The sequence below is a fragment of the Ochotona curzoniae genome, unplaced genomic scaffold (assembly GCF_017591425.1).
Source record: "Ochotona curzoniae isolate NIBS_2020 unplaced genomic scaffold, NIBS_Ocur_1.0 scaffold_4506, whole genome shotgun sequence".
NCBI classification, from domain to species: Eukaryota; Metazoa; Chordata; class Mammalia; order Lagomorpha; family Ochotonidae; genus Ochotona; species Ochotona curzoniae.
Window position 1 is genome coordinate 20676640 of NW_024467119.1, and position 112801 is coordinate 20789440.

The following is a 112801-nucleotide window of genomic DNA, read 5'->3' on the forward strand; positions in this document are numbered from 1 at the left end:
TTTAATGGAATAACAACATTTTTTCTTATTTTAAAAGATTGTAGTTATTGTTTTATAATGGGTCTCTATAGGCTGCATGTAGTACTAGAGAAAGCATTTCATATTCCCTTCCTAACATTTTAAAATAGCTTGAGTCTCTCCGTTCGTAACAGCTTCAGGAAATTATGAGTATGAATTAAATTATTCAGACAACTTTTGATCTGCTAATTAAACAGCACTTTATTTTACCCAAAGTGGTTCCTAGAGAATACAACAACCAGCAGCTCATTTATTTTTAATTGTTAATCTCATTTCAGTGGTAACACGTCTATTTCAGTGATGACTTCATAGGAGAATATTTCAGGCAGCAAGAAGAAAAACAATCAACGCTGTGATTCCAGCAGATACAGATTTCATGAGACTTTTTCCACAACTGTAACTTTCAGATGTCCCATGTGTTGTGTCTATAGTAATAATAATAATAACACACTTTTTTTTTTTATTGTGTTTAGGGTCTGAGGGTATATGCAGAAAGGCCAGAAGAGCATGTCTGGCAGTCTGGGCGTGGTCTCCCAGCGCTGCTCCCATTCACCCCGCTCTGCGATGCCAGCCACTACAGCGCAGCTGGGCCCGTGAGTTTCTATTGTCTTTCCCAGGGAATGTCTTCAAGAATCTCTAATACACTTCCCAGTTTCCACCATTAATTCCCTCATCTTCAGCAGGCACTGACAACATTCACATTTTCTACTGTGCCCCTCCTCACGGAGCGCAGGACTGTGGTCTAACACAGTTCTCCTGACCTCCCAATTCCATCGGGGGAGGGAGACTTTCTAATTTCTCATTAATTCAACTGCAAGACAGATGCAGATGAGTTGATGCCCTTCTCAAGGACTCTCGGACCCCTGCAGGTGCAGGGACCAGCTACTCCCCTCTCTCTGCATCTCCATTGCTGTACCAGCTTTGGTGCTACAGGAGCTTGCACAGCCCAGAAGCACAAAAACGTAATGCCCTCTCCACCAAAGAGAGACAGAAATCTTCCAACCTTGGGTGGGACTAATCAGACCCACCATTCATTCAGTTTCTCAGCTGAGTCCCCAGCTGTCCACAGTGGAGTTGGCTTATCATTGCTGCCAGCCTTTGTGGGTGGAGTGGGAAGGATAAGGGAGTGAATCTCATTATTGCCTCTCCTGCTTCTCCCCGGTCTCCCCTTCCTCCTCAACAACCTTTGTGTTTCCTGACATCACCTCCCAGATGAGTGACCTGGGCACTCTTTTCTAGGTTGCATCACTGAGAAACCCCATTTCATACAGAGAAGACTTGAGTAAAGCCATTCCTGGTTCCTATAGCAATAAAACTCCTTGCTATATTTGCCAAGCAAATTTCATTAATCTAGGCAGTGTTTAGACTTTAGTTCTATAAGTAAATAGTACTTCCATACAGTTAAAGCACATTTATAGAATTTTGTGAGGTCTACTAAATGCAGAGAAAGTTGCATAAGGAGATAAATTTTATGGCTCTTCATTTGGGTATAGAAAAATAGTGCTATAGGCCTAGGTCATCTTGTATATAGGCAAGTGTTACACTTTTGGAATAAAAGCAGACAATACCTGCTGAACATTCTGGGCTTGGCTAATGCCAAATTTGTATTAACTATACCAGTAACTGCCCATTCTACTTTTTCAAAAGGTAAGTGAAGAGGGTGGGGAACCCCAAGCCAGGCACAGCATTTGGCCCCCAAGACAGGGGGAGGAGCTGCAGATTGCCCAGAGAAGGGGGGTCTGTGGATACATATTGGAGTGGAAGCACTGAGGGCTTGTTTAACAGGAGAGGAATGAGGGAGCTGAAATGAAGTGATTTAGAAGGGGAAATGGGAGAGCATATCTGGTACCTGGCTACATGGGAGACTTGGGCTGGAGTAAGTAGCAATGTCCCACTCACTGACATGCACAAAAGCTGAGGTAAGCCTGGCTGGGTTAGGCCACAGCACCTGCCCATGCATATCAGAGCTAGGATGGCCCACATCAGTCTGGGCTGTAGCACTCACCAGAACATGAGAGAACCAGATCTGGGGGTAGATTCTCTGGGTGTTCTGGTGAAACTGCAGCAACCACCAGTTCGTGCAGAGAGCTGGGGTTGGTGATATTGTCAGGTGAGTGGGACCAGGCCAGGCTACAACACCTGTTGATACATGCAAAGGCCAGGACTGAGGGCAGCCCATGCCAGCCAAGGCCACACCTGGGAGCAGGCCTGGTAGGGAAATTTTGGGATCTCTTCTACTAGGCCACAGCTTCTGCTGGAGAGAACAAAAGCTGGGACTGAGGATGGATCAAGCCAGGCAAGGTTGCAGCACTCCTCAACATGTATGTGGGCTGAGTCTGGGGGCAGGCTGGGTGGGCTAGGCCAAGCTATAGCACCCACTTGCATACATAAGAGCCAGGACAGGGTGTATGTAGGCTGCACCCGGTTGGTCTAAGTTGCCACACCTACCAGTGAGAGCTGAAACTGTGGGTAGACCATGCCAGGCTGAGTCAAAGCACCTGCCAGCACACGCAAGATCCAGGACTGGGAAGAATCTGGTAGGGAAACTTGAGGAACTCCCCTGCTAGGCTGCAGCTTCCACTGAGGAGTGCAAGAGCTACGGCTGAATGTGGAATGGGCTGGCAAGACTACAGCATCCACTGATGCACACAAGCGCCACAATGGGTGTGGGACAGGCCGGGTTAGGCCGTAGCACCTGCTGGGTCACATGAGAGCCAAGTCTGGGGATGGGTCAGTCTGAGCTGGGCTGGGCTATAGTACCTGCTGATGAAAGCTGAAGTGGGTATGGGCCAGTTGGGCTAGACCACAGTAACCACTGGTGAGTGCCTGAACTGGTGGGGGCTTGCCATGCCAGACTGGGCGGCAGCAGCATCCACAGGCATATGCAAGACCGGGGCTGAGGGTCAGCCTGGTAGGGGAACTCTGGGACTGCTGTGCTAGGCCACTGCTTCTACTGGTGAGCATGAGAGCTAGGACTGGGATGGGCTGGCCTGGGGCTGGCTAGGCTAGGCTAGGCTGCTGTGCCTGCTGACAAGTTTCGGGACTGAGTATGAGTCATGTCAGACTGGATCATTGTACCCCCTGGCAGACACAAGATCCGGGGCTGGAAGCTTGGCTGGCAGGGGAACTGTGAGCACTCCTCCGCTAGGATATACCTTCCAGTGGCGAGCATGAGAACCAGGGCTCGGGGCAGGCAAGGTTGGTCAAGGCAGCAGCACTTGTCAGCACACTTAGGGGACAGGTCAAGGGATAGGTCAGGCTGAGCTAAGCAGTAGCACCCATGGGTTTGCACAAGAATCAGATAGCATGCGGAATAGACCAGACTAGATAGCAACACATGCTGACACATGTAAAAACTAGGGCTGGTGGTAGGCCGTGGGGTTTATTGGGGGTTGACTAAGCCATGGAACCCACTGGTGTGTGTGAAGACTGGGCCTATGGTGGGCTGGGCTGAGCTAGGCCACAGCATCCATCAGTTTGCATGATAGGTGGGGCGGGGGCAGAACTGACCAGGTCACTGCATCCACTAGTATGTGCATTGGCTGGTACAGATTATGGATCCTGCACTGGCTAGCACATGCTAGAGTCAAGTCTGAGATCACCCCAAGCAAGGTTTCTTGGGAGACTCCCAAGTAGATGGCTAGACTCAAACCCTGGCAATAGGTAAACAAATTACAATGTACGTGATCCAACCTAGAAATGCAGATGTCAGGCCTGGGCCTCCTCAGTTGCTGATGCCTGTGCAGTGGACAGCATATCCAGATGCACAAGGGGACATGGCATTCAGGCCAGCAGAGGACATCAAGTCCTTGTCAGAGGATGGAGAGGAGAATAAGTTGGACCACTCTCCTGGCCAAGTTTTACAACATTTTCCAGGCTCACAGATGCACTAAAGTAGAACCTGGTCAGCCAGTAAACCATGGATTTTCTCAATCCTGGTGCAATGAGGTTGGCGATGTCTCAGAACTATCAAACCACTCCTGTAACATCCTTGGAACAATCTTCCCCACATCAGGTCTCTAAGATGTCACCAAATGATTGTCCCCATTCCCCAGGTGCTGATATGGTTTGACATCAAGGAGCTATGGACATAGGAAGAAAAAAAGTAAAACATTTGTCCCATCCATTTTCCTCCGCACCTCAACCTTTCCCTCCCTAATCGAAGGCCCACAACTATGGGCCCTCTCAACTATGTAAATGATATTAAAAATAAAACATTGTTTAAAGAAAAATAGTATCTGTGAAGGAATTTTTGCTTTTATTCCCTTTCTCATTTCTCTTTTTCATTCTTTCATGCTGAAGTCATAGTTTTATTTCTGCATGAAATATCAGGAATTGAGCATTATTTCCTCAAATAAGTTGAAGAGAGTTAATATTGGTCAAAGTGTACACATAAGTTTATAGATTACTATGCAGTGATGCCATGATTGTGCATCGTAAACAGGTTATTTATTTCTTTGTCTAGACAGTTCTACAGAAGAATGTTACAGATTTTGTGTTTCATTCAGTACTTGGGTCAAATTCCTTTCACTGTTACTTAATTGATACCCTCTCCTAGGCAAATGCATCTTAAAGGTATGTTGTTATTTGCTGTTAATATGTGTCTGTTCAGTTTCAAATGAGTTTTTGGCTTGTAAGGAATTCCGTTTCTTACACAGCACTGTGGAATACAATGGAAAGCCACCACCTGCAACGCTGGCATGCTATATGAATGATGGTTCATGTCTTGGCTGCCTCACTTCCAGTCCAGTTCCCTGCTAATGGCCTGGCAAAAGCCATGGAAGGTGGCCTAAGTGCTGGCCCCCTGCCACCCAAGTGGGAGACCAGATGAAGCTCCTGGCTCCTGGCTTTGGCTTGTTCCACCCTGGCCACTGCAGCTGTCTGGGGGAGTGAACTCAAATAGATAAACAAATGTTAGAGAGGGAGAGGGGAGAGACAGAGAGAGTAGACAGATTTTCTGTGAACATGGCCCATCTGAAAGTTTTACTTATTTGTTTGTTTAAAGGACAGAGTGACATAGACAGAGATAAAGATCCAGTTTCTGCTTCCATGACACAATGGAGAAGAACAAATTTCGTAGGGAGTAGGCATGCAGGTAAGGCAGCAGTATATACTGCACAAGTTTAACTCCTCTGCACTTGTTCCAAACTAAGGAAGCATCCCTAAGGCAATGCGAGGTGCAAGAAAAGAAAATAATCTTTTCTTGATGAAAAGCTGGTTAACTGAGTTCCTCATGTACTGGTGGTGGAAGCCTCACTTCGTGGGTTCTTCATGGACTACAACTCAACACTGTGTATCATGAGTGTTACAATATTTATACCCTTTGACCCAGTTCTTTCACTTTCAGGAACTTTTTCGTCTTCCAGCCTCCCTCCCCTTCCCCTTTTCCTCCTCACTTTTGCACCACCCCCACCCCATTCCTTTCCTGCTGCAATAAACCTCCTAAGATAAAAAACAAACAAACAAACAAACAAAAAAAACACTTTCAGGAACTTTTTCAAAAAGAGATCATTGGAAATCTATACAAATTTTTATAAAGATGTAATTATGTAATTTATAATAGCAGAGGGAAGAAGGAAAGGAAGGGAAGAAAGAAGGGAGAAAAAAGTAAGAGATACAAGAGAAAAGAAAACAGAAATTAGAGATCAGGCTGATTTTCTACTAGGCATTTGGCTTAGTAGTTAACACACTCCTTGAGATGCCTACAGTCCATATCAGAGTGCCTGGACTTGACTCTGGACTCAGTTTCTGAATCCAGCTTTCTGCTAACACATACACACTGGGGGACAGCAGGTGAGGGGTTAGTAACTGAGTTCCTGTCACCCCTGCAGGAGATGAAGGCTGAATTCTTGCTGCTGGCTTTGTGCACATTTGAGGAGTGAACCAATGGATAGGAGATGTCTTTTATTCTCTCTGTTTCTCTGCCTCTCAAGTAAGCTAAAATATGAGTCTATTTTTATGACATTCTGGAAAAAGTAAGGACTATAGTCTTTAAGAGATCAGTAATTGCAAGATGCATGTATTTGTCACTGCCCAAGAGATGTCTTCTAGATTTGCAGCCACTGACCCATGGACTAAGTGCAATAGAAGGGAGTCTTTTAGGGTGCTGGAATTGTTTTGTATGATGCTATAATGGATTACATATGTGATGGACACATGACACGATGCCTTTATCAAAACCCATAGAATGTTACAGCATGAAGAGTGAACTTCAAAATTATCTAAAGTTAAGCATTTTAATATATGTCAGTATATAATCTATATTATTTATTTGAGAGGTAGAGAGAGAGAGAAAGAACAAAAAAAGCTCTCCTCTGCTGGTTCACTTTCCAGTGATCAAAGCTCTCCTAGCTCTCCTAACTCTCCTAGATCAAAGCTGGAGCTGGAACTCAATCTGGGTTTCCAACGTGGGTGGAAGGAACCTCGTGTCAGAAACGGAGCCAGCATTAAACCCGGACATTCTTACGTGGGAGGTAGTAGCCCAAGCAACATTTTAACTGCTTGGGCAAATGCCCACCCCTTATTTATAAATTAAAAACAAATGTTTTTAAAAGATAGGATACAGACTGGGACGGATGAAACTAACTGTATTTAGGAGTGTCACTAAAGGGAGCACAGGGAAAAGATGCTAGCCTAGTCACGCTGGAATGAGTGGGATAGAAATGACTAAAGACAACACTGCGCTCACTGGCAGGCATTTCTCGTGGAGTGAACGTTAATACTTCTGGTTGAGAGCCAATTTTCTCATTATTGGAGTCAGGAGTTAATAGGGAAAGAGGAGGGAGAGGAGTCTATGTGGTAAAGGATTTGAGAGAATGATATCAGGCTGCATTCAAATGGCTGTGTATATAAATACTACAGGTACATGCACATGCACACTTTAGACTGCACATGCATTTTCTTCCCAGGAGCTAACAGTGTGCAGAAGCAACCAGACCCCAGACACCGCAGCAGCACTGAGTACACAGCATGCCTTTAATCATGTTTTCTGACACCATTGTCTAATGAAAGTGACTCTCTGACAAACGATATATCCTGGGACTGGAGAGGGGCATGTACTAAGCAAGTCTGGAGGAGATATTCAGCGCAGTAGTTAGTGTACACCCTGGGAGGTTTGCATTCACGTTGGAGTGCCTGGACTTGCGTGCCAGTTCCCCTCCTGATTCCTATTTCCTGCAAATGTATACTCCGGAAGCAATGGAATCCTTACTACCCACATGTAAAACAAGACACCGATTGAGTTCCCTGCTTTGTTCAGGCTTAACTCCAGCTATTGTGCACATCTGCGAGGCACGAACCAGTGGACTGCAAGTTTCTCTCTTGTCTCCCTGTCTCTCTGCTTTTCAAACAAAATAAGTAACTAAAAACTGTAAAAGAATATAATCCTGGAGCATTTCTTAGAACCAGAAAGTAAGAAGGTACTCAAAGCAAACAAGCCCACCGTGGTGAGATGCCCACAGCTGGGACAGCGTGGGCCACAGAGTGCTAATGGATTACAGCTCAATGCATAAAGTAAATATCCATGGGTCTATGTTGATATAAACAGATGGCTCAGAAATTCAGTAAATGGGAACAATAGACAAGCATCCTGGACATAGGAGAATCCGAAATCATTTTTGTAGATGCTGTCAGGATGAAGGGATAGTTCTTCCTTGACTTTGTGAAGTGTTGCTGAAATGAACTGACAACAGACAGAGGAACAGGAGAAAATACACACACGTGAGTTAAAGTGTCCAAGGCTCTGCATAGGAGAGTGGTCAGCTGCTCACCCAGTGATGTTCGGATGCTTGTATCATCTTCCTTGGGGAAAGAGAGAGTAGCACAGAGGCAGTGTTTGAGCGCTGGTAAATGATTACAACCAGGGGAAGGAGCAGCCCCTAACACAAGACAATGATTTGTCAATGATTGTCTGTGGGAGCTAAGTGGGTCTGGGAGACAGACAATGGCAAGTGACAAGAATCTCCAGGTGGATGGACATTCCTTAGTCTTTGCTGTGATAGGCATTTAGATAGTGAACACTGAGAGAAGCAAAGGAAGGCAAGTATTTTCTTCTATGAGCAGATAAATGCAGATTAGAGGAAGGCCTCTGTCAAGGTCCTTTACTTAGAAATAATTGTCTGGTCAGGGGGCCATGCTTGGTGGTGAGGGTCGCTGGGCTCCTTCAATACTCTACTCCCACCTGTCTATTGTTCTATTGTTCCCTCTTACTTAATTTTCAACCATTTGTATAACAATATAGACTCAGATATTTGTTTTATGTCTTGACCATCATTCCCCATAGCTTCATTGCATTTTTTTTTTTAATTAAAAAGTGACAGAGAACAAAACGGATACAGAAAAAGAAAGAGATCTTCAGTCTGATGGTTCACTCCCCAGATGGCTGCAACAGCCAGGGCTGGACCAGGCTGAAGCCAGGAACCAGAAATGAGGAATTCCATCTGGGTCTCCCACGTGGGTGACAAGAGCCCAAATACCTAGGCCATTTGCCGCTGCTTTTCCAGACACATCAGTAGGAAACTAGCTGGATTGCAAGTAGAGCAGCTGGGACTTGAATATTTGTGTCATAGAGACTTAACCCACTGCACCATGACACTGGCCTCTGATCACTTTCGTGTGAGATGCTCAAAGTGACTTTGTCCAAGGAGAACAGTATGCAAATAGGGAGAAATTTGACAGATGCTACCAAGCCAGGTCACCAAGGACAACTTCCACAGGGAGGAGCTACGCTGCTACCTTGCACCCCTGACGTGATGTGATGTGATGTCCATAACCCCTGACTCATTATAAAGAAAATGTCAGGCAAATCCAAAGTGACAGCACCCGACCAGAACTCCTCAACACTGACTAGGCCATCAAAAGGAAACTCTGAGGAGCCATGTCAGCCAAGAGACATGACATCTCTGTACCATGGTCTGTCCTCCTTGGCATCCTGGAATAGGAACAGGACATCAGGTTCAACACCAAGGGAATCTGAATGAAGTATGGAGTTTAACGAACAAGAATATCTCATCATTGGCTCTTGAATTCTAACAAATGCCCCAAACTAATTTAATATGTTCATAACAGAGAAGTCTGCGTGTTGGTCTATGTGAATTTCGGGTTCCATATTCTTTTCACATTTTCTATACATCTAATACATATATATGTGTGTGTGTATCATATATATGTGTATATATATATATATATAAAAGATGCACTAGCAGGGAGCTTGTTCAGAAGTGGAACAGACAGGGCTTGAAGCAGCATCATATGGGCTGCTGCTGTTGCAGGCAGTGGCTTATATCACAAGGCAAGCCCTTAGGGTATCTTAGTTGCTCCACCAAATACCTGCCCTTAAGAAAGTTATGCTTTATCCTAACAATGAGTTTTGTTTATTTGTCTCTTGTGCACCACTGGCATTAAAGTCTTCCTTTAATGAAAATTCCAGCAGTTCCATCTGGGGTAAGGGAGATGCCTAAATCCTCCCATGCCCAGGTCATGCTAAGCATATCAGCTGGCTCCTTACTGCTAAGAACTCTCTCTCAAGTGCTATGTCTTATGCTTCTCAGAGTCCTGATGATGAAGATGACGCTCTCAGACTTTGTGGGTGACATTGAAGAGCTGTAGGAAGACGAGAGTGCTATGGAGAGCACACAGCGTGATGATGGGGGGTGCGTGACAGAACCTAACACGCCCAGGCGAAATCCTGGCCCTGCTGTCGGCAAGTGCCACAAATCTACCTGGACACCTCTCCCTGTCCCTGCACTGCAAGAGCCTTGGTGTAAGACGGGAAGCGATCAGTTAGCTGCTGTGATGACTCAGTGTGGTATACTTGTCAAACACTGTGATGGCATCTGATGCAGGTAGCATCCCACACTTGGAAGTAAAAGTTGGGTGGCATGTAATGATTCCTAAAGACGCTTCATCTTATAGTTTTTGATAGAAAACAATACTAGCACAGAAAATTTAAAAAACAAATTTTATTGATATATAATGTATATGCCACAGTACACACCTATTTTAACTTTGTGCAGAAATGAGTTTTGACAAATTAATTCACTCATGATACAGAACATTTTCATTGCTCTGGGAACTCTTCTCAGGTCATTACTGCCTCCCAAAGATCCCCCAGTGCTCCACGCTGTGTTAACTACTATTTTCTGGTTTTATTTATTTAAAAAAATATTTATTTTTTATTAGAAAGCCAGATTTACAGAGAGAAGGAAAAAAAGAGACAAAGATCTTCATCTACTAGTTCAGTCCCCAAGTGGCCACAAGAACTGGAGCTGAGTCAATCCAAAGCCAGGAGCCAGGAGTCTCCTGAGTCCCCTGCATGGGTGTAGGGTCCCAAGCCTTTGGGCTGTCCTTGACTGCTTTCCCAGACCATAAGCAGGGAGCTGGAAGAGAAATAAAGCAGTCGGGACACGAACCAGTGCTCATACGGGATCCAGGGTGTGCAAGGGGAGGACTTTAGCCACCAGGCTACTATGCTGGGCCCCAGACTCATATTCTTAAGGGTTGCTGAAGGATGTGTATTTGTTCCATATTCTGTTGCTACTTCTTTCTGAATAGGAGCATGAGCCTTGCATGTCCCTGGTTTGGAAATCTTTCCCTGAATCATCTAATGGATCCATCTCCCAAGCCACAGACGTTTCAGCCAGTGTTAATGGTTGTGTCCCCTGCACTGTCATCTCCACTATGAGTAGCTGTTGGCCTTTTCTTGTCTTTTGAAGCAGCATTCGAGGTCCTTGACTGGTTCCTAAAAACAGACTGACTCATCATTTGTGTGCACCTGGGCATGATTCTCTTCCATGCGTAGGAGGTGGCACAGCATGCACAGTGTGCTCCGGTGCCAGGAGCTCTAGCTCCAGAGACATCTCCTCCGAAACAAACCCCGTATCTTAGTTCTTGCCTGTCTGATCTTCCTCAGCTGTGGGCAGCTACCCATCTCCTTGTCCATGCAGCTTTGTCTATTCTGGGGCAAGACCCTCGCAGCCATGCAAGTGGTCTTTTGTGACGGGTTCCTTTCACATAGCATGATCCATCAGTGTTATGTCAGCAATACCCACCTCATTTTGAATGGGCAAATAACATTTTATCTAATCCTTAGCTATTTGGTCTTCCTTGAATGCTATAAACTGTCTTGTACAGGTTTGTGTGTAAGCACATTTTCCTTTGTCTTGCACTGCTGCTCTGTTGTAACTAGGTTTAACTAGTTGAGAAACTGCCACATTGTTTTTCAAAGTAACTCTAACATTTTACTTTCTCAGCAACAGTACACAAGGATTCTGATGTCTTCACATCCTCACCAACTTTTGTTCACCTATTATTTTCTATTATTATTATTATAGCCATTGCAATGTATGTAAAGTGGTTTCTTTGGTTTTGAGTGGCATTCCCACGTAACGTCATCAAACACTTTCTATGTACTTACTGCCCATGTGTATAACTTATTGGAGAAATGTTTCTTTAAATCCTTTGAGAACTTTTACTTCAGTTGTTTTTAATTACTGAGTTACAAGAGTTCTTTACATATTCCAGGCACAAGTCCTTTATCAGATATTTGCAAATAATTTCACTTGACAGGCTTCATTTCATTTTCCTTAGAGCATCCTTTGAAGCAGTTTTAAATTTTAAAGCCATCTCATTTAGCATTTTGTTTTGTCTTGCTGTGCATACTTTTGGTGTTATATTAAAAATCCATTGCCAAATGTAAAGTCTCATTTGCCTCAATATTTTCTTCTAAGAGTTTTATAGTTTTAGCTCCTACATTTAGATTTTTGAACCATCTTGAATTGTTTTCCATTTTTAAATTTTTTCTTCTAAACTTACTTTCATTAATTTTAAAGACAGAGAAACAGAGATATACAAAGATCTTGCATCCACTAATTCGTTCCCGAAATGACCAGCCAGGACTGGGTCTAGCTAAAGCTGGGGGCCTCGAACACAATCGTCACCTCCACTATGGGTGACATGGATCAGGCACTTGCTCTCCAACCTGCTCTCTTCCCGGTGTCCATCAGTAGAGAGCTGGAATTGGAACTTGAGCTGACATTCAAACCAAGGCAATAAAAAATGAGACATGAGCATCCCAAGCCGTCTTAGCTACTCTGCCAGCTTCCTCCCTTTGAGTTAACGTTTGCACATGGTGAGAGGTAACAGCCTGAGTTTACGCTTGCTTCCTCAGAGACCTCCCATCCTCTGGTTCACCCCACAAATGGGTCTCTGGAGGGCACAAAATTAGGAGATGAAAGTCAGTTCAGATCCACAATGTGGATGGCAATGACTCAACCACTTCAGCCATCACCTGCCACCTTCTAGGATACACATTAGCAGGAAGCCAGGATCAGGAGCAGAGCCAGAACTTGAACTTCCCCTCTCCCAGGCAGTATCTTCATTGCTAATGCCTTTGAATTCATTCTCTTATCTCAGCAATGGCCTTGACACTCCTATGAAATCAACTGACCACAGATGCTTGGGCTTAGTGCTGGAATCTTTATCCCATTATTTATATGTCTATGTTAGTGCTACACTGCTTTGATCACTTTTGCTTCATAGCTAAACTGAAAACCTGGAAGTCCTCCAACTCTGTGCTAATCTGGATTGCAGAGTTTTCATATGAATTCCGGAAGCAGATCAGCAATTCCCTCCAAGCCTGTTGGGATTCTGCTGAGTATCTACATCAGTTTGAAGGCTGCTGGCATCTTAATGATATTTTTTCCAATTTATGAACATGATACTTGTCACTTATTTGGATTTTTAAAAACTCCCTCCAGCACTGTATTTAAGATTTTGTTGGGCCTGGTGCAGTGGCCTACCAGCTAAAGTCCTTGCCTTGAATGCGCTGGGATTCTATATGGGCGCTGGTTCTAATCCTGGCAGCTCCACTTCCTATCCAGCTACCTACTTGTGGCCTGGGAAAGATGTAGAGGACGGCCCAAAACCTTGGTACCCTGCACCCGCATGGGAGACCTGGAGGAAGTTCTTAGCTCCTGGCTTTGGATCAGCATAGCACCGGCCATTGTGGTCACTTGGGGAGTGAATCATAAGATGGAAGATCTTCCTCTCTGTCTTGCACCCTCTTTGTATATCTGCCTTTTCAATAAAAATAAATCTTCAAAAAATTTTTTCTTGTACTATTTTTGTTAATTTTACCAAGTATTTTCTTTCTGATCTTATTAAAAGATGAATAGTAGTATCATTATATTTAAAAAATTGTATTTATGAACCACATAATCTCTGTACTCTTTATATTCACAACAAAAATGCAAGTTGGGGCCAACGCTGAGGCACAGCAGGTTAAGTTCCTGGCTCTGGCTTAGCCAAGCACTGGCTGTTACAGCTATTTGGAGAGTAAACCAGTGGGTGGGAGTATCTCTCCCTCATTCTCTGTAACTGTCTTCCAAATGAATGAATGAATCTGGTAAAAAAAAAAGTTACAGTAGCATTGTGGAACAGGTTAAGCTCTAGTCTGCAATGATGGCATTCCATATGGGCATCAGTTCAAGTACCAGCTGCTAATAGGCCTGGAAAAGCAGCAGAGGATGGCTTAAGCATTTAGGTACCTGTACCGAGATGAAGTACCTGGCTTTGCTCTGGTCTATTCCTGCCCATGGTGGCCATGTGGGGAGTAAAACAGCAGAATGAAAATTTCTCTCTTCTGTTTTTAAAATAAATCTTTTTTAAAAATATGAAATTGCTCTTAATCTTTTTTGGATCACTGCAAATATGTACCAATATATTGTTTTTATTTTTAATTACTATTTTTCTTTACTTAAAAAGGGAGATATAGAGAGGAGATACAGATCTTTTGTCTGCTGGCTCAAGTAGCTGTAATGGCAGGAGCCAAGCTGATTTGAAGCCAGCAGTCTGGAGTTTCCTCCGGGTCTCCCATGTAGATGCAGGGTCCCGAGGCTTTGGGCGGTCCTTGATTGCTTTTCCAGGCCATAAGCAGAGAGCTGGATGCGAAGCAAGGCTGCTGGGATGCGAACAGGAGGCTATATGGAATCTTGGTGGATGCAAGGTAAGGATTTAGCCACTAGGCTATTGCACAGACTCACTACATTGTTTTTAGATTTATTTATTTGAAAGACACAGTTACAGAAAGAGGGGTTGGGGAGAGACAGAAATCTTTTATCCACTGATTTACATCCCCAAAATTAGGGCTGGGGCAGAAGGAAACCAGGAGCTTTTTCCATCTTCCATGGTTTCCCAAAGCACATTAGTTGGGAGATGGAGTGGAAGTCTGGAGTTCAGTTGGGCCCCTATGGGATGCAGGGAGCAGCTTGACCTGCTGTGCCACAACACCAGCCCAACTGATTCTTTCATTGATCTTTCCTATAACTTTGCTGGGCTTATTTATCAGTTCTAATGGCTTTATTTTAGATTCATTAGAAATTTTCTTGTAAGTTTCATATCAACTGCAAATAGATAGTTTAACTTTTCCCTCTTCAGGTTGGCTGGGTTTCAAAATATTTTATGGAACATCTTTACGTGTTCTGGTTGTTCTCCATTGTCTGATCAAGTGGAGGCTCTAGGAACATCACCCCTTGCGCATCAGGCTTTTGGGGGCAGCAGGATGCAGTGGCTCTGAGTCATCTCTTCTCCACCAGGAGTCACAGTGGCTTCCCTGTTTCACAAGGAGAAAACCAGCAGGGACCTTCCTACAGCAGCCTCCTCCTTGGACCCCCGGCCAGGAACACCCTCTGTTCTCTCCTGCTCCCCCTTCTTAGGGAAGACTTTCCTGTTCTGCCTAGTGCAGTTGATAGCCTCCTTTCTTCTGCTTTCAAATGCCTTTATTCACATATGAATCTGCACGGGGTTTGTCTCTTGGAAAATGGAACTGTTCAACAGTCAAGACAGGTGCCTCCGACTTCATGTTCTCAGTCCTCAGCACAACAGCTGTGTATACAGATAAGGTCATCCATCCTTTTCCAAGGATAAAACTCATTCTTTGTGTACTCAGGGCTGGTGCATGCCAAAGTTACGAAACTATCCAGGTATCCCACGTGGGTGGCAGAGCTCCAAGCACTTGGGCCATCTTCCACTGCCTTCCCTGGCACATTAGCAGGGAGCTGGTTCCAAAGTAGAGCAGCTGAGACTCCAGCAGGTGCTCCAATACAGAGGCTAGCACAGGCTGCAGTTTAACCCTGTGCACCACAACAAAGCAATTTTAAAAAACAGATTTTAAATGGGCTGGCATGCATGGCTCAACAGGCTAATCCCTGGGGTTCAAGCACCAGCATCCCATATGGGTGTGGTTCGTGTACCAGATGTTCCACTTCAGATCCATCTCTGCTTGTGGCCTGGGAAGGCAGCAGGGGATGACTCAAGTGCTTGGGACTCTGCACCCTGTGGGAGACCCAGAAGCAGCTCCCAATCAGCTCAGCTCTAGCTGTTGTGGTCATTTGGAAGTAAACCAGATAAATTAGATCCTAGTCTCTCCTCTCTATAATCTTTCAAAAATCTCACCCACCTTGCATGAATGGTCAGATATTCAACACAATGTTAAAACTTCTTGTAATACATTTTAGAAACCCTGTGATCACATTTCCAGGGCACTTTCAAATTGTTACATTTTGTTACTGTTTGAACCTCCCTCCTTCCCCCAAAGTGGGATAGGGTAGGGTTTCAGGCTTGGCGCCCGCTCTGCGAAGAGATGGAACAGAGGCCACAAAAACCTTCAGCGACTTTGTTGTAACAGGATTCCCTTCCACAAACAACATGTTGGAGTTAACTCTGTGCTTAGAACATTCGTTCTAATTCACCAGGCCACCAGAGTAGGGAGTTCACAGCTGAGTCCAGCATCAGCACACACAAAGCAGTCACCAACTAGCAAGTTCGGCAGTCGGCCATTTCCAAGGCCTACAGCGCCCTCTGCTAGGGCTTACCTGGTCCTGCCAGCGGCCAGACCCGGGCAGCGCTGACGAGGGAGAAAAAACTCACATACATCAGGGCTTGCATATGAGCGATTTCTTTACCGTCCTGGCAGTGCATAGCCCCATCCATGTGTAATCTGAACTCTGCACTTGTGAAGTGTCTACTCTACATCTGGCACAACATGGTAATGCCTATCTTCTAGATCTGAAACCGATAAAAACGGAGGCGCAAGTTTGGGTGCCCAGGTCACTGTCCCTGGTCCATTCCCACTCTGCGCAGCAAAGCAGCTGTGTGGCCTAAAGCTGAAGACAGAGCCCAGGCCCTGGAAACCCGAGGGTCCTAAGCCCTCAGGTCAGACTCCGAGGCGCCAGAGCGCCAGACAGACTGTTTTTCTTTCCCCTGCATTCTACCTCCCCATCTTCCCCCAGGGCGCAGCCCGCACCGGCTGCACACAGCCCTTCCGTGCCTTTCCCCGGGTTGCCAATCCCCCGTGGCCACGCGCCAAGTCGGGTCGCCGTCCTCAGTCGCCTGGTCCAGGCAGGCCCCCCTCTACATGGGAATCCTCACCACATTCAGGAACGCAATGGTCTGGGCTCCCCGGGGCATGCCATGCCAGTCCACGCGCACCAGGACCCCGCTATTCCTCTTACCAAAAAGGGCCTCAATATCTGCCTTGAAAAACCCTTCTCCATGGCGCAGTCCCCAGGCCCACAAGTTCCGGGTCGCACCCTCTCCAGTCATGCACCAGATGCGCGCGCCTCAGGGTCACCCGGTCCGTCTCCGGCGACCGAATCTAGTTGGCTGAAGCCCCACGTGTGGCGCTGGGGACCGCGGTCCCTCTGCAGTGCAGCAGCACCTCCTCTCCAGCACCAGGTGGCTGAGGTGTGCACCTCAGCTACTGCAGCCTCTTCCTCTCCGTGGTCCCCAGCTGGGTCTCACGTTTCAGCGGCTGCCGCCACCCCTGGGTCTCTCCTTGAGGAGGGAAATACCGGCGGAGGCACAACTCCCTTCCCCAGGCGGCCTGCTCAGGCCCATCACGGACATCCACCGCCCTCCCAGGTGGCGCGCAGCCCCTTTCCAAGCGGGTGCCAAGGGTGTGGCATGCTGACACACGGCTAACTTTCCGCGGGCTGTGCTCCCTGCTCCCTTCTCTGCAGGCGTCCCCACCCCATCCGCCGGGCGCAGGCCAGCAGCCACTGCAGCTGCCCACCTCGCAAAGCGACTGGCGAGACCCGGCCCCGGGACCTCGGCGCGCCCAGGCCCTTGCACTGGACTCCAGCATGTCGTGGAGCAGGGGGTGGCAGTCGGAGCGCACGTTGTCTCTTGGTGGCACCGGGGAGGGTCGTTCGATAGCAAAGCACCAATAGCGGAGAGGGCGAGTCCTGAGCCGAGGGAGCCCTCTGACGGCGGATGGGAGCCCGCCCATCCTCTGCTCTGTCGGGGCAGGCGCTCTCACACCCCTTCCTAGGAGGAGCAAATGGTTCCTTCCAGGCGGGTGGCCATGTTGCTCCCTTAAAGCAGGCGGGGCGGCGGCGTGGGGGGAGCAGATGCCGCTGGTTGCGAGCCGGAGCTAGGTTTGTGTAGCGCGCAGCCGCGAGCGAGGCGCGGGGGAGGCGAGCCGGAGTCCTAGCGCTGGCAGCAGCCAGTGTCGGCGGAGAGCACCCGGGCGCAGCCGGAGCCGGAGCGCTAGCAGCCAGCGTCGGCGGAGCGCACAAGGGCGCAGCCACCGCCGCGATGGCCGTGGCCGTGGGAAGACCATCTGTGAGTGTCGGGCCCTCCCTCCCTCCATCTCTTCCCTCGCTCGGCGCCGAGTGGTCTCAGCTTTGGGGCGGGTGGCTGTGGGTGTGTGTGCGCGTGGATTTGGGCGCGCGTCTGGGGCTGAAGGGGAGGGTGAAGCGCCCATAGGCGCGGGCGCCGCGTGATGCCTCAGTGCATCGTCTCGTAGCTCCCCTATTCGCAGCGTGCGCAAGAAAAGGGACCCTCTCGTCTGGGCGCGCTTTGGAAGCCTCCCCGGTTTAGCTTTGGCGTTTCCCAGCGAGCTGCCTTTGCCCGCGCACGCCGTGGCCCTCGTGATCTAAGGAGGGAAAGGCACCGGGTGCGCGGGGGTTTCCTCCAGGCTGCCCCGCGCGTCCCGGGGCGGTCGGGGGCATGGGAATTGTGCGCCGAGGCGCAGCGTGTCACCCGGCTTGAGGCAGCAGGTCAAGGGGTGGGGTTTCTGTGCTGGTTTCCCCCGTGCCTTGTGAGATCTCCGGACACCCTCAGGCTCCCAGCCGGGTGACCCGGCCCTGCCCAGGCTGTGGACAAAGCCGTCGCCAGACGCACAAAGTTTTCTTAAGGGCTGCCTTGTGGTGGTGGCGGCAGGAGGCAGGGAGGTATTGTAAGGCTTGCCGCTGAAAGGCCGGAGAGGCGGGCCTGCGAGGAAGAGGAAGGGAGGGCGGGTGCGTGGGGAAGCGGGCGCCCCATTGCCTCGGGTGCGGGGAGAGGGGCCAGGGAGGGGATTTCTGTCCAGGGCGTGGGGCCAGGGCGCTGGGGCCGGGCGCACCTCCGGGGTGCAGTGTTCGGTTTGCGAGGCGGGAGCGCAGCGGGACTTGGAGGATGCGGCTCCGCGCCAGCTGCACATCCCGGGTGTAGGGCGGAGGAAGGGGCGGCGGCGGCCTTTCCTTTTCATTGAAAGGAGCGGGGCCGGGTGGGAAAGGTGGAGTCGTCCTTCTGTTTTCCCCCTTGTTGGTGTTCAAAGTTCGTTTCTGGCTCTGGGGGCGCCTTGAGCGAGGTCCCTCCGGCTCCGTCGCCTTCTTTATGTATTCTTCAACTGCGTGGCTGCAGGTGGAAGCTAGAAAAATTATTGTAGGTAAGATCCCCCTCAAAAAAAAAAAGAAAGAAAGAAAAGAAAGAAAAAGTCGAGGCTGTGCGCCTAACCCGAACTCACAGCCCTGCTCCCCTGGCGCACGCACCATTTGCGCCCCCGCCTCGGGCTGCGCGGGAAGTTGGCGGGGAACCCTCCGGGCGTGCTCACTTGATATGGTGACTTCGCGGCTGCGGTATTTTCTAGGACGGTTTTCCCCGGTGAGCGCATATCCCAGGGTCATATGGAAGTGTGACTGGGTCCCTTAAGCCTTCGAAACTTAACTATTGGTCGACAGACTTTTGAACAATGCTTGCTTCCTGTTGCAGACCGCTTGTGCTGCTGGTCTTGAGTGGTCTTTGGGCAGGAAGTTTAAGACCTTAGAGGTCAGGTGTATCTGGTTAAACAACTCCCCACCTTCCCCCATATTATCAGGGTTCTAAACAGGGATTCAGGGAACTAAAGCAACATTTGTTTTAGATAAACTGGCAAGGGGCTGGAGAGCAAGCCTTGTGTGGGTGGGGGTGTCTGGGGAACACTTATTGCTGGTGCATTCTTGAGGGGTGGGGGCGGTGGAGGAAATAATTTGCTGCACATTTTCTATAAATTAGTTGGTTCATATATGCTGGCTAAATAGGAACAGTATGTGGATTTAAGGTTTCCTTGTGTGGCCGTAATCATATTCAACACTGGGTCTGCTAACCATATGTGAGCTTAATCCCACAGAATTCTTGTGTGAGAACTCTCTTTTAAATAATAGATATTTTTGAAGTATGTGTGTACGGAGGAGGAAACTTTTCTGCAAAGTTCCTGTTGTCATTGGAATTAAGTCTAAATTACTTAGCAATTTAAAACTAGAAGCCCAGGGAGTGGGGATGGCAGGCCGCGACACCCCACCCCCCCCAACTGCCTTGGAGGAGTGGTCAGTGGTGAGGAATTGACTACAATGTTGGAACAGGTCCTGTAATGCACTTCAGAAACCTTGTGATCAGATTTCCAGGGGACTGTTGAATTGTTACATTTTGTTCATTGCTCCAGTTCCAAACCTTTCCTCCCCTTTCCAGTTGTATTAGGTGGAGAGGGAGACAGACAGCACCCATCAACTGGTTCCCTCCCAGATGCTTGCAAAAGTGGGTTGAGTTGAAGCCTGGAGCCCAAATAATGCAGCCTTTGCTGCTGTCTGCCAGGGTCTGCGTTATCAGGAAGGTAGAGCCGGGGAGCCAGAGCTGGGCGCTAAACGCAGGTGCTCTCACACGCCTTGTGGGCATCTTAACTGTTAGGCCAAGAGCCCACTCCGGCTGACTGTCTTAAGTGTGTGCTGTGCAATTTTGCCTTCAACCTCACTGATGCTTCGCCAAGCCCAGCTGTAAGGCATTGCCTCTTGACTGCTGGGATGCTTCTCCCTCTTTCTAGTTGACTTATCCAGCCTCTGATAAGTAAGGGAGTGGGTGGGAGAAGACTCATTCCAAGGTTGATCTCTGTTAGTAGCTTCCTTAGTTAACTCCAGTAGAATTAATGAGCTCGTTTGCTAAATTGTCCAGGAAAACCTGACCATGTTTCCTTTCCTTATTAATGGCTTCTCCTATCCAGACTGCAGAAAAATTCTTCAATCTGAAGAAGCTACCTTCCATTTTAAACTTGTTTGAATCAGATCTGTAGTGTGGTATCCCAGTAAACATGGTGTTTTAGTTGGCAAAATTGCTTCTTTGTCAGATGCCGAAATCTCAGACCTACAGCATGGTTCTATTCAATTACACTCATTTAAATCGCAGTGCTAAATTCAGATTTTTCAAAAGATTTATTTATTTATTTGAAAGATTTAGAGAGAGGAGAGACAGAGAAAGATCTCCTGTTGGCTGGTTCACTCCCTAAGTGGCCCCAAGTGGCTTAGCTGGAGCTCAGCCAGTCTGAAGCCAAGAGCTTCTTCCTGTTCTCCCTCAGGAGAGCAGGGCCCCAAGCCTTTGGAACATTCTCCACTGCTTTCCCAGGCCACAAGCTGGGAACTGGATGGGAAGTGGAGCAGCTGGGTACGAATTGGCGCCCATATGGGATGCTGGCTAGTACAAGGCAAGGACTTAATCAGTAGGCTACCATGCCAGACCCCAGATTTTTTTTTAAGGGGAATTGTCACCTACACAAAGAAAGAGCTTTTGCTTGGTGTGCTTGTGTTTATTTCAGTTTTAATCTCGAGCTCCAGCATCTCCCAATTCCCCACTGATGGTAGGCAGGGGCCTATCAGCGTAACTGATTAATGGGGTGTCCCGAGGTCTCAGAGCAGCTCTTTCTTTGAAACACAATGTGGTAGTTTTTGTGGGGATCAGGCTTTATATGGTTTATCTATTTTCTCAAGGTGTGTGTGCGTGTTTATCAGGTTATATTCTAGGAGTTACAAAGAACTTTACAGAGAATTTGGTGCAACTTCCTGTTTGATGCAGAAGTACTGCTTGCTCTATTCCCAACAGAAGTCACTGTGTAGACTTTTTCAGTGGTGAAGACTTCCCTGTGATGCCTTTGAATCAGTCTGTTTAATCACTCTGATCTGTTGGATGCAGAGATGGGTCCAACTGGCTTGTGGAAGTGTGTTAATTGAATGCTGGAGTTACAGACTTCTCTGAGTGTCAGTGGTATAGAAGAAGACAAGAGAAAAGGCCTTTCTAACCTGGAACTTTTGTTTTACGCAAGATGTATTGTCCAGGTGTGTGAGGCAGGGACACACCTCAGTGCGGTGTGCCAGCTCCTCAGGGGAGAAAAGGAATGAGGGTGCTTGCTGCTGAGTCCCCCATTAAGATTCAGGTAGGGGATTGGCCCAGGTTGGTTGCACAGAGCTCAGATCTGGGAGGGGAGGGGAATAGAACAAGGAAATTGTATTATCCTTTGTTATAGAATTGCTGGATGATTTCAGGTTGTGGACTTGGCCAGTGTTCTTGGAGAAAGATTTATGGAGCTGAAAAAACATCATGGGGAGGGATGTCTTAAGTGACAGCTTGGGGATGGCTGTTAAAAATCAGAACACTTGGGGGCCTGGCATGTAGCCTAGTGACTAAAGTTCTTGCCTTTCACGTGCTGGAATCCCATATGGGTACCAGTTCGTGTCCTGGCAGCCCCACTGCCCATCCAGCTCCCTGCTTGTGGCCTGGGAAAGCAGCAGAGAATAGCCCAAAGCCTTGGGATCCTGCACCCATGTGCGAGACCTGGAGGAAGTTGCTGGCTCTAGGTTTCGGATCCGCTCAGCTCCAGCTTCTGCGGCTACTTGGGGAGTGAACCATTGGACGAAGATCTTTCTCTGTGTCTCTCCTCCTCTCTATATATCCGCCTTTCCAATAAAAATAAAATCTTAAAAAAAAAATCAGAACATTTGGTGATGTTCCTTGTACACATGGGTGGAGGGGTCTTTATGTAAACACCGAAGGGTGCAAGAACTGCCTGAGGTAAAGTAAGCCTGCATTTTTAAAATTGTTGAGAGCTGTGGATGGTTTTTTAAAATTATTATTCTTACATTATCTTGTTTCAAGATATATGTATGTTACAGTGAAAAAATAGACAAAGAAACTGATTAAAAAGCATGGGACTCCTTAGATGCAGCCATCCTGGTATCACAGGTTTAGGAAGGGTAGTGCATTTTATCCATTTTTACAGCAGGAAGCCTAATCCATGTCATTTAAATTGCTACTTAGGAATCAGAGCATGCCTGGAGGGGCCTAGCCCATTTGGACCGTGGGAACCCTCTTAGAGTGGGAGGATTGAATGCTTGCTTCTGGGATTGGGATGGCCATTTTGTTGGGCTGCTTCAAGACCCAGCGTTTCTATCCACTGTGGAGCCTTGGATTTAAACTTGGAGCAGGGTCTCTTTTTATAAAGTTCTCTTTTTACTAAGGACCTTACACTCGGTGAGGGGGCAGAGGCTGCTTTTGGATCTTGCTCCCGTCTTTCAGAGCCTCATCTGGCTCAGTGGGGATCACCCACAACCTCCAGGGAAACAAAGACCCAGCCTTTTTCCTAAGGAGACCTACTTTGCACTATAATTGATGCCCCCGCCCTGTTTTTTTTTTTTTTTTTTAACCAGACAATCAAGATTAACTAAAGACTCCAGACTGTGCCACCAGCCAAGCTGCCGCAGCTGCTGTTGAATAGCAGGCCAAGGTGCTACAGACAGACTTCCACAAAACAGCTGCCCTGTCTGGTGATTTGAAATGAAATTTGCATCATCACAGGGCTGGCCTGAGGGGGAAGTCTGTGCACTGAAGTGACTCAAGCCAAAGCTTTGTAGTACCTGGGTGCATGACCCAGGAAGTTCATATCCACCTGCTGAACTGTGACCCCAGGGATGGAGTGGGATGTGCTGAGAGGGGACAGGTTAAGGTTGGAGAGGTGATGAAGATGCCATGACAAATGAGAGAGTTGTCCCTGTTTTTTAGTAGTGCTGCCAAAGCGAGCACCCTGCTTTTTCTTTCTTTCTTTCTTTTTTTTTTTTTTTAAGATTTATTTATTTAGTGCAAAGTCATATAGTCAGAGAGGAAGATCTTCTATTTGATGATTCACTGTCCAAGTGACAACAATGGCCAGAGCTGAGCCGATCTGAAGCCAGGAGCCAGGAACCTTTTCCAGGTCTCCCACACGGTGCAGGGTCCCAAGACTTTGGGCCATCCTTGACTGCTTTCCCAGGCCACAAGCAGGGAGCTGAATGGGAAGCAGGGCTGCCAGGGTTAGAACTGGCACCCATATGGGATCCTGGTGCACTCAAGGCGAGAAATTTAACTGCTAGGCCACTGCGCCGGGCCCGAGCACTGTGCTTTTTAAAAATTTATTTTCAGGGCCAGCACTGTGGTGCAGCAGGGTAGGCCAACACTCCTAACCTCAGCATCCCATGTGAGCACCAATTCCAGTCCTGGGTGCTTTGCTTCCAGTCCAGCCCCGTGCTAATGCACCTGCTAAAGCAGCACAGAATGACTCTAGTACCTGGGGCCCCTGTCATCCATGTGGGAGAACTGGGTGGGTTCCTGGAAGTTCTCTCCCCCCCCCCCCCCCGGCTCTTTCTAGTAAGTGAAGTGAGCTTATTTTCATTTTATTCAGAAGGCACACATGTGCATGCAAACACACATGCATGCACACACACACATCCATGCACATAATCTTAAGTCTGTTGATTAACTTTGCAAATGCCCCCAGTAGCCAGGGCAGGGCCAGGCCAAAGACCAGAGCCCAGAACTCTGTGTCTCCTATATGGATGGCAGAGACCCCAGTCTTCAGTCATTCCACTGTCCCCCAGGGTGCATATTAGCATGAACTGGCTCCAAAGCAGAATAGCTGGGACTTGAACCAGGCACTTCAGTATGGAATGTACGTGACCCAAGGGACATCTTAACCTCTGTGCCTAACACCTGCTTCCTCCAGCCTTTTAACCTCCTCTGGTTTTGTGCTCCTCAAATTAAAATATGCCTAAGATAAAATTTTTATCTTGTTCTTTAGAAATGAGTAGCATTCCTTTGGGAAGAGTCTGATTCCCTCCCCCCCCCCCCAGGAGTTTTCTGATTTGCTTCTTATAAAAGTAGAATCACAATAATACAGTTAGGTTAGACATTGAAAAGCAAAATAACCTCCCGCCCCCCACATACAGTCACTTCAATGATCATTGTTAGTTATTTAGTGCACTATCCTGTGAGATTTCCCATGCACTTTCTGTATAGTTGCTGAGGTTAGGGTGGTGAGGGCAGTCCTGCTCCCAGGAAGGCTGAGTGAGCAGTGGGGCTGAGGCAAGGACCTGGCTGCGGGGGAGTGCTTCAGATTCAAATGGTGGCAGCAGGTGTGAAGTTCTGGCAGGGAGGGCAGGCCCTGAAAGGAAGGCAGTGTTGAGGGCACCTTCCTCTTCAGGGTATAGGGAGGAGGGATGGGAGGTAGGAGCCGCTGGAAGGGGCCTTGCTTTCTTTTAAGATGTGTGTTTGCCAGGCAGCTGTCCTGATACTTTGTATCCTGTCCAGCCAGGGTCTCTGACTTAGGCTAGCTCCCAGTCTTAGTGTTGGCTTCTGGAAGATACTGAGCACCTGCAGGGTGCTCATCCTTTGGGTTTGTTGAGCTGAGGGGAGATTGGATGTGGGCAGTGATTCCTTTCTTGCCTGAGCTGTGAGCCCTCTGCAGCAGTGGAAATGCAGACCAAGAAGGGGACTCGGGAAGCAGGGTCCGGTGCTCACCTGTGACAGGGGCAGTCAGGGCGCCTAGAAAGGAAGTCAAACACCCAACAGTTCTCTAGCATAAGAGAAAAGTCCGTTAAAAACCACGGTTCCTTTATCTTAAATATATCTTTTTTATTTATTTGAGAAGCAGAAAAAGAAAGCTTCCATCTGCTGGTTCACTCTACCAAATGGGCATAGTGTCTGGGGCTTAATCAGGCCAAAGTCAGGAGTCGGGAACTCTGTCCTGATCTCTCACATGAGCGCAGCAGGCCAAGCACTGGGGCCATGTTACATTGCTTTGGCAGGCGAGTTAGCAGGGAGTTGGGTCAGAAGCTGAGTTGCCGGGACTCCAGGTACCTCCATGCTATGTAGTGCTAGTACCGTAAGTGGCAATTTCACCTGCCACAAAAACCAGAGGTCCCTTTAACACTTAATGCCATTTTCATTCATCTTGTCTCTTTGTATATCCTGTTTTCATCCCAGTATAAGCTTATTAAGGGTGCCTGTTAAACTTATTTAGGCCTACTGTTGGGACCAGAGGAATTTTGACCCCAAACTTCATCTAGATTTACACGGAGGTGAGGACCTTCCAGCCTGTGGCCCATGGACAGCCCGTGGAATCATGTGATCTGGCCCTGCTAAGGCAACCACAGGCGGGAAATAAACTCATAGCAGACTACTTTTTAAGTTGATAATTTTCTGTGACCTGTGAATAATGTTACAAATATCCAAATGGGCTTTGCAGATAAAAGGCTTCCCAACCCCTTGGAGGAAGCCACTTGCTTGGCATCTTGAGTTTAAAGTATGTTCTGGGGCCAGCACCCTGGCATAATAGGTTGTGGTGTTTGCATTCTGTGTGGGCGCTGGTGGGAGTCCTGGCTGTCTTACTTCCAATCCAACTTCCTACTGATGCACCTGGGAAAGCAGTGGAAGGTGGCCTAGCTCCAGTCTACTGGCCTCTATAAAATGAAATAAACATAAATAGATATATTTTTTTAAAAGTATATATTTCATTCCGACATGACCAAGGAAAGTGGTCTCTTTATCCTTACCAAGTACCTAGAAAGTAACATAGACAGGACACTAAAACACAGGTAAATTGTCACCCATGGCAGCCCATTATGGGAGAGCTGGACTTTGGAACCACCTGCTCTGCACACACTGGCACGCTCTGACTCATGTTGACTGACACAGCAAAGGTGGGCTGCTCTCCTGAAGTTCTCTCTTCCACACTCCAAGGCCTTCACCTTGCTGCCCTGGACTCTAAGCCTCCCAGTTCAGGAGCTTCCTCAGCCTGTGGGAAGCTTGCCTGGTGGCAGAGGAGAGATGGACGGGACCCCGTGCTGGCTTTGGGAGTTCTTTGATGGGTCACTGTGACATGAGCTACTTTGGTCAAAGCATACAGTCACAGTCAACATCTGCATTCAGTGGCACGTGGGCGGATGGTCCTGTGAAGAGTGGTTCTGCAAGGCACTTAGCCAAGCTTGAGGGAGGGGAAGTGAATACTGAGATGGCCCCCAGCATCCCAGTGGGCAATCTACGGTGAGACCAGGAGGTTTTCTCTGACTGCCCTACTCTGATCCCAGCAGTATATGATAAATGATGTATGACTGAGTGTGTGGGTCTGAGACAGATACACACACACACACAGCGAGAGAGAGAGAGAGAGAGAGAGAGAAGCAGCCAGAAGAAAGGCAATGTGTGATTGTTTTTGCTGACCACTCCTGGTGAGTTTCCTGTGGCATCAACACCAAGGGAGAGATAGGGAGTGGGGGTGACCTTCTGTACTGCCCTTGTGGGGGCTCCAGCTGTGGGTCTGTTGCTCTCTGGGGAATGATTCTGTGGCCGTTAGCACTTCCAGCTGCCTGACACTGCTGGATTCCCTCCGGATGCTTCCAGATCTGACCTTTCCCAGCCGCTCTGTTCCCAGCTGCGGATGTCTTTCCCGGCTCCGGGTCCCTTCTGCAGAGGCAGTACGGAGTAGCATTTTTGCTGAGGTTGGAGGCTCCAGAGCCAGACTTCGTGGGTCTGTGGGCATCAGCTCTGTGACCTTAGACAAGATATGCAGTTACTTCATCTATGAAGTGGTAAGCTAACCTCCTTGGAAGATGTGCATAAGTTCATGATCTGGGGGTGTTCACTGTCCAACAGTGATGAACTTTATGAATACTTTATACAAATGCCCCCTACACCCAGTGTGTGCCCTTGTCCTGAACAGTTGAAGTGTGCAGGCCTTCCCTATTTTGGTCAGAGCCCACTTGTGGGGCAGGGGTCAGATGTTCCCTCAGTGGCTCTTCCACTGGCCAGTTCCAGCTTTGGTGACTTTGTTTGAATTCTTGCGACAGGTCGCCCAGATTGCCCATAACACTTCCTGTGTCTCACCGGGCTTGGGAACCCTCTCCTCTTCCTCTCTCCTTCCCTCTCTCCCTCCCTCCCTCCCTTCCTTTCTTCCTTAAAGATTTATTTATTTGAAAGACAGAGTTACAGACAGGCAGAGAGAGAGAGAGAGTTCTTTCATCCGCTGATTCACCCCTGAAATGGATGAAATGTATTGGCCTGAAGCCAGCAGTTTCCTCTGTGGCTTCCACATACATGTAGGGGCCCAAGGACTTGAGCCAGCTTTCCCAGGAATATTATTAGCAGGGAGCTGGATGGGAATTGGAGCAGCTGGGACTCAGACCAGAGCGCCTGTGGGATGCTAGCTCTTCAGGTAGTGTTTTATTGCGCTGGGCCGCGACATCAGCCTGCTCCCTATTCTTTAAGTTGCCTTTTTAAATTTGAGAGGAATCAACTAATATAGTTGTGAACATTTAAAAAAGTAAAATCTTGCCATAAGCAATATGTTTTGCCAGGCTGTGGTCCTGCTCGTGTGTTCTTGGTGTCTATTTTGCCCAACTTGCAAGGAGGGGCATTTGAGCAGGTGATGGCTGGTCCTCCTTGGGCTCAGCTGGCTAAGGCTTGTGGCAGCCACCAGCCGCTTGCTGTACCTTTCTGTTCTGGCCACCACTGGCTTGGCTTCAGGCTGGCGTAGGCTTTCCAGTTTGCTTTCTTCTCTAGGCCTCTCCTCTTCCGACCAGTGTGTAGAGGTGGAGTTAACATTCTGCCTCACTCGCCCTTCCCCTGGGGCAGGGGCAGGGGCAACCTTTGATTGATGGGCCATGGAAACTGGGGGGGGGGGTTGCCTGGGACATCTGTCTTGCTATTAAGTGGGCTAATTCTGAGGAATGCTCCCTGAAGGACCTGCTAGGTAATTAGATCTGCCATGCCCCAGGACAAGACAGCTTTCTTTCCAATCTCCCCGTCCTGGTCCCCTGAATCAAGTCCCCGAATGACTGCATGCCTGCCTGCAAACTGTTGTCAAACATCATATTTTGGAGAAATGAAAACTCTTTGTTCTCTGGTTTGAGGCTTTTCTTTTGCTTTATAAAATATAGGAGTGTGAACATTAGTTTTTTTAAAATTTATTTTTATTTTTATCACAAAGTCAGATATACAGAGAGGAGAATCTTCCATCTGATAATTCACTCCCCAAGTGACCACAACACCCAGTGTTGTGGGGATCTGAAGCCAGGAGCCAGGAACCTCTTCCAGGTCTCTCAGACAGGTGCCCGGTCCCAAGGCTTTAGGCTATTCTCTGCTGCTTTCCCAGGCCACAAGTAGGTAGCTGGATGGGAAGTGGAGTGGCAAGACATGAACTGGTATCCATTTGGGGATCCCAGTGGTTGTGAGGTAAGGATTTAGTCATTGAGCTATTGCACCGTGCCCACTTTAAACTGCTGTGAAGAAATAAAAAGAGTGGAGCCAACATGGTGGCTCAACAGGCTAATCCACCTGCAAGCACTGGCATCCCCTATGGGTGCTGGTTTGTGTCCTGACTGCACTACTTGTGATCCAGCTCTCTGGTTGTGATCTGGGAAAGCAGTGGATGATGCTCCAAGTGGTTGGGAACCTGTACCCATGTGGGAGACCTACAGGAGGCTCCTGATTCCTAGCTTCGGATCAGCACAGTGCTGGATGTTGTGGCCATTTGGGGAGTGAATCAACAGATGAAAGATCTCTCTGTTTCTCCTTTCTGTAAATCTCTTTTAAGTAAAAATAAATGTAAGAGGGAACTGGACTTTTTAGTTTTTGCTTATACTAGCAAGTAAGTCACTTAAACCTTCCTACCATTTTTGTTTCTGCTTGTTTGGAAAAGAGCTTTTACTGTGGATGGAGATGCTTGCTTTTGAGTGTGCAGCATCGACTTTGTTCTGTCAGCTTGTTTAGTTTGCACATTTCCAGTTAGTTGCATTTTTGTATTCGAGGAACAGGATATGGAGTAAGTGGCTGAAAACTGTAGTTTTGATACATGAGCTGTGAACTTGAACCAAAACTTAAAGCTATTTGGAAAAAAAAAAAAAGAGAGAGAGAGAGATGAGAGAAATCTTGGGGCTTAGACTGCCAACATGGATTGGACAAATGAGCTAATAGTTCTGGCCACAACTTTAGTATTGAGCAATTCTCAGGATCTGAATTAATGCAAGTGCCTGCCTTAGGCATAGTTGGTCACATTATTCTTTGCTTCCTGTAAACCTGATTTTGGAGACTGTATAAACTAAGTTGATTGGGTCTGAGGTTGTCTTCCAGTGTGTCCTCCGTGCTTTCCATCTTTTGGGGTGTTTGATTCTTTCGTGTGAGTGGGCAGCTGTTGATCTGTACTGGTTTGATACGTGCCTCTTTATTTTCCAAACCTTTTATAATCCTTGGTCAACCCCCCATCACTGCCCTCCTGGGCAACGTTGGACATGCTGGCATTAGAGCACAATTTTATCTCTGCACTCTCTAGAGAGTTCTTTTAGTTGTTGGCAATCAAACTTACCCCTTCAGAAACCAGTTATTGCAAAGTACTTGATAAATTTAAGACATAAAATTAAGATAAGCTGTAATGGCTAACAATTCATTTGCTACCACTAGCTGTGGCTCCAGGCTAGCTTTTAAGCTGTGTGGAAGAGAATCCACAATTGTATTGAATTATATAACCTAATCAAGCTCAGGTGTTGAGGAGGAATTCATAAAATCAAAATGAAATTCCATGTGAGTGTATTGTGAAGCTGGGGATGCTGCTAAAAATCATTAAATCTTTCTTGGAAAACACATATTGTCATTCCTTAGTGACATTTTCTATTTCCTGTTCCTTAAATTAACAAACATTGAGCCCCCGCGGACACTGTGAACAAATGAAAAGTGTCCAAAACATATTCCTGTCCCATCAGATTAAACCCGAATGTAAGTCTGTCTGTCTGATCTTTCCATTGCTAAGGTTAGAAATTGTAGAATAGAGCAGAAACTCAAGGGTGAGCCATGCAGACTTGTTTGTCGTTCCTAATCCATGTCTCAGCACTCACTCGGGCTAGTGGATCATGAGCCGTCTCACCTCTAAGGACCTTCAGTGTTTTCAGCTCTGCGTTGTTGGCAGGCAGGTCTGCAGGTTGGCTGGGAAGCAGTGGCTGTGACTTCATGGCGCTCATGTCCACCTTTGGGAGGGTCTGGCCAGACCCTTCTCACAGCATTTCTCCCTGCTCTTTCTGTTCCATACTAAATACTGGAGAATGTGGTTTAGCATTCAGCAGGAGTGGGCCCACTTATTCTTTTTCTTTTCTTTATAGTCTTTATATTCCCCCCCCCCCTTTTTTAAAAGATTTTTATTTCATTGGAAAGGCATATTTACAGATAAAAGGAGAGACAGAAGAAAAGATCTTCCATCTGCTGGTTCACTCCCCAAATGGCTGCAATGGCCAGAGCTGAAATGATTCAAAGCCAGAAGCCAGGATCCGGGTCTCCCACGAGGGTGCAGGGCCCCAAGGCTTTGGGCTTTCCTCTGCTGCCTCCCCAGGCCACAAGCAGGGAGCTGGATGGGAAATGGAGCAGCTGGGACACGAACAGGTGCCCATATGGGATGCTCGCATTACAGGCGCTTTTTAATTTGAGGGAGTGCTTGAAAGGGTGCTTACAGCCTTGTTTCCTCCCATGCTACCCTCAGAAATGTGTTCTTTTGGTTTAAGGCTGGAATGGAAAGAGCACACCAAAGGAAACTGGGACATTTTGTCAGCATCTGGATGAGATGTTTTCACAGTCTGCCCAATCAATTTATGCTCTCCTTTCCCACAAACAGCATCCCACATAGTAGGCTGTGTGTTTGCTTAAGACTCATTATTCTGAAAGTCAGAATTTGAGAAAGGGAAGGAGAGTCAAAAAGAAAATCTTCCATCCACAGGGTCTCCCTAGATAGATGGCCATAATATCCAGCACTGGACCAGGTAAAGGCCAGGAGGCAGAAGCTTCATTCGATTTTCCAGTGCTTAGCAGCGGCCCAAACACTCTGTCCATCTTCCTCACTTTTCCAAGGCCATCAGGGAGCTGGATTTTGGAGCAGCCCAGACATGAACCAGTGTCCACACAGGATGCCAGCTTTGCAGTTGGCAGTTTTACTCACTATGCTGCAATACTGCCCCCGAACCCATGACTAGGATCCAGTGTTCTGTTGTAGGGCACATTTGTGTTTCTGTACCCACCAACAGAATTGTATGCTTAATGCCAGCTGTTTTTAAACCTGCTATGCCAGCTGTAAAAATCATAATTGCGTGATTTTTTAAATTTATTGTTTTAAAAATTTGAAATGCATATATAAAGAAGGAGAGACTGAAAGGGAAACATCTTCCATCTGCTGGTTCACTCCCCAAATGGCTGCTGCAGGTGAAGTTGAGCTGATCTGAAGCCAGGAGCTTTGTTCATGTCTCCCACATGAGTACAGGGTCCCAAGGACCTGGGGCCGTCCTCCACTGTTTTCCCAGTCCACAAGCAGGGAGCTTGATGGGAAGCGGAGCAGCCAGGGAGCAAATTAGTGTTCCCATATGGGATCCTGGCACTTGAAGGTGGAGGATTAGCCTATTGAGTCATGGCCCAGGCACCATTCCCTCCCCCCCGCCCCCGCATATTCCATAAATCAGTGAAATAAAAGTGTGAAGTTGTTTCTAAATTAGGTGCATTGCAAAGATTTGACAAACGTGAGGATTTTGCTAAAATTAAACTGTGAATTCTATTTAGTTAATTGCAAAAAGTTAGAAAAAAATTGTAAGGATCTTGACAAAAGTCTGCACTGAGACTGTGTTGATGAAAATACTTTGAAATTCTGGCTTCCCTTTAAAGAAGCAAATGAAGTCATGGATAATGTCTGTGGGTTTGTGCTGGGAGGATCATCTCGCTGAAGTTACTCTGCATTATGCTGAAGCAGCCTTGGCCCTTTGAAAATTGATGGAATGAACGTATGTGTAGATGTGTTTGGGTGAAACTGAATGGTTAGATTGTACCTTTGATTTTTAGCACTGTATACTCTTTATTTGAAAGGCAGAAAAACACAGGCAAAGAGACCTTCAATCTGTAAGTTCCCTCCTCAAACACTTTTTTCCTTTTTTAAAACTTTATTTAAGAGACTATTTTTATTTGAAAGGCAGAGTTAGAGACCCTTGCTACCCCACATGAGAAACCAGGATGGAGTTCCTGGCTCTGCTTTCAGTCATTGTGACCATTTGGGGATTGGACAAGGAATGGAAGATTTCTCATTCTTCCTCCTAAAAGGCTTAGATAAAGGGACTTGAAAACCACCGACCCCGCCCCGTTTCTGCACCCATTTGTCCAAATTCTTACACAGTTCTGTCTGGCTGGTTCACTCCCCAAATGGCTGCAATCCATGTGTCTGGAGCGATCTTTTTGTGGGTCAGTGTGAGAGTATTCAGTTACCAGGTTGTCCTGGGTTAATGCAAGTATCCCTGGTGGTGGTATTTAATGTCTTCTATACCCTGATGGAGATGATTACCAGGATTCATTTGTTTCTGCTGCCAGATTTAGAGAAAAGAACACTAGAAAATAACCCATTTCGTTTTTCTTAAGGTGAGTCTAGAAAAAAGGGCTATAGGATTGTGGAGGCAAAACAGTTTTTGGAGAGGCAAATTTAGTGATTCTTTAGATTCTTTCTCTGAAGTTCCCTCAGGAGATAATGACAGATTATTCAAGATCCTTCTGAGAAGGAGAAATTGGCTCACTGGGACCTTGCAGGCATTCAAGCATCGAGCAAATGGCAGTTTGACTCCAATAGCACATTTCTGCTATCACTGGCCAATCTTTAACATCAGCACTTTTTGAAAGTCTTAATCCCAACCATGAGAAAATGATTAAGAAAGCAAGTGGAAAAGTTGTTTTTCTCTTCCAAAATAAAAGGCGTGGGAGGAAAATTTTAACAAATTGGAAGCAAAAATGTGTGACTTCTCCTTTTCTCAGACTAAAACTGGAATACTTTTCAAAGTGAGCTCTTTGGGGGGAGGGTTAAATATGCCTTTGGAATGTTGTTGTGAATTTACATACAGGTTTTGCCACAGAACTCACTGTACACACTGTAGTTTCCCTAATTAAAACTGCAATTCTACATATTTTAGTTTTTGTGTTTCGATTTCAGTGAGTGAAAGTGACTCTTCAGAGAACTCTTCTGAGGTGGGTTGGTTGGATAGTCTTATTGTTCTTTTTTTTTAAACACTCATTAATTTGAAAAAATTACAGAAAGAGAGAAGCCATCCACTGGTTCACTCCTTAGATGGCCACAAAAAATATCCAGTAGCTTCTGGGTCTCCCATGTGGTTGTAGAGGCACAAGAACCTGGGCCGTTTTCCACTGCTTTTCCCGGGTGCATTAGCAGGGATCTGGATTGGAAATGGAACAGCCAGGACCAACATCGATGCCTGTGTGGGAAGTCAGTGTTGCAGTGCTATTTTTGACCCAGGACTTTGATTCTAGTTGATGAATCAGGTCTCCTGACTTGGTTACATCCTCTTACCATACATAGATACCACGCTTCACTGTAAATGCAGCTGGGTGCAGATAGAACTTTCCATGAGAGTGGAAGTGGAAAATATTCTATTTTGGTATCTATTAATGGTCAATGACTTGGGCCATTCTGGGCCTGACATTTTTATTTGTTTATTTTTAGTTCATTTATACCTAGACAGAAACATGTGGCTAGTGACTATGAATGTTATATAGCATTGCTTTAGGATTGTAGCTTAAAAATATTTATATTCTGGTCTAACTTTAAGGAACAGTAGGATCTAATTTTTTTTTAAAGCACCCAGTTGGTGGTCTGGGTAAAGGGAGGGAGAATGAATGGCCTCAAAGAGAGAGGCCTGTACAAGTTAAGCTAGTCCCAAGCTGTACCACTTCTGATCAAGCTCCCTGCTAATGCTCCTGGGAGGCAGTTGGTAATAGCTAAAGAAATTGTGTCCTTGCCACCTATGTGCAAGTCCCACATGGAGTTCCTGGGTCCTGCTTCTGCCTGGCCCAGCCCAGGCTGTGTAGACGTTTGAAGAGTCAGTCAGCACAGAGAAGGGCGTGAGTTTTCTATCCCCTGTCATTCCTTCTCTCTTTACCCCCACTTCCCATTCCTTTCAAAGAAGGAAGAAAGGAAAGGAAAAAAAAAAAAAAGGAAAGAGGGAAGGGATTCTTTTTTTGAAAGGTAATTGGGAATTTCCAAAGGATTTGAGTTTAGAAAAGGGAAAGGGTGATGATGTATATGAATGATAATCATTAGGATCTGACAGAGCCACGTAATGAGTGTGTGGATGTGTGATGTTCCATATGCTTGAACCCTTTCTTTATCATCCTAATGAAAAGCCAAGTTTGAACTCCGATGGATCCATCCCCGTGGCAGGCATTGCTTGTTAACCTGTGCTTATATTGAACTTTGGTGCCCTGCATAATTTAAAACCCTTAAACATTTTTCATATGCAATATTTATCACTGAGTGCCAGCAGTGCTATAGCAGCGTGAGAGCTCGAATTGTGGATCATTTGTAGCCCAATTTCCTCTGAAAATTTAGTTCCAGAAAGAACTAAAATATGTTGATTTGAAATTCCATCCAGGTTGGCCAAGCGCTGCTGTCTGTACCTCCCTTGCTCGGCTTGCTAACATTTGCAGGGCTTAAGTCACTAGTAGCAAATTCTGTTGGCCTCATTCATAACAGATGTGAGTGCCTATGTATCCTTGTGATGTGTTAGGTACTTTTGTTGGGGAGAAATTTTTTTTTGTCATTAATATAAATTTTGAAAGTTTTGTCTATGAGATTTATATCCAATTCAGGTGGAGGTTATTGCAGGGAATGCTTGTTTTCTATACTTCTGTTTGCAAAAGAAACCCTTGTAGCAAGTAGTGCATTTTAGTCATGTAGACACACTGAAGGAAAAAAAATGCTTGCATCAGTGATACTCAAAAGTGCATTTTCCCTCACAACATAAAGCAAGAATTGTTGTTGTGCTTTTGTGATTGAGTTTTGGAGCTTATTAATGATTTTCTTCCTTAACGACGGAGTGCAGAATATGTATATTCTAAATTTGGAGCTCTATAGTTGGGATCTCAGGATTTAAGGAGAAAGCATTTATGATGCTAAAAGGATCTTGTGTCATCAGAAATGCTCCCAGGCCTTGGCTCAGCTGTCCTGTTGACGGAATAAAAGAATCTGCTTTAGAAGAGGAGCTATATTGAAATGTTCGAGGACATTCTGAACAACTGCAAGCGTTCAGCTACAGCAGGCTGCAGTTTCTCTTCTGTGGCTGTGGCTCCTTGGACACTGCCCTTTCATCTTTTGTTAACTGCATTCCCCGGGGTGCAGGGAGGGTCAGCGTGTAATCTTAGCATCTGTACTGCTGTGTAGTCCAGTTTCCTTTATTCCCTGGTGGGAGAAGATGGTGAAAAGATGGGCGACACCCTGTAGATAATGACACTTGAGCTCGTGGGGGGGTTGGGTGTTGGATCTACCAGTTAAGGTCCCAATTAGGCTGCTTGCGTCCCATTTTTGCAGCGCCTGGATTCAGTGCTTGGCTGTGGCTCCTGACCCCATCTTCCTCAGAGACACTGATGATGACTCAAGTAGCCGAGTTCTTGCTGCCGAAGGCAGAGACCTGGATTAAAATCCCAGGTGGCCCAGCTGCTAACCTGGGTGAGTCCCAGCCCTAACAGCAACCCCCGACCTAGTGGGCGTTTGGGGGTTAGCTAGAAGATGGAGCTCTCCTCTTGCTGGGGTCCATGCAGAAGGTGTGGATGGCATGAAGGTGTGAAGAGAACAGCTCCCCTGCTTGGCAGGGCCCAGGGGAGCTTCCAGTTGTTTGGCAGGGCCCGACGGATTTCTCTCTGACCACCTTGACACAGTCTCACCACCTTTTTGCATGGAAACTCAAGCACTAACAATTCTGTAATCTATTGAGGCATTGTTTGCCCCTGTGGGATGGCTTTTGTCACCAACGTGAGCTTGAGAGTTAATGTTATTGATAATGTCTTGGTGAGTGGGCCTTTAACTGCGCACAGGAGTACAATTAAACCCATGCCATTTCTGGACACCTTATTGTGTACCTACCCATTGCCCTGAAATCGGGCCCAGACATACAGCATGCCTTCTGGGAAACGGCTTAATAAGAATTTTACAAAGTAATGAAAGTGATGGGAATGAGAGCTGAAACTGCTATGGCAATAAATATAGTCATTGTTATCTCAAAGGCTAGCCTATTTTCGCAATTTTTTGGAGCATAGAAAATGTAATTGTTTTAGCTGCCTTTATAATTTTTAGCTAGAGAAGTTAAGGATGCTTTTATTAAAGAAAAATGCTTTTGATTATTGTTTTGTTGTTTATGGGGTGGTAGAATCTATAGTTGTAGGGGGATTTAACATTTGAAGTTTCTGTTTTAGATTTTAGGTTTTTTTCCCTTGTAACCTATTTTCCCATTAAATAATGGGTGAATTGTAGAAATAGAAATGTGGTAGGAATGTACTACTGATTAGCAGGTAATCGTATGTGCCTTGGCCTTGGAGTCCTGGCTGTTGCTCCATGGCTACTGTTGAACAATGAATATGGCTTGCTTTGAAGAATATGAGTACAGTATTTTGCAGAATTATCTTTAGGGGCACCTGCTTAGCCCTGAAGTGCAGACGGAATGACCAAATGTCTGTACATGCCCCCTTAGTCTTGAAGTAAAAAATAGAACAATTAGTTGCTTGTGCAGAAGCTTGTGAGGTGTCTGAGTAAATAAAAAGGACAGTTTTTTCTTGAGCTGTTGTGGGAACACACCAAGTGTCTGTGTCTTTCTTTATCGCCAACTCTACACACCCTACCCGAGCTCCGAACTCGGCTGGAGCTGGACTCCGGCATCCTCTCTCTTTCATTGCTTCTCAAATACATGTTGAAAAATATTTTTAAGGATGTGGAAGGTGTTCATTTTGGCGCCAAAAATTTAAAATCTGTGCACATGAGGTCTTCAAAAAGTTGACTGAAATTTCATTCTATGATAAGATTATGTATGGAGTTCAGTATTTTTTTTGCCCCAAAATATAACTTTTAATTCTGTTTTATATGAACTTTTTGAAGTCTCGCATATATTAGTGTTACCACAATAATGTCATAAAGATTTTTTTTTTACATTTTTGCACATAAAATTCCCAACAAATTTTGAGTCTTATCCATGCTTGACAAGAGAGTTGACCCCATGGGAGGGTTAAGGACAGGATTCAGGCAGGTGTTGTGTCCCATCGTTCAGGCAGAAGAAAGACGCTAAAAGACCCAAAATGATCATGACCTGATTAGGCAAATACAGCAATTATTTTCGTGTAAGAGGGCACTAGATTAGTATGAACAGCGGGTTTTCTTAAATGTGGTTTTATATTTTTGTTTTATTTATACACTTTTTTTAAAAAAGAAATCTGAAAAGTACAATTACAGAAGGGGGATGGAAAAGGTGAAGGAGGTGGCTTTTCTCCTATCCACTGATTCACTTCCTAAATGGCCATTGTCGGTCAGGGATACACTAGACCAAAGCTGATAGGCAGGGGACTTCGTTCAGGTCTTGGCATGTGGGCACAGGCCACCTGAATATTTGAAGCATCCCACTGATTTCCTAGAGAGCTGGATTGGAAGTGGATTAGGTGGGACTTGAACTTGTGCCCACATGGGGTAATAGTGTTGCATGTGGTGGCTTAGTTTGCTATGCTACAATATCAGTCCCCAAGTTTTAGATTTCAACATTTTAAAAAAGTATTTGAAAGGTAGAATTACAGATAGAGGAAGTGACAGAGAGAAAGCTAAATCTTCCATTTGCTGGTTTGTTCCCCAAACACCTGCATTAGCCAGGACTGGAACAAGCTGGAACCAGGAGCTTCACTCATCCAGGTCTCCCACTTGGGTGGAAGAGACCTGGTGCTTTCCCTGGCACATTAGTAGGGAATTAGATTGGAAGTGGCACATCCAGGATTATAACTAGTGCTCATAGGAATGCCAGCATCACAGGTGATGGCTTAACCTACTGTGCCACAGTTTGGCCCCCCAAATCTTGGAAAAGAAAGTTAAACTCATATGATCCAGATTTCAACTAATGCTTGCATTTTATCATCGTTAGAAAAATGCTTGACTTGATATAGCCATGATATTAACTGGAAACAGACATCTCTAAAATGCCTGATGACCAGTTCATGAGACAGTTTTAATGGCCTTCAATTTGTTTCTGCATTGAATTACTGGTGGCATGGTAAAATAAGTAAATAAATAAATTCAAATAGTCTTTGACTAAGGTATGTGCTGTTATTCGACTTTCTTATTTGAGTTAGGAAAACATCCCCAGAAGGACAGCTCTGAGCTTTTATAATTCAACTGCCACAACTGGGCTAATGCACACAGCAGCCTGGCCCTGGCTGGGGAAATGAGGTGGTGCTATAGTTTTGCAGAGAAGATGCATGTTTTAAATACGAAGTGAAATAGCCCCCTCTGAAAAGCTCAGCAGCATCAAATCGTATATTTACAAATACTCCATGGGCCACAGAAATGTGTCTGGAACCAATCTGCCAATTTGCAGTCAATTTCCAATATAAACAATTGATTAATGTTTGTTGCATTTACATAGAAAAGCCATCTACTAGTTCACTCCATAAATGGCTGCAGTGGTGAGAGCTGAGTGGATCTGAAGCCAGCAGTCAGGAAGCTGCTTCTGGGTCTCACACATGGGTGCAGGATCTCAAGGCTTTGGGCCATTCTCTAATGCTTCCCAGGCCATAAGCAGGGAGCTGGATGGGAAGTGGAGCAGCTGAGACATAAACTGGTGCCCGTATGGGATGTTGGTGCTTGCAAGCAGATGATTAGTCAACTGAGCTATTGTGGCGGCATCCCCTCCCTACCAAAAAAAAAAAAAACCTTTCATGTATCTTTTATAGTGTTTCAACATTTGAACAAATAAAACTTTTTTTTTTTTTGCCTGTGAAAGATGTGTTTGTTTTTATAATGGCAATGACGCAAGTGCCAGAACTGTGGTGTGTAGGGGGTTGCTGAGAGCAGCATCAAAACTTGTAAATTGTTTGCTTAACAGCATCTCTCGAGGCGGGCGTGGGACAGAGAGATGCAATTGGGAGCTGCAAGACCAGAACTGGTGCCTGGTGTAGTGGGAGGAGGACCCAGTCCCAGAGGGTGGGTGGGTCTGCCAAAGCACTTCAGTGCTGTAGGTCGTGGCTAGGGCTGGGGTTTTTACTTGTGGTTGGGATCCAGTGACAGTTAATGGCTGCTCCCACCAGCTGTGAAATTGTTCATGAGCTTAGCTAGTAGGTTGATAGGAAAAGCAGAAAGGCAGGTGGACATCTGTGCAATGGGTTCTGTTACCAAATTCTAAGATGTTCTTGGGACTAGAGCCAGGTGGGATTTTAGAGGTCACCTAATCCAGGACCTTTCCTTAAGATGGGGAAGCAGTTGTGGGAGATGAGCTATGCATTTTTTTTTTAACCTTTCCCAGTGGGAACCTAGTGTTCTTTTCCTCTCTTTTTCCTACCTATAAAAAATTGTAAACTGGGGCTAGTACATTAGCTCAACTGGCTGATCCTCTACTTGCAAGCAATGGGATCCCACATGGGCGTCAGTTCATGACCTGGCTGCTCCACTTCCCATTCGGCTCTCTGCTTGTGGCTTGGGAAAACAGTAGAAGATGACCCAAGTCCTTAGGACCCTGCATCTGTGTGGGAGACCCAGAAGTTCGTGACTTCAGATCGGCTCAGTTCCAACTGTTGCAGCCATTTGTGGATTGAAACAGCGGATGGAAGATCTGTCATCTTTCTGTAAATCTGCCTTTCTGATGAAAAAGAAATAAATGTTTTAAAGGTTTGCAAGTTTTATCTTCCAGAACTAACCATGACGGAGAACTTGGAAACCCAATGAGTTCGGTTTAAAAATTAAAGAAAGGCAGATAGCAGTAAACAACGTTTTTAAAATCCATTTTAAGAGATCTATTTATTTTCACTTGAAAGGCAGACTAACAGAGAAAAAGGAGAGACAGAGAAAGCTCTTCCATCCACTGGTTCATTCCCAAATGGCTGCAGCAGAAGGAACTGAGCTAATCTGAAGCCAGGAACCAGGAAATTCTTCCGGGCCTTCCAGCGTGAGTGCAGGGTTCCAAAGCTTTGGGCCATTCTCTGCTGCTTTCCCAGGCCATAAATAGGGAACTGGACAGGAAATGAAGTAGCTAGGACATGAATCAGCTGTCTTATAGGATTCCGGTACTCGGAGGAGGAAGAGTAGCCAGTTGAGCCAAGGTGCTGGCGCTGACTGCTGGATTTTTTGCCTTGTTTCTGTCTTGGTATTGTTCGGATTTTGATGAGGTGGGGTGGGAGGTGTGCAGAGAGATGGAACAATGTACCCTGAAAGCAGTGTCATTAACTCTGTGTTCTACCAGTTTTCTAAAGTACAGCCCTGAAGTTTTCACCTGGTCAAACCAACTTTTGCCAAAGAAGTGACATTTAATATGCTGGAAACCACAGAAATAAGTATAAAATCAGAGACTTTTGAGCTTGACTTTGGAAGGTCCAGAAGAATTTGAGAGGCTGCTCTGACCTTTGATTCATACTTGAGGCTCCTAACCAAGTGAAACTCTGACTTTAAGCATCAAGAGGACTTACGGAATACGATACACATCCACCTGCAATCTAATCAGTCGCAGAAAGCCACATTCTGTCCCGGTACATGCAGATGGGGGAATGCCACAGCTGAATAAACAGCCACAGTGCCATTGCAAACAGTGACTTGGAAATGGAACTTTTCTCAGCTACTTTATTTTTTTTAATTTTTTTTTTAAAGATTTATTTTTATTATTTTTTCATTGGAAAGGCAGATATACAGAGAGGAGAGACAGAGAGGAAGATCTTCCATCCAAAGATTCACTCCCAAAGTGAGCGCAACGGGCCGATACTATGCCGATCCGAAGCCAGGAGCCTCTTCCGGGTCTCCCACGCGGGTGCAGATTCCCAAAGCTTTGGGCTGTCCTCGACTGCTTTCCCAGGCCACAGGCAGGGAGCTGGAAGGGAAGCGGGGCTGCCGGGATTAGAACCGGCGCCCATTCTCAGCTACTTTTAAACCTGAGGGTAGGTTAGAGAAATTCCTGCCTAGCATCTCCAGGCCCTTTCTGACCACCCTTTAAAAATCCTCAGGCTTGACTCCAGTTGTTCAAAAGTAGTTCATAGAAGTTCAGTGCCAACGGTGGAACTCAAGAGCTCTTTTGTTGGGATAAAAGGAGTCCCAAAGGAAAAGGGTATTGGAGAGCCCAGACTGGTTTTTTTTCTCCCTCCATTTATCTATGTGAGCATGCTGTTCCTACCTTGGTGCCCTTCGGAGTAAAGGCTTGGCTCCCTAGGGTGGTGAGCTTACTGTTGATGGAGGCCTTCCTGTCCACCATGTGCAGGGCCCTGTGTGTGTCCCCTCCCCCTCCCCACTTCCTGCCTCTGCGCCTTCGGCCTCGCCTCACCCTCCACAGCCATCGTCTTTCAAGCCTCTCCATGCTTCCTCCTTGTTCCCCTTACTTGGGCAGAGATAGGACTGGGCATCTGGATTCCCAGTATATCTTAAGTTCCTGTTATCAGCAGGTGCCCTATGTACCCTGGTCGTTTTTCTGCTTTTACTTTGTACTTGCATTGTCATGGCATTGAGCAGTTGGCACAAAGGAATTTTCCAGAATTGCTTCCAACATGATTGTGCAATTCTGGGTTCCTCCTAAATAGGAGAACTTTTTTTTTTTTAAAGATTTATTTATTTTTATTACAAAGTCAGATATACAGAGAGGAGGAGAGACAGAGAGGAATATCACTCCCCAAGTGAGCCCAACGACTGGTGCTGTGCCAGTTCGAAGTTGGGAACCAGGAACCTCCTCCAGGTCTCCCACACAGGTGCAGGATCCCAAAGCTTTGGGCCATCCTCAACTGCTTTCCCAGGCCACAAGCAGGGAGCTGGATGGGAAGCAGAGCTGCCAAGATTAGAACTGGTGCCCATATGGGATGCTAGCATGTTTAAGGCAAGGACTTTAGCCGCTAGGCCATGCTGCCAGGCCCGACAGGAGAATTTCATGAGTAAGAGAGACTGGGGTATAGAATCCTAGGAGGAGAGGAACAAAGGAGCTAGGAGGCTGCTGCATCTGCCCGGGAGTTCTCTGCTACCAGCATCTACTGGTGACGTATGTGGCAGCAGAGAGCTTTGGAGAGAACTGACAGGTGAACATATGTGTTGGGTGTAAGAACTCAATTTAAATTTCACCTGTTTTTGTCTCACTTCAGTTTTTCTCATCGCTGGGTTGTTTAGATGGTACTGCTTGGAGTTGACAGTATATAATATAATTTATTCTTATTGAGTAGAAAATATAGCAGTGTCAGGATAAGGTAGCCACCATAAGTGTTAGTCCTCTTATTTTAGTTAAAAAAAAAATACTTGATCGGAGAGAGAGATCTTCTACCCACTGGTTCACTCCCTAAATGGCCACAAAAGCCAGGACTGGGCAAGACCAAAGTCGGAAGCCTGGAGCTTCTTATGGGCCTCCCACATGCGTGCAGTGGCTGAAGTGTCTGGTGTCATTCTCTGATACTTTTGCAGTCTTACTAGCAGAGAGCTGAATTGGAAGTGGAGCAGCCAGGGCTGGAACCGGCGTCCATATGAGATATTAATGTTGAGGGCGGAGGCATAACCTACTACATCCTGGCACCAGTCCTGACAGGGCCATTTTAAGCATTGCCTACTATGGCATTACTTAGTGTGGGTAAAACTATACCAGGTGCAGCCAAAAAGAAAACAGATCTATGTTATCCCCATTTTACAATTAGAGATAGAGGCTTAGAAGTAACTAGCCAGACGAAAAGTGGCAGAGCTGGAATTTTTACTTCTGCTTGGCTCATAGCCAAACGCTTAACACACTGTTCCATGCTGCTTTATTTTTATATTAATTACAGGGAGATCTTTTTTTCAAGCCTGTTTATTACTTAAGAGACTAACATTTAAGTACTAAATTTAATACTTTCCACATGGACTTCGTACCGATGAGCCGTACATTGGTGAAAGCAAACATTATTGTTATGCATCCCACTGGAAGAGAATATTAAGGTGCTTGCTTATCTAATGGGTTAGTGTATTTATATTTATTTAAAAAGCAGAGAGGCCAAGGTGGAGATTCCATGTTGTGGTTCATTTCCCAAACACTTACGACAGCTGCACTGGTGTAAGCTAAAACCAGGAGCCTGGAACTTAATTTGGCTCTCCCACATGGGAAGGTAGAGTTGAGGGGGAACTAGGATTTGAACCCATGGACTCCAATATGGGATGTGAGTTTCCTAAGTGGGCATCTTGACTGCCATGCTAAATGCTTGTTCTGATAAGTACCTGATTTAGACTTTGGTCCTTGAAGCTTGAGCTGTAGCATACCTGTGATAATATGCCTAAATTTTTCTTAAGCCATTTACTTGGGGGAAGTGGAAAACCATGAAAAGCGGACAGAGCTTTGATGCTCGTTTCAAAGGCACTTGGACCCGTGAAGATCTAGGTAGGAAAGGTCAAGTACAGAAGCTCCTTGACTCACACTGTGGGTGCTTCCCTGTGAACCCATGGGAAATGGACTCTGGCAACTCAAACTTGCAGTTACCACCCCTGACCTGCTGTCTGTCCTTGCTCAGCCGCACAGTGCACTCTAGAGTGGCAAGTGTCGCTCTTGTGACTGTGGTACTGATGGAGGGCTACGCTTGCTCCATTGCCTGGCGTGAGAGGATGGAATCCTACTGTGTACCGCTCACCTGCCGCTCAGGAGCAGCATTCAAAATGTGGTTTCTTTTGAATGTACATTGATTTTGCACCATCATAAGGTCCAAAATTCTAAGTCATACCATCTTTAAGTTGCTGGCTGGCTGTGATTGTCACAGTGCTTCTGTCCCATTCAGCTTTGCGTGGTCTTTTTAAAAATATTTTTTAGTTTGTTTAAAATTTTTTTTAAATTTTTTTAGGCAAGTCAGATTTACAGAGAGAAGGAGAGACAGAAAAATCTTCCATCTAATGGTTCACTCTCATAATGGCCACAGCAGTCAAGGGCTGACGAGCCTGAAATTGGAAGCTAGGAGCTTCTTCTAAGTATCGCACATGAATGCAGGAGCCTAAACTCTTGGGCCATCCTCCACTGTTTCCACAGGAATGCTAGCAGGGAGCCGGGTCAGAATTGGAGCAGTTGGGACTCACATCAGAGCTTGTATGAGCTGCTGGCACTGCAGGAGACAGCTTTACCCAGTACTCTACAGCACCTGGTTCCTCTGTCTGATCTTTCAAGAACTCGGCTTTTTAAAATATGGGGATGGAAGTTTCTTATCTAGAATAATTATTTCATAATGGTGCAGTCAGCTTTAGGTAGTTTTGATCCCTAACTACTTTGGTTTAGAGAGGTTGGGAATTGTATGGTTATGGGGCGTTTATATTGATTTCGCCATGAAAACCCTACTCACATCCTAGGCTTTTTCCATTGGGCTGCTTGTTTATCTTGTTGTCACTCCTCCTTTGTAACATGTGCCGATGTCTTCTCTCCGTTGCCTGTGGAGCATTGCTTTTGTTCATAGTGCCTTGTCAGGTGGAAGCCTTAAGGTGTAATATTTCCTTTGGGACTTGTAGTTTTTGGTGTTTTGCCTTAGAAATCCAAGTTCATCCTTTATTGTAGTTCATTTTATTTGATTTTAAGAATTGTTGTCTTGTGCTCAGTGGTGTGGAGGGGACAAGAATGTGGGCACTGTTAGGCAACAGAGTTCTTTCGGCCAGTGGAAGATGTCCGGAGCCAATGAATTAGCCACTCGAAGATGAGGCAGAAAGGGAAGAGTGTGGAACACAGGGCCCGAAAGATGGAAAGTGTGCCAAAGGCAACCTTTAAAACTGGGCCAGGCACTTCATGCTCTGATTTGCAGAAGCTCTTGTGAAATAATTAACAAGGAGCTTGTAATTAGCAGTTGAGTACAAGCTGGAGTTTTTGTGGGAGACAAGCAGGGCAGCCCTGGAATCAGTGAGGGGGTCTTTGGTGGAGTGCTAGCATCTGCTGTTTGGACAGAAGAGATCCCATTCTCACATACCTTTCTATTGGGTGATCTCTTTGTTTAGAATGTTCTCACTGATGAATAGCAGTGAGCATGCCATCTCCATGGCTAAGCACTTCCTAAGGAGTCAGTGCCGCGGTCATGTCCAAAAGGCTGAAGGACTTGCCTACAGTCAGAGAGAACTCAGGGCTTCCTAAATGTGGTCATTATTCATTTTGAAAAAGTATGTGTTAGGGTGGGTGCAGGTGTTGGGGCCAGAGAAGAACTGGTTAAGAACACTCATAAAGTCACCGCAGCACCTGGGTTTGTGTCCCAGCTCTGCTGTCGATTCCAGCCTCCTGAGCATCCCGGGAGGCAGCAGGTGTAAAGTCAAGTGGTTGGTCCCTGCCATACATGTGGGACATTCACAGTGAGATCTGAGCTCCTGGCTTTGGCCATTGAAAGCACTAGGGGAGTGAGGCAACAGCCAGGACCCCATCTTTCTCTTTCTCAAATCTAATTATGTATTTTTTTCCCTTTTTATATTAAATGTGCAGATTGTGAGTCTAAGCAGTGAGACAATGTGTGAAGATGGAGAGTGGTTGAGGGCTGTGGTTGTACCTGTTGTGCTTTAACTGTCGGCTGGCAAACCCTTGAGCCAGTTTATTGTCCATGGTGGAAGAGAAGAGATTTTACAAGACGTTAACACTTGAACACCTTAGGAAAAAAAAAAAAAAAAGAAAAGAAACAAAGCCCAGTGCCCCCCGGGACCCCTGCTGCTATACATTGGCTCTGTTCCCTGCTGCCGGGGTGACAGATGGGTCAGGGGCTTCTGCCAGACCCGAGCCTCAGCATCCAGCCTCAGTCAGGTCTCAGTAAATCTGCCTGTCACTGTGTGTAAAGGAGGATGGGTCTGGCTTGCCTTTCTCTTTCCTTCCCTCCCCTCCCTGCTTCTCTCTCTCCCCTCTTCCGCTGTCTTACACACACACCAGCCCCACAAGGCACATGTGAGAGCCTCAGCTCAGCTTTGATGCCCAGCGGAGAGGTGTCCACCCACGGCTCCCCATCAGTGCTTCCATTCTGCAGACAACTCAACGTGGACTTCATCAGAACATCCGCCTGGTGGATCCTTCCGCTGATGGATCCTTCCGCTCTGGTGAGAGCTGGTCCCCAGCTCTTGGCCAGGCACACCCCAAGCCAACAGACAGAAACGAACATTTGTTTGCGTGGAAAAACTCTGAGGTGAATCGCTGTAGTTGCATGGTATTAAAGTGGGTTACAATCTGGGCTTTTGTTGCATACCTTCTCTGAAATCTGTGATAAATTCTTTGGGTTTCTGGGACTTAACTCTCCATATGTGTGAAATGAGGATAATAACATGTATCTTCCAGGCTTGGGAAGGGTGTCAGCTGCAATGCAAATAAGGCATTTGGACCAGTTCCTGGCATGTAACTGATGCCTTAGGAACCTTAGCTACTATAACAAGTTCTAAAGCATCAAGCATCTGTCCAAAGTAGTGGTCTTGGTACTATTTCAGTATACTTCATGGGTATCTTTATTTCTGTTTTGGGGTATGTGTATGTTAAGATGTTTATTTACTTATTTATTTGAAAGGCAAAGTGACAGAACTGAAGTGAACTTCTGTCTACTGATTCACTCCCTAAGTGGATGCAGCAACTGGATCTGGACCAGGCTGAAGCCAGGAGTTGACCATGTGGGTGGAGGGGGGCCCAGTACCTGAGCTGTCATGTGCTGTGTTTTTGGGCACATTAGTGGGCATTTGGATTGGAAGAAGAGCAACGGAGACTTGCACTGACATCTGGAAATGGGGTGTGGATATTGCAAGCGATAGCTTCACTAGGCTTGAGTGCCACAGCTCTGATGTTGGTGTTTTGATGTCAATTCTGCCTTTTTGTTTTCTTTTTTGGTAGATCAAGACATTTTTGAGTTTCTAGGGAAGCAGAGCCAGAATAGTGCTTCTGGTTCTAAGTTTGTGCTGTTTAATTGATGTTGACCCCTCATTTAAGCCTGGAAACTGGGGTCCTCTCCTATGGGTGTTAGTCATAGGAGCAGATTGAATCCTGCTGGCAGCGGATTGAATCCTACTAGATGTTGTGGGTCGATTTCCCCTTACCCAATGCCCCTCCTCCTTCCCTTCCCTTCTTGCAAGCTCCGCTCAGCTATGGTGCTGAGATTCATAGAGGTCAGTGTCTAATGTTGAGTTTTGACTCTGCCCATCCCTGGAGGAGAGACAAAGTGAGGGGCACTTCAGGGTTTCGTTGCTTGGGGTTTCAGAGAGCGTTGGAGCAGGAAGCTCTTACAAAGAAATGATCTCATCCAGCTCTGTTACTTTACCGAGAAAGAAGGCAAAGCCCTGGAGAGTAACTGACCTGCTTAGGACCCACAGACTCAGAATTGGAGCCAAATCCCCTGCCTTTTGCACACGCTGCAAACCCAAGGACAGGAGAGCTCAGACATCCTGGATCTAGGGCATTTGTGGGCAGCCTTCAGTGGTTTCCTGTGGTCCAGTAGAGAAAAGCCAAATTATCCTTCCATTCACTGATTTTGTTACTTGGACCCTTGCCATTGGCTAATTTATGGTGAAAAGAATATCACAGTTTTGGAGCTGTTCCGCAGAAGGAATGAATCAAGTAACTTCGATCCTCAATGCAGTTGGGTATTTATGGTGAGCCATACTTGTTTTTGTTTTTTTTTTTTTAAAGGTGGGGAGACTTCATCAGACTAGTATTACCCAACTCTGCTTAGTGGGTACCGCTTGTATTTCCCCGGTCTGTGGACCAGCAAACAACTAACACCTTACGAACAGCCCGGAACACTGCTGGGCCCTCTTCGCCATCCCAAAGTGTTTTTCTGGGTCATTTTTGATTGATCTCTTCTTCTAAAGCATGATACTCAGGCATTTGCTTAGATTTTTTGTTCGAAGTAGAAAAGGGTAGTTCTAACTTTAAAAAGTATTTACTTTTTCATTTCTTTAATAATAACAAACTTATTGCATGTTAACTTAAGTCATAATCTGTGAAAAAGCAGTTGTGTCTTTCAAATTAAAAACCGAAGAGACGAGATGTGTCATTTCAGATTTTTATCTTCCCACCTGACTAGAACATGCTGGGTGCTCAGATCCACTGCTCATTCCCACAGATGCTGTAGAGCACAGGGAAGCCCCAGCCTATGTGCGTCTGTGGTGTCCAACCCAGGACGGTCCAAGGAGTTCCAGGAACCCTCAGGTGGCATTTTTGAGAACTGCATGATTAACCCTGCCAGCTTTGTGGCCCTACTGGGTTCTGCTCACAGAAGGAACCTCAAGTTTCCTGACAGGTGACCCAGAGAAAGGAAGCCATTATTTTGAAGTTAGGACTTCGGGTAAGTGGGTCTTAACTGTGTCCTAACTGTGAGGTGCCTCATAAAACTTCAGAGGAAAACAGCAAAGTGATTTGATCCAAGCTCATTGTAACAGTTCCCTCAGGTGTGGGGCCTGGAGAGAGAAGGATGCAACCCCATAGGGTCCTCCTGGGCTTTGGGTTTTGGGATATTCCAAGATCTTGGGATAGGTGCTTATTTTGTGGTAAAAGGTATGTTATAGAAGTTACCCAAGTGTCTATTCCTAAGTTTAAGGCGAGCTTTTTTGTTTGTTTTTTGTAGAGTTTCTTTGTATTGTAAAATGAGAGTTACAGAGAAGGGAGACAGAGACAAAGATACTCCATCCCACTGGTTCACTCCCCAAGTAGCTGCAGTGGCTGGAGCTGAGCTGATCCAAAGCCAGGAGCCAGGAACTTCTTCCAGGTCTCCCATGTAGGTACAGGATTCCAAAGCTTTGGGGAATCCTCTATTGCTTTTCCAGGTCACAAGCCAGGGATCTGGAAGGGAAGTGGAACAGCCAGGATATGAACCAGCACACATATGTGATCCCGGCACATGAACGTTGAGGCCTCTAGCTGCTGGGCTACTGCACCAGGCCCAAGAGAGCCTTTTTTTTTTTTTTTAAAGATTTATTTATTTATTGGAAAGTCAGATATACAGAGAGGAGGAGAGACAGAGAGGAAGATCTTCCATCCGATGATTCACTCCCCAAGTCCTAGTCACAACGACCGATGCTATGCTGCTCTGAAGCCAGGATCCAGGAGCTTCTTCTGGGTCTCCCACACGGGTGCAGGGACCCAATGTTTTGGGTCATCCTCGACCACTCTCCCAGGCCACAAGCAGGGAGCTGGATGGGAAATGGAGCTGCCGGGATTAGAACCGGTGCCCATATGGGATGCCGGCACGTTCAAGGTGAGGGCTTAAGCCGCTAGGCCACGCCGCCGGGCCCAAGAGCATTTTTTTTTTTAAAGATTTATTTTTATTTTAATCACAAAGTCAGATATACAGAAGAAGGAGAGACAGAGAGGAAGAACTTCCGTCTGATGATTCACTCCCCAAGTGAGCACAATGGCCGGTGCTGCACTGATCCGAAGCCAGGAACCAGGAACCTTCTTCAGGTCTCCCACGTGGGTGCAGGGTCCCAAGACTTTGGACTGTCCTCAACTGCTTTCCCAGGCCACAAGCAGGGAGCTGGACGGGAAGCCGGGCTGCTGGAATTAGAACTGGTGGGCACATGGGATCCTGGCACATGCAAGGCAAGGACTTTAACTATTAGGCCATGCACTGCCCCCCCCCCCCTTTTAAATTTGAAAACATGAATGCACATTTTTTTTTTCCTCATGCACTTTGTTTGTAAGGCTTTTTATATTATTTTGGGGTGGGGAGAGAGAGATACTTGGCTCTTTTGGATCTTCCTAGGCCTACTGTAAAAACAAAGTGGCTATTAGATGATGAGACTACCCCTCCCCATTACAGTTGTATTTCACTTCCTGTGTTTGTGTTAATACAGGGTCCAAGGTTTGATTCCTGCCTTGTAACCAATAAACAAAATTAGAGACTCGATTTCCAGCATGGTGCTCGATTCAAAGCTCCCATTTGTGGGGCTGTCGGCGAGCGTGGCTTCCCAGTGGTCCTCTCCTGTGCATTGTTGATCTGGGCCCTTAAGGGCTGTGTGGTTGCTTTGCTGTCAGACAGTAGGTTGGTTCTGTGCTTTTCTTAGGGTGGCTTACACAGTGTTTGGTTTGCATTTGGGCTATCTTGTCTGTCCTATCTTCTCATTCTGCTTTAGTGTTTTGTACTTCTGTCTTGGATGACCCCATGCTTCTGGTAAGGTTTTTGGTTTCCAGATATAACAGACCCGAGCAACCTTTTGTCTCTTACCCCACGAGGCATGATGGAATCCCCTAATTGAAAAAGCAGAGTGTTTATGTAGCCCTCCTCTGTGACCTTTTGCCTCCCATCTGTCTCATAGATGATGAAAGGGATGGAGACTGGGAGTCGGCATCATTGAAAGCAGATCCTCTCTCAAACAGGATTGCCAGGCTGGAGGATTTTAGCCATGGAATGCAGTGATTAATGCAGGTGTGTGTGTATGTGTGTTTCAAGGTAGATAAGGCCAGCGACACAACAGGATCTGGAATGAGAGAGAAGCTGCAGTTGGTGGGAGAGAAATTTAGACCAGGGAAAGAGGTGCAAGTTGAGAAAACCTACAGTTTTTAATAGCGGGGAATGTGATGTGGATTTTGATTGGAGTTGAGAATAGGTGACTTTCAGTTCATGAAAGTTTGGTTTTAGAGCGCTTTGTCATTCATTGTACTTCAAGTCATGTTCCCGCCCAAGTAGAGGACATTGGACTCAGGCTTGCAAGGGCCTGATTAGATTACCTGATGGGTTGTTGGGGATTTTTACGAGTGCCCTAATGACTGGTGGTTTGACAATGTGTTCCAAATTGCAGGCTGCAGGGGCGCACATATAAAGGGCTATGAGTATGATGGAATGCCTTCAGAAACGAGAGTACAAGGAAACATCGCACTCAGTGAGGAGAACAGTCCAAGCGGGATCGTTCACTAATGCCCAGCTCTGGCCAGACTTTAGAATCATGCATGGCAGTTTTTCTGAAAGCAAAAGTATTACCAGGTTCATTAAAGCGTTGTGTTTTAGGAGAGGGCTCTTTAAGAAGTTCACAGGAAATGTGTTTTATGATAAAGCTTCATGGGATTCAGACATTTTTTTTTTGTAAGGAAATGAACTTGGCTTGCAAGTCCATGCTTTCTGCAGACTTTCTGATGTCCACAGGCAGGAGCCCAGTGGTGAATCAGGCTGTACTGTCGGGAAGCCTGTACAAATTGATTCTTTTTCCCCCTTCAGTCCAAAATGAAATGCCTGAGTCAGGAGCACTTTTTTTCCCCTGCCTTGTGCTCTGGCTAGAAAGAGGGAGTGAATCTGGGGTTGTCCAGGCACATCGTTCGGGGCAGTCCTGGCACCCAAGAGTGGGTAGAGGTGCAGAAACCATCTCTTCTCCAGTCCTTCCCACTGCAAGTTGTTCTTGGGGACCCAGTGTGTGCATGCGGGCTCCTCCCTCAGGGGCGGGGAGACGCAAAGGAGGACAGAGGGAGTGGAATTTCTGGTGCACGCGACATGTGGTTTCAATCAGCCTAGACTGCTAACTGCATCCTGTCTTTCCTGTGTTTTTCTTAGCATCCTCTGTGTAACAGTAGGTTGATTTTTTTTTTTCCCCTTCCTGCCGGCCAGTTCCTTCACTAGAGAAAAGTACAAAGGAAACTTGATCATCTTTGCTCAGGGATGAGACAGAGAAAGCACCATTGCCGGATGTCACTCAGGGTTCACCCGGAATCTTTAGGTGATGCTTGTTCTTCCCTTGTGTGTAAGAAATGCAAGCCATCCAATCCTCCCAGTTTGTGCGGAAGGACTCAATCTTCCTACTGAACTCCTCTCCTCTGCTGCTCTCAGCTTCTATGCTATGTTGTTTGTGAACTCTGACATGGTGGCAAAGTCCCATGTGCTGTGGCAGAGCTGCCTCTGCTCTCCGTGACATCTGAAGTTGGTGGTGACCTCTGTATTGGGCACAGTGGCTATCTTCCATGTCAGCCACGTAAGGGAGCCAAGCAGTGGAGGGGCACCAGCAGGACACTCCCGGGGAACGGGGGTTGGGTGTGACACTGTGTTCTTGGCGCTCTGTCCCTGCTTCTGGTGCTGCAGCCCCTCTCCAGCAGCCCTCTAGCCTCACTGGTTCCCAGCCCCAGGCCAAACTTCCTTGATGTTTTACATGGATTTGTAGTATAACATGTTATCAGAGACAGGGACTATGTCTCTTTTTTTAAAGGCTTATTTATTTTAATTTGAAAGTTAGATTTACAGAGAGAAGCAGAGAGACAGAAAGATCTATCTGCTGGTTCACTCCCCAAGTGGCCACAACAGTCAGAGCTGAGCTGATCCAAAGCCAGGAGCCAGGAACTTCTTCTGGGTGTCCCACATGGGTGCAGGAGCCCAGGAACTTGAGCTGTCCCCCATTGCTTTCCCAGACCATTAGCAGGGAGCTGGATCAGAAGTGGGTCAGCCAGGGCGTGAACCAGCACCCATATAGGATGCTGGAGTCACAGGTAGTGGCTTAACCTGTTATGCCATAGAGCAACCCCTGTCACTCTCTAGTTTCTAAAAAAGTTGACTCAAAATGATTTTTCTGGCTGCTGGGCCTTTGTAATGTAGTGGTGGGGGACCTGGAGGCGGCCTGCTAGGCTTTAGACCCTGGCCCTACCTCATCATTCTTGCTGTGTGACTCCAAGCAGCCCAATCTCCCTGAGCTTCAGTTACCCTGGCTGTAAAATGGGGTAGTGAGGATGTAAACCTCAGAGAAACAAGATTCCTGTCTCATAGGATGGAGTAAGAACTCAATATATGTTAACTTTGACTTGAGCAAACCAGTCCTTTTCTGAGGCCAAGCATCCCTGCAGTCTCCTAGCTCCTGGTTTCTCCTTACCCTCTGAGGGTCTGTACTGGTGGCCGAGGCTGGAGCATTGGCACTTCTCTCTGTTCCCCATTGGCCAAGCGTCCTCTTCCCTCCCTCCCTCCAACAAAGGAACTCTGTCCTGTACCACTGCTCACCGATGTTACTCTCTGGGTGGGGAAGCAGGTGTGTAGACTGTGAGAATTTAGTCTTTGTATTCCAAACATTCAGCACTGGCTGTGGGTGACCCAGTAAGCCAAGTTCCAAGTTGCACAGCTGAGAAAGTCGGGTTTTCTGTCTTTAAGATACCTACATGCTTGGTGCGGGGGCTGGCGCAGGGACTTACAGGTGAGAAAAATTAAGTGTGGATCACAGGTGCAAGATGTGAAGGTGGTGGACCCTGTGTGATGGATGGCTTATTGGTTAATCCTCTGCCTTGGGATCCCAGCTATTCCACTTCCTAACCATCTCTCTGCTTATGGCTTGGGAAAGCAGCAGAAGATGGCTCAAACCCTTGGGACTCTGCACCCGCCAGGGAGATTTGCAAATTCCTGGCTCCTGGCTTTGGAGTGGCTCAGCTTCAACCATCATTGCAGCCATCTGGGGAGTGAATCAGCAGGTGGAAGATCTTTCTGTCTCCTTCTCTCTGTAAATTAGCCTCCCCCCCCCCCGCAAAATAAATAGATCTTAAAAGAAAAAAAAAAGATGTGAGGTGAGACCCAGATCCAAGCCACCTTTGTGAAAGGAGAGCTGAGACGCTTGCCTCCAGGGAGCTGGGGAAGCTTAATGAGGAAGCTTGCCCTGCTGAGGATGGAGGCTCTCTCTGCCTCTGCAAGCAATCAGTTGTCCAGTTTAAGGTGTGGGTGATGGGTGGAATTGGAATCTGGTAAAACCGGTTTGGAGGCTGGCTCAACCACTTGCACTTTGGTTTCCATCTGTAAAATGGGGCCAATAAGGCCTACTTCCCAGGGTTAGGAGGATTGAATGGGAAGTCTTTAAAGGGCCAGTGTGGAGTTTGGCAAGTGAGCACCCTGTAAGCTGTTATTTGCCTAATAATTGTGGTGGAAATAGGAGTGTACTGTTAAAGGGGTGGGCCAGGCATGGTGGCCTCACACTATCTTGTTCCTGTTTGTCAGGCCATCCTTGGGATCGTGGTCTTGAAATAGATGTCCAGAAGTGTCTTGCATTTGATTGGTCCAGGCAAATGTTTGACACCTTCTTTTTGGTTGCCTGGCTACAAAAAAATAGTGACGCTTAGGATGTGAGGTGAAATTTGTGGTGCACTTAGTTGTGCTGAGTCCTTCATGGCAGGATGAAGTTTCACCAGTCTCTGAGGCAACAGAGATGGTCTCTTCCAGTGTTTGTGCGCATGTGACTTGCGGCTGTCACACTGCTTCCCAATTTATTAACATCTGGCTGTGGAGTGGATAGGGAGCCGGCTGGAGAGGAAGTGCAGGGGTAGCTGCCAAGCCTGTCTTCCCTACACTGGTGGTTGTGGCTGCTGTTGAGTTGAACCCGTTCCTGGTAATCACTAGCCTGATTGTGGACGTCTGCTACAGTTGTGGCCATGGGGGTTAACTCTGTGTGGCCATGATTACAGTAGGGTGTATGGTCCGGTCCTGGCTCTGTTGGGGGAGAGACTTGAGGCTTGGCTCCTTCTCAGCTCCAGGGGCCAATGAAGTTATCGGGTTTGAAGGTGTCATTATCTCTTACTTCCCTTTGCTCGCTGTTCATCACTTAAATAATAATATTCTAATGAATCATTAGGCTTTGGAAGAGTGTCTAATGGTAGCTCCTTGGGTCACTGTGTAAGATTTTTGCTCATTCTGGACTTTTTGGGACTCTAGTCTCATTTAACTTTGGCAGTTTCTCCTCCCTACAGAATGTAGGAGTTCTGGGAGGAATCTCCTGTCAAGCTATAATCTTTCAAGTTTGGATTTCAGCTTACTGCTTCCCTGTAATCATGCTATCAGAGATTGTCAGAAACATATTCCTAATCACATATCCAAGAAGTCTTAATGTCTTAATGTGGGAGGTGCTGAGTGGAATGGGACCCTATTTTGGTGACAGGTGTGGGCTATGGATCCAGCCTCTGATTGTGCTTTGTGGTGACAACACACATGACCTCCTGCAATGTGTGTGTGTCTTGTGCATGTATTCTGAGAGCTGATGGAACTTAAGAGCAGACTGTTGTATGCAATAGAATTGTCCCAGTGTTCTTGGGTCGACCTTGATTCTTCAGGCATGTCACCATGATAATGAGGATAATGAAAAAATGTCCCTTTAAGAGACTTTTTTTTGGAGGACAATAGAGGTGGGTGGAGGGACTGTGGGAACATTCTTGCATGTGAAAAGGAGGTTTGTTTTGCATTAGCTGATCAAGACAAGAATGCCAGTCTAAAACTCTCCATCAATAGGAAAACTTTGAGAGGGAAGAAAACTGCAACATAACCACTTGGGTCTGCTTTCCTAAGCATACCAGGGTGTGTGAGAGAACTCGTAAGCCAGCTTTCTCTCACAGCTGGATAGATGCTCCCACAACAGGCAAAGCTCGAAGCTGCCTGCTAACGGGAGTATTTGTTTATTTCTTTAAGGCATTGATTGATCTTATTATTTATTTGAGAAGAAAAACAGAGCATGGAAGAAATAAGAAAATATTTGCTTGATCAGTATGACAAAAATGGTTGCCATAGCCCATGGAGTGCAGATATGCATTTTTCCCCCAAAGCTTAGAAGGAAGCTTGTGGCAAGGAGCTTGCTGATTGGATGTTTGTTCAGGCTAATTGTCTGAGTTAAAAATTGGCTAGTAGGCATTTCTGTCCTGAAGACCCTTTGGCCTGTTTGTAAGTGCAGTCACCAGCAGGGAGGGAGGAGAAAAGTCTTCCCTAACGGAGTTGCTCAGTGGTGGTTCTAGACATGTCCCTCAGGTGATAGCTTGGAAAGCCTGGTGGCAGATCCTGTGGGCATCAGTGTTGGGCTGGTCAGGCACTGCTCAGGTAGGTGTCTTCCTAATGTTGCACTGCTTTAGGAAGTGTTTCCAAGACACTGACCTAGGAACACGCGTTCAAGACTTGCATCTTCTCTCTCCTTGAGGAGGTCCAGTTCATTTAGCTGCCTTCCTGTTGCCTTCTTCAGCTTCCATCCTCTATTCCTTTGCTGCTTCTGTGTCAGTCCCATTGCTTTTAAATGTGACCTGGATTGCACCTGATCTCCTCTTTGCTCTGCTTTGTTAACCCCCACTGTCTCACCTGTTTACTGTATTGCATCATCAGAACATTTCCAAGTCATCCATCTGTTTTATCTCAACTTTTTGCTGTTTCTGTCATTCTGGGGATAAACTTGGTCCCCAGATCTTTGCAAAGTTCCCTCTGCTCTTTAGACTTCTTCCAAATGCACAGGGTAGTGCTTAGCTGCCCAAACCCAGCTCAGCAGAAAGGGGCAGAAATGCCTTAGTGACTTGAGAGGGCTTTATCTTTTTTTTTTTTTTTTTAATTGGAAAGGCGGATATACAGAGAGGAGAAGAGACAGAGAGGAAGATCTTCTATCTGATGATTCACTCCCCAAGTGACCACAACGCCGGTGCTGAGCCGATCCAAAGCCAGGAGCCAGGAACCTCCTCCAGGGTCCCAAAGCATTGGGCCATTCTCAACTGCTTTCCCAGGCCACAAGCAGGGAGCTAGAAGGAAAGCAGGGCTGCTGTGATTAGAACCAGCACCCATATGAGATCCCCGTGTGTGCAAGGTGCGGACTTTAACCACTATGCTATCGCGCATGGGAGGGGCTTTATCTTACTGCACTGATGCATCTTTTTCTCCTGGAACCTTACTTGTGCTTTGTTTTGTGATGGCGAAAATGCTGAAATTTGTTAGAAGATCCTAGTCCTGTGTTACTCTGGAACAAGGGCATGCATAGGGATGTTCTAATGCATATTCATTAGGCAAACTTCCAGTGTGTGTGTTCTGTAGGACTGTAAGACATCATGGTCACTTCCACAAGAGGTTACAGTATGGGCCCTGCTCAGTAGCCTAGCGGCAAAAGTGTTAGCCTTGCACATGCTGGAATTCCATACGGGTACCGGTTCTAATCCCAGAGCCCCCACTTCCTGTCCAGCTCCCTGCTTGTGGCCTGGGAAGGCAGTCGAGGATGGTCCAAAGTCTAGGGACCCTGCACACACAAGGGGGACCTGGAAGAGGCTCTGGGCTCCTGGCATTGGATTGGAGCAGCGCCGGCCATTGTAGCCACTTAAGGAGTGAACCAGTGGATGGAAGATCTTCCTCTCTGTCTCTCCTCCTCTCTGTATATCTGACTTTCCAATTAAAAAAAAAAAGTTACATTATGGCCCAGTTGACTTTGAGAAATGGAAAAGCAGGTGGTTTTGGAGTCTTCCTGAAGAAGACTTGAGGTGCGTGAGGAACACCACATTTCCTGCTGCTGACTGTGGAGAGGAGGCTGTGAGGCTAGGGGTGATGCTTGACCTACCGAAGCTGAGCACAGCTGCCACCGGCTGGCAGAGAGCTCTGCCAACCACCAAAGTGAGCGCTGGGGTGGGTTTGCTCCAAACTCTGCCTGGTCGGCACCTTATGATGTTCTGAGCAGTGAACCTGGCTGTGTCCTGTGCAGACTTGCAATCTGGGAAACTGAGCAGAAGAGTGGGTATTGTTTCTGGGCACTAAGCTTGTGATAATTTGCTTCATGGTAACGGGAAATAATCTATGTTCCGTGTTTAGGTGAGCAACCTCTATTCCAGCCTAGGAAAGGTTTATCCAGGTCTGAGGTTAAGACATGATGGAACTGCTAAGAAGGCTGGTGAATTTTCACCATAGTTGTTCAGAGCAAAGTCAGATGTGAGCTATGTTTTATTTGGGAGTTGGATAGATCGTGATTTTTCATCTACTGGTTCACTCCCCAAGTGGCTGCAAAGGCTAGAGGATGGCTAGGCCAAAGCTGGATTGTAGAATACCATCGCCATGGTCTTCCACATGGGTGCAGGGGCCTAAGGACTTGGACCATCCTCCACTGCTTCCCCAGGCCATTGGCAGGGAGCTGATTAGGAAGTGGAGCAGCAGGGATTCAGACGGGCACCCACTGTTTGTTACAGGATGCCAGCTTCCCAGGGAACAGTTGAACCTGCTGCACCACAACACATGCCTCGTTGCTTTTCATAGAGTTTTTTTTTTTTTTTTTTTTTTTTGGCCACGGCTCTGGACATTTCTGGTATATTCCCTTCAGGTTCAGGTGCCAGAAGCACATCATGGCACTCACACAAGTTCTCCGTCGGCCTGGCGCAGCAGCTGCCCATTGCTTAGGAGGAGAGCGGAGCCAGGCTGCCTTTGAGGGATGCAGCCCTGTGTTTTGATTTGAAGCTGTTGTGGATTTCCGTTCTGAGACCACCCTTTGCCTGGCCTTTACCATTAACCCCAATCCCCTGCCTTGACAAACAGAATGTAATCAATGATGTCTTGGAAGAAGCGAGTGGCTGATTGCTGTCTGGTGAGGATGTGGCAGCCCCGGGAGAGGAGGACTCTGCCCCTTGTGTTCTTCAGTATTTGCTGACTGATGCCTCCAGTGTGTGAGGCTGGCCCCAGCATCTCAACAGGAAGCCTGAGGACCAGGTGGGAAGAAGGGAACCTACAGCCTGGAAGGGAGAAGCCCCTGGGTGTCTTCCTGTTCCTGTCGCCTCTGAGTCAGGGTTGAGGGCACGAAGGGACTGACTGGAGACTTGTGGGACAGTGGAGTGGCTTTTCCGTTTGCACAAGAGGTGCTGACCTCCCTGGGAAACCGGAGGGTCTGCAATGATTTGTGCCCCATCCACTCCTACCCGCCCCTCCCCAGGTGTCCTCACTTTCTGCTAAGCTAAGGCAGCTCTCGTCCCATACATGGGCGGTGCCCCATCTGTTTCCACTCAGGCTGTGCCTTGCTGCATACTTTACACTCGGTTGTCACTCGGCCTCCCTCCTGCCCTGGGCTTCCTCCGGCTGTCCCTGGAATGCACACGTGGACCATGTCACTCCCAAACAGGAGACTGTGTGGGTCAGCACTTCGCAGCTTGGCAGAACCGCCACATTTGGCATTCGGCATTTGGACTTGGACCCAAAAATGCTGTGGTCTGTGGTGCCTCCAGAAAATGTCTCCCCTCTTTTTTTTTTTTTTTTGTTGTTGTTGCTCATTGTTGGTATTCAGTGGGATTTAACCTCTTCAGAGCTAGTGAAATATTCTCTGTCAGAGAGGAGAAAGCGCTCCGCTCCACATGCTTCCTGGGGTGTTCCACCTGGTGGCTCTTTGAGCCATGACTGACTCCCCTCGCTCCTGGGAGCTGCTTTTCAGCAGGGCTTTCCTAATTGGTGCTCATCTGGGATGCCAGTGTCTTAGGGGTGGTGTTGCCTGTTACCAGTCTGATGAGCTGAAGGTAAAAGTGGCTCCAGATAGAGTTCCGGAGCAGGTGTGAGCCTTGTTGTATGGAAGGGAGAGTGTGTGGGGGCCAGGTGGTCTCCTCAGACCGCCTGCATCAGATCTCATCATCAACCAACTTGAAATTGTTTCTTTTAATTCTTGACTTCTTGCTTTAAACACAAATAAAAAACCCAAACTTTCAATGGACAGGCAGAGAGATAGAAAGAGGTTTTCCATCATCTGGTTCACTCCCCAAATGCCTGTGACAGTGTGGGCTGGACCAGACCAAAACCAGTCTCCAGAAGCCAGGAATTCAGTCTGGTTGTACACATGAGTGACAGGGATCCACGTATTGAAGCCATCACCCGTAGCCTACCAGGCTGTGAGCCAACAGGATGCTGGAATCAGGAGCAGAACTAGGACTCGAACCCAGGCACTGGGATATGGAGTGCAGTCCTCACTGCTAAACTTAAACAGCAGGACACACTTTGAATCATTGTGTGCACTGGAGCCCAGTGTAGTGGAAAGAAGGCTGGGCCACACCCTGCCTGCTCACCCTCTGGCCAGCGGGTGGGATAGAGGAACAGGGAGGCGGGTAGGGTGGGATAGTAGGTGGCGGGGGTGGGGTGTAGGGTGGGATGGCTTCTCTTAGGTTTGTCTCTTTCTACCTGGTCCTGTGCATTATAAAAACCAAACTAGTAGGCCTGGTAGTGTTCCCTTCTTGGCAGATGTGAAGTTGTAGGAATATGACTGCAAAATCTGACCCTGGATCCAAATTTGGGTGAAGCCTAGTGGTGCATGAGGTGAGGAAGTAGGAATGCCTATTACTGGGTTTCTTATAAGTGGAAACCAGCTGTTAGACTTGCTGTGATTCTGTCGCTTTGGAGGGTGGGAATGACTGGGTCCAAAAGGCTGTGGTCGGTGGTCAGTAAATGCTGGAGGTTTTCTTGTTGGGTCTAGAGGAGAGAAGCCATCCCAGTGTCTTCAGGAGGTCACCACCCTCCAATTTGGAGGGCAGGGAAGGAGCCAAGATGAGTCAGCCCTGGCCTTTGCTCTCCTGCAAGAAGGCAGAGGCTGGTTTGTGGAGACCTGATCGGATGATTGCAGCAGGTGGAATTCTAGGAGATGTTGTTATTTAGTCTGAGAGTATGGCAGTGAGTGTTTGTGTTAAGAATGAGGGGCAGGGGACCAGGGGCTGGTATGATGAATTCCACTGAGGAGTTGTTAGCTCACAGCTGCCTGAGTCACAGAAGAACATGCCAGGAGGCCAGGAGCATGGTGTGAGCTGCAAGTCATGATCGGAGAGCTGTTGGCCTCTGGTTGGTTGGTCATTAAGGGAAGCGACGACCCAAGAAATGTGTGTGAAATTGTCTGGTGTGTAAAATTGCAGCAGTTCAGTGAGGCAGTTATAGTTGACAAGCCTGAGGTCGAGGTATAAACTGACTTGGCTGAGGGTGTAGAGTGGAACACTGGCAGTAGTGCCCTTGTGTCTGCTTCAATTGTCACTCACCTTGCATAGTCCTCTCTGCATCTCTGCTCACTCCTCACCCTCTGTGTGTTTTGGTTCTACATACTTTAGCCTGTCATCCACCTGTTAGACTCAATAAAGACTGCAGGCTTCTCTCCTAGAAAAGAATTTTTGATGTGGCACAGCTGGTTGCCACTGCCTACAGGGCTGCCATCCCATATAGTAGCAGGTGTTTGAATCCCAGTTGCTCCAGTTTCAATCCAGCTTCCTGCACATGCATCTGGGGGAAGCAGTGGAAGATGACCTAACTACTGGGGTCCCTTCCATCCACGTGGGACACCCAGATGGAGTTCCAGGCTCCTGCTTTCAGTCTGGCTCAGTCCTGGCTATTGTAGCCATTTGGGGAGTGAACAAGTGAATAAACGATCTCTTCCTCTCTCTGTCCTTCTGCCTTTCAAAAGAATTAAAATATTAAATATTATTATTTATTATTAACCTTCCCTCATTTAAAAGATAGAATCTTATTGTCCGTTATAAATGCAAGAGGGAGAATGTTGGGTACTTGGCTGAGTGGATCCATCCGCTATGAGAGTGCCTGGGTTTGAGGACTAGCTTTGCTCCTGACATCATCTTTCTGCTGCTCTGTACCCTGGGAGGCAGCAGGTGATGGCTCTGGTTCACATTCACCTCCACCGTTTAAGCGAATTAAATTATTAAATTTGTAGCGCAAGGATACTTTTCCTTTTTTAGTAATCCAAAATGCTGTAGAAATGTAAAATTAGGAAGTATATTTTTCCAATAATCCCACCATCCCCCCAAGAAAACCCTATCTGAATTATTTTTGCAAGGATCTGGCAGAAATTCTGTCCGCTGACTGTGTGTTGGAGTCACTTTGAAACAGCATTGGAATCAGAGCAACTGCTCAGTAGGAAGCAAGTGCTTCTATGACTACTTGGTGGGATCCTCCAGGGTGGCTCCCTGGGTTTGGCATTCAGAGCTGATCTCACCTGGCGTTGGGGTGCAGGGGGCGGCACCCTGGGTGCTCCTTGGCAGACACAGCTCCTCGCTGGCTGCCCTGAGGGTCTGCTCTTCACTCATGGCGCCATATGGTTTTCCTCCTAACCACTCCCTGGATCCCCCGGTTCCTGCTGCTGTGTGAGACCATTTCCTTGGGGCTTTTCTTGGCGCCAGCCTTGGGAGCTCATGGTATGGATGACAGAGTAGCAAATGCTGTCCGCATCATCCTTAAGGAATGCAGCAGCCCCTCCACCCGCCCCTTGGTAATGACTTGCTTCAGACGATGAACATGATGAAAGTTAGCTCAGCAATGTCTGGCCTCGAAGGCATGCCCCACACAGGCGTCACAGCTGCAGTTGGGTAGATAAGTTTGCACTTCAGTGTTTTCTTCCCCTTTTGCATAGGAACTGAAGGCATTTCCCCTCTTCCTCCTGACCTTCATTTCTTTAAAATTAGCGACTCTGAAACCAACTCAGCGCTGTCTAGATTGGACTCAGACAAGATCATTTATGGAAAGGATTCAGCAGACACTTGGGTAAAAACTTAACTTCCTAGACAATTAGAGGCTGGAGTTTCTCCCAGTTCTGAGATGTGTCTGGTGATGGGTCAGGGATCTCATATGGGGACCTTGAAGCCAGACACGCCTTAGGGTGACAAATGACCTCTTCATTTGCCCAACGAGGCATCATCTGACTGGACAGAGAGCAGAGGGAATCCATGCTTCTCTTCTGGCCTTCTGCCGCCCCATGGTTCCATCTCAGCTTTGCTTGAAATGAGGCATCTTTGACCTTAAGACTTCGGTCTTGATCACATAATCAGTGCTGTTCAGACTCTTTGAATGCTTACCACCTACATCTCTACACTGTGCATAGGAGCTAGCTACCAAAATAATAACTAAGGATGCTTGACTAATACACGTTCTTCTATACTGTAGGCAGGCAGAGTCACTGGAGGCCTGGTAGTCAGCCACACGTGAGTTATAAGGTTGCCTAGCACCCTGTGTGTTGGCTAGCTTAGGTTTAACACCTGTGCCTGTGGGCCGCACTGCATCACTTGCTCCAGGAGTTAGGGATGCCTTCCCCACTCTCAGAGCCTTAGCATTTAGACTGCAGTGGAGCACCTGGTGGTTCCCAAGAAACATTGCTGAACAAATGAAAGCATAACTGAAAGATCAAACATTGCTTTGAAGCAAGGGAGTTGTAAAGAGTGAGTACACGGTGTGTTCCTTAACTAATTTATGGTGATTATCAAGCAACAAGCAGGAATGAAAGGTTAAAGTGCGAAATGGATGCAGATTTCCACTCAGTTTTAATACACAGACATTTCCTTTCATGGGTCCTTGAACGTTGAGCCTTTCTGGCCAGAGAATTGATGCTCCCAGGAATGTCTCCCCATGTGTTTGGCTTCCTTAAGGAAAGTGACAGGATTGGATTTATGGCCTTGGGTTTCCAAACAACCAGCAACCTTGGAATTAGCTTTGGAACCAGGGTCCTTTTAAAGGCTCTTTGGCTCAAGTGGCTTTTTACAGATGAGGAAACCTAAACTCGGGGATTAACTGCCTTGGCTCAATGTTCTTTATTCTCCATTAACTGAGGATTTGAGGAAAATGTCGTCAGAGTTTCTTGTAAACAAAACCTCCAGCTCTCTAGCTGAATGCATACAGAACCTTTTTTTTTTCTCTAGAAAAACTAAATTTTAAAGAAAGGACTCTTTTCTAAGCTTAAATTTTAAGACCGGCTTCTTAAGGGTAGATATGAAGTCTTACTTTCAGATAGAAAAACTCTTGGTTTGTTTTAATGAAACAACAGATCACCTTGGTAACCAGCCCTCTGGCTTCTGCCTGCTGATAAGGATCTGAGGCCGGAGGAGGTTACCTAACCACATGGGCTCCAGAGCTCTGCTTTGAGTATGGGCATATCCAGGTCCTTAACTTCAAGGAACCCAGACCTGAGTTAAAATAGAAGCCACGGTTGGGCCGGAAGCTGGAGTGGAGGATATTCCTGCTGTTAACTGCTGATGCTGCAAACAGGCATGCAGTTCTGTGGTTTTTCTCTCCAGCCTTTTGCCTTGAACGTTTAAAAGGGAGGAGGGGAGAGAGAGCAGTAGCTGCTACCTACTGGTCACCCTCCAAATGCCTGCAGAATCTGGGGATGTGCCAAACTGAGACCAGCATCCCAGTACTTGGTCCTGGTCTCTGACATGCATGGTACGGACCCGGGTCCCTAAGCCACCACTGCTGCCTTCCAGTGTGCATATTAGTGGGAAGCTAGGCCTGGAAGCGGAGCGAGGCTTGACATCCAAGTGCTCTGATGAGGCTGTGAATATGCCAAGCAGAATCAGAACTACTGCATCAGGTGCCTCCCGCACCCTTTCTGCAGCTATTGAAATGAGTACACTACCTAGGAACCACTTTTCTTTAGGGTAGAATTCTTTTTCTGACTTCTGCTTTCCCTCTGTTTATCCTGTTCTTCCCTTGTGATTTCATTTTTTTTGGACAGTCCTGAGCTCTGTGGTCAACACCATCTCCTGGAATGCTCACAGCTACTCTAGAACTCTTCGTTTTGGATTTTAGAATTATAATGTTCTCCGCCTCCTGCCTCATTGAGGGGAAGGAAACCCTAGTTTCCTGTGAAACTGTTAGGCATCCTCGTACCATTTCCTTGCTTCCCCTGGCTTCAATGCCAAGTGCTCCGTTTTTACTGAGGACAATATGGAGACTTCAAGCCGTCATCTGCCACACCCCATGCTTCTTGCTGTTGTTCTCTGTTTGGTAATTGTGGCACATATTTTATGGTAACACTTAATGCTCTCCATGGGGAAGTCTACCAAGCATCTTCTGAAAACTTGTCAGTTATAAGCTTCCGTGGTACTGTGGTAGAGTGGCCTGTTGGGCACAGTGGGCAGAAGGCTTCTGGGAGATGGACTTTTGTTTCCTGAACTCCAGCCTTAAAAGTTACCCCTTAACTTCTGTAGCCAAAAGCACCTTCTGCCACTCTTTCTTGGCCCCACGCTGCAAGCCTTCTCAAGGGTGATGGCAGAGTGTATCAGTGAGCAAGAAAAATAACGTCTTTTAGTTCCCTTACTGAGTTTTTCTGGATGAACAAATAAATAATTATATTCATGAAGAAATGATCTTAGTAGAGAAAAACAGTTGCGTTAACACAGTAGAGTTCAGTTGTAACCTTTTCAAGATGCAGGGGGCTTTGGACTTGGTGGGGTAACAGGTCTTAACCAGATAGACTTGCAAATACAGAGCTCAGTCCATTAAGGTCTTAATAGTCACTCACTTAGTGGGTTCATGCTGACCCTTTGATTTTGCAAATGGTAAAACAAATCCTGGTATCATGGACTTCATGTGTTACAGCTGCAAAAACAGCCACTAAAAAAGCCTGACCTTCTGCTTCTAACGTTAGGATTGCTAAGGAATCCTCATTTCAGAGAACATTTTAAGGCATTGGATTAATACATTGAAAGAGAGTTCTGTCTTGGGATGGAATTCAGTTACAGGAGCGACATGGTTAATGATTTGAGAATAAATGCAGTTCCTCTAGACTGGGCCACCTGGGTACTTATTAGATCACCAGGAGATAGCAGTGACTAAGTGTGACAACTCTGGCCTCTGACTTCCTGTGTTGGAGACCTTCCATTTCCTCATCTGTAAGTTGAGGTTGGGTAATCATAACAACCGTTTCACAGAATTGAAATGTGAGCTCTTTTAGTGGGATCATGGAATGCCAAATAGCTGGAGCCACCCTTATCAGTGTTTGCTGAAGTTATTCCCATAAGGATGATGATGAAGTTAAAATTTCAGTGAGATCTGGAGGGCTTCGGTGTGCACGTGTGGATATGAGGTCCTTCGGTGTAAGCGCTGATGGAGAGAAACCCATGAGAGCAATTCTGTATAAGGTGATTGTGGGGAGAGGAGGGAGATTGAGTGGGAATGGAGATCAGGTGGCAGCCCGGGGAGGCCTGCAGCTGGCAAGTGGAGGGGCTGGGGTTGGATGCTGCTGAGTGGTGAGACCCTTATGGCAGCAAGGACTTGAGAGGAAGGATAGGACTGGAGAAGCAAGCCAGTCATGGGGCATTGGTAGGGAGGCTCTTGACCCAGTAGGAATGGAAATGGCCAGGGTGTAGATTGGTAGGGCCTGGGAATTGATGGTGTGGGTGTGGAGAGGATAGACCCCCTAGCGTGGGTAGGTGACATCCACAGAACTCTGCGGAAGGATGAATTGGGAGAGGAAATGAGGTTTCAGCTTCAGGACGTACAGATAGGAACCCCCCTGTGATGGAATTCAGAACCGGAATCCAGGAAGTGAGTTTGGTATGGGAGATAAAATTTGGAGAGTCATTTCCGGGTGTGATCCTGTCCATGATTTGAGAATAGTCTTCTAATTCCTTATGAATGGACTTGTAGGCACTGAAAGAGAAGCTCTCATTCTTTGGATAGGGCCAGTTAAGCCAGGTATCACTAGGCCTGGTACTGTCCACTGCTGGTGTGTAGGTAGGGATGGGCCATGCAGGTCGCCCGAAAAGAGCTAACATCCGCTGGTGCAGTTCCTCCAGTGCATTCCAGCTCCCACAGCTTGTCCACACATCAAAGCAGTAAAGTCCCCTTTCCCTCCCGCATTTCCAGTTGTAACCCAGACTTCCCAGGAGGCCTTTGTACTAGGCAAAGAATTAGGCTCACACAATGCAGCATAAAACACTTATGTTACGAGATTTTTGCAAATTTTTATATTAACAAAGTTAGAGACTGGGAAGCTGTTGCCAGAATTTTGCATTTCAGAAATCTCTAGCTGAAGCCATTTTATAACCCTTCATTTTGTATGTGGTCTTCAATGGGGATAAAAATACTTGGTGGGTGTGTAGGTGGTTTCACGTGTTTTTGGAAAGCATGGAGGAGAGGAGAGGCTGAGCTTTGAGTTCTGGGACAGGAGCTGTAATTGCTAAGTGCATCTTGCCTGGGGTGGCTCCTCTGGCATCTAGACACCCAATCTGCCAGAGTCTACAGAGATCCCACTTCGTCTGTGCAGGCTGGTGGCAGAGTGCAGAGGGAGTGCGGGAGGGTGGCTCTTCCCTCCCTGCCTTGTCTCCCAGTTGAGATGCAGCAGCATGACGCCTGGGCTGGTGGTTTTTTGTGGTCTCGTCTGCAGTAGCCATGGCACAACTGCATAGAAAGAGATCTAAATATAACCCAGGGCTTACTGAGCTCCTCTGCCACCAGCCCTGGCGGATGTGGTGAACACCCTAAAAATACCTGCTGTTTGAACCTTTGAAGTAGCTAAAAGGGTAGCTTCCCGCCTCCCGGCCAGAAGGAGGCAGGTGTCACTAGGAGTTGCCAGGCTGATAGCCCATCCATCCATCCATCCATCCATCCACTGGGCGTGCTCCCCAAGCTGTGGGCCAGGTGGTGGGCTGCGTTGTCCTGCTCTCCAGGTCTCATGTTCACTGTTGGCAGGTTTCAAGGGAGCTATTCATAGATGCGACATCTGTTCTCTGTCCCCTTGACCTCAGACCTACAGCTGCCACCACTGTGTTCAGGCAGCGTTGGTGATTTTTTTAGTTGCACTTGGCAGAATTAGAATTTGAGAGCTGTTATGGTCTTTAGACATTCTATTGTTCACAAAACCATTAAAACCACTGTATTTATGGAATTGCATTTCTGTGCCTATGTAGTAACCATAGAAATATAAAAATGGGATCTTAGTCCTTGATGTTAAAAAATTCATAATTATATAACAAAAATAGGATAATGGAATGAGTTTTTCTTTTTTAAATTGACTCAGTGATCCTGTGTGAAGGCTCTTTTTTTTTTTTTTTAAATCTTTTATTGGAAAGGCATATCTATATAGAGAAAAATCTCCCATCTCTTGTTTAACCCCACAGATGACCACAACAGCTGGAGCTCAGCCAATTTAAAGCCAGGAGCTTCTTCCTGGTCTCCCACGCAGGTGTAGGGGTCGTAAGGCTTTGGGCCATCCTCCTCTGCCTTCCCAGACCATAAAGAGGGGGCTGGATTGGAAGTGAAGCAGTTGGGACCCAAACTGGTGCCCCCTGTGGAATCCCAGCGGAGGATTAGGCAATTGAGTCATTGCACTGGGCCTAGGAAGGCTTTTGTTTTTCACCAAAACACTGGGCTCCGTTTCTTGCCTTAGCTTCAGGACTTAGGTTGTGAAGTGGGTCGGCAACACACCCAGGATACCAGGAGGCCTGTCTGCAAGGAGCTCAGTAGAATCCGGTTTCTAGGATTGCAAAGGATAAGCATGGTCTGTGGCTGAGCCCTTGTTTCTCAGCAGAGATTTCACCTGTTTTCTCTGGAAGCCATGGGATGCAGGTGGAGTTGTGAGGAGTTCAGTTCCAGCGATGTTACTTTGTGGTGATCTCTCTGAGCTTCTCAAAGCTCCTTCAGGTCTCTGCGAGAGATGAATGTATGTATGTGTTGTATGTGTTTTGCCTTATTTAAAGTAAACTGGACGATTTTTTTTTTCCTTGAATGAAACATGCTTGGTATTGTTTTAAAAATGTCACTTAAGGCGTGTCTGAAATAGCCAGCTCTGGAAGCTCAAACTTCCCAGGACCAGGAGGTATGGAATGAGATCCCCGCTCTCCTCCCCCGGAAGTAGCCTGGGGTTTTTGTGGAGAAATTGTGGTTTTTGAATCCTTCCTACCTTCAGTTGAGTAGAAGCCAAGGAGAGTGTGGGTACCAGGTGCATGTCACAGGGCAGGAGTGTCGGGGATTAGCGTTCTTGACTTCTTATGACTTCCCCCTCTGCAATTCCAGAATGAAGAGCTGCGAAACTTGTCCCTTTCTGGCCATGTGGGCTTCGACAGTCTCCCTGATCAGCTGGTCAACAAGTCTACTTCGCAAGGCTTCTGTTTCAACATCCTGTGTGTCGGTGAGTGGCCGTCGCCTGTGGCCAGCAGGGTCCTGACCCTCTTGGATGTGGGCCGCTGACCCTCAAGCGCATGCTGTAGGGATATCAGGCCAGAAGTGATAACTGTCACACTCTCTCTTCATTGGAGGGAGAGGAAAGTGATTTCTCGTTTGCTCCCAGAGTGGTACATGGTCACAAGGATTGAGAGCTGTGCTTGGTTCTGGTAAACACTTTGTTAAGTTTTGTGGTTTTACTGAAAGTACTTTTGTTTCTTTCCTACAGTCAAGCCATTGGCCAGCTTAGTAATATTGTTATTAAAACATTTTAACTGTGGGTGGTCAGAGGGATTTAAACCCTAACTAGGCAATGGGGAGTTGGAAGAAAGAAGTCAGGGGGCCTGTGCTGTGGTGTAGTTGGGCAAGCCTCTACCTGCCATGCCAGATCCAACTCCCTGCTTATGGGCTGGGATGGGAGCAGAGGATGGCTCAAGTCCTTGGGCCCCTGCACCCACCTCTAACAAGTCCTAGAGGAAGCTTCTGGCTTTGGATTGGCTCAGCTGCAGCCATTGCTGCCATCTGAGAATGAACCAGTGGATGGAAGATCTTTCTGGCTCTCCCTTGTTTCTATAGGTCTGCCTTTGAAATAAAAATGAATAAATATTTTAAAAAGAAAGGAAGGAGATAGACATCTACGGGAAGAACATTCACAACTCTTCCAATAATTTGTTTACAGGGCCTGTACTACAGAGCATCAGTAATCATTGCTGTGGGGTTTTATTTTTAAAATGTTTACTTCTTGAAAGGTAAGGGGAGAAGTCAACAGATCTTCCATCCACTGTTTCCCTTTCCTAGTGGCCACAAGAGAGAGCCAGATATAGGCTGGTTGAAGCCAGGAGCCAACAACTCCGTCTGGCTCTCCTGAATGGATAGCAAAGGGCTTGAGCACTTGAGCCTTCTTCCACCTTCTAGGATGCCTTAGCAGGAAGCTGGATTGGAAACAGAATAAACTGGGACTTGAACCTGCATTGTGATGTGGGATATGTGGGCATTCCAAGTGGTGATTTAACTGCTTCACTGCAAGTTTTTACAGGTACATCATGTGCAGCAAGTAAAATATAAAACAATTCTAAGTACTTTAATAAACTTACAGTGTTTAAAAAATGAACTCTTAGGGCAAAAGACAATCTAAAATTCTTGATTTTGAAACAAATTTCTTGCCTCAGTTACTGACCTAAATTCAAATCTGCAGGGAACTTTATTCCTAGCACACAAATGGAAAAAAAAAAAAAACCAGAAAGAACTGAATGACTTGCATCCCTGTATGTGACATTCAAATCCCTTACACGTTATACTTTGCCCGTGGTATATTTCTCTTCCAATCTAGTCATGTGCCATTTAAGCTAAGAAGGGGAAGGTAGAAGAGGGGGAAAGACAACAAACTCAAAATAGGAATCTGTCTCCTGGTCGATTAGAGGGGGTTGTCCAGGCTCAGATGTCAGCCCCACCTTTCTCCGGGCTTTGGCTCGTAATGGCCAGCTGGGAGATGGTATGGGCTGCTTCTGGCACAGAGAATTGCATAAATGGGTTTCCAGTGCAGTTAAGACTGTCTCCCATTTCCAACCCACACTGTGAAAATGACAGAAACATCTGTAAGCAGGAACAGCTGCCTCCAGAGGCTCAAGGCCACTGATCCCTCTGAGACTGGCCTAAAGAAGTCCGTGGTGGCCCACCCTCCCTTTGATCTTAGTTGAATGTCTCAGACGAACTCCTGTGAGAATGCAGAAGAGATACGCACTGTGTACATTTTGAAAATGGACCCTGGGATGACATTGGGTGCCCATTCCCCAACCTTGCCTACTGCTGTTGAAAGGTTGGGTGCGGTTTCTCCCCTCTACCCTAACTTCCCCTAGATACAGAAGGAAGAAAAAGAAAACTTGGCAACAATGGTCTTACCCACTTCACCCTAAGCCTCGACCCTTCCCACTCTGATCAACTATGTAAGCAACATCAAAAATAAAAACAAATAAAAAGTTTTTAAAAAAATTTGTTCACTTTTGGTGTCCATTAACAGTGAGCACCAGTTGGCCCACCCACTCTGCCCGCTTGCTCTCTGGAGTGAGCTTTAACTACTGGACAGGGGACTGCTGGGAGAGAAGCAAGCCTGTTGCAGCAACTCCCTGCTCTCGCCATGTGCCCCTTGTGAAGCCTTTTCAGTTTTAGCAGGGGGCCTTCTTGAAGGCAGCTCGTTCTACTGAGCAGTTCTACTGAGCAGCCATAAACTGCTTGTCTTTTCTCTTGATGTTTGTGCTTTTCTGCAGAGCAGGGCAGCTCCTCATTAGCATAGCATCTTGTTGGCAGCTTGTTGGTTTTCTGTTGGGAAATAGGCTCTGGTGTAAGCTGAGGCCAATTGCTGTTTTTGATTCACTTTCACCTCCCCAGCCAGCCCTGTCTCCAAAATCGGTTTCCAGAGTTTAGCTGAGGGGTAGGTGCTTGGCACAGTGGGTACAGGAGATGGTTTAGGTGCACTTACATCCCTTGATCCCACCTCTTGCTAGTTCACATTCTGGGAGGCAGCAGGTGAGAGCTCAAATACCGTGACTGAGCTACTAGCCCACATCTTTAACCTGGCCCAACCCTGGATATTGCTGGCATTTGAGGAGTGAACTAGCAGATGGAAGAACTCCTGTCTTTCTGTCCCTCAGATTCAAAGAAAAAATGCAATATATGCAGGAATAGATATGTCTACATAGACATTTATATCTGAGTCCTATAGCCTGGCTCCTACCAGGAAGGGAAAAAGCCTTCTAGTGGGATGTAGACTTGCTGGGAAAACTTAACCCAGTACATTGTGTGCAGCAGGATGTTCTGGCTCCGTGGCTGACCTCACCCCGTGTTAAAGAGTGTCAACCTTATGCTGGCTGGAATTTCCCAGAAACTACATCAGGGTTGCCCTATAGGGTCTGCAGAACAGTAATCATGCTTCCTGTCCTCACTGGGTGATAATACTTGGGATTCATAAATATTTATTAGGGTTACATCCTCATATATGCTTAAAATACCCAAGCTAGCTAATATAAAATGTGCCACTTGAAATTGCAAAATCCTCTCCTCTTACCTTTTGCCCTCTGCTTCCATCCCACAGAGATAACATTGTAAATGCATCCTCTGTCTGTCTGAATGAGGAAATCAATTGGGGAGCCTTAGATCCTTCACCCTGCTGTGCTGAAGCCCAGGGGAGGCATCCCCAGGGGAGAGGCCTTTCTTGGCCCTTCCCAGTCTCCAGAGGCTGCTCACACATCTTGGTCCTTGGATACTGTTTTCTGACTTGCAGGTTGGCCTGTTGCATCTTTCGTATTGTTCTTGCATTGGGAGAGCTGCAGCAGTTCAGTTTAACTGCAGATAAAACTGTCTCTTCTGTTTCTTTCTTACATGAGTTATAAAGCCAGCCCAAGTCATGTGGTCAGCAGCTGTCTCCAGGAACTCACCGCTGCCCGTCTAGGCTCTCCTCTTGGTTCTGCATCCTGCCGGCTTCTGCTTGCTCTCCATTTGGGATTTCTGTTAGCAATAGTCAGGCTTCCAGTTGTGTTGCAGGCTTTGCAACCCCAGGAGAAAGAAGTGGTGATTCCTGACATGTCTCGTTTGAAAAGTCATGGGAGTTCTCGTGATCCACCAGGACTGAACATATGCCCACCTGCCTAGGTGGAAATGAGGTCTGTCCACTCCAGAACACAGGGGGTTCCCTGCATGGGAAAGATGTTATCAGAGAGGAGACTGACACACAATGCCAGGCAACTTGATTCACCACCAGGCAGTACTATCTCCAATATTTGGATGTTTTATTCCTGTGTCAGTTGGGTTGACAGTACCATCTCCAATGTTTGGATGTTTTATTCCTGTGTCAGTTGGGTTAACTTCTGATCCGCTTTGCATTATTTGAAATCTAGAACAATAGAGAGGGATAAGGAAGAGATCCTCTGTCTGGTGGCCCTCTCCTCAGATACCTACAACAGGTGGAGCTAGGCCAAGTCAAAGTCAGGAACCTGGAACTCCTTCTGGGCGGGGACCCAAGTACGTGAGCCACCATTCATTGCCACCTGCAGGATGCATCTGCGGGAGGCAGAGATGTGGGGACTCAATGGAGTGTGGTGTCTCAAGTGGCAGCTTAACCTGCTGGGCCACACAACACCCATCCCTTCAAACTACACTTGTAAAGAAACCTTTCTCCATTTTACTAGTGTAGTATTTCTCCAGGGAATCTAAATTAGATCTAAATTGGTATTCAGATTTTTGTTCATTTGCCAATTTTGTTCATTTGCCAGTTGCTAACTGATGACACCATCAGCAGTGACTCAGCTGTGTGTCAATTCTTTGAGTTCCCCAAGAAGGCATGAGCTGCTGTAGCACCCCGTTTTTTAAGCTCAACCAATAACATGGAGTTAAAGTCATTTACTAACATGTTTTGAAAACAGAAGGCCTAAAAAAAAAAAAAAGACAACTTACATGGATGTGAGGGGATGAAGATGAGGGAAATCACACAAGTTACAGGTATCAAGTTGTGGGCCTGGCGTGGTAGCCTGATGGCTAAAGTCCTTGCCTTGGATGTACCAGGATCCTATGTGGGCGTCGGTTTGTATTCCGGCTGCTCCACTTCCCATTCAGCTCCTTGTTTGTATCCTGGGAAAGCAGCGGAGGACGATCCAAAGCCTGGGGACCCTGCACCTGCGTGGGAGACCCAGAGGAAGCTCCTGGCCTCAGATAAGCTCAGCTCTGTTGTAACCACTTGGGGAGTGAACCATTGGTTGGAGGATCTTTCTGTGTCTCCTGTCTCTCTGTAAATCTGAATTTCCAATTAGAATAAATAAAGCTTTAAACAAACAAAACAATGTCAAGTTATAGGCCATAGTTTGGCATACATTGTGGAATTTTATAATCAAGTGTTAAGCATTTTAATGTCATCCTGTTTTTCCAGTAATAGAAGTGGGTGTCCAGGGTATAATGATTGAAAAGAAAATTGCCCCCAGAAAATAAGGGACAGAGTAAGTCAGAACACAGCCTGACCCCAGGCCTGCCCGCGGCAGTTCATTCGTGAGGCCGGCTTGGTGCTCAGAGCATGGAGGGCTTTTACTGTCCTGATTAGTATTTGCTAATGGGTACTTAGGAGCATGTGTGAGTGCTGTGTGCAAGAAAGTTACCAGCTGAACACGAGAAATTCAAAAGTGAATACGCAGTCCTTGCTGCAGGTGAAGCACAGGTTTACTGGAGAAATCCCCCCTGCAGGTTTTCAGAACAGACACGTCATATGGTGGATGTGTTAATGGTCTTGGTTCTAGGTCTGCACCCAATCAGGGCAGCTGATTCATGCAGTGGCAAGTGCCTTAGTTGGTGGCATTATGTCAAAACATGCCTCATCAAAGGTGACTTTATCAGTAGTGAGAATACAGCTTCAATATGTAGCTGCGATGATCTGGCATGCGCCAGCAATAAAATCTAGAGTACCTGGAGGAGGCAGGCAGTGTCTCACGCACGGTTACTCATCAAACCACCAGTCATTGCTGTAGGTGAGAGGGGCTGAGCTACAGATCCAATATTTGACCCATCTCTCATTACCTTTTAAAAATATTTTTAAGAGATATATCAATTTATTTCTATTTTTGAAGATATATTTTTTTCGAGAGACAGATATACAGAGATAGACATCATCCATCTGCTAATTCCCTCCCCAGAGAGTCAGAGCAGCTGGAGCTGGGCCTATTTAAAACCAGGGACCAGGAGCTTCCTCTGGGTTTCTCACATGGGAGCAACTCAGCCCAAGGACTTGAGTTGTCTTTTGTTGCTTTCCAGCCAAATTAGCAGGGAGCTGGATTAAAAGTGGAGCAGCTGGGACTTGAATTGATGGTATGCATATGGATGCTGGTGCTACAGGCACCTGTTGGCAGTAGCTGAACCATCTATGCCATAGTGCCAGCCTCTGCAGTGACCTTGTAATGAATAATACCCTCCTTCTGCTTCTCTCCCCTCGTGTCCACCTTCCAGTTTGAGGAAGAGTGGAGTCTGAGGGTAGGGCACAAGAGGTGGGACTGTTTTCCTTTATGATGTGGGTTTCACGTCTACCAGCATCGACAGGAGCAGGAATAACAGCAGCCTTAGATAGCAGCTCAGGAGTGAGTCTAATTACTCTAACAATTGGGTGCTTAGGCAGATGAATTTACAATCAACCAGCTCTGCTGAAAAACCCACCCCAGTGGCAAATCCCAGTCTCATTATCCTCAAGATCATTTTCTTTTTAGTTAGCTCCTAAGAAATGTCTCCTCCATGGCTGGTCCTGTATACAGCTTTGAAATGCTTCAGTGTCTGTCTTTGGTTTTTCTGGAAATGCTGTTCAGAATGTTTGGTTTTATGTGGACCCCGAGTCTAGCAGTAGGCTTTCGAGTAGTCACTGGGAAAGACCCCGTTTCACTCTTGTGGGTCCTCAAAAGCCCAGGCCAGGCTCTGTTTTCAGGGGTTCAAGAGGCGCCACCCGCTGGCTCAGATGCTAGCAAGCAGACTTCATTCTGTAGTTCTTTTGATTCTAGAAGCTGTCCTTCTTCACTGAACTGCTTTTGGTGAATCACACCGCAGCGAGCATGACTGTGTCTAATGACTGCTTTACAAGCCGTGGAAAGCAAAGCACTTGGAAATTCAAAAGGAACAGTGGTTTTCTTCAACCCATTGATTAGCCTTGTGCTGTGAGTAGGGCCTGGAATGCTAATTGTTCATAATTTCCTCCTCAATGTAAATGATCATTAAATTTACCATGTCTCTTAAAAAAAAGTATAGTATTGGTGATCCACATGTGCTTCTGCATTTTGCAGTCTAGTAAAAGGGGACGGTAATTTCAGTGTCGGGGCAGGGGACCTGGAATCCTCACCCTGAAAGTTAAAGTCTTGATTGCTGATCACTTTGTATTTGATGGAGCCTTGGCCTGATGGAGAGACTTCCCTATGTGGTTACACTGTGACTCCTGTGTCTATAGCCAAATCCCAGGAAGCCAGCTGTTGGTAGCACATAGTTACAATGACCCAAGAATTGAATTGCCTATGAGAATTGTCTTAAGAGTAGGAATTTTCGTTTTCTTCAGGTATCTATGACACAGCTTCCTTATACTCAAAGTTAATTTGCTAAGCTGTGGATCCTAGCATGGGTTTGTTAAGCTCTGCTCATTTTTGGTTAAGAATGTTTAGGAAGTAAGGGAGGCAGCACACTCTGATCTTTGTGGAAGGCAGACCCCCCAGAGATCAGGAATGACAAATGGGATTTTATGAAAGTTGGAACAATGTCACTCATCTGTTTTATTATTTTTTCCCACACACTTAGTACTCAAGTACTAATTTGATGAATGAATGATTGATATCTCACCCTATTTTATCTATCAACTCTCTTTTCCTTACCTTCCCAGCTAATGTTTTATCAACAACTTGGCTTCCATTTAAAGCCTTTGCTGTCTTGAGGCATAATGTGCCTCTCTCTCTTTTTTTTTTTCTATTTTATTTCATCACATTCTGACTGCTTCTTTGTCATTCAAACGTTGCTTAGAGAGATGCTTCAGGGAGAACACAGATTTTCATGGGGGCTGTTGGGTCGGGGGCTTGGCTGGAGCTCTAGATGTCATCTGGGGTCAGCTAGCAGCGACATGGTGGACGTGATCTTGCTCGTTAGAGGGGTGTGGTTATGGCAGACACTTAGTATAAAGCTAACCAACAATGAGAATCTGATTAGTATTTTGTCATGTTCTCAACCATATTTTGAGATATGGGGACACCGTTTCGGGCTGGTTCATTGTCGTATCCCTAGAGCCTTAAAGAGAACTTGGTGTGTAGTGGACACTGAAAATTCTGGGTGAATGAAGACTGCTGAAGAAAGAAATCTCATGAACTTCAACATACCAGGGACATGATGGGAAAGGCAGAAAAGGTAGGCAAATGTATGTCAACAATTTTGAACCTAAATGTGAAACGTTATAGTTGGCAGCAAGCCATATGAGGGAAAGTGCCAATGGAAGGCTGTCTTGCTCGAGTGTTGCTTAGTGTAGGAAAACCATGAGTACAGCAAATGGATTTTGCCATCACAGGGGGAGGCTTTTCCCCTAACAGTATAAATTCCAGAGCTTTTCTTTTTATATCACAAGTCACCATTCCAGGCATCATAGCAGTGCTCCAGAAGAGAGAATGTTCTATGGCCTGGGTGTGGCTTAAGTCCTCACCTTGAATGCACTGGGATCCTATGTGGATGCCGGTTCTAATCCCAGCAGCTCCACTTCCCATCCAGTCCCCTGTTTGTGTCCTGGGAAAGCAGTTGAGGACAGCCCAAAGCCTTGGGACCCTGCACCCATGTGGGAGACATGGAAGAAGCTCCTGGCTTTGGATTGTCTCAGCGCTAGCTGTTGTGGCCTCTTGGGGAGTGAAACATAGGATTGAAGATGTAGCTTTCTGTCTTTCCTCCTCTGTATATCTGCCTTTCCAATAAAAATAAATAAATTTTTAAAAGAGAAAGAGAGAATGTTCTAGCAATGAACCAGAATTAGGATTTGTTGAAATGGCTGCCATATAAGGGAATTTCCAGAAGTCTATAGAAAATGGAATTAACCAGAAGGGGCTGGCCTTCTGGTGCCACAGAGGTTAATACCCTCTGCTGGTGATGCTGGCATCCCGTATGTATTGGTTCAGTCCCAGTTGCTCCACCTCTGATTCAACAACATACTCATGCGTCTGAGAAAGCAGCAGCAGATTGTTCAGTACCAGGGCTCCTGCCATTCATGTGGGAGATTTGGATGGAGTTCTGGGCTTCTGGCTCATTCTCTCCCAGTCCAAGCTGTTGTGTTGTGTTTGGGAGTGAATCAGCAGATGGAAAATCTATGTTTCACCCTCTTTGTAACTCTGTTTCAAAAAAAAAAAAAAATTGTGGCTACTCCTTCCTAGAAGAAGAAAGACAGTAGAAGATAATAATTTATTTTGAGGCAAAAAATTTAAAGTCCATTCATAATCTTTTCATAGTATGAATTGTCCATGAATCTTTGAATACCTCTTATATTGGCAAGCTGAAATAGAGACTGAGAGAGAGAGCCCCCATCCTCCGGTCACCCCCTCCAATGGTCATTGGGTTGAAATTCCTTTCCTGGTTTTGCTCCAGTTTCTATCAGAGCAGATGTTGGTAGGCAGAGGTACTAATGGCTTTAGTTTTTAGATTTCTTCACCCACATAGGAAATCCACACTTAGCTCCTGGTTTCTGACTTTGGCCCTGTCCCAGTCCTAGCTATGCTGGACATTTGAGGAATGAGCCAGCAGATGGGGACTTGACTATCATTCTCTTTTCTGCCATTCAGTACATCAATTGATCTATCAAAATAGGAGAATCAGAATTTGTGGGGAGTGGGGTGCCGAAGCCACTCCCAGGAATAGGTAAGGCCTTCGCAGGATGGCAGCTGGCCCAGGGCCAGGAGGAGGGGTTGGTCTCGTCAGCAGGTAAACAAGAAGTCACAGGGATAGGCTGATGCCCTCGCTGCAATTATGTATTGCTACTGGCCTATCAGGTAGTGCCAAGTGGACCCACGGGGAGAAGTGATTGGTGGAGAGTGGTATAAAAGCAGCTGCTAAAAGCAATAAGATGGATGAGAAAAAGAAGGATGGAGAGAAGAATGACAGACGGAACGAGAAGAACAGGGCAGCAGAGAGGGGTAGAAAAGCTAAGATCTTCGGGGAAGAAAAGTTAAGATCTACAGGGAAAAAAGCAGCGGAGAAAGAGTATAAAAGCAGCTGCTTTGGCAATAAGGGGTCTGGTTGTGGTTCCGGCTTTTCCCAGACCCTCAAGAGTGTGCCTCGAAAGTAGTGTCGCTGCGGGTTGGCGACAAGAATTAAGTGAAAATTTTACCTGGTCTTACGTTAGAGTTGAGCTGCTGTTCATCATATGTCCATCTTTAGGTCTCCTCACCATTTGATGGGTGTTGTGGTTCAGGGTGGCCACCTCTCTACTTGGCACATATAAGGATCTCTATTCACACTTTTATTGGTGTAGGCTCATAGGGTCATTGCTGCAGGTCATGTAGCATCATTTAGTCTGTCACAGACCTCATTTGCAGACTGGGAAAACTCTAACAGTTGGTCATCTTGACTAACTGAATGTGGAAGAATAAAGACAAGTGTGGAGGGATGACATAGAGACTCATAACTACAACTGGAATATAATAGGCAGCCAGTTTCTGTGTTACAGGAAAGCTTTGTTGCTGTGTTGTTTGAGTGTGGGTGTCTGGGTTAGAACCCTGGCTCTGTGCTGAGTAGTATTGTCTACCTGTAAAACTTTTCCAAGTTCACAACATGTTCCTTCTGGGAAGTGGAGGGAATATGACTGTGTTGTGCATGACATCATGTTTAGATGAGATCATATATAAGATCTGGGACCAAGGCAATACGCAGTAGTAACATTAGCTGTGACTGCTCTGGTAGTCAGCATTTCATTACTATAATAACAAATACCCAAGAGAAGCTACTTGTAAATGGAGAAGATTCATTTCTGCTCATGGTTCTGGAGGGTCACAGTCCCCAGTTGGTGACACTACTGATCAGGGGTCTGCTGAGAACTGGGGGTGGGGAACAAGTTCTGAGCAAAGCAACTGGTCATCTGCCTGCCACGGAGTCTCTTCTTATAGAGCCATCATGATTGGAACACAGAGACTGCACCCCAACAGCCACACCTTTACATAGCATCATCAGATGAGGTTTCAGCCTGGGTCTGATAACATGAGGCTCTTGGGATCAAGCCATACAGGGCAAGGAGAGGGTGAGAGGTTGGTTTGAGAGATACCCAAGCTGTTATCTAGACCTGCCATAACAGTTCTCTAGGGTGTGTATATCAGATAATTCAATATAAATTACATCAGTGATTTTTTTTCTTAAGTATTAAAAATTCAGCAAAGTACTTTTTAAAAATACTGTAATAGTCTTACACACCAACCTCTGGGAAGAGGGAGTTACAGTTTGTGTCTTTGTAATAGACAGATCACAGGCAAATTTATAGGTACTGTTTTTCATTCAGAGGTAAGTAAAGCATCTTGGTGTACACAATCAAGATTTGTCCTGCTAAGTAGTTTTTGAAATTCCCTGAGGCATATCTAGGGAAGGGTTCCCATGGTCACACTTAGTCTTTACAAAGAAGTTTCTCATGTTAGGATGTCTTTTTTCATACTTCACCAGGAGATACATTGGTGACCGATGTCTGAGAGACTGACATATCTTCTCATTTGATGCAGGTGAGACAGGCATTGGGAAATCTACCTTAATGGACACCTTGTTCAACACCAAGTTTGAGAGTGACCCAGCAACTCACAATGAACCTGGTGTCCGGTTAAAAGCCCGAAGTTATGAGCTTCAGGAAAGCAATGTCCGGCTGAAGCTGACCATTGTCGACACCGTGGGATTCGGAGATCAGATAAATAAAGATGACAGGTGCGTTTTGAGGTTTTGTGGGAATGCATACTTGAAAGTGGCCGAGGAGTTGGCAGCAGTGTCTGTCCCGGCATGTTCAGAGGCCGAATGCTCTTGGTGTTCTCTCCTTGTGGGGTGTGATGCTCTGTTAGCTAACTATGAAATTTTTGTCCTCTGAGAATATTCTTTATTGAAGTCAGACAACAAAATATTTTTTAAAAAAGATTTATTTGAAAGACTCACAGAGAAAGAGATAACTCTTTTTTCCCTAAAGATTTATTTTATTTTTATTGGAAAGGCAGATTTACAGAGAGGAAGATCTTTGGTTCGTTGGTTTACAGCCCCCAGGTAGCTGCAGTGGCTGGAGCTGAACCAATCCAAAGCCAGGAGCTGCTTCTGGATGTCCCACTCGAGTATAGGGGCCTACTGCTTTGGGCTGCCCTCTGCTGCTTTCTCAGGCCGCAAGCAGGGAGCTAGATGGAAAGTGGAGCCACCGGGTCACTGACCAGTGCCCATCTGGGATCCCGGCATGTGTAAGGTGAGGATTTAGGCACTAAGCCATTGTGCTGGGTCCAAGACCATTCTTTTTAACGACTGGTTCACTCTTCAAATGGCTGCAACAGCTGGGGCTAAATTTGGGTGCCTTGAACTCCATCTAGATTTGCCACCTGGTGGCAGGTGCCCAGTAGTAATTGAGCTGTTTGCTGCTGCCTTCCCAGACTCATGAGCAGGGAGCTGAACAGGAAGTGGAGCAGCCAGGTTCGAGTCATTGCTTTCATGGAGTGTTGGTGTTGGAGGCCATGGCTTAACTCACTGTGCCAAGACACCATCCCGTAAAACCACATTCTTTAGAATCGGAGAGTGAAGGGGATAAACTAAAATAAATCAACCTATGTGTTTTCCTACGTGAGTCATAGAACCAAGTCTGGGGGTTTAGGCTTGCAGAGGGATGTGATGAAACTAATACAGCTTGTCCTGTAGCTTGATAGCTTTAGACAAAAATGTTATTATCCCCTAAAATCTCAAGGTAAAGAAAGCATTTTTATGCTTTTATTTTCATCTTTTAAAAATCCTAGTTAACACAGGATTTTTTTTTTTTTTTTAACATTTTATGTACCTATTTGAAAGGGGGAGAAAGAGATCTTTCATCAACTAATTTCACTCCCCATGTGCCCAGAAGAGCTGGGACTGGACCAGGGAACTCAGTCCAGTCTCTCATATGATTGGCAGTGACCCCAACTCTTGAACCTTCATCTGCTGCCTCTTGGGGTGCAAGCAGCTAGCATCAGTAGCAGAGGAGGGCCTCCGACCAGGCGCTGATAAGGGCATCCCATGTGGCATCTTAATGGTGGAGCCAAATGCCCACTGCACACAGAATTTTCAGGTTTATGGGAACGATGGAGCACGAGGCCTGGGTTTGTCCTTTGTGGTGGCCAAGGGGACTCCCTGTGGGCTGCTCTTTGGGACCCCAATTCCCTCTGAATAGTGGCCTCTGAATAGTGAGAAATTCAGTTAAGTTGGCTTGTTTGAAGTTTCCCCGTTTTTTGTTTTTTTTTAAGTTTTTTATCGTTATTTTATGATACAGCTCCATAGACTCTGGGATTTCCCATCTTCCTCCCCAAAATCCCCTTCCTCCCTATTGATTTCCCCTCTAGTATTACAATGGGTGGTCTGGAGGTTCCCTTTCTTGGCGGAAAGGATTTGTTTAGCTAATTAGCTAATATATACAACTGAAGTCTGTGTGTATATGGGAAAGGATATGTTTGGCTTACTAAAGAAGTGAGTTATTTTTTAAAAATGTTGGTCCAGTGGTTTGTATACAGATGGAGGCTGTTGACTACTAACGACTCATGCCTTCATGAACACTGGGTCACCTAATCTTGGCAGGCGTGATTGTAGAGCGAGTGTTTCTTTTCATAAAGCACACATACATCTCAATTTGGGGTCTTTGCTGTGAGTAGTTGTTCATCCTTATCTACAGGAAGCTGTAAATCGTGAAAATGTCCCAGCAGACAGCCCCTGGCATTCACCTCAGGCCCCGCGTTCTGTCCATTCTTTCATAAGACCACTCGTCTCATTAATTCTCAGTTTTAACTTCAAATGTTTTGTGACTCTCACATTCATCCTCAAAGGAAGTTTGAGAAAGTAAGAACTGTCCCAAGGGCAAAGATAATTCCAGAAGGAAGCTTCTGAGGACATTTTTGAACAGTGATAAAACATTGTGGGAGTGTCAGAAACATAAACATCCGGTCTGTAAGTCATGGCACATTTGCTTGAGGCTTCGTTAGAATTGAAGTTTTTTCCCCTCAAAACTATATGTTTTAGCCATGTGTTCTGTAAAGAGGAATTGGAACTATTTTTATCTGGAAATGCATATTGCCTAGCTGTATTCCAACAATCCCTTTTGTAGATGTAACCACCATAGTAATAACAGGGACATGTTTAATTCCTTGCACAGCAGAGCACTGAGCTCCATGTCTATAGAGCACTTTAATTGCTGATCAATAGACAATGTGCTCTAGTAACAGGAGCAATTGTGAGATACAGGGAGAAAGATTTCATTTGCATCAGGTCCACATGGACTATCTATACATTGTGTTGCAGCAGGAGACAGCTAAGCCCCAGCCTGCAGCTGAATTGTTGCTCTTAATTTATGCCCTCAATGCTAAAGCATGATGGAGCAGTCACTGCCTGAAGGCTGGTCATTGTGCCAAGTGAAATAAATGACAAAAAAGCCCAATGACAAGAGAAAGGGGCACAGGTTCCCAGCAAGAGCTGGGAGCTGCTGGACACATCACATGGTCAGAGAAGATGCTCTGAACTAAGGCCCGTTCTCCACCTCTGAGGCCTGTCAGCCTCTGCCTGCCATTGGAGTATCAGGGTTATGCATTGCCTGGTTGGAGGACTGCAGCTGGCCCTGTTCAGAGCCCTGTCCCCAGGAATGAGGACCATCTCAGCTCAGCATCCTGCTGCTAAGAGGCCCAGTGTGTGCCCCACTTTGGTGTTGCCATGAACATGTCACCTTTGCTGCTAGCTGGGATGTCCCTTCGGTTGGAGCAAGTACACTCTCCCACCTCCAGGCCTAAGTGGCAGTAGTTGGTACCATGTTGAGCCTTATCCATCCAGCTGGAGTCCTCTTTCAAAAATTATCTGACTCATTTGGGTCATTAATAGTTTCCAAGGAGATTTAAAAGAGAGGAAGTGTGATATTAACCTAACCTAGATAGCAAAACATTTTTTTTTTTTTTTTGACTCTGAAGTTTTTTGACAGCTATTGCATAACCTCCTTGACTGACATTTAAAACTCTGTTACCCTGTGCCCTGGAAGGCACGGTTGACAGTGCTCACTGTAAACCCAAATGACTGGTTTAAAAATAGCTTCCTCGGACGGGCTGTGCCTCCATGGAGAAATTGGAAGTGGGCTGTGCATTTTTGTGTGGGTATGTCAGTCTATTTGAAGGGATGTGCGGCTCCACTAAACCCAGGATTATTTTTACCTCCTTTGGGGATTAGGCAGGCCTTTCTGCCATAGATGCAAGCCTTGAAGAATGTCCCAGTTTGTTTATCTAGGCTTGGGACAGGTCAGCATTCCTGAATGGCTGTCTGCCTCAGAGCAGGCAGGCTAGAAGCAGGCAGGAAGGGGAGATGTGGTAGGGTTTCCTGTTATGCTTCATTGCTCGCTTAACTCTTTGTGGTTTGAGGGCTTCCTGGTTTGGGCTGTGTAAAGTCACATAGAGAAGGGAATTTGCTGTGCAGCTGGAAAGAGGATATGTCCTGTGTGTGGGAGATGGGAAATGGCACTGTCCGGACCAGATCACTGACTGTCATCATATTTGGCCCTGAAGAGCAGGGGGATCATAATCCACTCTGGGAAAATGCCTCAGACTCACCAGATCTCTTCTCAGAGCTGGGAAATAGTGCCGAAAGGCTTTGCTAGGGCCTCTCCTAAGTTGTCACACTTGCTGGCAGAAGTAGTCCAAAGGGAAGGAACGCTGCCTTTGGCCAGGAGAAAGCAGGATCAGAGAACAGGTGGTCAGAGTTGGGGTGTATCTAAAAGGGAAGGTTGGTCCTAGAGTGATGACACTGGCCATTTTGCTAGTGGGTACCCCATCTCTGTGGGTAGTTAGTTAGATGGAAAACTATGTATTAAGTATCATTTTCTAGGGACCAGCTCTGTAGCATAGCAGTTAAGCACTGCCTGTGACACCAGCACTGTATGGGTGCCAGTTGCTGTCCGGGCTGTTCCACTTCTGATCCAGCTCCATGTTAATGGCCTGGGAAAGCAGCAGAAACTGGCCCAAGTTTCTGGGCCCCTGAATGCTTGTGGAAGATTGCGGTGAAGTTCCTGCTCCTTGTGGCCAGCTGGGTTAACTAATAGATGGAGGATCTCTTTCTGTCTTTCCCTTTCTCTGTAACTTTTACTTTCAAACACGTAAATAGATCTTTAAAGAAATATTTTTTTCTATCCAGTTTAGGGTCAGCCTGTTGCGTACTGCCTTTCTTGTGGTCAGAATGATGTGAAGGAAGTGAGTCGAGGGGAGCAACAACACTAGGGAGGGTTTTTTTTTTAAGCTATATTTATTTTTGTTGGAAAGGCAGATATACAGAGAGCAGGAGAAACAGAAAGATCTTCTGTCTGCTGGTTCACTCCTCAAGTGGTGCAACAGCTTGAGCTGAGTGAATCCAAAGCCAGGAGCCAGGAGCTTCTTCTAAGTCTCCTATGTGGGTGCAGGGTTCCAAGGCTTTGGACCATCCTTGACTGCTTTCCCAGGCTACAGGCAGAGAGCTGGATGGGTAGTGAGGCAGCTGGGACACGAGCTGGCACCCATATGGGATCTTGGCACATGCAAGGCGAGAACTTCAGCCACTAGGCTACCATACTGGGTCTGACACTAAGGAGCTTTATGGACAAATTATGCAAAAGTATCAGGATCAGACTCCTGCCTCCCCGCCCCCCCCCCCCGACGTGGCAGCCATCCAGAGCAGTTGCAATTGGCCACATGGAATGTGAACAGGTGTCCTGTCTCTAGGAACAGAAGTGAGCCAAAGACAAAGCTGGAGTGTCTTTTCCTTGTCTTTCTGACCCTGAATGTAGATTACAAGAAATCGAAAAGCCTGGAAGGCATTTACTTATTTCAAGGATGGTAAAGTGGAATGCAAACCATTTGGCCAGTTTCTCCCCAAGAAGACCCAGCATAATTACATTTTAGTCAGAGGAGATGGAGGTTTGTGTAGAGCTTCCTCCAGGAATTCTTGTGTTTTATATCTAGATGGTGATAGAGGAGGTGAAATAAGTGGGATTTCTTTTTTCTTTCTCTATCCACCCCCTGCCCCCCAAGATCGATGTATTTGAAAAACGCAGTTACCAAGGGAAAAGAAGACTCCAAGAAAGAGATCTTGGATTCACTCCTAAAATGGCTGTTAACAGCCAGGGCTGGGCTGGGCTGAAGCCAGGAGCCTCTTCCAGGTCTCCCACATGGGTTCAGGTACCCAAGAATTTGGGCCATCTACCACTGCTTTCCCAGGCCATTAGCAGGGAGCTGGATGAGACGTGGAGCAGTCAGGACCCAAACTGGTGCCCCTATGGATGCCAGCACCATAGGCATAGGCTTTAGCCTACGTTATGGTGTTGGTCCCAGTAGGTGGGATTTCATGGCTGACTGTGAGGGCAAGGCAGGAGAGAAGGAGGATAGAACACTGAATCCCAGGGTCTTAACTTGGCTGGGGATGTGAACAGTGGAACCATTTGTCATAGGAAGGAGTGTAGGACAAACAGTGACTTGGGGACATACTGAGTTAGAAGAGCCATTGGAAGTGGCTCAGAAGAAATCGAGTGGGTGGGATCTGAGGGTCAGAGAAGGCGAGCTGGAGCCAAGAATTGTGACCTGTCGTCAGACGGGGAGTGAAAGGCAGCAGGGCATGTGCCTTGCCAATGCTACCATGGAGAGCGAGAAGACAGCAGATGCAGTGCTTGGCCCTGTGCTGTCCTGTGGGAGTGGGCAGAAGAGGACCCAATGCCAGAAGTGGTCCTCGCTGGACCAGGAGACATACTGTGTTTCGCCCCCCATCCTGGGAGGATTAGAATCACCACCAGAGGAAGAAGGAAGATGGATGGAAAGCAGCAACACACTGGGATGCTACTGGGAGGAGGATTAGGCACCGGAAGCTCCAGATCCGATGCTGGGCAGGCAGGAGCCAGCAGGGCCATGAGCCGCTTTCCTGCTGGGACTGAGAGATGCTAGGCAGGACCCTGGTCCCCAGGCCTCAAGTCCTACCCAGGCATGGGGTGGACCTCGTGGTGGCAACCGCTTCCCCAAAGTGCAGCACAATGAATCATGGGTGGACAGTGACCAGGAAACTGTGTGAGCAGAGAGTTCCGTTTTTGGGGAAACTGTAAAAAAAAAAAACAACTCATTTTTATTTTTAGGATCTTTTATTCTATTTATTATTATGAAACATGTATGTAATTTTTGTGCTAATTGTTTTCATGAAGATATATTTCCAAGAAAGTACAGGAAATGGAATCAAAAGATGAATTTATACTGATATGAAAATATTTTTTAAAAGTTATTTTTACTATAAAGGCAAATCAGATTTATAGAGAGAAGGGGGGAACAAAGAGAAATCTCTTCCATCTTCTGGTCCACTTCCCAGTGGAGGTGAGCTGATCCAAAGCCAGGAGCCTGGAGCCTCTTTTGAGTCTCCCACACACGCAGGGTCCCAAGGCCTTGGGCCGTCTTCAACTGCTTTCCCAGCCAACAAGCAGGGAGCTGGATGGGAAGTAGGGCCGCTGGGATTAGAACCAGCACCCATATTGGATTCTGGCGGATGCAAGGCGAGGACTTTAGCCATTGAGCCAGGCCCTATGAAAAGATTTTTAAGATTGATGCATAAAACTTTTTTTTTAAAAAAAGATTTATTTATTTTTATTACAAAGTCAGATACACAGAGAGGAGAAGAGACAGAGAGGAAGATCTTCCATCCGATGATTCACTCCCCAAGTCCTAGTCACAACGGGCGGTACTGCACTGGTCCGAAGCCAAGAACCAGGAACCTCTTCCGGGTCTCCCACACGGGTGCAGGGACCCAAGGCTTTGGGCCATCCTCAACTGCTTTCCCAGGTCACAGGCAGGGAGCTGGATGGGAAGTGGAGCTGCCAGGATTAGAACTGGCGCCCATATGGGATCCCAGTGCGTTCAAGGCAAGGGTTTAGCTGCTAGGCCATGCTGCCGGGCCCCATAAAGGGTTTTGAAAAAACCATGGAAAATGACTGACTGCATTTGGCATCAGTGTCAGCTTGTCTTTTAATTTTGCTTTTTCATGAGGTTTTTGACTACCCTTGTACAGTATGGAGCTCTTTTCTTTTGTTATGGTAGTTCTCTCAGGGAACTATTTTGTCCCTGGTTACATATGAGGAAACTGAGACCCACAGAGAATTTGCAACTTGCTGAAAGCCACATAGCTGGAGGAAGTTGGGCAGCTGGGTTTTGATCTTCAACTTGAATTGGTGTTTCTAAGCATCATTCTATTTATCCCATAGTAATAGTTGCTATCATTATTATGTAATACATGCTTACATTTTATTTTTATTAGTATTTGTTGATTTATGTTATTTGAAAGGCAGGAAGAGAGAGAGAAAAAGAAAGACCGAGACTCTTCCATCTGCTGGTTAATTTCACAGATGACCAGAAGCAGAAATCAGAGGAACCACCTCTGGGCCTTCCAGGGGTGAGACTGTCTTCACTACCTTCCCAGCCCATCAGCAGGGAGCAGGGTTAGAAGCAGAGCAGCTAGGACTAGAATTGGTGTTCGCGGGATGCTGGTGCCACAGGCTGTGGCCTAACTCCTTGCCTCATGATGCCAGCCCCAACATGTCTTCATTTTAAAATTGAAAAATATAGAAGAATCTCTTTAGGACTGATGTTGTGCACAGCAAACCAAGCTGCTGCCTGCAGTGCAAACGGTCCATCTTGCTGCTGTTTCAAGTCTTGGCTGCTCTACTTCCAATACAGCTGCCTGCTTATGAACTGGGAAAGCAGCTGAAGATGGTCCAAGTGCTTGGGCCCTTACTTGCCCTTTTCATTAGAATTTTGTTTGCAATGATTTGGAAAGAACAGGTTTTCTTTAATACTAAAAATAAAAATCTCTACAGAGATTTTGTCTGCCAAGATTAAACTCATGGAATTTGATAAAAGTAACCAAAAAAAAATTGTATGATCACAAAACATTTTAGCAACAGCTTCTTCTTTTATCATCATCATCATCATCAATTCAAAAGGATGAATGAAAGCGGGGGGGCGGGGGCGGGGAGCGGAAGGCAGAAAAAGAAAGAGAAAGATCTCCCCACCAGGAGCCAGCAATTCCAGCCTGTTCTCCCAGGCGGCTGGCAGGGACCTAGCACTTGAGCCATCTGCTGCTGCCTTTCCAGGTGCAATAGCAAGGAGCCAGGCCAAAGCAGAGCAGCTGGGACTCCATCCAATGCTCTGATGGTGGCATCGCAAGTGGCGCCTTAGCCTGATATACCATAGCAATGGGCTGTAAGCTGTCCGGTTTGAGCATAGATCTGTGTTTGATATTTGAGCTTTTTGTTTTTCTCTTAGGATATCTACTGTCACCCTTATCAAAAAAGTTATTGCTCTCTTTGAAAGATTTCAGTTTAGTTTATGAATTTTGAGTTTGTGTATTAAAAAATGTTCTCAGTTTAAATCATTTAAATCATTCCTGGGCCCAGCACAATGGCTGATTGACTAATCCTCCACCTTCAAGTGCTGACAGCCCGCATGGGTGCCAGTTTGTGTCCTGGCTGTCCCACTTCTGATCCAGCTCTCTGTTTATGGCCTGGGAAAGCGGTGGAGGATGGCCCAAAGCCTTGGGATCCTGCACCCATGTGGGATATCCAGTGGAAGTTTTTGGCTTCTGACTTTGGATTGGCTCAGCTCTGGCCATTGCAGCCAGCTGGGGACTGAACCAGCAGATGGAAGATCTTTCCCCTTCTCTATACAACAACAACAACAAAGAAAGGGCAGACAAACTGCTTTTCTAATAAAAATAAGTAAATCTTCAAATCATTCATCCGAAAGGCACTGAGTTTGTGGTGAATAAATAACCCTTGCTGCTCCTAGTGGACCAGTCTTTTGGCTGCTGAAATGGACTTGCCCTGAGTCATCGTCCCTGTAAAGCTGAAGGAGTCCCTGGCTTTCTCAGTGTCCTGGCACACACACTACTCCTGGCGAATGTGTGGTTAGTGACCCTGGATTCACAGGAGGCTGTTGGTGACGGTGTTTGGTCAGTGAATGGATTCATGTATAATTATCCATAGCAGAGTCAAACTATTGATTGAGACAGGCGAAGAAAGTAAGTTTGCCTATAAGTCATAAGATTTTGGGGGCTGGTGCTGCAATGTAGCATGTTAAACCACTACCTGATGCACCAGCATCCCATATGGTCGTCGGTTCAAGCCCTGGCTACTCCACATTTTATGTAGCTCCCTGCTAATGTGCTTGGGAAAGCAATGGAGGTTGGCCCTAGTACTTGGGCCCCTGACAGTTGCACGGAAGACTCAGATGAAATTGAGCCCAGAGCCCCTTGGCTCTGGAGGCCTGAGGTCCGGGCCCAGGGATAGGGTCCAAGGCCAGAGCAATGCCACATCCTGAAATCCCAAAGCCATTTGATTTAGGGCGCTTATGCCAGTCAGTTGGGAGAGGCTGCCACAATCACTGGGCTTGGAGGCTCAGTTTTATCCTAGTTGGAAAGAATGCCTTGGTCTCTTACCCAAACGTTGCTCGGGTGGCCCCGGGGGCCAGGGCCATGGTGGTGTGCTGCACTTCCTGTCATTGCTGTTGCGAAGGGTGAGTGTTAGCCAGAGAGCCTGAGGAGAAACTTGTTCCTGCCCGCGGGCCAGCCAATGCCCAGAGACAAGCTGAGTGTGAGGTCAGGGCACCCGTACCCCGCATCCCCACATATGCTTTTATGTTGTTGGGACAGGAAGAGGGGGTTGGGGGAGTGGGATAGATAAATGACAGGTAAGCTTAGTGAGGAGTGAGCGTGAGGATTGGTTTGGGGACCGGAGGGCTGGGGCTTTGGGTGATCAGGTGAGGCACTTGGCCTCTAGCTCTCAGGGAGGAGGGAACAGTGATGATGTTCGCTGCAGGACTGGCTTCACCAAGCTGCAGGAGTGGGTGAGGATGGAGCTGTCTGAGCTGAAACCGTGTCTTTGAAACGCTCTTGTGCGTTCTAGCTACAAGCCGATCGTGGAGTACATCGATGCCCAGTTCGAGGCCTACCTGCAAGAGGAGCTGAAGATTAAACGCTCCCTCTTCAACTACCATGACACGCGGATCCACGCCTGCCTCTACTTCATCGCCCCGACGGGACATTCGCTCAAGTCTCTGGACCTGGTCACCATGAAGAAGCTGGACAGTAAGGTACTCGCTGTCCTTGGCTCCTCTTTGAGGTCCGCTTTGTCCCAAGTCTCCACCTTCCATGTAATTTGTTTCTTCTTGGTTATGGAACCGCAGGGCTTGGTCATGTGAGAAAAATGTACTTCTACATGTCAGGCCAAAGCAAAAGTGGCAAACAAGTGAAGTCACATGACACTACAAAGGTTTTTTTTGTTGTTAAATGAAAATTGGAGTATAATTTCAAAATGTATTTTCTTAAGAAAACTTTTCTTAGATCGCTAATCAATTTTTAAAGGTTTTGATTTAATTATGGATGGAAGAAGTTTTTTTTTTGTTTTAAAGATCTATTTAAATTCAGAGTCACAGAATGAGAGAGAGAAAAGGCACAGATCTATCTTCCATCCACGGGTTTATTCCCGTAATGGCCTCAGTGGCCAGTGCTGGACCAGTCTAAAGCCAGGAGCTTCTTTCTTCCGCTCTGCCATGTGGGTGCAGGGCCTTCGTTCACTGCTTTCCTAGGTAGATTAGCAGAGAGCTGGGTAGGAAGTGGAGCAGCTGGGGCTCACCATATGGTATGCCAGTGCTGCAGGTGGCAGCTTACAGACTACACCACAGCACTTGCCCCCAGGTGGTTTTTGTTTTGTTTTGTTTTGCTTTGCTTTGCTTTTGTGTTTGTTTTTTTAAATGCTGGGTTGGAGCCCGGACCTTAGTCTGGGTGTCTCACGTTGGTAGCAGGAGCCCAAGCACTTGGGCCATCTTTGGTGCTTGCTCAGAAGCAGAACAGCTGAACTCCAGCCAGCCCTCTGATTGGGGATGCTGGTATTGCAGGCAGCAGCTTAGTCCACAGTGCCATAATACCAGCTCCGAAGTTGTGTGTCCTTTTTTTTTTTTTTTTTTTTTTTTGCCCATGGGGTAAGGATGGCCCAGTCTCTTAGATTTTAAAACTGAACCATGTGCGTGCATTCAAAAGTAATAAAGACTTTATTGTAGTTTGACTCCTTGACTCAGCACACCTATAACCTCCTATTTCTTCCCAGTGTCTGATGGAAGAGACTGATACATTTCATAAAATCACCTGATCTTCCATTTTGAAACAACAGCACATTGTGAAATAGTGAAGAAAAAAAATGGCCACCTGGCCTGGTCCTGAACTCAGCAGCGTTCTCTCTACCACCCGTCTTTTGTTTGTGATGGAAGGTCTTAGCAGACAACAGAGCCCTTTTGGGGCGTTGTGTGTAAATAGCACTGTTTTAAAGCTACCTTCTCTGCAGGGGCATAGAATCCTGCGAGAAAGTTCCCAAGATCCACCTGTCCCTGGACCCCCCCTCCAATCTGATTGGGACTTGGTTGGGGGCGGTTGGCCGGTTTATGCTGAGCTGCGGAGCACAAGAACGGGTCATTCTGGACAGAATCCACAGAAGCCCTGCCTCCTGCCATCTCAGCTGTGGCGCTCTGGCCCCTGTGAGCCAGGGGGCTTGCGGCTGCAAAGGCACTTTGCCCTGCTATTATCATGAAGGCGGGTCCTGGGGCCTGGAGCGGCTGTGCTGTGCTCAGCATACACACACTCAAGGAAGTTCAGTGAGCATGGCCTTCCTAGCTCAGTGCCTGGGACGAAGCCCAACCCTGGTGCAAACCCAACCAGAAGTCTGTGTTTCATGGAATTGATTTGGCATACCAAGCACAGGTAGGACAGGAAAATTGGCCTTGTCCATGTTAGATCCAGGGGTGGGCAGCCTTTTGTCTGCCCAGGGCCATTTGGGTATTTATAACATCATCTGTGAGCCATGTAAAATTATGTACTGAGGAATGAGCCTGCTGGAGAGCCTAGTGTATTTTGCGTTTCATCTGTGGTTGACTTGGCAGGACCAGACCAGATGCGCTCACAGTCCTTCCACTTCCCCACTTGTGAATTGCAAGTGAAGGGCAGAGCCTGTAAGGAACAGTTGTCAAGTGGCTGCTGCTGAGGACACTTTGAAATTGAAATTGTGCTGTAGGGCTGGCGGCTGTTAGGCGATAAGCACCAAGTTCTGAGCTCTCTCCTGTCCCATGGAACGAAAGCCCTGATTGTGAGCCCTGCCCAGGCCACGCGGGGTCTCTTTCTGGTGTGAAAGAGTAATTCTGTAGGAGCCGGCTCTCATAAGCATCAGTGGGTGTGATTTTGAAGAATTGAGAAAGTCGGTAACAACATGTGTGTTTGGTGCTTCAGGTGCTCGGGAGGAGGGGACAGGGAAAGGATACTGTCCTAAGAAGGGCTGACAGTCCAAAAGTCCTGCTGATACACGTGCTGTGATCACATTGCTGGGGTGAGCAGAAGTTCAGGCCCCCAGTGTAGCTGGGTGTGGTTGGTTATTCAAAAAAAGGGCTTCTTTGTTAGCACTGTTTGTCACAGAATAATCACATTTCCTTAGCTCTGCACACAGGAATGAGGTGGCACAAGGAGAGGAAATGACACGCGTTTTTCAGTGTAGGCTGGGAGGAAGTGAGAGTGTTCAGAGGTGGAACCAAAAGATTGTATGATGTCAACCTCCTTTTGCATCTAGTTCAATTTTCAGTTGTGAAAATGGACATGTTTGTTTTTGCAGGTTAACATCATTCCGATAATTGCAAAAGCCGACACCATTGCCAAGAACGAATTGCACAAATTCAAGAGTAAGATCATGAGTGAACTAGTGAGCAACGGGGTCCAGATATACCAGTTCCCCACGGATGAAGAAACTGTGGCAGAGATTAATGCGACAATGAGCGTAAGTCCTCATGTGATGCGAGGTTTTCCTGAGAGCTTCTCTTTGTGGCAGCATTATAGAGTGGCTGTAGCACTGGACCAAGGCCAGCTGTCGTCCAGTTCCACCAGTACTGCAAATCATTCCACCAGCTGGTACCTCAGTTTCCACATATGTCACATGGAAGGCTTAAGCTAGAGGATGCAAAATTTCCTGTCTGGGACAGGCATTTGGCCTGGCAGGTTTGATTCACCTGCCTGGATTCAATTCCTGGTCCCTACTTCCAGCTGGTTAGATTATGGGATAGATATCCTGCTGGGATAGATTATGGGAGTCGGTGGTAAGATGGCTCAGGTAGCTAGGTTCCTGGCTCCTGGCTCCCAGCTCCCAGCTTCAGCCTGGCACAGACCCTTGTGTTGTGGACATTTGAGGACTGAACTAGCAGATGGAAGGACTCTGAGTCTCACATCTGCTCTCTTTGCTCCGCTTCTGAGATAACAAATGTTTTTTCTCTGGAAAGCCTTTCCTGCCCACTCCAGCAGTGGCAGCTTTTGCACCAGTCTTCATGGGGCGAACCGTAGCATCGTTTCTATCCCACGGAGCAGCTTGGGAGCAGCAGGTCTTGGTGGAAATAGATCTGCCCGCCTCCTCTGTGCTTCAGTGACTGGCCCTGCCTTTCTCTGCTTCCTGCACTCCCACCCTTTTCTGACTCACTAGATAAACTCACAGTTGAGGGTTCCATTTCCACATCACAGTCGGGAGCTGGGCAGCGGGTAAATGATTAAAGCTGCAGTGGAGCTGTGTGCCCTGGTGAGGTCACCTCTGCTGGTGAACACCCCGTCTTGGTGCCCATGCCTCTTTTGTCTCTCAGCCACAGGAGATGCCAGCCTTTAATTGAAGCACCATTCTTTGCACACAGTCTGTGTCCATTGATACTTATGGGGACCTAGGATGGTATAGGTTCCGGCGACAGCCACAGAGAAAGTTCTTCCTATGAAATTGATGGTAGGTGGCAGAAGAGGAAGCTGCCTTGAGGAGACATGGCCTGAATGATTCAGAAGAACCCAAACCAACGGGCCGGCAAGCAGTGAGGACAATGTCCATGCTGAGCTCTGAAAGCCCTCGTGATAAAAGCAGCACATCACGGGTCAGCTGATTGGGCTCCTGCACATTCTCAGTGGCTCAGCCCACTTCAGAGCGATATTATTGGGGATGTTTTATGCAGGAGTTAACTAGGGGAGTGAGCAGGTCTCTTCTACCTGTAGGCTTCTCTTCTTATGGCTGCTGGGAGCTTCATGGTAATAGTAACTCCCGGTACTCCTGACTTTGATGGAGGATTTACCTTGTACAGGCACTGCTCAAGGCTTTATGTTGAATCCTCACAGCATTCCCATGGGTAGATGATATTATTGTTGTTGTTTATTTATTCATTAAAGGCAAAATGACAACGAGATTTTTCATCTGCTGACTCAGTCAGGGTTGGGAACCAGGCTGAACCCAGGAACAAGAAACTTAACTCTGGGTCTCCCATGTGGGTGGCAGAGACCCAACCACTTGAGCTGTCACTTGCTGCCTTGCAACATGTGTAAGTAGCAGGAAGTTGGAGTCGTGGAACTTGGGTACAGGCACTCTGATGTGGGGTACAAGCATCCAAAATGGTAATGGTGTTCCCCTCACTGTACCCAACATCTGCCCCAGAGCCAAAGACCTGTGATATTCCCAGTTCATTTCATTTCTTATGCAGAAGTGCTCGCATTGGCTCTTCACTGCTGTCCCTTCTTGCTGGTAAAGCCCCCTGCTGTGGGGAGCCCTGAGCAGGGCAGGTTCCACTGGCCATGGCTGCTTGCTGTTTGAGTGGAGCCATGCTTTCTCTCTCCAGGCACCTGCACATTGGCCAGGGTCGTCCTGTTGCTCTTCGCCTTCAGGAACAATTTTAGCCTCGGAGTTGGGCATGTGCAAGAGAATGCACTTTTTCTCCTTCCTGCAACTGAACTGGAAAATTTAAATACCTCGGGTGTCAGATAGAATAGCCTTTGGGCATCCTGGACCAAGGATTGTGCCAAGTTATTTGTGGGAAAGAATGCCCTTCTTTTTCTTTGCAACTTATCTTAGCGGAAGAACACTGGATCAAGTAACCCCAAATAGTCATTCTCAGAGCAGCTATTTCAAGTCTTATTTTTACCTGCTAGCAGAAAAAAAAAATAGAATTTATCTCCTTCCTTCCCCCAGAATGTGAACCGAAGTACCAAATAAATGAAAGCAAAAGATGTTGTTGTCTTGGCTACCATCTCCTGCATAAGATAAATATGGTTCAACACCTTGAGCCAGGAGTCTGGGCTGAAGTGTTTCTGACTGGAATCTGTAGTGGTCAACAGACTGTAACAGGGCTGGCTGCTTGACACAAGTAAAACTCAGCCAGTCTTAAGTGATCTAAATGAGTGATCTAAAATTTTCTGGGACCAATGTTTAAAAAAAAAAGTAAAAAGAAACATGAAATGCAAGAACTTACCTAGCTCGATAAATATTATCATTTCTACATATGCTTAATCTGAAGGTTATTGCTGAGCCCTTTTTAAAGATTTTTTTTTTTTATTGGAAAGGTAGATTTACAGAGAGAAGGAGAGACAGAGAGAGAGATCTTCCATCTACTGGTTCATTCCTCAAATAGCCACAATGGCTGGAGCTGAGCCAACTAAAGTCAGAGCCAGGAGTTTCTACTGGGTCTTTCATGTGGGTACAGGGTCCCAAGGCTTTAGGCTGTCCTTGACTGCTTTCCTAGGCCACAGGCAGGGAGCTGGATGGAAAGTGGAGCAGCTGGGACATGAACTGGTGCCTATATGGGATCCCAGCACTTGCAAGGCGAAGATTTAGACACTTACCATCATGCCAGGTGCCCTTTTAATAGTAGGTCTTTGAAATCCAGTGAATATGTCACAATTCCTCCAAAACATGTGATCTGTATTTACATTTCATAAAATTTTACAGTCATTAGTATTAATCCATATACTCAAGTGACTCCTAACATTCTCTTTCAATAGAAAGTAAATGCCAAAGAGATACTTTTCCTTCAGTGGTTGCTTCTACTGCATCCATCATGACAAAAGGGAGGTGTTGTTTTGTTTAAGAAGATTTGAGCTTGAAGCAAAGGGAAACACAGCCTCACTGAAGGCCTACAGTTAGATGTAGTGGCAAATCTGTTATGTCGCTCCTATTTGTAATATGAATGTAAGTATATTTAAAGCAAATACAGCTGCACATTGAGTTTCTTGGTCATGCATGCCCTGGTTCTGGTGCTCAGTATCCACGTAATAGGTAGTGTGCTGCTCATCATGTGTCTCAAGCTCATTGTATGCAGATTGAGCATCCCTTACCTGAAAGGCTTGGAAGCCACGGTTCCCAGGTATTTGGTATATTTGCATAGGTGTCCTGAGATACATGGGGATGGGACCCAAGCCTAGACATGATTAATTTATATTTCACAGATGCAATCTGAAGGCAACTTAGAAAACTGTTTTATTTCCCCTACTCCCTGCTCCCCCTTTTATTTTTTAAATTTAAGATAGAGAGAGAGAGCTGGACAGACAGCTAGGAGAATTTTCCCACCCACTTGCTCCCTCTCCAATATTCACAGCAGTTGAGGAGCTGAATGCAGGGGCCGGAAATGGAAACCAGCTCTCCGGTGTGGCCGCCTCCCTGGGTGTGCAGCAGCAGGAGGCTGGTGTCGGGAGCTGGAGCTGGGACTTTGCACCAACAGCACCTTAGTCACTGGCTGCCTACCTGCTCATGGGGGTCACTTCATAACGTACTTTTAAGTACTTTTAAGTATCCCTGCATTTTAACTGTCACGTGAAGCCGTGCTAAGTTCTCCCACCTCATGATAATTTGAAAAGTTTCCGATTTTCGAGAATTTGGTCTTTCTGGATTAGGGATGCAGCCGGCTGATGCTGTGGTTGCAAAACAACCACAGCTTTCTCCTGGTCAGACATTTGGAATTTGGTTGTGGGGGAGGCGGGATACAGGAAGGGAACCCCCAGAGCGATCTCCTGTTTGCTATGGCTCAGCTGTTTTTTTCTCTCACCAGGGTGCCCCAGGAACAGCCAGGCTCAGTCAGGGCTATAACTGCGCTCTGCTTTTCTTGCTCTGCAGGTCCACCTCCCGTTTGCTGTGGTTGGCAGCACCGAAGAGGTGAAGATTGGCAACAAGATGGCCAAGGCCAGGCAGTACCCCTGGGGCGTGGTGCAGGGTATGTGTCCGGCTCGGGAATAGGACTCCTCCCGCTCCTTAGCCCTGGCCAGGAGCGGCCAGGTTTCCTCTCGCCCCTCACTAGGCACACAGAGGGAGTGGTGGGTCTCATACTGGGCAGCCGTGAGGGTAGAAGCAGCAGCAGCAGCAGTCAGGTGGGTAAGCGCTGCAGGCTCGACCCCAGTATGCCAAGTGTGGAGGGAAGGTTCCGATGGGAGAGGGCCCCATCCTTAGGCGTCGCAGTCCTGACGTCGGCGCTCTGAAATCACCACAGGGAACCAGCGTATTTGCTCCTGCGTCACCTCTGGTCAACTCGTCCCCACTAAATGTTGTTTCTGTTAAATGTTTGAGTGTTATGAGAAGATCAAATCGCTGTTGGCTGCTGTGGATAGGAACTCAGTCCTTAGCTTCAAGACAGGTCAGAGTGGGCAAGGACAGACACACCACAGACACACCACACAGAGAGACCACACACACACAACACATAGACACACCATACACACACACACACACACACAGTTGTCCTCTCTGTGTGTTTGGAAGGCACACCTGCACTGCAGAGCAGGTAGCGAGGCTCCAGAAAGTTCTCACGTTAAATGAGGAGGCATCAGTCCTCATATTTGTGGTGAATAAAGGTGATGAGGTCATGAGAGAAAATGTGGAAAAACAGCACTTTTGTGATCTCAACAGACATGTGATTTTTTTTTAATGTGTCTTTATTTTTTTCTACAAGAAATCAATTCCCTCACAATGGTATTGGTAGAGGGAAATGAGGTGGAATAAAAACACTGGCACAGCCAGCAACTGGCCTTGTAGAGCAGGGGGCAAGTGCTATGGGGTGAAGTGTTGGGCGCTAGACCACGTGGGCGGTCAACATGAGTCACGCCTCCTCCTGGAGAGAATGAGTGTGTCAGGCCACCCAGGTCATCTCAGACGGGTCACATGCCGGAGGGACCCTCAGATGACTGCGGGAGTGTGGGGCCCTGGGGTCGAGGGCCGCCCCCGAGGTTCTCCCCTGACCCCCCGCGTCTCGTAGTGGAGAATGAGAACCACTGCGACTTTGTGAAGCTCCGGGAGATGCTGATCCGTGTCAACATGGAGGACCTGCGTGAGCAGACGCACACCCGCCATTACGAGCTGTATCGGCGTTGCAAACTCGAGGAGATGGGCTTCAAGGACACGGACCCCGACAGCAAGCCCTTCAGGTGAGAGGGCTCTGTGGCTGGACTCTGCCTGTTCTCGCCTGTGGGATGGCAGCAAGTGCATGGGGGCAGCCGGAGGACGTGCAGGTGCTGCTGCTGCCGCCTTGGTCCTGGACACATTTCACTCTAGCTGATGTTCCCCCCAAGGCATCTGAGGCCCAAATGGAGGCTCTAGAAGGGTGAGGCACCTGTGAGCAGGGGCCTCACTTTCTGACAGTGCCAAGTTCCCCTCATCGCTGATGGGAAAGATGTCAATGACCAGTTAGTATCTGGTCTTGTCAGAGCCCAGAGCTGGGCGACTAGGGACAGGTGTGGGGTGCTGTGGCCACACCAGGTGTGGAGTGGGGAGGAAGGAGCTTGTCCAGGGTTGCTGTAGCAACGTCAGGTTTCCTGGGGGAAAGGAGAGAAGATTCTCCTGACTTCTTAGCAGTAAGGTCGTGGTTAGGTGAGGTGTGGTGTGCTGGGCTATGAGCCTCCACCAGTTAACGGGCCCATAGTTATTTGATAAAAGCCCCATGCTGCTTCTTTGTGGCCCCAGCACTTCTGTATAACTGAAAGCACCTGGAGTAGGCAGTAGACCCAGTGTGGATGCAGGGGTCCAAGCACTTGGGCCATCCTCTGCTGCTCTCTCAGGCACATCAGCAAGAACCTGGATTGGAAATAGAGCAGCAGGGATTTGAACTGGGGTCTGCATGGGATGCTGTTGCTGCAGGCAGTAGATTTACTCACTACACCACAGTGCTGGACACTCCTGGAACTTGTTAGAGGAGTCTAAAAGCCCGTGGTGGGGGTTGTTTCAATCCTTCCTGCAAGTAGAGGATTTCTGCAGGGGTGTATGCGGAAGTTGATTCTTCCCTTGAGTGCACTGTGTCTGCCCTTTGCCCTCTGGTCCTGCCGGTGTTTGGACAGTGGAGAGTGCAGCTGTGGGCGGTGATGCCTGTGTGTAGTCCCCAGTGGGAGGGCGCAGGGGGAGGGGTGGGGAGCAGGTGTGCACAGTGTAGGCTGCATTTAAAACATGGAGTAGAGCTGCTAGAGGCTGCCCTGGCGTGGTCCTTAGACCTGTCTAGATGCAGTCCCCTGGCAGAGCACCTGCATCCCAACATGTTCACCTGCTCTCGCCTCTGTTGGTCTTCCCATTCCCACCTGCGCACCCTCGCCTGCAGGTTAGGAACTCACTACCGCCCTCTAGAGCACCCATGCATTTCCTGGACCGGGTCACTCCCTGCCCCAGGCTTCACCCTCTTTCTGGTGTTTGTTTTAGAGGGGTGGAGGAGGGAACTGAAGTGGAAAGAGGCACTGATGCTGTCACCCTCGAGACCTTCTCCCCAGGGACTACATGACCTCATCACAGGGGCCCCTGCCGCTGTGACCTTGTCACAGCTGTTCCTTCCTCTCGGGAGGAATGCCACCTTCTCCTGAGGTGCTGCCAGCATTGTCTCAGATTACAGGGGCACAGGCCTATTAGCCACATTCGGTTTCAGTGATGTGTGGAACCTACTCATGATCTCTTGTTGGCATGAATTTCTTTTGGGATAACTTAACAACACGTGATGTCATGTGATTGCTAGGTAAGTAGCCACTATACCATATTGTAAGGAAATAGCAACAAGAAGGGGAAAAGTACATACTTGTTTCATTACAGATAGCATTTCCCCCCAGTCCTTTCAACACAGGGTTGGTTAAGTCCATGGTTGTATTTGTCTTTCCCACCACAACATAAGCAGAAATAAGCCAGTGCCATTTTATATGTCGTTTACCACACTAAGTTGCAGCCTCACTTACTTTGGAGAAGTAGCTGGCCAAACATTCTGTGAAGTGAAATTGCTTATTTTTGTGGATTTTCCAGTCTCCAGGAGACATATGAGGCCAAGAGGAACGAATTCTTGGGAGAACTGCAGAAGAAAGAAGAGGAGATGAGGCAGATGTTCGTGATGAGAGTCAAGGAGAAAGAGGCAGAGCTGAAAGAGGCCGAGAAAGAGGTAGGCTCCGGGCCTGATTCAGGAGATGGCCCCCCTTGGAGAAGACCAGTGATCCGCGTTCTTGCCCCATTCACTTGACCATGCATCAGAAGTGAGTGGGTCAGAAGGGTGGACCCAATTCACAGATGGCAGGGTCAGAAATGTTTCACGACTGACAACTGATGCTACAGCTGCATCTTAAGTCCCCAGGCCTGGTCCCAGGTCTTTGTAACTCTACTTGTTCTCAGTTGACAAAGCTCAATGGGTGAGGGGTAGTACTGGGCACAGTGGCTATCTTCCCCTGTCAGCCACGTAAGGGAGCCAAGCAGTGGAGGGGCACCAGCAGGACACTCCCGGGGAACAGGGGTCGGGTGTGACACCGTGTTCTTGGCGCTCTGTCCCTGCTTCTGGGGCAGCAGCCCTTCTCCAGCAGCCCTCTGGCCTCACTGGTTCGCAGTCCCAGGCCAAACTTCCTTGACGTTTACATGGATTTGTAGTATGACACATTATCAGATAGAGATAGGAAGAGAGAGGGAGCATGTCTCTCTTTTAAAAGATTTATTTATTTTAATTTGAAAGATTTACAGAGAGAAGGGGAGGCAGAAAGAGCTTCCATCGTTGACTCACTCTGCAAGTGGCTGCCACAGCTGGAGCTGAGCCAATCTGAAGCCAAGGAGCTTCTGGGTCTCCCACGTGGGTGCAGGTCTCAAGGCTTTGGCCCATCCTCTACTGCTTTCCCAGGCCACTGGCAGGAGCTGAATGGGAAGTGGGGCCACCAGGATACAAACCCATGTCCACATAGGATCCTAGTGGATGCAGGGCAAGGACTTCAGCCAGTAGGCTACCATGCCAGACCTGAGCATGTTTCCTTCTAATTGAACATAATGATTATCTAATGTGCTCAGCTTATAGCTCAATATCTTGTTTTAATTCATCTCTGTAAAGACTGCTGACGCTTACGGAATATTTCAATAAATTAAGCACAACAAGGCAGAGAGGAAAATTGATCCTAATTTGCTGTTGGTTTGAAGACCACATGAATGTTAGGCAAAAATTTACAATTACAGGAGTGACACTGTGGCATAGCATGCTAACCTCCATGCCTCCTCTCTGTGGCACCAATCAATTCAAGGTATGACTGTTCCACTTCCAGTCCAGCTCCCCGCTTATGGTATGGGAAAGCAATGGAAGATGGTCCAGTTGCTTAAACCTCTATACCTGTGTGGGAGACCCAGCAGAAGCTCCTGGTGGCTGGCTTTGGACTGGCCCAGCTTTTTAATAAGAGATCTAGAATTATCTGGTAAGAATTCTTCCCCCTCTCTCTTTCTGTGTTTCTATTTTTTTCTAATTCAGTGAATCAAGGTCCAGTCATTTTTTTTTGCCCCTCTCTTTATTTAAATAGCTAATATAGCTAGATCATCATTGTGTATATTTCTATGTAAGTGCTTTTTGAGAAGGAACCAAGGGCAAGGAACCACTTTCTAACCACGAGGGTAGATTGTTTAAACTGATATCATAAGCGATGTCTATCTTCTCTTTTGCCCTTGGAAAAATGAATGTGTGTCTTATTGTCACTGAAGAGTACAAATAATTTTTACTGCCAGGGAAACTGAGAACAAAAGGCCATAAGGGACAGATGCTGGGTAGCTCTCCAGCCGGGCTCTCCCACTGCTGCCACTGCCACCATGGGCACACAGACATGGCTAATTCTCTTGAGGGACATTGAGTCGAGGGCAGCCCCGCGTCACCTACTTGTTCCCAAGCAGCTCCTGGTCAGCCTAGCTCAGCGAGCTGGTTGCAGCCAGTGCCAAGCCTCCCCTGGGCCTTCCCTCTCTTTGCAGCTGCATGAGAAGTTTGACCTGCTCAAGCGGACACACCAGGAAGAAAAGAAGAAGGTGGAAGACAAGAAGAAGGAGCTGGAAGAGGAGGTGAACACCTTCCAGAAGAAGAAGGCAGCGGCTCAGTTACTGCAGTCCCAGGCCCAGCAGTCCGGGGCCCAGCAGACCAAGAAAGACAAGGACAAGAAAAAGTAAGCGGTGGCACCTCTGGGCACCGGGGGCCTCCCACCACCTACTCCTCCCGCATGCCTCTACTCTGCCCCTTTGTAGACTGGAAAGATAAAGCAAAAATATTTTCTCTACTGTGCAGGGAAGATGCTACAGTTTTTTTTTTTTTTTCTTAAGAAGTATTTTTCCAGGGTACACAAAGATTAATTTATCAAAGCCAGGCAAGTCATCAGGACTGAAGGAAAGTGTTGTCTCCCATGGCAGCTTCCACACCAGCACTTAAGGTTTTTGGGCGAAACAGGTTTCTTTTGTCTTCATGAGCCCCAGGAGACAGTCTGTGTGATAAGGCACATGGTAGAATTAGGGTTGTTGACGTCGTTTGCCTACCCTACGTGGAGTGAGCCTTGGTGAGCCAGTTTTTCAGTCTGTTCCCATGGTTGGAATTGCTGCTAGTAGCAGCTTAGTTTTAGAGATAAGGAGTTGTTTCAGGATGGATTCTAAATGGCCATTCAGTTAAAGCACCCTTAGCAACCCTTCGATCATGCCCGTTATTACTCACGAGGCATTTTCAAGCCTCACCTTGGCTTTTAAGGGTATCCTGTTATGGTGGCCCCAGTGGTGAATCCAGGTGCCTGACCCCAACCTGCTCTGCTCTGCTGGTGGCCAGAAAACACCCAGAGCTCCTCCCTGGATTCTCCCTTGTGGAGATAGGGGGAAAGCCAGCCACTGAGGGATCAGAAAAGCACTGGTCCTGGAGCAGGCTGAGAGCTACACTGCTGAAGGACAGAGCACCCAGAAGCGTGTCTGCATGGTGACAGGGGCCTGGTCCCGAGCTGCGTGCTGCTGTCAAGTGGACCTGGTCAAGACCGGGAAGCTGCGTTCGCAGGAATTGCGTGACGTTACCCGTAGGAAGGAGTGAAGGGCAGAACAACAGGGCCTAGTTGTGTTCCGAGAGCTTTACATCAGCTGTGCTGTGAGCACCTTGCAAGCTCCGTGGCTACAGGGAACCGGCGCAGACAGAACAGGGAAGTGTGGGGGTGCATGTGACCGAAGGCGTGTAAGGGCCCAGAGCTTAGTGACACTGGATGATTATCCAGTTCAAGGAAACCCTTCACTCGCTGTGCCTGTCAGGAGACTGACGCTTCACACAAATTGTCCCCTTGTGGAGGGGTTGGAGTGATGACGACTCTTGGCCGCCATCTGCTGCTGCACTCCTGGCAGTCCAGATAGAGGGGTTTTAGTAGGAGTGTGAGCTGAAACACAGAGGCTTCTGGGAGTGTGGAGGAAGTCACAGCCCAGGAATCCTAGAGACAAGCCTCCTTAACCTGAAGCACTAAAACGGAAAACATGTCTACCCAAGACCAGCAGTGTTAAAGAGACTTTGTTCCTGTACAGCGGATGTGCCTCTAAGCAGTAATGCTGCCCAGAGCTGTGTATTGCCTCCATGGGAAGAAAGTCTGTTTTGTCACCTGCTTCCCCATCACAGGGAAGTCTTGTTTTCCTTGCTGTTTTGAATGTGCGAGGCTGTTTGGTTCTCATCCTGGGCCTTCCCAATGGATTGTTCTTGCAGTTAACAGGAGGTCCACATGGATGCTGTCCTTCACGTGTCCACACTTCTTAATGGCACTTGGCTTATGGAAGGCAGCAGCTGCTGAACCTGGCAGGGGCACCTGGTTTTGGGGCGCACCTCTTAGGTATCCGTCCTTTCTTCTCCCCTTCCTCCCTCCCAAACACTCTTGCCTGCTGTACCCTGAAAGCAGCTGCCAGTTAAGAGCCTTAAGTAGAAAGGAAAAAAATTTAGGACCCCGCGCCTCCTCCTGCCCATGGCATTGGAGGATGATGGTTAAGGAGGACCAGGGAGGACGGTCACTCAGCATTCCTGGAACAGAAGCAACAGGAGTTGCCACCTGTGCCACACAGGAGCTGGCCTTGTCCTAGGCAGGAAGCTGACGCAGCGATGCTCAGGCATTAACCTGTTGTATGCCCACTTCAGAGTGCAACTCATTTCTTCTAATAGCTTTAAATCCTGTTTGTTCTAGCCTACTGATGCTTCTTTTTTCTGTTTGTTTTGTTTAAGTGTAGGTAAGGCCTTTTTATTTTCCCCCTTTGGCCTGTAGTGGCATGAGCATATCTAACATGTCTTAAGACAAGATGGAACTAATTCTTGCATTGCCATTAGCAGGACTCCACTTTGGGTTGTCCCTGTCCCCAAGTCACTTTGTTGTGTTTGGAGACACTGCAGTGGTGGGCTGGCCTGGGGGTATGGTGCTCAAGGCCCAGTGTTCCTGTGTTTCATCATGGCCTGCAGTCATTTGCTGGCCAAAATGCATCTATCTCAAGATAAAATTGGTCCTTAAGAACTATGCCTGATATCTAATCAGAACACTTTATAGCCACCTAATTGTGTTTCTAGTTTTTTTTTTTATTATTATTAAGTTTTTGCTAAGAAATAAAATTGCACCTTTTGAACTTGTCCTGGACACTTGGGTCCTGGGCTTGGTGTAGCTTCATACCAGAGAGGAGACAAGCTCCTGGCATTGCTGTAGCTGCAATTCTGTAAAGCAGGCGTTTTTTTTGTTGGTTTTTTTTTTTTTCCCCCTGGTCCTAATCAGCTAGCTTGATAGCATGTCTTTTCACCCACTGTATTCTAATCCCTGAACTCCTTTAGTGCTTTCCTTCATCTGTTCAAAGGCAGTTATTGTATGTTTAATCTGACTCCTTCAGCAGCTCCCAAGTGAAAGAACTCCTGTTCGGTACTCATGTTGACACCCAAGCCTGTGAGATCATAGTTTTGTGTTCTTTGAAAAAGCATAAGGCCCCACAGTCAATCCTTTTACTAGAACAGGCGGCGGTCTCAAGAAGTCACTCGTGCATTCGCAGTGCCCTGCCAGTGGAGACTAACCACACGTCTCTTGGATTCCGTTTGAAGAACTGCTCTTGCCTGTCTTGTGCAGTGGCCTCCTCGGATGTTTGGTTTGAATTGGCTGTCGGTCGCATATTCATTGCATGAGCATTCACTGCCACCGAGTGCTGGTGCTGGTGCTCCTAATTCCCCTTTCTCTTTTATTTACCATCAGTTCTAACTTGTTTTGTTTTGTTTTTTAACTTGCAGTGCAAGCTTCACATAAAGCCTGGCAAGCCAAGGATGTTCCCGCATTCACCTGCTTTTGCAGTAATAATTGTATCTCTGCCATCTGTGTCCTTTTGTTTTGTTATGGTTATGATTTTGATTTTTTTTTTATACCCTTCCCCAAACACCAGTAACTCTTAACTCATTTTGCTGAATGTTTTGTTGGGTGGTGGAAAATGACAGAACAAGGGAATAACAGCGAAAGCTCTGTGCGTCTGGACCTTGTTTCTGGAAAGTGACATGATTGGCTTTCTGTGCGCCTACCGAATGAAAGTGAGAAGCATGCCTGTTACTTGTATGTCGCTTTGGACCAAGGACAAGTGGGGGTCAAACGCTGCCTGCACGACTCCCACGGAGACCTGTCACCACCTCAGCAGCTGAGCTAAACCCCCCGAGTAGCCATGACAACAACTTGGCACAGCCTCCGATCTTCGTCTCCATGACCACATGGTCCCTGCACTCACTGTCTGTTCTCCTCATCCTCCTGGCCGAGGCAGATGTGTAGGTAGGCAGAGTGGTGATTCAGCTTTCCCATAGGACTTTGTACCTGTGGGGGTTCATGTTCATCACTAACATTCTGTGGCCAGAGCTTGTGGGGAGGTGAGGGCAGAGTCTTCAGACCTGCTAGTGTTGAAGGCTGGCCAAGCCCAGGGTGCTGATGGTCACCAGGTGTGTGAGGGCATTCCCAATCTCCTAGCAGACTAAGATTTCCCATAGCATCCCGTAGTACAAGTCTGCTGGTGGAGGGAATGGTGTTTCCCCCGACCTTCTTACTGTGCACCTGCAGAAAGGATGCTGGCCTGCATATACCTCTGTGTGCTTACTGAGGACAGCGGGGAGACTCCTGCAGAGCAGTCGTTTTGATTGAACTTGTCATTGATCGTGGCTAGACCACGTCCACAAATGCTTCTGATTTGCTGTGGAATCCACAGCCCGCATCAGCAGTGTAAGGTAGAGCTATGAAAGAGCATGATCCAGCACATGAGCCCATCAGCAGGTACTTGGCCTCACAGCCAACTCCCCCAGGCCCCTGTCTGTATTGGCAGTAAAGGAAGACGAAATGGAACAGCCATTGTTTCTCATCTGGTTGTCAGGATGGCGTTTGCATCACCTGTGCCCCATGCACACCTAGCTCCCCCTGCTCCTTTAGGGCCTAGTCCCATCACCCCATGGAGGATTAGGACTGAGCCAATTGCCCGGACAGGGACTGGTTCCCTAACTTGTAGAGGAAAGGACACACACTGAATCCTGATCCTTTCCTTGTTTTCATTTCCTTGCCCTTGCTCACTGGCTTTCTCTCTGGATTCGGTTGTCTCCCGTTGCTTACCAGAAAGGTGGCATTTCTCATGAACCTGCTACTTCTGCCCTACATTTCCCTTTTGGCCCTCACTAGTCATTCAGTTAAATACAGTATAAGACACTGCACCTGCCTTTCCATGCACAGTTTTTAAAATTACCCATAAGCACATTTTTTTTCTCCTTCATTTTCCACTATAAGTAAAGGAAAGAAGGTATGGTTTCCCATGAACCGATTTAGGTCTAATTAGAGTAACGCCCAAGGTTGCATTGCAGGCCAGGCTAAGCTGGGATTGCAACCGTGAGCCAGGGGCAGCAGCAGCTGGACCAGTGGTTTTCTTCTCGCTTGCTTTTGTTTTGGTCTGGATGTACTAGCTGTGGACCACAGCTGCTGTGGAGCAGCTGAGTAGCGCCGGCATGCTGATTCTAACCATGGCTGCATTTGCTCATGTGCTGTGCCCCAAACAAGAGCCTGAATATTTGTGGTTTGTTTGTTCTACCCCCTGCTTGTTTGAGCATTTTTGTGCCTCATGACAAACAGAAACACACCTGTGTTGCATCACTAAAATCAACCTAACAATGAAAGACAGCCAGTTGACTTTTTGATTCCATGATGGTTGACTAAATTTACTCCCCCCGCCCCATCAACTTTTTCACAGGAAAGTCAGTGTCACAGAGAGTCAGGAAGTAGGCAGGCAAAAGAAACCCCTTTGGGAGATTTTTTTTTTTAATGCGTTGCTTCTGGCCCTTTTCTGCCACCACTGCCAGGCCCTGTTTAGTTTGTTACTGCTGCTCTTTTGCTTTCCGTATCTGCCTTTTTTCACAGTAGTCCTTGGCTCTGCACGGAATAAATGACCCCCTCAAAGCTAACAGGATGTGCTTTCGCCTTTGCATGTAAGTACAGCAGTCAGAAACCATTGAGATCTTTCTAAAATTAGGGACAACAAATGGGCTGGTTGGGATTTCTGTTTTTCTTTCTCTCGAAGGGGGGAGGTAATGATTTCAGGAGCCTTTGTTTAATAACTTAAACAACTATATTTAAAATGGCCACATTTTAATATATACACATGCATTTTGATTTTCCTAGGGGCCCCCAGAAATGTGGCTTCTCCTTGTGGAAGGTAGACATGGCTTACCCCAGCCTATGTTCTACTTAGCGGGCTGCCACCCTAGGGTGTTGCAGAGCCCTTGCTCTGTTGATGGAAATAAGGCTCACGTAAGAGCCTGCTACCTTCCCGGATAGAAAATCAAGGAGGCGGCTTAGGCCCTGCTGCCATCGTGGCCACCTGCCTTTCTTTCCTTATCTTTCTGGGCTTTCCCTGATGCTAACTGGCCCTACTTCCATGTTTTAGATATGTGGTCTGGCTTCCCCTTCCCCACCACCTTATCTTTTTGCTTCCTTTGGATATCACTTACCCATCGCTCTAGCTGTGTAGGTTGCAGGACAAGATGGGGAAGCAGTAATGAGTTCTTAGCAGTTCAGGCTGTCTTCCCAGCTTAGGCTCTAATTCATGGGTCAACATTTTGTCTAAAACGGGCATCTCAACCAGGGGAATTACTTAAGGAGATGCCAGGTGGGGACAGGTTCCTCACTGCCCTCCCTTCTCTGTTTCGGAGCTCATCAGCGCTTCAACTCACAGGCTGTCTCTACCCCCCTAATGATTTAGTGTGGTGTCCTCCCTTTCCTGACATCTTAGTGTTTCACAAACAAGCTGTCCCCAAGTTACGTCCCCACACTGTCTCCTTGTGTCCCTACCCACGCTGATGGTTCCCATGTGGTTTTTTTTTTTTTTTCCCCTTTATTTGCCATTGCAAGTGTCTGGCATTCTGTCAGCTTTCAGAAAGAAGTCCTTGCTCCAGGGACAGGACACGTAGGTGCTGACTTTTGAGCGGGATGATGACCTACAAGGTCTAGTGTGTTGGTTGGTATGAAGGGAATTTTTAAAAAATAAATTTAAAAATCAAGCTGTGAACAGCGTTATAACTTTGTCTATTTCTTGATCTTAAGAAAATATATGCTGATATGCCTTAAACTGTAGTTGTTAGATTCTTGTTGTTTTTGCTGTTTGAAAATAACTGGTGTGTTTTCTAAAACTGTTGTGTAATCCACTTTCAGTGTTAATACAGAATTGTCATTTATGTAAGCTGCATGTTAGACACTTGTCTTTTTTAAAAAAAAAAAAAAAAGTAAAAACTGTATCGAAGTGAAGCATACCATTTTTTTCAAGTGAGAGAATGATCCCTTAGCAACGTGCCCAGCCATGCGGTGTCTGTGAAAGTAGGAGAGGGGTGGCCAGGCATCCTATGCATATGTTACTAGTGCCAAGAAGTAAGGCAGGGGAAAATATATTTTTACCCAAACCTGGTTCTGTGTGCCCTGTTGTGAGTTCTTTGTAGTCATTGCCTGATACTGCGTGTGTGCACGTGCTTACTGTGGGTATGAGACAAATGAGGTAATAGAAGCTCATGCTTTCTTGCTTTGGGCAGTGGGCTTCCAGTGCTGTCCTCTGAGTGGCACAGACTTCTCCAAGATCCTCTGGCCTTACCCACAGACCATGCCTGCCACCTCACTGCCATTCCTGTCCCAGGCTGGGGTTGGGTGGGGGGTGGACAGGGAGTGCCCTGCAGAGCCTCCTCCTCCATCCCTGCCACCTGACCCATTGCTGCCCAGTGTGTTGTGCCTCCAGTGGGGACCCTTGTTGTGTGGAGTAGCTCCTTTTGTTTCTTTGTAAGCCTGTAAGATCCACACTTGAATCTGAACCTTTCTTTTTTTTTTTTTTTCTCTTCTGTAGCTTCTTCTTTATGTAACCATCCCGTTGACAAGCCCTACTCTCTCCTAATGGACATAGAGCATTAGAAGAGCAGGAGCTGTCTGTTCCCACGTGTGGGGGAAGAGTTACCTCATTGCCACCATCGCCTCCTAGTCTTAAAGTCTGGGTCAAATAATCATACTGCTGTTTCATGTTTTGTCAATGTCTGTTTGAAAACCACTGCCTGTTAGTGGATAGTGAAGTTGACTGGTCACTACCCAGAATAGTAACCCGTGATCACATTCATTAAAAGGCAATTGAATGAAACTGAGCACTTGGGCAAAAGTCCCAAGGCCTTGTGCTAGGATCCTCTCACTTAGCTGTCATGCCCTTGAAGCTGCCAATCCAAGAGCTCATGGTCTGAAAATAGCATGTACACTAACGCTAGGGGGTGCCGTACCACCACCTCTGGTACCCACCGACTTGACCTTGTGTTAACTTCTGGCCTCCTTGTCCTCAACAGCCCCATCAGGGTCCTCAGCCATCATCAGGTCAAGAGAGTGGAGCTACGTCTTCCTTCCTTTGGTTACTTTTGTGGGTTGTTTTGGTATTTGGAATTTTATTTTTAACATTTAGTATTGCATGAACAGAGATAGCTCATGGTTTTCTTTTTGGAGTGTCCTATTGATACAATATTTTTATTTTTCAGCTGACCATCTGCCTCTTGACAGAGAGAAGTGGGCATCCCTCCTTTAAATTCAGGAACCATTGTCATTTTATTTGTCTTTTTCTGTTACCTGCATCCCTTATATATAAGTTGTTTTGAGTTTGGGATTGTGTTGGGGGGGGGAGGGGAAACAATTTCTGGTTAGGTTTTTACTTAATTGGTTGTTTAAATTTATTTCTGGTTCAAATTATGCCAGTTTTACATGCACTTCCAAGGGGAAGTTTAAATGAAGTTGAAGTCATAAAATTCTGTTCTATGTATTCGTCTTGGATCCAACTAAATCACACACCATCCTATTGAAAGAAAGGCTTTTGACCTACCAGTCTTAATCATGACTATGGGTACTGGCATTGGGTGGGTGACTTTTCTGCCTCTGTAGCTCAATTTAAAGATTCTTTAAAAAATTTTTGGCCCAGCCCTGCCTTTGTATTGGGTGTGAAACTGTGTGCTCAGTTCTTTACCAGGACCTGAAGTCCTGAGCCACTGGAAATGCACCACAGGCAAATCCATACCTTCGCCCAGAGAGCAGCCTGCCATGTCTGCAGAAAGACTTGCTGTGGATCCAACTGTTGAGTCTCTTTACGTTCACTCACCAGCAAACACGCGAGCTCTCAGTGGGCACTTCCAATGCTGGCCTTGGAGTGACAAGCCATATCCAGGGCTAGGTTAATCTTCACCTCTCAGGAACAGTTTCCTGTCCTTAAGGGACAGCTATCAAATTCTTGGCTTTTATATGTCACAGCCATGTCCATTATCTTGTCTACAGCTTTGTGTATTCCCATCTTCATTTCTTAGCCACATAGTAGACAGATAACAAGCATACTAATCTAAAATCACACGTTGCACGAGCATGACATGTTGTCACCTTTGTGCAAAAGCCACTATAACCACTAAGCACAACTGATTAATATTTCCATCCCAATTTTATATTTAAAAAAAAACATTGTTTCACATTGTAAAGGTTATGTTTTGACCCATGTTTAAAAATCAAATGAGCATTTTTTTGAATATAGGAAAATGTCTGTACTTTTCCCCTTTTCTGTTTTGGCCCCCAGTAGAGTGTAAGAATCCTCACCTTGGAGGTGGTAACAGAGTGTTCTTAAGTGGTTATAAAGTAGGTTAGCCTCATCCTGGCTGTCTTCCTAAGGGAAACTGTCCTGATGCTGCTGGCCAGTGCCTCCCATGGCTCTGAGATGGACACCTTTGGGATGGCACTGTCCCTCAGGCAGTTCCTTAAGTGTTGGTAAGTGATGATGCTGGAAGTTCTCTTGGCTGACCTGCCAAAGGATGCGGAGCCATCCAATGGTGATTATCACCGATCATGAACCTGGCTTACAGTGAACGAGAACGTGGAAGATAGGCTCAACCAAGCCACAGGACTCATGCCACTAGCGGATTTTATTTTTCAATCTTCAGATGTTGCTTGATTCTGGTTGCTTACACAAGGGTGGTCTATGGTCTGCAGACACAGCCTGCCTTTAAAAGGGCTGACCTTCTGAATCAATATACCAAGCTACAAAGCCAAAGCATCCCACTGTGACCTGACCTTTTCCCAGGCAGAATTGATCACATCAGTGTTTCCTATGTTACATGTTTTGCCTACCATTGGCTCAAACAGTTCCGGGTATCTGAAAAACTGAGTTCCAGGTTTTCGTCATTTAAGTATGTAGATGATGACCTTGCTGTATAAACTTAAGTTTTGTGGATGACTTGCCATTTTTCTACCTGGAGAGGGATGGTGATGGTGGTGTGGCTCATTTTAAGTTCTTAAGATTCCTGTAGTCCCTCTGGCTTCCAAATCAATCTCTAGCAAGCAGTGGCATAGCCAGGGCTGGAGATACTGAGTCTAGAGGTTCACTTGCCATCCTGGGCCAACCTTGCTATTAAGCTGATTATCAGTGGGAATTGTATGAGGTCCCCAGGATCTCTACCTCACTTTGAGCTCTGAGAACAGAATGCCCTTTCAGCCCACTGTGGCACCTGTGACAGCACCTAGATTAGGCGAAGAAGCTAGAATGTGGTTGGCCCATGAACCCCAAGAGTGTATATGA

At 46.9% G+C, this 112801-nt stretch overlaps 1 protein-coding gene and 1 long non-coding RNA gene across 5 annotated transcripts; one reads left to right on the forward strand and one right to left on the reverse strand.

Annotated features, from left to right (window-relative positions):
• Positions 1 to 234: 234 nt before the first annotated feature.
• Positions 235 to 17206, reverse strand: LOC121147386. The gene is made up of 3 exons (XR_005882370.1): positions 16527 to 17206; positions 15888 to 15919; positions 235 to 443 (listed from the first exon to the last, which is right to left on the reverse strand). It is a non-coding gene; the product is annotated as an uncharacterized LOC121147386 (long non-coding RNA).
• A 187-nt stretch (positions 17207 to 17393) lies between these two features.
• SEPTIN11 (septin 11) lies at positions 17394 to 112391 on the forward strand. Of its 4 annotated transcripts, XM_040967540.1 has the most exons (11): positions 17394 to 17559; positions 17593 to 17637; positions 68773 to 68887; positions 80145 to 80340; positions 90557 to 90743; positions 93302 to 93463; positions 97586 to 97682; positions 98718 to 98886; positions 100730 to 100862; positions 102683 to 102870; positions 105960 to 109417. In XM_040967540.1, exons 2-11 carry the CDS (start codon positions 17611 to 17613, stop codon positions 105973 to 105975), a joined length of 1290 nt encoding a protein of 429 aa, XP_040823474.1. In that variant the 5' UTR covers positions 17394 to 17559; positions 17593 to 17610; the 3' UTR covers positions 105976 to 109417. The 4 variants fall into 4 exon arrangements, with proteins under 4 accessions (XP_040823474.1, XP_040823476.1, XP_040823475.1 ...); XM_040967542.1 differs by lacking the exon at positions 105960 to 109417 and adding an exon at positions 110733 to 112391 and having other exon boundaries at positions 17433 to 17637; XM_040967541.1 differs by lacking the exon at positions 105960 to 109417 and adding an exon at positions 110066 to 110717 and having other exon boundaries at positions 17433 to 17637.
• The last annotated feature ends 410 nt before the right edge of the window (positions 112392 to 112801 follow it).

Coding starts and splice junctions, on each gene's coding strand:
- SEPTIN11 (XM_040967540.1), top strand. CDS start 17,611: ATGGCCGTGGCCGTGGGAAGACCATCT. Junction 68,888..80,144: donor TTTCAACATCCTGTGTGTCG/GTGAGTGGCCGT, acceptor CATTTGATGCAG/GTGAGACAGGCATTGGGAAA. Junction 90,744..93,301: donor TGAAGAAGCTGGACAGTAAG/GTACTCGCTGTC, acceptor TTGTTTTTGCAG/GTTAACATCATTCCGATAAT.